At 45.1% G+C, this 137,839-nt stretch overlaps 12 protein-coding genes across 16 annotated transcripts in view; 6 read left to right on the top strand and 6 right to left on the bottom strand.

The window, feature by feature from the left end:
- luzp1 (leucine zipper protein 1) overlaps positions 1-10,497 on the top strand; it is a 38,453-nt gene extending 27,956 nt beyond the window's left edge. Inside the window, exons 4-8 of the mRNA XM_056590190.1 lie at positions 1-1,168; positions 1,360-2,081; positions 2,440-2,613; positions 9,505-9,791; positions 10,416-10,497. The exon at positions 1-1,168 is cut by the window's left edge and continues 1,050 nt beyond it. Of these exons, the coding sequence (XP_056446165.1) occupies positions 1-1,168; positions 1,360-2,081; positions 2,440-2,613; positions 9,505-9,750 (2,310 nt within the window). The 3' untranslated portion in view covers positions 9,751-9,791; positions 10,416-10,497. The remainder of the gene's footprint in view (positions 1,169-1,359; positions 2,082-2,439; positions 2,614-9,504; positions 9,792-10,415) is intronic.
- Positions 10,498-23,227: 12,730 nt separating this feature from the next.
- On the bottom strand, positions 23,228-36,914 carry kdm1a (lysine (K)-specific demethylase 1a). 3 transcript variants are annotated; one of them, XM_056590683.1, is made up of 23 exons: positions 36,373-36,849; positions 36,207-36,243; positions 35,355-35,648; positions 35,216-35,251; positions 34,465-34,633; positions 34,158-34,291; positions 33,972-34,050; positions 33,788-33,880; positions 33,553-33,659; positions 33,356-33,437; positions 33,111-33,205; positions 32,264-32,281; positions 31,431-31,573; positions 31,179-31,269; positions 30,735-30,869; positions 28,715-28,788; positions 27,374-27,485; positions 27,083-27,215; positions 26,336-26,523; positions 25,447-25,561; positions 24,956-25,083; positions 24,235-24,381; positions 23,228-23,536 (listed from the first exon to the last, which is right to left on the bottom strand). In XM_056590683.1, the coding sequence occupies exons 2-23, from the start codon at positions 36,234-36,236 to the stop codon at positions 23,336-23,338; spliced, it is 2,604 nt and encodes an 867-aa protein (XP_056446658.1). In that variant the 5' UTR covers positions 36,237-36,243; positions 36,373-36,849; the 3' UTR covers positions 23,228-23,335. The 3 variants fall into 3 exon arrangements, with proteins under 3 accessions (XP_056446658.1, XP_056446661.1, XP_056446659.1); XM_056590686.1 differs by lacking the exons at positions 36,207-36,243; positions 36,373-36,849 and adding an exon at positions 36,861-36,914; XM_056590684.1 differs by lacking the exon at positions 35,216-35,251 and having other exon boundaries at positions 36,207-36,849.
- A 419-nt stretch (positions 36,915-37,333) lies between these two features.
- tmem30b (transmembrane protein 30B) lies at positions 37,334-41,488 on the top strand. The gene is made up of 8 exons (XM_056591248.1): positions 37,334-37,433; positions 37,796-37,988; positions 38,122-38,229; positions 38,333-38,440; positions 38,712-38,802; positions 38,900-39,037; positions 39,369-39,575; positions 40,702-41,488. The coding sequence occupies exons 2-8, from the start codon at positions 37,803-37,805 to the stop codon at positions 40,878-40,880; spliced, it is 1,017 nt and encodes a 338-aa protein (XP_056447223.1). The 5' UTR covers positions 37,334-37,433; positions 37,796-37,802; the 3' UTR covers positions 40,881-41,488.
- Positions 41,489-42,295: 807 nt separating this feature from the next.
- On the top strand, positions 42,296-84,202 carry dync1h1 (dynein, cytoplasmic 1, heavy chain 1). Its single transcript, XM_056590417.1, has 76 exons — positions 42,296-42,661; positions 43,533-43,620; positions 43,834-44,007; positions 44,578-44,833; positions 45,049-45,235; positions 45,461-45,732; positions 46,035-46,262; positions 46,669-47,322; positions 47,725-48,147; positions 48,342-48,521; positions 48,630-48,779; positions 49,222-49,368; positions 49,929-50,069; positions 50,234-50,410; positions 50,695-50,805; positions 50,938-51,057; positions 51,187-51,426; positions 51,604-51,759; positions 52,165-52,278; positions 52,423-52,533; positions 52,911-53,120; positions 53,605-53,751; positions 54,134-54,300; positions 54,576-54,749; positions 55,111-55,465; positions 56,401-56,595; positions 57,070-57,352; positions 57,735-57,835; positions 58,238-58,397; positions 58,837-59,077; positions 59,321-59,504; positions 59,970-60,182; positions 60,619-60,857; positions 61,046-61,202; positions 61,896-62,120; positions 62,631-62,861; positions 63,185-63,325; positions 63,708-63,941; positions 64,250-64,456; positions 64,795-64,916; positions 65,117-65,282; positions 65,711-65,874; positions 66,092-66,221; positions 66,628-66,761; positions 66,861-66,975; positions 67,203-67,364; positions 67,799-68,013; positions 68,462-68,666; positions 69,063-69,236; positions 69,702-69,821; positions 70,008-70,128; positions 70,413-70,608; positions 71,503-71,620; positions 72,286-72,501; positions 73,075-73,287; positions 73,628-73,755; positions 73,884-74,037; positions 74,265-74,562; positions 74,954-75,207; positions 75,736-75,870; positions 76,294-76,388; positions 76,478-76,652; positions 76,837-76,912; positions 77,112-77,272; positions 77,583-77,694; positions 77,850-78,034; positions 78,493-78,606; positions 78,980-79,150; positions 79,276-79,493; positions 79,636-79,739; positions 80,696-80,907; positions 81,377-81,530; positions 81,781-81,923; positions 82,308-82,476; positions 82,887-83,011; positions 83,561-84,202. The coding sequence occupies exons 1-76, from the start codon at positions 42,418-42,420 to the stop codon at positions 83,687-83,689; spliced, it is 13,920 nt and encodes a 4,639-aa protein (XP_056446392.1). The 5' UTR covers positions 42,296-42,417; the 3' UTR covers positions 83,690-84,202.
- Positions 84,203-84,614: 412 nt separating this feature from the next.
- On the bottom strand, positions 84,615-89,219 carry LOC130382591 (uncharacterized). Of its 2 annotated transcripts, none has more exons than XM_056590424.1 (5): positions 88,949-89,219; positions 88,810-88,862; positions 88,562-88,630; positions 86,502-86,597; positions 84,615-86,151 (listed from the first exon to the last, which is right to left on the bottom strand). In XM_056590424.1, the coding sequence occupies exons 1-5, from the start codon at positions 88,980-88,982 to the stop codon at positions 85,510-85,512; spliced, it is 894 nt and encodes a 297-aa protein (XP_056446399.1). In that variant the 5' UTR covers positions 88,983-89,219; the 3' UTR covers positions 84,615-85,509. The 2 variants fall into 2 exon arrangements, with proteins under 2 accessions (XP_056446399.1, XP_056446398.1); XM_056590423.1 differs by having other exon boundaries at positions 84,620-86,151; positions 88,562-88,633.
- Positions 89,220-89,270: 51 nt separating this feature from the next.
- On the top strand, positions 89,271-98,939 carry wdr20a (WD repeat domain 20a). The gene is made up of 4 exons (XM_056590419.1): positions 89,271-89,583; positions 91,162-91,344; positions 91,605-92,975; positions 93,729-98,939. The coding sequence occupies exons 1-4, from the start codon at positions 89,320-89,322 to the stop codon at positions 93,780-93,782; spliced, it is 1,872 nt and encodes a 623-aa protein (XP_056446394.1). The 5' UTR covers positions 89,271-89,319; the 3' UTR covers positions 93,783-98,939.
- Positions 95,089-100,960, bottom strand: LOC130382589 (MAPK/MAK/MRK overlapping kinase-like). Of its 2 annotated transcripts, none has more exons than XM_056590420.1 (12): positions 100,453-100,960; positions 99,704-99,818; positions 99,323-99,412; positions 99,140-99,210; positions 98,846-98,924; positions 98,711-98,759; positions 98,444-98,622; positions 97,985-98,086; positions 97,681-97,854; positions 97,243-97,402; positions 96,750-96,947; positions 95,089-96,654 (listed from the first exon to the last, which is right to left on the bottom strand). In XM_056590420.1, the coding sequence occupies exons 1-12, from the start codon at positions 100,637-100,639 to the stop codon at positions 96,577-96,579; spliced, it is 1,482 nt and encodes a 493-aa protein (XP_056446395.1). In that variant the 5' UTR covers positions 100,640-100,960; the 3' UTR covers positions 95,089-96,576. The 2 variants fall into 2 exon arrangements, with proteins under 2 accessions (XP_056446395.1, XP_056446396.1); XM_056590421.1 differs by lacking the exon at positions 100,453-100,960 and adding an exon at positions 99,955-100,226.
- A 25-nt stretch (positions 100,961-100,985) lies between these two features.
- Positions 100,986-112,983, top strand: LOC130382586 (ribosome quality control complex subunit NEMF-like). Its single transcript, XM_056590418.1, has 32 exons — positions 100,986-101,203; positions 101,314-101,382; positions 101,532-101,634; positions 101,769-101,894; positions 102,225-102,373; positions 102,695-102,762; positions 102,905-102,994; positions 103,203-103,273; positions 103,402-103,472; positions 103,585-103,660; positions 103,846-103,986; positions 104,292-104,500; positions 105,249-105,431; positions 105,525-105,588; positions 105,719-105,807; positions 105,902-106,005; positions 106,098-106,160; positions 106,466-106,578; positions 107,611-107,668; positions 107,764-107,822; positions 108,645-108,765; positions 109,101-109,353; positions 109,711-109,753; positions 110,215-110,264; positions 110,509-110,668; positions 110,851-110,928; positions 111,264-111,437; positions 111,845-111,880; positions 112,067-112,173; positions 112,258-112,301; positions 112,393-112,472; positions 112,705-112,983. Exons 1-32 carry the CDS (start codon positions 101,145-101,147, stop codon positions 112,780-112,782), a joined length of 3,189 nt encoding a protein of 1,062 aa, XP_056446393.1. The 5' UTR covers positions 100,986-101,144; the 3' UTR covers positions 112,783-112,983.
- A 35-nt stretch (positions 112,984-113,018) lies between these two features.
- On the bottom strand, positions 113,019-118,418 carry LOC130382590 (kelch domain-containing protein 2-like). The gene is made up of 14 exons (XM_056590422.1): positions 118,325-118,418; positions 117,554-117,927; positions 117,352-117,431; positions 117,147-117,264; positions 116,853-116,965; positions 116,258-116,342; positions 116,036-116,119; positions 115,680-115,760; positions 115,538-115,596; positions 115,137-115,246; positions 114,664-114,736; positions 114,244-114,331; positions 114,103-114,155; positions 113,019-113,748 (listed from the first exon to the last, which is right to left on the bottom strand). The coding sequence occupies exons 2-14, from the start codon at positions 117,806-117,808 to the stop codon at positions 113,625-113,627; spliced, it is 1,323 nt and encodes a 440-aa protein (XP_056446397.1). The 5' UTR covers positions 117,809-117,927; positions 118,325-118,418; the 3' UTR covers positions 113,019-113,624.
- A 422-nt stretch (positions 118,419-118,840) lies between these two features.
- pole2 (polymerase (DNA directed), epsilon 2) lies at positions 118,841-123,802 on the bottom strand. Its single transcript, XM_056590367.1, has 19 exons — positions 123,668-123,802; positions 123,325-123,425; positions 123,165-123,240; positions 122,929-123,006; positions 122,680-122,773; positions 122,464-122,538; positions 122,275-122,358; positions 122,107-122,163; positions 121,866-121,914; positions 121,693-121,765; positions 121,400-121,572; positions 121,057-121,146; positions 120,902-120,956; positions 120,605-120,664; positions 120,438-120,515; positions 119,957-120,065; positions 119,293-119,469; positions 119,119-119,186; positions 118,841-119,000 (listed from the first exon to the last, which is right to left on the bottom strand). The coding sequence occupies exons 1-19, from the start codon at positions 123,736-123,738 to the stop codon at positions 118,982-118,984; spliced, it is 1,587 nt and encodes a 528-aa protein (XP_056446342.1). The 5' UTR covers positions 123,739-123,802; the 3' UTR covers positions 118,841-118,981.
- On the top strand, positions 123,801-129,701 carry LOC130382557 (kelch domain-containing protein 1-like). The gene is made up of 14 exons (XM_056590368.1): positions 123,801-123,971; positions 124,226-124,332; positions 124,494-124,564; positions 124,694-124,811; positions 125,073-125,185; positions 125,573-125,654; positions 126,033-126,116; positions 126,750-126,830; positions 126,921-126,979; positions 127,324-127,436; positions 127,560-127,632; positions 127,811-127,895; positions 128,216-128,268; positions 128,376-129,701. Exons 2-14 carry the CDS (start codon positions 124,234-124,236, stop codon positions 128,521-128,523), a joined length of 1,179 nt encoding a protein of 392 aa, XP_056446343.1. The 5' UTR covers positions 123,801-123,971; positions 124,226-124,233; the 3' UTR covers positions 128,524-129,701.
- Positions 127,970-131,293, bottom strand: LOC130382558 (uncharacterized). Its single transcript, XM_056590369.1, has 3 exons — positions 130,378-131,293; positions 130,127-130,182; positions 127,970-129,828 (listed from the first exon to the last, which is right to left on the bottom strand). Exons 1-3 carry the CDS (start codon positions 130,927-130,929, stop codon positions 129,726-129,728), a joined length of 711 nt encoding a protein of 236 aa, XP_056446344.1. The 5' UTR covers positions 130,930-131,293; the 3' UTR covers positions 127,970-129,725.
- Between the last annotated feature and the right edge of the window lie 6,546 nt (positions 131,294-137,839).

Here is a 137,839-nt window from a genome sequence, read left to right as displayed (position 1 = left end):
AGGAGCGCCGCAGCCCCCTCGGAGCCCGGCTCCCCTAAAGCCAAGAACCGGGAGCTGTCTCCTCAGCACAGGAGGGAGACCCGGCTGCGCAGCAGAGAGCCGAGCCATCCGGACGAGAGCTCGACCAATGCTGGAAGGAGAGCCGTCAGTCCCGCGCACAAAACCAGGAGGACGCCAAAGACCCCGACGACCACCACCTCTGATAACGGCGTGAGAGAGACCGGAAGAGCAATGGCTGAGAGGGCAAGAGAAGGGGCTTCACGCGGCGCCTCCGGAAGCACGTCCTCCGGTGAAGGCAAGAAGCCTTCGGTCTTAAGCCGCTACCCCCCAGCGGCGAATGATCAGAAGCACTGGAAGAGCGGCAAAAAGGAGACCGAGGTAGAGAGCAAGAAGAGCAAACTGGAGACGCGGTCCAAGGTGTACAGCGGCAGCGACAGCGAGTCCAACCACTCTGACGGCAAAGCCAACAGCGTCTCCTCCCAGGACAAGGACTCTATCTTTGCGTCCGATCTGGACCTGGACGCGGTCAAGGAGTCCGTCACTGTCCCCCTCTTGGCGTCGAAGGCCAACGGATCCTACACCGCTTACAGGTCCCACGTCACGCCACTGTTGCCCGGCGACCAGGGTTCAGAAGGGGGTCACTCCTCCTCCGCCTCCGAGACGGAGTCCACCGGGTCTAGGCGGTCGGACCCCGACCGGGGGTCCGAGGCGTCCACCGTGACCACGGGGAGCGCCAGGACCGCCACCCCCAGGTACCCCCGGTACTCTGGCGTCCGCGACCCCCCCTCGGAGGGCTCCTCCCCCAGGAGCTCCTTCGACGAGGAGCTCCACAGCCGAGGGCCCCCGGCCGACCCCACCCCGTCGGGCATCGACCTCCGCCGGACGTGCAGCCCGCGGGAGGCGCTGAGGTCCAAGGCCGTCATCAAGCCGGCCATCGTCGAGAGCGACCGGAAGGAGGTGATGATGTCAGAGGCGTCGGCCACCAACGGCAAACCCAAGATCTCGACCAAGCCTGTGGCGATCACCGCCGCCGGTAAGATGACCAGCAGCATCACCATCTACCCCAACGACCCCGGCTCCTCCAGGACCAGCAGTCGCAGCAGCAGCGTGTCCAGCGAGCCCATGTCGGGCAGGGAGCGACACACCTCGACCAGTAACATCCTCATAGGTACGTCACAACGTATTCTCTCAACTGTGCATTCAACTCTGGACCTTGAACAGTGAGTATTGCAAATGATTATAAAAAAAAAACGAATTAGTCTTTAAACCGAAATTGGACTTAAAACAGATTTCTTGTAAATTAGTAATATCATTATTAAAAGCTTGATTAAAGATCCTGTTTATTTGAATCACTATCAGGCCCCAGCATGGAGCACCGCGGCAGCATCTCCATACCGTACGAAATCTCCATCCCCAAGAGTGACATCCCGCTACGCACCTGCCCGGACTACGACGACCACGCCCCAGAAGACCTGCTCCCTTCCAGGTCCGGCCTCTACGACACCTCCAGGCTGGACACCACCTCCAGGCTGAACACCACCTCGAGGCTGGACACCACCTCCAGGCTGGACAACACCCCCAGGATAGACACCACCTCCAGGCTGGAGACCATCTCCACGAGCCGTCTCCTCTCCAACCGCAGCGCCTTCAGCCTCCTGTCCCCGGAAGGCCCAAGCACCACCACCTCCACCCCGGTGGACTTCAGCTACGACCCCGAGTCGGGCTTCGAGGGCAGAACCCCCGCCGCCGCCACCGCCCCGCTCAGCAGCTGGAGGAGCCAGACGTACGGCCTGCCCCTGCAGGAGGACAACCTGCAGGACCTGAGGCACGTGACGGTGAGGAGTACCTCGAGGAACCGGCTAGGCGTCAGCCCCAGCCCTGCGTCCACTGACCCCTGCGTTCGGGGGAAGACCAGTCCCCTGGGGCCCGGTGATTTCGGAGGAGGCTGGGACGAGGAGGTGGCTACGTGCAAGGCCTACAGGGCCAACAGCGTCCTGGACGCAGAGGAGACGGGGAACGGCAGGATGGGCGCCGGCGCTGGCGGGACGGCGCTCAAGGGAGCCAAGGCGTCACCCGCTGATGTGAGACACGGCATATTTGAGTTTTAAAACACGACGCCTTTATTCAGCATTTCCCTCCCAAGAAAAACCTTTGTAACTGAGAACTTCGACATTTCCCCTTTTAGAAAATTACAAAAAATGAAAATAATAAAACGAAAAGAATGTACAAGTATGTATCTAGCTGTTCTGCGATTTATATAAAACATCAACACCTGAAAAAAATAAAGATTGTTTGATCCAAAAAACAGAAATCGCGATCAAAATTAGATTAATTGCACAGCCCTATTAATGCACCATAAATTGTATAAAAACAGCGGAAAATGCTACACATTTTGAACTAGTCAATTTATGGTAACAACACTTATGAACTATTTCACAGCTGTATATGCGAAAGATTAACCATGCCCCCGGCACCAGAGAGGTCCAGGATCCTGGCGCCCGCCGGCTCAAGAGCTCCACGTCCCCCTCCTCAGAGGTGGCCGGGCTGGGCAGAGCCATCGCTCACGAGCCCCTCAGCTCCCAGACATGGGGCCGGTCGTTCTCACAACCCGCGGTAGGTGGACCACAACTGAGCGGGAGGATTGTGGAGCTTTAGGCCCAATCCCATTTCTACCCCTTACCCCTCCCCCTTGTTTTGAAGGGATAAGGGGTAGAAATTGGATTGGGCCTTAATCACATTAATGCATGTAAATAGTGAACATTGGATTTTGCTTGATCAAAGTCACATTGAACACTTCTGTCAAATACACAGCTGAGCTTTATCTTGTCTCTCTATATGCCCTGGCGAGGGGGAAATGGTTACACTGATGAGTCTGATGTTGAAGGTTATCTATGTTCTCACACAAATCCTTTCTGCTAAATGCGCACATGGGTACATCATGTTTAAATACAGTGTTTGCTGCTGTCTGAGCATATGCTTCGCAGCATTCAGTCACTTCCTGAACAAATTGATGAACCTCCTCCTATGTTGGGACTATCCCATGTGGTGCTTGGGCAGTTAAGTACGTCGTTTTTTTTTAATCAAACCAAAGCTTAACAGACTGATCCCTGCTTCCATGGAAGAATCGTTCTGTAATCAGCGCAGTGTCTGCCTCTTTGAGTGATGGGTTAATGAACATGTCTGGCTCTGCATTAGAACAAAGAGCAGTGTTTAGCAACGTACTGATGAATGGTTATTTAAAAGGCCTGCACTCGAAAAGGAATTAGCCAAAGCAGTCATCAGGAGCTGGAAGCTGTACATTTTGAGTACAGGAAAGAGAAAAAAAAGAAAAATAAAGAGGCAGAAATATCTCCATAATTGAAGGAATTATCATTCCCAATCTGCCAACAATTGAGCATGGGAAGATTAGTGGAGTCTGGAAAGAGCACAGTCACAGTGTTTTCGCTACTGGTGTGTCCACTTTGCCGGGGCTTGGCCCCAGCTTGTGTTTCTTTCCCCCTGCTCGCCAGACCCTGAGACTTGCAGCTTAGCACAGCAGTTCTGTAAGTTCCTCTCCCGCTGCCCTGCTAAGCACAAAGAGAGAGACAGGGTGGGACTCGGAAGGAAAAAAAAAAAAAAAAAGAGAGAGAGAGAAGAAAATATGTGGGAGGCTGGAAATGAAAAAGACCTTAACAGGGAGAAAAGGTTAGGGAAACCTCAAAGAGAAGAAAATAGCTCTCTTGTATTTTAGAATGCCAGCCCATTAGTCGTCTAGGTCCAGAGCCAGGCTGCGTTGCTTTTCCACACACACACACACACACACACACACACACACACACACACACACACACACACACACACACACACACACACACACACTCAGATGGACATTGTGCTCCATCTAACTTTGGCTTCGTTGCATTTTTTCTTTTTCAACTTGGTGTTATGTATGTGTTTCTTTTATTCAATTGAGTTTGTATTTTTCCCGTGGGGGGAAAGAGGTTAAGAAAGACATGAGTTGGGAATTGGCAACACCACTATCTTCGATGTCTCCTAGTATTAAGTTTGTCAAACAAAGGCACATTAGCCCAGTGGGCGGCTTATTCATGGTGGACCGTGCCTAAATTGTTTGGATCAGTAGAATATAATATAAGCATATATAAGCATGGACTCTGTCGTACTCAGCATTGACTGGAAAGATTGTTTCATATGTTTTTATCTCATGTTCATCACATTAAATGTGTGGTTAGGGATTGACATTAGCGACCTTCTCCAATGACTACAAGAAGAAGATTTCAGGGCCAAGGGATATGACAATGATTATTTTCATTATATAATAATTGTAGTTGCTATGCAATGCCTGATTAGACATTGAAGGTGAGGCAGACTATGACCGGTATGTACACAGCCTGTTCTTTCTAGTGTTAGGTTGATATTTCGTCGGCCCCAGACATCCGTCACTGTAGTCTTGTGAGAAGACTTCTTGAGGTAAAACATTAATTGGTACAATTTAGAACAAAAACACAAAATGCCCTCCTTTCACCCAGCCACTAGCCAGACTGCTAACCCAAACCAAAGCTCTGCCCTGTTGTTTCTTTCCCTGTGCGCGGTCATGCTTGCGGTGTCCTGGCATTTTTTTTCAAAGCAGCGCCTGTTGTGATATAGTCATTTAAAGGCACAGAGAGATCACAATGTGTAGGCAAGAGGCGGCGTTATTGGGATCAGCTGTTTTCTACAACAAAGCCATGTAGGGCTGCATGGTCAGCCACTAGCTGACTGGCTCTGGTACTCCCCCACCCCCCCCCTGTCCTACATCACTGATGGTCTCACCTTTTCAGAGTTCACCTAGGCTCTGCATAGCCCCCCTGTCCCACCCATCCTCCTACTTGCTGTATGTTGTACGTCCTGGCACTTAATGTAGGCACTTATTGTATGCTGTGTTTAGTTATAGTACCTAGTGATGTAGCTTCTTATCCTAGCTATCGCTGTGTACAGGGAATGGGTTAACCTAGCGATTGTTAGTGCTTTGCACTTGGTTCTAAGAACACCCTTACTGTTCCGACAGCGATATATTTGTTCACTTTCTTATGACAAATGTACTTATTGTAAGTTTTTTTGGATAAAAGCGTCTGCTAAATGGCCTAAATGTGAATGCTCTATGCTATTAAGTGACATTTAATGAGGTTGCAACATTCGGCACACTCAAGAAATCAACGTGGTTATGACAATCAGGCATCAAATCAAACGATGGATACCGGGATACTGGCCCTTGGTCTAGAGCTTGGGCCTCATATCTAAAGCAAGGCTTAATCCCTGCCCCCCCCCCCCCCCCCCCCCTCACTTTAGCTACGCATGCACACAAACACTCACGTTATTGCCACAGAATGTTGACCTTCAAACCACTGGGGGTCTGTAACTTTACCTTGTGATTTTCGACCTTCGACCTTCGGATTGTCTTTCTTTCATTTTACTTTCATTAGCCTTCGCCGGGTCTCTCCCAGCCCGTCCTGCCAACATTCAGTTTGTCATTGCCGCTCTGATGGAAGAGCAGGGATTTTTTGTTCTGGACGGGTCAAGTACAGGACTGTGGTCATGTTAATGTTTGGTGCACACCCCGTGCTTTCAAAGCCCTTACAAGGAGTTTTGGAAAAGCTGTAGTTTCCAAGTCTGAGAACTACAGCCAAAGGAATTGACCTTGTTGTAAATTGCAATTTACAACAAGAGAGTAACTGTATTGTTCCACCATGTATGCAGGACTGACTGTAAGGCTGTGAATCCGTCTTGCTTTCTTTTCTATTGAGTAATTGTGTATTGTCGCTAATCTATAGTTGCCTTTGTGAGCTGCTGGACACCTGAATTATCCCCAAGGGGGTAAATAAAGTATAAAACTACCTATATATGGTTATATTTATCATATTGTTAGGTTTGATCAGTCTCATTTTACTAGTTCAGCTAGTTATACTGTTGTCATCGTAATTAAATGGATACCTGATATTTTACCTAATAGATGCAGAGAAGCCTAAACTCAAGCACGTGAAGATCCGCTCACAGACGTAGGCCTGACTGTCCCATCTATCCCCCTCCATCTCGTCCATCCTTCACCACCCCCTCTCCCCTGGTGCTTCTAAATAACGATAGACTATGGGGGTTTTACGAAATCATCACTTGGCCCGCGGCCCAGGTTCCAGTCTTCAAGAGCTCTACCATCTGTTAGCAGATGAACTGGTGCCCCGACTTCACTACTCCTTCACTTCCACTCTGTCTATCTGTCGTTGGCCCTCGCTGACATCCGGGGGTCTCCAGGCTTGATTACCGGGAACATCGCCGCTGTGGTGCAGCTGAAAAATACTGTTCCTCCACAAACCTCAGAGACTTGGGGAACTAGCCGCTCCATCGAACAGACATAATAATCAAAGTACGCTTCAGTGAAAAGAGTTCCACTACAGAAATCGTTGCTTTAAAAAAAAAAAGTTTCTTCCTCCAAACCTCATCTTGGAACCCGGTTCTGAAATCTGGTGGTTTTGCGATTTTAATATATTTCAGTGGCTTGAATCGCAACGTCTTACATAAGTAAGAGTAACTGTTATTAGGCTTTGTTTTTGGTTACGGAGGCGTGTGGAAATAACAATGTGATTATGGCAGGGCAAAGGTTGCGAGCACTGATTTTTCGTTATTAAACCGAGGTAAGGGGGTTGATGAGAGAGAAATGTAGCCAAATGCAATCGGCCACGTAAACTGACCATTATACCCGTTCTTCTCGATTGACATTGGTCAGGCTTTGATTGATCCTTGACGTACAAGTGAGCATTATTTGATTTGATTGATTCAGAATGGCCTGTCATCACTGATCTTTGTCCCTGTCAATACACCCTGTCAATTTCTGTGTTTTAAAACAAGCTATTCATCCAGTCCAGAGAGTCCAAAATATTCAATCTTTCTTAAAATTTATATATATATATTTTTTTTTTTACAAAAGTTGGTGAATACAGCCCAGGGAATGCAAGCAATAACATCAGGCTAGCCTGAAATCAAGTTCCCCCTTAAGGCCCCCTATCAGTCAATAGTAATTTAGGAGACAACAACACCCAATTCCTTCGAGAACCATAAAGCCGCTCAAGATAAAATTAAAGCTTATTGTTCCTAATGCAATAATGATCTGGTATCTGTTATACCAGATCATTTTGATTGATTGCTGAATAACAGATTTTTAATGTTATTCCATTGAGCCTTTATGGGGTAGTGAAGCACACTTTAATATAAACTGAAAGGTAATGGTTCCCCCCCAAACCCCACGGTATCACAGACCATGTCGGGGCATGAAGGATATTGTCCAAAAGCCACACAAAGTCCATTGTGAATATCGCTGGCAGGTCTGGCGACGTGCTTTATGTAGCGGTCTCTTCTCACCTCCCGGCGTTGTACAGAACAGCATTGTAGTGTTTCCTTCCCTGCGCTGCTGTCGGAAAAAAACCTCAAGCTCAACATGAATGGGCTGTGAACTTATGTTTGGCCCAGACCCGCGGAGCCGGTCCGGACGACGCACGGGAACCCAAAACATCCTCTTCTCTTTTTCTTTCTTTTTTTTTTCTCTCTGTCTGGTCGAGAAAAAAAAACTCTGGCGGCAGCAAGGTGAAGCTACGGGCTTGACGTTGTGGTTTGGTTTTTACTGTTTAGCCTGACGTAACCCTGACAGAGTAGGAAGTGCAAGGAAGAAAGTAACAAGGTGAAATAACAGCCGGAACAGGCATGGCAGTCGGAGGGTGTCTAGAAGGTGGTTTGGAGCAGCAAGCGACTCACACAAGTGACCTGCGAGCAATGGTAGTGTGTGTGATGGATGGACATTGAGTCATTTCTGCCTGGCCGTGTGAAAGGCTCTGAAAGAGAAGTGAAGAATGCCAATGAAATGTGTTTTAAAGGCATGATTTATCACTTTGAACGTCCTGAGAAAAATCCTCTGCATTACATTGCATAACATTACAACACAGATTCTAAACCACTTGTTCTAGAACAACAATATGCTAGCCGGTACACAAACGGACACTAAGGAACGGATTGGCCGGGCTCAGCATCGCTATAGCATCAACCTCAGCATTAAAGTCCTGCCTGCCTAAGTCCACAGACCAAATACAGCCCGCGGTCGTGGTAGCTTACCGTACAAGGACAAATCTCCCGTGCCATTTCCTCCCCTGAAGCAGGAAGAGACACAATCGACCACACCCACTTGGCACCATAACCGTGCTGACTGGATTTCCTGTCCGTTGCCCTGCGAGATCGAGTCAGGCCGTCCAGCAGTGCTCCATTAAAGGCAATTAGCAAGAATGCGTTCTTAAGCCGACATCAGAAGCCAAGTCCTACCCACCAACTGTCACTAATTATGGTGCTTTTTAAGAAGCTGAAATTACAGGAGTGGAGAGTGCTGCTTCTGTGTGTTTTTAAGAACTGCTTCGTCATCGAACTCTCCCTTCCCCGAGCACTCGTGGGGTCATTGAGGTTATTCGAGGGGACGCACTGATGTAGCCTTCCCTCCCTACGCTAGTTGCTTGGGGAATTTTGTTTTGCAACTTTGACGACCTACCAAATTATATGTCTCTCAGCTTGGGGTATGTTTGGGTTTTTTCGGAGTTGGGGAAATTTCCCTCTGGCAAAGATCCACATGGCATTGATCTTCTTTTGTCACACACCAGTTCACATGAACAGCATGTTTCTAATATCCAAATAATAGACGGCTGGATCAAACAAAGCCCTGTGCTAACAGGGCAAATTGCTCTTATGTTAAACAACAGAAAAGTAATGTGAAACACTTTTCGCTTTCAAACTCGGCGACGTGTGAGCCCCATATTACTGATACCGTTTGGTACAATATATTTTAGAGCACCATCTTGTACTTCATTACCAAACATTTGAGGAGAACCAAGCAACCACTTGTTGTTATTCTCTTTGCAATGGGGGAAAAAGTACTGAGATGGCGTCTCTGAATGTGCGTGGCATCGTGTGAAACCCTCTTGTGCATCATCAAGACCTCATTCATATTCTCTACTCTAGACTGCTGAGCACACGTACCCCAGCCTGAGTTGATGCCATGTGGTGTTTTCCTTTGCCTCGTTAATTTCCACACACATGAGATATAATAATTATCAGGGTTTTTGTTATAACATTGTGTGTATTAGGGCTGCTTGATTATGGAAAAAATCATAATCACGATTATTTTGGTTAATATTGAAATCAAGCTTATTCAAACAATTATTTTTGAGATGAAAACATGATTCCATTTTTTCAGCATTTCTCTCCAAAAAAAACACTTTGTAACTGAGAACTTTCCAATTCCCCCTTAAGAAACCGTTCAAATAGAAAATGTTCAGATCGAAATCGCAATCAAAATTTGATTAATCACACACTGCCCAAGTGTGTACAATTTGCGTCACTAAGCTCTGCCAAAGAAAGATGTGTTGAAGGCCTGCAGACACCATAACACACACACACACGCGTACACTCCCACTGAGACCTCATTTATATTCTCTACTCCAGCCCGCAGAGCGCCCAGACCCCGTCCCGGACCCCCGGCACAGCCCGGCCTCCTGGAGACGCCCCGCGCCCCCCAGCGCTGACTCCCCCCGCCTGGGCACCTCCTACGACCGGGGCCACAAGACGGCGGGGGTCTCCCCCAGGGAGCCGTGGTCCAGCAGGGGTCAGGGGTCATTGGACCAGGGGGAGGGGAGGAGCGGGCCGGGGAGCCGTCCCTGGGGCCGGGAGCGGCCGGCGGACCGCCACTAGAGCAGCGGCGCTGGATCGGACGTTCCCACCGGGGAGACTCGGTAGGAGGACTTCCTCTCTGTCGTGCTCTCTTTCGGTCTTCCTTCCTGTTTCCGTCTCTCATTCTGGGAATCCCAAAAAAAAAATAATGTCAGTTCATCAGTTCTTTGTTACTTTGTGTGTGTGTGTGTGTGTGTGTGTGTGTGTGTGTGTGTGTGTGTGTGTGTGTGTGTGTGTGTGTGTGTGTGTGTGTGTGTGTGTGTGTGTGTGTGTGTGTGTGTGTGTGTGTGTGTGTGTGTGTGTGTGTGTGTGTGAGTGTGGGAGGGGGGGGGTTCTTAAGCACAGCTTCATCAGCAAACTAACATCCCCTCAGATCTCTAATTAAAGAAAAGTTATTTTAAGGAGTTCTTTGGTAATTAAGTGAAATCCCTCATACCTTTTTCTAGATATAACATGTCGACACTCGCTTAAGTACGTCCAGCAAGGTGGTGACAGAACGCACATGCTCTGCTGAAGTTCCCATTAGCTACACACTTGGCCCCGGGTTAATCCGTTTCCTAAATAAATCTCCACCAAAAAAATCAATGCCTTTTTGTACCTCGACATTGCGATGCATGACGAAGATTTGTGAGGACACTTTCAAACCGTACCGTCCTTGTGTTCCTTTTCTCATCTTTTCCATGCAGCACTCAATCTCAACTGCTCCAGGAAGGCCCCCGGGGGGTCCCCAACAAACCCTCCTGGCTGCCCCCTCCTCCACCACCCCCCCCCACCACCACCACCACCACCACCACCACCACCATGACAGGCCTGCACTCACCGCATCTGCTGCTCCTGCTGCAAGGAATATAGAACTGAAACCCACAGAGCAGCTACAGCGAGGGCCGTCGGATCCTTCATAGGACCAGAGACTGCCGACGCTGACCCCTGACCCCGGATCGACGCATGTACTCAGTCGCTACCAGAATCACCCCCGCCCCGCCCACTCCCCAACTTAACCCCCCACCCCCACCCCCACCACCACCACCACCACCCTCTTCCTTTCCCCTTCCGGAAACCTCTGTGACTCCCGTGGGGGACGTCACGGCACACGGTGGGGTCAGTGGCTGTGTGCGGAGTGTGTTTCCGTGGGAGTGATGTGGGGCTGACATGAGGGAGGAGGGGTGTCGGAGGGGGGCCGGGGGCATAGCCTAGCCTAGCCTAGCCTTCAACCAGCCTATGTGTCCGTCTCCCGCTTCCCTCTGTTGGATGTATTACATGTATAACCGCCACCACCACCGCCGCCGCCGCCGCCGCCGCCGCTACTGCTAACTGCTGCTGCGATCTGACAAAGGAGAGGCTGTGGCTACGCCCGGGGGGCTGATGATGATGATGATGGTGAGGGGGTTGAGAGGAAGAAGGGGGACTTTGAAAGGGGGGGGGGGGGGGGGGGGGGGAAACCAGCGGCCAGTGACCTTGATGGATTTTTATAGCGTTTCGGAAGTGTGTCATCATGTGCCCCCCTCTCCTCTGTCTGTCTGTCTGTCTGTCTGTCTGTCTGTCTGTCTGTCTGTCTGTCTGTCTGTCTGTCTGTCTGTCTGTCTGTCTGTCTGTCTGTCTGTCGCAAGCAGCTCATGTTATTTGGAGGGGAAGAAATCCATGAATCCCACTACAGTGTGCAGCCGTAGGATTCATTACTGAAAGAACAGATTCCTTACCCCGGATGGGACCAAAGACACCAGGGAGCGAGTTACTCACGTTAACGCTGGGAAGAACCTTGTACCGCAATATTATGACACTTTTTCGTTATTAAAGTATAACACGCTAGCACACATGCATTCACGAACAGCATGGCAGAAACAGATGTAAAAACACATGCTACTTCCAGTGTCTTACCATAGCGGCATATCTTAAACCCATATGTAAACCCCTGTGTGTGTGTATGTGTATGACCTAATGCTGCATATATGGTCGGGGACTATTTATGGAGAATGTCTGCATGTTCCGGAAGTGGAGTATGTTCCTAAATTAGGAGCAGTATGTAGGAGTGTGTCTGGGAATGCACTGGCTCCCTTTTACAAAAAGGGCCCATTTGGCCTCATAGTAAAGGACCAGAAGGCAGATTCTTCATTAGGCCGTCATCTTAACATTACGTGTGCTCCATTTCGTTTTAACAAGCTATTTTGAATACTTTTCGGTAATTTGTTTCCTGTTGTTTGGCCATTCCTTTCCCTTCCTCAAATTGGAACACTTCTGTTGCTCTTCAGCGGAATGCAGTGTGTATTTTCTCTTCTGAGGGGGTGGACTTCATTAATCACTTTGCGACCCATGGTGCTTGATTCACGTTCGGTTGCGGGCTGTGCTTCCTTACTGCAATACGATTCAAAAGAACGCAGACAAATCTTTCCGGAAGTGACTGTTGGAACCAGGTGTACCAGCAGCAAACCTAGCCTGGAAAGGCTGACCTTAATCCGCGTAACAACACCAGTCTGTGCTGTGAAAGGACCCGTTCAGCCGTGCATCATCGCACCCTCAGGAGGAGTCCATCTTGGACCCCCCCCCCCCCCCCCCCCCCCCCCCCCCCCCCCCCCTTGTGAGATCACCTCGAGATGCGACTGGGTTCGCCGTGCGAATCGTCTTAACATTGCTCCTTAAAAAAAAAGTGTATATATCTATATATATCTATATCTAATAGAGGTGTATTATTTTGTTACGGAATCCAACTTTAATTTTTGCTTGGTGGGCTACAGACTCATTTCTCTCTAGCTACAATTCGGCTGGAGACCTTGTAACCGTTTGGGGGTGCCATGGAAACAATTGTAGTATGAAACCTTGTGTAAAGTATTTTACGGTCGACGTAGAAGATATTATTGAGATGTGAGCGCTTACGTTTGTATTAATCCAGCAAAGTTCAACTGGTCTCTTAAGTAAAAACATTATCTGCTCTTTTTTTTTTATCTCAGACTTATAAAAATGTAAATAGGAAGTCAGAACAAACGTTCATCTCTTGACCAGAAACTCATGTATGGTAAGGAGGGCCACATTATTCTTCTGAGACGCATCTGGTAATGACTATTGCTTGATGGCATGAATTTGCAGTGGCTAAATCAGCAGCTATCCTACCTAACCTACCATCCACTTCCACTTCATTATGTGGGACAGCAAAAGCAATAGTGAACTTAGGTGGGAGGCACCAGAGTAGTGGAAAGGCCTGATTTTTATCCTGCATTTCTGCTGTCGTCGATTATTATTATTATTATTTTTTACGCTTTTGTGTTCAGACCTATTTAATCACATTTCATCATTTCTTGACCTGATCCTTAAAGTTTGAGGTAGTCATATCAATCAATTGATCACATCGATCAATACAAAATCCACCCAATCCATCCAACCAACCATGACCCGGCGATTACATTTTAGTAATTAGTCCTTGTTTTTTTTTACAAATTATGAGAAAACCAAACAAGTTAAGTTATACTTCCCAATGTACCTATTTTATATTCCGTCTCCAATTACTCATGTTATGTCACTGATTCCTCCTCCTTCCCTCTATAACAGATTAGTGCCTTGAGTTTCAACTGGTGGACTCTCAGCCAGTATACTGGGCTATATCAGTTGTGTTGAACTCCACTACTTGCTGTATTGTATGACATGAATGTTGATAAGGCTTGAACGGTGTGATATTGTAATTAATACTCCTTTATTATTTATTATTTGAGCAGTTTTTTTGGACCCAAGTGTAGAGAATGTTTTTCACCAAGAAAATCCCAGAGTATTGTATTTTAAGCCAAACTTAACAAAAAAATACATTCCCTTAAAACGATTGTAGACTGCACCTCACTTTTGATTTGTTTTAATAAAGTTGCTTTATAGCCTTGGGTGGCGGGGTGATATTGGAGTTTTGTACAGAGAGAGAACAGCCATAGTGTCGGAGCCCCCTTCTGTTCTGGACTTCTGAATGAGCGAGACTTCCACTGCTCTGTCCATCTTTATGCCTCCTTCCCCTCATTCTATCTTTCCGTCTCCTCTCTTCTCCATGAGGAATACGTTTGCTTCTCAGTGAGGACAGTACAATAGTTTAGACAGGCTTTCTGAAAGCAGTTGGCAGGGAGATGGGCGGGCTGTTCCAAGAGAAAGTGACAGACTGCTCCCCCCGGGTTCTCAGGAAAGGTCAGAGGTCAAGGCTGCATCTAATTCTGCCTTGTTTTTCGTTTTTTTTTTCTTTTCCTTTTGAAGGAGAGGAAGACGGCTTGACAGTGATGTTGTCCCCTTGAGGCAAATTCGACGTGCAGGAAGATATCCGCTGTCTCGTTCAGACCGTTTCAAATGCATGAGGTGATTGTCCATGAGTGTGTTGTATTAATGGACGTTGTTCAAGTGTCCGCAAAGGGGAACCCATCTAACCTCTTCACACGTGGCGGAGGAATGAGATAGCCTGGAGGTCCAATGGGAGTTAGCGTGTCTGGATATGGGGTTTCTGGTTCTTTCGGTGGTACATATAGGTGCTTAGCAGACCTAGCCATGCCTCTCCTCAGAACCCTCTCTTCCTGGCACCAAATGAACCCCACATCCTCACCACCCCTCCTGTACCATGTCTCCCTCACATTGTATTTGTTAATGTCCCCCACTCATCCTCCCACTCATACCTCAGAGGAGAGTCTTAAACGAGAGGCGGAGGTGGGGGGGCCAGCCAGCTGTTGGAAGCCGCAGGTTTTATGGAGGCGTTGCAGGGGGTCCCCTCTAAAGAACGCATGGCGTCGTCATTTTTTTTTTTTGAAGACAAAGGCCGGAACCCCCTCCACTGTTGTGTTAGGGTTAGGGTTATGCACCATCACTGTTCAGTGCTCCAGGTCCAAAGAACTGAACCGTCCTATCTATCGCTACCTTTAAACCAGCGATACCTCGCTGTGAAGAGGGTGCCCTTGGGCTTAACTTGACCAGGTCTCACTGAGATCAAGCTGTAGTCTGGGTCAACCAGCCTGAATACTAAGCTATATTCCATCCTGACTAGAATCCATACTTCCCATCGTTTTTCATCTCATTCTCTCATAGCAGCGGACGGGACTTTACAACGGTTAAATGCATTGATCATCAGGTTTAGAGGAGATCGTGGCTCAGGGGAACCATCTATAGAGGCAGCTGGGTGATTTGGTAGGAGACTGTGCTCACAATGTCGCCGACTTGTGCTTTGTTGTGAGACTTGTGTCAGCTTAGCGATCGATATGAACACGGGCAATAGGGCTCATTAGGAGTTTTATCTTGAAGGTAAGGCGGGTCATGATGAATGGGAGCGAGAGAACAAACTTTCCTTTCCGGTCAATCAAGTAGTTAACTCCTTACCCTGTGGAAGTCTGGGAGCGTATGGATAAACATATTTTACAAACCATTGTTTTTGATCCGGTCTGGGTTTTGGTTTGCAACCAAGTCATCTAGAATGTGCATAGCAAGCTGGGAGGGAGCGGGCAATAGTGGCTTTAAGGTTCTGAGCTGCAAGTTGCCCTCAAAGGCTGCCATTGTAAAGCCTTGCAAATGGTGTCATTGTTGCTGTGTAGGGCCATAATCCACACTTAGCCAGCACTTAACTTTAGGACCTTCAGTAAGTAACCCCCCCCAAATTCCCCCTATCAACCTTTTCTGTTTCATAATGGTAGGCGTACTCCAAATTTTACCTTCCTGTTCCTATGCTGAATGTACTGTATGCAAGTAATCATGATTTTGCATCCAGGCCAAGCTAAATTCTTGAAGAGTAATGATAACATATAAGGCGACAAGATAACTTATTTTCATTAGTATGACAGGAAAAGGTATTGCATGGATTCTGGGAATGGATCTTCGTAACTATTCTCTTTTCTTAGGAATGGCACACAATTGTGCTAATGCTTCAGCCTTCTCGAACATTGTGCCAAAATCATTCCACAGTATTTCTGGTCTACAGGTGGAGGCAGTGCCAGTGTTTTCTTTCTAAAAGTTAGCCCGTCTCCTTTGTGTAGTATTACTGAATTAAAAGAGACTATTTTCAGCAGTATGATTTTTTGTTTTCTTTGTTAAACAAAAGATGTCCTATTTTGGAAGATGTATGGGATTGATTTTATTTAAGGAAAACCTTGTAATTTTGTAAAGTGGGCCTTATTTACGAAAATATATATTTCCTATGTTTCCTCTTTGATTTTAAGAATATTTTTTTGTGAGATAATGCATTTCCTTTTTTTTTTTTCATTGTTATTGCACTCCTGGAGAGTACTTGTTTCTTGTATTTTCCTGTCTATTGTTTTAATGCAAAACATTTCTCAAACACCCATGTTTATGATATAAGGGGATTGATGCAAGCAAGAGGCGAGTGAGCAAGCGGGATAGTGTGGGAAAGAGAGCGAAACGGCGGGGGTGGGTACATTTGTGTGACGGTATAGAAGAATGATGGTGATGTGTGTTTTTTAGTTTTTTATCAGAGCTAAGCAGGGTTGAGTTGTTTACCATGTGCTGTTTCCTTTGCTTCCTTCATTTCCACACACATGAGATATAATAATCAGGGTTTTTGTTATAACATTGTGTGTAAACAGTGCGTTAGTAAGCTCTGCCAAAGAAAGATGTGTTGAAGGCCTTCAGACATGATACAACACACACACTTACACTCCCACTTAGCACACACATGCAAACAAAATAACTTACACAATTATCCTCGGCTAAAACTGGATACCCTCTCTCTGAGATGGAAAAAAAAACACACACTTATGCTTTATTTTTTAAATTGCAACATGCATTACAAAGATGTTGTTTGAGAGGGATGTAGACATACAGAAAGATGGACCTGTATGTATTAAGATCAAATAGGAAGGGCTTTAAGATTTGGTATTCATGACAGACTGAGGGTCAGGGTGGGTGATGCTGTTTTTTTGTTTTAGAATAAATACATTGTGCATGTTTTAACCTAACCATGGCTGACACACTGCATGTGGATCTCTCAATCTCTGCCAACAGGCTATATGTACAGCAGAATTATGTATTCCAATAAAAAAATAAAAGCAAACATGTTTGTAAAAAGCAAAGCAAGTCATTTTGTAATTTTCTGTCAATTCGGCTTGACCGCTTTATATTGTAACGAAATGTCCTGCGTTAACAGTATGTTCGCAGTGCAACCTCAGCAAGCTCCAGTTGTTTTGTGTGTGTGGTCTCAGCTGGGTGTGCTCTCAACTCGGTAGGGTTGTTTAAAAAAAGAGTAAAAAAAAAGGCTACTGACAGAGAGCACGCTAAGCATGTTCGTGCACACACAAGGTAAATTGGTCAGGTGTGCGAGAAAGGAAAACCACAAACTCTGTTGGAATGCAAAGTCAGCGACACGCCTTTTGCATAAAACGGATGCGCCTTGCTGGAACCAGCAGGGCTATTCTTGACCTACGGCGAGGTTGCCCCATTTATTAGGCCTACCACATCCACAGACCAGAAATCTTCTATAAGCGAATGAGACTATAATTTAAAAAGCACATGGCAACAGGGGATATTACACCTCTTAAAGGTACAGTTCACACATTTGTGAAGGCTAAATCTGCTTTTTTACAGTATGCCCACCTCATGGCCTCTCGCAGACCGGAAATGCCATGCATGCAGAAAATAAACGTGGATTCCCATGCCTTCTTCACACTTCAAACATTTTAAGCGCATTTCAAATTGGTTGGGAGTACCATGGGTTTCCATACCACTCAAGATAAAACAGCTTACATAAAGGGATAGTTCATTTTTAACCTCATCAACATGGTTTGTATGCAGGGATGGCATTTCTTCTAAACTACCCCAATCCCAGCTGTACTGAAATGGTTTACTTCCCCGCTCTGATGCTGTTGGTTTGCCCCTCTGGTGCAGAGTCCAATATAGTTATTCTAGGTTGCAAGAATCCACACCGGCTAGACTTCTGCCAATGTTGTACATGTGGGGCGCTCATATTATGTTTGGATTTACAAGCATTTATACCTGTAGCTCGTATTGTTCATTGAGTACAGTGGTGCTGTATGCACAAGAAACCTAGGCCTAAACAGTGTCTCTTACTTGTGAGGTCTCCTCTTTGGGGTCACGTCGTGTAGCCCTGCATATCCTCCAACCCGGTATCACGCGATTGCGTGCTCCTGCGCACGAACGTTAATCTATTGAAGCGTGTTCCAGAGCACGATAGTCCGACTTTATGCGTGTTACACAGAACGAAATGTAAACCAATGCATTCTGAATGGGAGTGAATGCATTGTATATATGAAATATATATGAAAGAGGGCATTCAATTATACTATGATGATCAATTAGGAGGCCGAAGCCCTAAAGGAAGTGATGCAATAGGTGACTGAGGGTCAACATTTGAGAACCCCTTTTATCAAAGGGGGTCTCAAAGGACTCAAACGCTTCAACAGCGGCTGCATCAGATGTGTTGAGACGAAAGATGATAAAGACATTTATAGAATATTCCCATTCACATGATTCTTCGCACGACCTGCAGGTTGGAGAGACTGAAATAACCCCCAAAATGAGTAATAATGTAAAAGCAGCCAAGTCCCACAAATTGCTTGAATTATTTATTACATTCCATTGTTTCGTTGATGGAATGTAAACCCATAAATTATTGATGCACTATTGAAAAGTTTCAAGCATATGGATTTAATGCAATATCCACCAACAGTTCAAAATGGTACCATGAAATGTCTTGTTTATTGTATTAACCAGTTAATTTCTCTTTTGTGAAAGTCACCAAAAGTCAAAAAAAAGTTAAACGCAAGGTCACAGGCCAACAGTGGAGCTGTGTTGGGAACCAGCAGCCAAGAGCTTCCATGGAAACTTTCTACCCATGTTAAATAGATTTAGTTGGCAGTTCCTTTTCTGCCCATTTTTTTTTAAACTTGTGGAAGCACTTTGCAGTACTGGGAGACACCATTTCTAACGGCAATGGAGCTAGATTCTAAAAATATCAAAAGATGCCCAAAGCAAATACCTTTAACCCATAGTTGTGTTTTATCAAATTAAAAAATTTCAGAGTTTCATTGACCATAAATTGAGCAGAAATATTTTGCATACAAATCTTTAAATAGTTTAACCACATTAAGAAAAATACATTTGTTAATTTTTTTTATTAGTGAAGCCACAAGTTTTGCACATTATCCAAACAGAATACCTGAAATGTTGATATTTCAGCCCTTTCGGGTTAAAACAAGAGAAAAGGACAACCTAACAAGAGTGAAAAGTTTGGGTTAGGTGACCTATAGTTCAAAGATGTCCCTGGTCAGGTAGACTAAATAAAAGTGTATTCCCAATTGCTCCAGGACATTCGTGTAATTTACTTGTGAGCTCTCCCTCAAGCCTAGAGAGACATCAGTGTTGAACCACCAACTGAAAGAGGGTATTTGCCATTAGTATGAGTGACAACATTTCATGGCTATTAATTTAGTTCATTATATTTAGCCGATTTGAATAGACTTTTCTAGCAGGTGAGGCTGTCAAAGAACTAAATATGGAGCAACTACAAAAAGCAGCATGACCAAAAAAATTTGCAGCATGACCAAATTATACAAAAAGTATAGGAACTGTTCTAGCAGATATGTTTTAGAAGTCTCTTTTGATAGACAGGGAATAATTGTCTTTGTCACCCTGTAGTCATGCCATCAAATCTGTTGGGCAAAGTACCGCTACTGATTAATCCAGTAGACTCACCAGTCAAGTCCCCCTAGTTAGAAAATGGAAGAAACCCAGTTAGTCATGTTAATTATTCTGTTGTTACAAATGAAGACTAATACTTTCCACATATTGCGATCCAAGTTACTGGCTGCAGTCTTGGATTTTATCGTTCTACATGAATAGATTCAATTTACTAAACTATTAATCATGCTTCAGAAGAATTAACCTTTCTTGGATGGCAGATCTACCACAAGCCTCCATTGCCTCCAGATGGCTTACGACCTACGGCAACTCCTCGACTACTGCAAGCCAACAAATTGGCTCTTGCACACCAGACACGCATTTTGCTTTATTTTAGGTTTTCAAGCATCTTAAAATACCCAAATCATCGCTCCAATACACAAGTCAGCTAATGGCCTACAAGGAAATGCTGAAGCTAGTGTTAGTGATGGCGATAGAAATGGACAAGCTTGCGTGTACAAATATGCAACTAGAATCGCAAGGTTCACAGCCCAGTTGCATAAGTGGTCACAACCGTTGGATTGTAAGCAAGGGAAAAACTTCCCACAAACTAGTCAACATGGTCAATTGAAAGCCTGTACAGAACGACCCTGGAATAGTCAAATGCAGCTTTACAGCGGATGAATTAAGCCAAATTGCATAAACATCCAATGGTAAACGGTATACAAATGCAATCAAGGTTGCACTCACACTAGGCCATCTGGCCGTGGCCGTCGCAACTGTGGCCTGGCCACGGTAGGCTCTTGTACATACGCCATCACGTCACTAGCATCCAAACAATTCTACCAAACCTTAACCAACTAGTGAAAAATGGAACAAAACTTTAGCACACACCCAGTGACTAATCACCTTGTCCAGGGGTGTTCCAACGTGGTTTACCAGAGGGCCTTGTGGACTTAAAGTAAGCCACACATTTGACAGAGACAGCACGGAATGACGTTAAACTAAGCTAATCTACAGGTTACTAGTGCTAGTGCAATTACATGAGCATTTTGCACAATATTTGTACTCCAATGCTACGTAAAGCAGGCTTCTTCAGAAACCCGTAGCCTGCTACATTGAAGGGCAACTGTAACAAATCCTGACCAAGACCGAAAGATGGCTCTGGAAGCCACTACGGCCCACGCAGCAGATAACTGCGTGGACCGTGGTGGCTTCCAGATCAACCCTTCGGTGGACCATTCATACACATGTATTCCGAGGATGTTTTGAAGACACTGGAGTCCCATGGCACTAGATTCCTTTGAAGACTAGGTTGGTATGGGGGGGCCCAAAGGGGGCCCCCCCATAGATCTTGTCAGTCATCTAACACCTGTTAAGAAAAACACACACACACATCACAAGATACAAATCAGCAAAGCTAGGTTAACAAACAGCGGCGACATGCATGTCAAGGTGCAAAGAGCAGGGATACTGATGGCTTGTGTCCGAGGAGACAGCCCAAAAACGTCAACAATTAATAAAGGAAAATAACTTTTACTCACTGCGGTGGTCTGTTTCGAAGTGCCATGTTGGTAGCAATATTTGTCTGGGCTGTTCAGTCAAATGCCCACAAAAACAAACACGCACCAACGCATACTTTCAGTTTGTATAAAGTGACAATAGTGATCTGCAATCTAGATTGAAAACTTTCAACCCTCACTAAACTCAACCTCGATTGACACAGGCCGATGCGAAAAGTAAACCAAACCCATTGTGTTCATCTTTAATAAAGGTGTGCGTGACAGGTGATCTCAATTAAGAGCTAATCAGAAAGAACCAACCTCACACTGCAGCCAGAGCCCGCCTGGACCTTGGTCCTAGTAAGCAGCCCGGTGCCTGAGCTGAATTAGCCATGTGAAGTCAAGCGTGGAAACTATGCATTCGCACGCCACTCAAATATGCAGCTTGTGTGGGGATAAAATGGGAAAATAAAATGTCCCAGTCTCACTAACCTCTATATGGCTTCTTACACTTCACTTCAATACGAGAATAACTATTTACTCTAATATGTTCGACTAGACTTCCTCTTCACTCATTTAATGAGGCTAAAATATCTATTTACTCCATTACATTAGACTATTCCAACTCTTCAGTCCATTACATTAGATGAATAGATCAATTCAAAACTTGTCACTCCATTACATGACAGTAGACTAACTATTTTATAACTATATATGCCCCATGACATAAGACTTCACCAACTTACATTAGACTAAAGTCTAGACTAACTATTCACTCCATTACACTAGAGACTCACTGTTCACATGGGAATTCCACAAGTGCCCTCAGACAATAAATTAACACCAACCATGAATTTGTTTATTTAACCTATCATTTATCAACCTGTAAAACCCACCTCACACACTGCACAATGCATCAACTCTTGTTTCGTGATCATGGATGTCAGTGTGCATCCGCATCAAGCAGACAGTATGGGGGGAGGTGTGTGTGTGTATGTATTCATGAGTACATTCCGCCCTGCACCTGTGGCGTCTGTGCTGTGAATCCATGAATCACGAGACGGGTGGGGACGTGCTCAGACACGCAGACACACCACTGCCTCCCTGTTCCTCAGTCTCTCCCTCTTTCTCTCTATTCCGATCAGAAAGCGGTTCATCCAAGATTCAGTTTATGTCCAAAAAAAAAAAAGAAGTGGGGCTCAGCCGTAAACATTACCGGCTTGTTCCCAAAACGTTTGGTTTACCAGGGAAAGTGAAAATACCATCATGCTATTCACTCCAGAGATCCTGGCTGGAACCACCGCTGCTGTAGATCAAAACCTTCCTCTGGTCACCATAGGAACCGCAGCTAAAAAACAAAAGAGGGGGGGGGGGGGGGTGGGAAGACATGGAAACCGGGGAGGAAGGGTTGGCGGAGGGAAGATACAGTGCCTCAGAAAGGCCACAGCCCGTGGGCCTGACCAACGGTTACTCTTCCCTCGTTCATCACAACCTCAGCTATGAGGGGCCACCGGCAGAGAGCCTCGTGAAGAGTCCGGCCCCTGATCAGGGGTTTGACATAAGAAACCAACACGGCCTCTTTACACAATTCCCGTTATGTTAGAAATAGAAAAGGAATCCTTGAGATGCAATTCTTTTATTAACAAAAAAACAATGTATAAAAAAGTGTATGGTGACGACATTTAAAACTTGTAACAAAAACATTCACAAAATCTTTTTCTAATTTTATTTTCTCCCTATACTACCCATTCTACATGGAATATTTAGTTTTTGGGCACATATCTACCATTCTCTTAGCAATGTTATTCAGCGACAAGTTAAACCAGGAAAATGCCCTTTACATCACATTGAACCGAAAATACATTCCAATGGAGTGATGCTGCCTTTATCTTCGACTTCCATACCAATGTGTAGATATATATATATACATAGAACCATCGATAAGGTATAAATATATCCTCTTTTCTAACTATACCCCCAAACTAGGACAGCTGAATAACTAAACAAAAAATACTTGTACTTTTTCTGAGCATTACTCCTAAATCCCAGGTCCATAATGCTACTGACGTATTATAATACACACGTGTTGTGATGGCCGAGCCAAACTGTTTTATGGAAGGTATGGCAGCGTTGTACTCTGACAAGGAGGAACGTATGTGTATCCATACACTCCCCAAACCACAGGACTGGCCTCCCAGCATGAGAGCGGCTCAAACACACCATTTCACATTTCTATTGGATCTTGTTGTGTGGGTGTATGTGTGTGTGGGCGTATGTGCGTGTGCGCGACAAAGCCTTGAAATGTATAACAAAGTCTCACTGGGGATCAATGCAGACAGAGCAGAGACAACTCGTCTCCATTGTTGTTTTTTTTCCTCAGACAGACAGAAAAAGACGGGGACGGGGGGGGGGGGGGGTAGACTTAATCGGAGTAGTGGCAGGAGTAGTCATCGTCGGGAGTGTGTGTATGCGTGTCGGCGCCGACGTCCATGAGTGTGTGTGTCAGTGTGTGTCCGGGTCTAGACGGCGGCGGCGGGCAGGGCCTGGGGGGGGTTGCTGGCGGCCGGGGCGGTGGTCTGCCGGGGCAGGGTGTACATGGCCCCCAGGAACTGGTCGGCGATGCGGCCCGCCTCCCGCAGCCCGCTGAGCAGGGCTCCGTGCACGGTGGCCGGGTAGTTCCTGATGGTGTGCTCCCCTGCGAAGAACAGCCTCGGGACGGGCTGGGGGGGGAGAGGGGGGCAGAGGGGGGGCGGAGGGGGGCGGAGGGGTGAACAATCTGGACCAAACTGAACGAGTCCAAACGACAAGAGGTCAAGGCTCAGTTATGGTTCCACGTCGACGCAGCGCAAGGGGGTTCACGGGCCCGTAACGTCCTCGAGGAACCCTCCTTTGCGTCCACCGCAAGGGCCGCACGTGCGCCTCCCGAACATGGTCACCTTGGGTCGAGGCGACGCAGCAGCGAGGGCTGTGATTGGTCCGCTCGCTAAAACCCGACGCAGAACCAAAACAGGTTCACGACTGCGTCGAAGCGTGTGCGTGGTCGTTGCGTCGCGTCGACGTGGAACCATAACTGAGCCTTTAGTCCTGATTTGTATGATGAAGAGCGAGAGAAATGGACAATAGAAGAGAGAGAAGGAGGGAGAGGAGGGTACTGAGAGAGACTGAGCTCATCAGTCAACACATAAATATGACTGGGGTCTCATCAATCTGCATGCCAACTTCAAAACACCCCCAGAAACATCTGTGTTAGGAATGACTCCCAGTGCCCTGGCAGTAGTCATACCATAATGTAGGCTTGGCTCATGTCCATTCTGGCTCTCATGCTGACACAGGCACACAGACATCACGACAGACAGACCCAGACCCAGACAGACACAGGCACAGACAGACAGACAGACAGACACACAGCCAGCTGTACCTGCGAGGCTCCTGGGATGGCGGGTCCGGGCGTGATGGGCTGAGCCATGAGGTCATAGTCGTTTCCGGAAGAGCCCGCAGCGACGTACGAGTAGGACCCCCGCGCCCAGGGGTCGGCACGCCAACGCGTCACCACCGTCTCCTTAGGCTGCCATGGCAACCAGAGCAAACCCATACACAACACAAAGTTGGTCAAAAGGTTTACTTGAATATTAAATCACACAAAAAATGATGTTGACAATTAGAAGAAAAAAAAAGCGCTTCACAGCTGGTTGGTGAATCATTCCCAACGCTGGCCGCCGCAATCTTGATCCTTCTGGTATTTAACCGTACATAATGATTTATCGTGACAGCTGGCCCTGGCTGGGACCACAGATATGAGTGCCAGTCGTGTTAGCGCGCTTTGTGTGAAGCGGCGATGCGAGTCTACACAGCGACCGATCTGGCATTCCAGTGAAAAAAAAAAAAACACACTGGAGAGCCGGAAGAAAAAAATGTAATCCATCACCATTTTTCTCTGGTGAATGGAAATGTACTGAAGGGAGGGCCCCAGCCGTAACACACGTCGAAACAACGAGCAACCAGTTCCCCTGCACTGGGGACGCGATCTCCAGGGCTCCAGATCCAGATCAAGACTGCCCCCAGTGCGATGGTTTCAAGACTATAAAGAACACCAGGAGGACCCTGGAGGAGGCGGTGGAGGAGGAGGAGTGTGGGGGTACCTGAGGCACGGCGCTGCTGCCGAAGATCCCCTTCAGGATGGCCAGGCAGCGGCCCACGATGACGTCGTCGCTGATGTTCTCCATGATGCCGGCCGCCTCTCCCGCCATCAGGGCCAGCAGGATGGGAGCTGGAGACGAGGAGAGGCGCTTATTGTAGTGATTCAGATTGACTCCGCTGGGCTTGGGACATTGATCCCATGCATAAATAATAAGGAAAGAGACTGTACTCAAAGTTCTGTTAGAGGTACTTTGCGTACGATGCGGAAATTCCTCCTCATTATTGGCCCGTGTAGTGAACTACATTCTGCTTGTGCACCAACAATGAGAGTGGTTTGAGACACTATCACTCAAACTAATGTTGAGTAATTATCGTAAACTAGAAAATGCATTTCCTGCTGAAAATGCAAGAATTGCCAAAGCAAATATACATCAACCATCAGACCTTTTTTACCCCCGACTACTAGTGGGCATTATGGGGGGGGGGGGCTCACCTTTGTAGAGGTTCCAGAAGAGGAACAATTCCCCGCGGCTGGCAGTGGTGGAGCCCACGTGACCAAACAGGTTCACACTGGGGTCCCAGAAGACACGGTCGAAACACAGCACCACCTAGAGGGAGGGAGGAAACAGAGCAGATCAGTGACACACATTCAGCTTACAAGGTCACAGGTACTGGTACTCACAAGTACCTTTTATTTGTCTAGCAATTATTCAGTTATAGCCATGCAGACTATAACTAACCCTAGCTCTAACACAAGAAGGATCCCTCCTTCCAGGTAGGGTGGGGATGGCAAAGAGTGCCATAGTGGACAAACATGTCTTGGATCTCAGCTCTGTTCGTCTTGATGTTCCCTATCCAGCTAAGGGTGTGAATGGGCTGTGAATGGGCTCCAGGAGAAGAGCTCCCCCTGGTGGTAACAGGGTAGTGCAGTCCTGTTCCCTGTTGCATAATAATGCCGCATTCTGCTCCGTGCTGCAGCAGTTGGCAGCATACTGAGCTGTCTATAGAGGAAAATGCTCAGAGAACCCAGGGGGGGGGGGGGAGAGAGCGAGAGCGAGAGCAAGCATACTTGGCTCCACTCCTAAACTCCTCTTCTATCCGACCCACTCAATACCAATGTTCATCCGGCCCTCCAATTTTACAAGAGGGGGTGTAGAAAAACAAAAGCTCCCAGGCTATTTATACGATTGTACCACTTGTTCCAAGCTCGAAACCCAACACCGGTTTTTAATCATATCCGTGGGTGTAGGAGCTTGCAGGTTAAAAAAAAATTAACGGAAGGATAAAAAAGTTGCATATTATTTACACATTAAAAACGACTGCTTGACTGGTAGTGTTGGGCGCCCCCCACCCCCGGGATGCCCTGCCCCTCAGACACCCACCTTGTTGAGGTTACCGAAGCCCATTCGCTGGATGGCAGCGGTCTTCCACTCGGGCAGCGAGGGCATGAACTGCACGGCGGGCGGCTGCTGCTTCATCACGCCCAGCGGCAAGGTGCACAGCACGGCGTCGCACTTGTAGATGAAGGTCTGGCTGGTGGAGCGGGTGTTGACCGCGATCACCTCACAGCCTGGAGGAGGAGGGGGGAGGGGGGCAGCAGAGGGTGAGATAAACGCAGGGCGGTTCCTCGAGAGATTCATTCATAAATGATGGACTCTCTTCCCAATGCGGCACTGTGCGCCGCATTGGGACGCACAAAGGTACGCAAAAATGTTCATGCGTGTTCATGGATACAACAAATCCTTTTTGGATCGCTAAAAAAACTCAGATCTCTTCATGTCAGATCCCCTCAAAAAATAACTGCAATAATAACAATTAACTAATGAAAAAGGAAATAGAAGTGTGGAGTTTGGCTTGGTGTAGAGTTCTGGATCCAAGAGCTACCAAATAGTATTAAAAGGACAAGCCTAACGTAGGGATGTTTAGTTCGGGTGAAACACACATAATTGCAATTGTGCGTTCGTTTTTAAGCCAATCCGGTAACTTCCCAGTGTTCCACCATGAGACGGGGTTGACCTTGTGGTTCAAATGTTTGGTTACATTTAAAGTGTCATTAAAGTCAAACCACCTTAACACCTATAATACAGACGGTGTATAAAGAACAGGCAGATAACACCCCCTCAGCTTACCGGAGGCCGTGTATCGGACTTGTTTGACTGCGGTGTTGAGCTTGATGTCCAAGCCCTCGGCCAGGGCCACGGGCACACAGCTGTAACCGTTTCTCACCGTCAGGTGGCTGCCAGTGAACTCAAAGTCATCGTCCTGTGATAAAAACACATCGTTAACCACGTCGTTAGTACTGCGGAATAGATCTTGATGATCACTTCGCACAGCAGTCATTTCATAGCATTTAACATAACAATTAGAAAAAAAAACCTTTGCGTAATAATCAGACACGATGATTGGACAAACGTTTGTACCTGATCCCAGTGTTTGAGAGACAAGGTGGACAGAGGCGTGGCGTTGGCAAACTCCAGGTTGGCAAAGTGCCAGTCTAAGATCTGTCTGTCTCTCGAGGACAAGTAAACATCGCTGGAGTGTCGAAGAAGAAGAGGAGGAAACGGGGGAGATAAAAGGGTGCACTGGTTAACATCACGGCACTCACTCGTCTTAAAAACATGTTGGCCTGTGTTTGATATAGTCGTGTTTCCTGGTCCTGTTCAGAGATGGAGGGCAACAAAAGTTGATTTTCTTGAACTTCATGGTCTTCCTCTTTTAGTCAAGTGAAAAGTGTAAGTGGACAGACAGAGTGTAAACCACTGTATTAGCACTAGAGCACTGAGGACGCACTCACACTGGGCCATCTGGTCTGTGCCAAAGCCTGTTTCACACCTGTACCGTGCTCATGTATGATTGCACCCCCCCCCCTTGCTGTGCGTTGGCCTGTGCTCACACTAGACAATCTCAACTGGGCCTGAGTACAGTTGTCTCTTGTACATACGTCATCACGTCGTAATACTTCACCACCAAGCATCCGCTGCTTAGTGCACAGAGACAACGCAGCGATATGATCATGAGAAGTTAACTTCTAACTTGAGAGAAAGTGAAATCCGCGAGCTGCTGATCATGTGAGAGGGGATGCAGTCGTATTAAACAAAGACGTTGAAAGATGGTGCGATCTACGAGAATGACGCAGAGGATCTGTCCATTACGAGGCTTTTGTCAGGATAAAAAACAAGTGGTCAGCAAAATAAAGAATATGTTGGCGTTTTTGCACTTGTAAATAGTTAGTCGCGTTTGTAGCCTACACTCATTCAAAAATTCAAATATTCGGCAGTGTGCAAATTATTCTAAAGAGGTCTAGACTCCGTGCGCAGCCCCGCCTTTTCCAGTGAACGAAGAAAGCCTGCACCGTGACTAACGGGGTATTTTTTATCAAAATCTCAACTTCACTATCGCACCAACATGAATCGCTTGCCGTCATGTTTATTGTTTAATGGGAAAGAAGGGTCGCATGGACTATACGTCATCCAGCTCAGGTTGCGTAGCCGTGCGTGTGCGCGTGTCGGCTCATTAGCATCTGTACCGTGGCCAGAGCACACCTCTCCCACGTGTGCTCAGGCCAAGGAACGGAAGTGAACTTGAGTACGGTTGGCGTGCTCACACTAGCCAAACGATCTAGACTTGAGCACGGTACAGGTGTGAAACGGACTTGGGCACGGTACAGATGGCCTAGTGTGAGTGCGCCCTGAGTCACTTAAGTCCAGAGGACTTGTAGATCCCTTGAAAAGATGGCTGGACAGACGTATAGGAGGTCTCACCTGGGTGGATTCGCCTCCAGCTCCTGTAGTTTTTCTTCAAGTTTCACCTGTAGCTCCACCAGCTCGTCGTACTCCTAAGGACAGACACACGTACGTGGAAGAGTTTGAGCAACCTCCTTGTCTTGATCTGCTGCATACATTGCCACTAGAAGGCAGCCATGAATAGGCTTGCACTGTCAAGAGCGTATTTTCATTTGAAGTCAGCATATCCGGTTATTGGAGATGATTAATAGGTGCGCTTACACTGTAAGCATATATCGCCAGCAGTGCATCTCAAATGGTGTTGCACCCATGATCTATCCAACTTTAATAAGAGGAGCCTTTGTATGTCTGTCCTTAGATTTTCTTGACAACAGTAAATCTGATCGACTTCACACTTGGCGGGTGTGACGCTAAGGAGGCTGTTGTGTGAAATTATTTAGATGAGCGATTGTTGAGAGCCGGAATAGGAACCGTTTTTGCGTTTAGAACAGGCACTGTTAATATGGGTGTCAATATAAAACACGTTTTTTTCTCAGTCAAGACAGGTTGCTTTGTTTGGCAAGAAGCCCGTTTAAGAAGCCAGCAAAGGGCTGTTCTTTACTTAAGCGTTTTGTCAAAGCATTATTTATTTATTTTAATTGCATGCCAGTTCAAGTTGTGTGTGCGTGTGGGCGTCCACGTTGAACACACCCTAAAGTGTTCTGGGACAGGTAGAGGACAAATAGAGCAGTCAGAGAGTGGGCTGAGTCGGCCCGGTTCAGAGGTTCACCGCAACAGCGCTGGCAGCCACGGCGACGGCGTTAAAACGGTGCCTATAAAAAGCTGCCACCAGGCCCTGACACCCCTACTGCACTATAATAACGCCTCCTACCACTGCACTACTGTGAGCCACACTGACCGCTACGGCCAGCAGAAACCGGACCCTGGCAAAACCGACACATACAATGAAAAATAATGAAAAACTAACAGAGACAAACGCATCCAACTGCTGACTACGCTGTGAAGCTACGTTTCCTTCGCAATTCTACTCGTGTGCAAGTAAGTACACACGGATGGTTACACAAAGAAAGGTCCACGAGGGCTGTGTGAAGCGGGTGTGTGACTCCGGCTCCGGGCTGAGTCAGACGCCGATCGGTGCAGGCCTTGAAGTGGCTTCTATAGACAGTGGATGAGGGGGGGGGGGAGTGGATGAGGGGGGGGGAAATGGGTCTGTTCCGGTCCAGACGGCAGCTGTGTTTGAAGCAGCTCTACCCGCGGTCTTAAGTACACACACAGCTCACCGAGAGCAGATTTATCTCCAGCCCAAAATAAAAAGGCCAGCGCTGGCTCTAATAGCACATCCAGCCAGGGCATTAAACCACTTAAACACAGCCCTGCGCTGCCTGCTTGAGAGAGTTACAATGGCATGTGGTTAGGGACGCTGATGCATCCTCCACCTCGCTGGCCACCGTACATCACTTTTAGGAGCTAGGTACGCTTGAGAATTTTAATGATTTTACCAGTCAAAGTCACAGATAATGAAAATGAGGTGGATGCAAATCCTGTAGACTAGAGGCCTTTTTGACTCATGCAAGAGGGCCCCATCAATGTGCCATGAAATAGATAAAACATGCATGCCTAACCACCACATTATGATTAATGAAAAGAATCTGCGATGGGTTTTTTTTTTAAACCGCAGGATGACAAGGGGGAAAACGAGTACTTGATCGTTTTCCAGCAATCTATTGCATACCGTTGCAATCTGCAAACACACATCTCCAAAATCGCACACACATTACAATGCGTGTGCGATTTGCTCTGACACACCATTCTAGCGTTGACCCCGACCGGGCGTCTGGCTGTTAGATTAATCGCGCCGGTTATCAAGACCTGAGCCAGCAGAGATTAGATCCGTTAATAATAAACACTTTAAGAAACAGAAAGAAAGAACGAAAGAAAGGCCGAGAAAAAAAAGCAGACACAGATAGAGAGAGAGACAGAAATAGAAAGAGGGAGAGGCAGGAAACACTGCACGGGTTTGGAATCCGACGGGGCTCACTTTGCAGAGCGCGGTCAGGTCCCGGTGCTTGCTCTTGACCAGGAACTCTGCCGTGATGTCCCTGGGTGGCTTCACCTCGCTGGCCTCCTTGTACTGCTGGTGGAGCTCCTTCACGCGCTCCTTGGTGTTCACCATCTGATGGGAGGAGAGGAGGAGGAGGTGGAGAGGATCAAAATAAGATGGTCAGCAAACATAGTTTGGTATTCGTGCAAACATTTTATGATTTGTCCATTTTCGTTGTGTATTCCTGAATACCATCAAATGTAATTTTTGGTCGAGATAAGCCCTTGGCTACGAGAAGAGGTATTGTTGAGGCGTAATTTGAGTCTACATGTCATTGTTGACTTAGTAGTAGCACACAAGTTGGTAAGAAAGGAGCAGGACCATCTCCTTAATTATTCGGATGTCAAATATGAAACAATATAAAACATAAGTTAGGTTCACCTTGTTTAGCAGCTCCTTCAGATCCTCCTGGGTTTTGACAATCTTCTTCCAGTGTTCAATCTGCTCGTCCTTTACGTGTTTTTCCTGCAGCCTACACACACACACACACACACACACACACACACACACACACACCTTGGTTACTATTGTGTGTACAATCGGTTAACATGCGCAGTTTGCATAACAGCGATACCATTTTGCCCATGGTTGATATTGTAAAGTCATGCGCTAGTGTTTGAGTGTGTCACTCACTGGATGACCACCTCCAGGGCCTGTCCCAGGGACACAGGCTTGTTGTTGAGGAAGTTGAAGTCCAGCTGGTGGCTGAGGTAGGAGGTTGCCTCCAGGAGCCTGTTGAACTCCTGCTCCACCATCTCGTCCTTCTCCTTGGGCACCTGGAGACAGACACACAGACTGTTGACAAACAACCTAGAATCTAATCCACCAGCAGGTTACAATAGTAATACATTAGAGTATAGTAGCTTGTACTAGAAGGAAAGAACAGGGCCAATAATTTAGCAATGTCCCTGATCAGTTAAAATATTTGTCTTTAATTTCCCATTAAAGTCATGCAATACCAGGAAGGAATCAATAAAATGGTGACAAAATTTAAAACATAGGCAGTGATCAGATGTCCTTGAAGATGTATTTATAAAATAAACGTATAATTATGTAATTTCCCACAGGGCATATAAGAGCAAGCACGCATTTCATGCAAAATAAAAAGTTATTTCCTAACTTAATGACACAGACCATGCATGGATTTACTCTGCATGCTACTGTAATCAAATCCAGCCAAAAGCAATATATTTCTGCGAAGATTAATTAAATAATTATGAAATGGTATTGCATAAGTATTTTATGAAAATGTCTGTCAAACCTGGTAGACAGAACATCATCAAAATAAAACGTCATTAATGTCAATATACATCTCCCATATCTGTGTATCAGTTCCCATAGGGTTCACATTACAGAGGGATAAACTGTCGTGATATTATGTGTTGACAATTTTAATTAAAAGGATGAAATGGAATGCTCATTAATACAAGGTAAGGTACGTATTATATAAATAAAACAATACATACACTCGTGCATCGTTCCCCCTAAAGTTGTGCACCAAAAGATGAACAGGGGAGGGTTTGAGAAGAGGGAAGGGAGAGAAAAGAAAAGGTAAATACAGCTTCACCTCAACAGGTTTGCACAAAAGAAAAAACATTTACATTGAATTTTCATCTCGGCCGCCGATGACTAAATTCATTCCACGTGATGTTGAGGCTTGAAGAGCCTTTAAACCTGTACAAGGAAACGCCCTTATCACAAATCTAAACAATTCCATTTCCACTGCCGCTGCCCTTACTTACAGCAAACAAATGAGTACGGTAAACAGATTGTTTACATCCCATAATAGCATTGGCCTCTGCCTGCTAAACGCCCTTCATTAAAGGGACTTTGGTCTATGACCTGCTAGCCAAAGTAGTGAAGGACGGATCCACTCTTTTGTTTACGCAGTGTGTGGCACGGTTTAACTCGCAGGGAGACAAAAACAGGTCTATAAAGGAGCCTTCAGTCCAAACAGATGCGGGTTGTACAAAGACCAAGAACTTCACATTTACTGTTAAACCACATGTTGTTAAATACAAAAGACAGCCTACGCATACCCAAACACACACTGTGCTTTAGATCCATTACCTTGTAGTTAGTGTGTAATGCATACATGCATCCATAACATTAATCCACGTCCCATCTTTAAAGTATATACCCATTTGAGACTTCTATGACTGTTTTTCAATGTAAGTAACAATCAAAGACCAATTTAAAAAAGTGATTTGATCTTTTTTATATTTTGTCTGCTAGGTAATATACTGGAAGATAAAATAAACTTTACTGTTAGAATAATAGCATATTAGATCTAGGATGTCTGGTTATACTTACGGCCTGGCCGTTGGCTTCATAGAGAGGACACTTCTGTTTAATTTTGGCCAACTCCATGTTGACCTGCTTACTTATTACAGCCATGGGGTTTCCTCCTACACACGCACAGAAATATTATTTAACAACACCGCCCTCTACTGATGGTTATTGGTTACTGAAGCACTGATCAAAAAGCATTGGCATAAGTTCTAACAGTAATACTTCTGCAGATGAAGGAATGCCATGGACAAATGAAAGTCCCTTACCTAGTCCGGTCACTACCATAGCTCCTAGATCTGCCACATAGTTGCCTTTCCTAAACGTGGCCACTCTGCCGCCAACACGATCCTGTAGAAGATGAAAAATAAAACATTTAACCTAACAGAAACAAATCACTGAACTCAGTCATGTTGAACACCAGTCCCACATATTCATATCTGTATTGACTCGTCCATTGACATACCCTGGCTTCCAGAACGGTCACGTCCATCCCAAAGCTCTGCAGCTGCCTGGCCGCAGCGAGACCCGACACGCCCCCTCCGATGATGATGACCTTTCCTGTCTTCTTAGCTGCAGGAGGAAGGACGACGGTTGAGATATAACCCAGGACGGGTGTACGGCCAATGGTGGCTCGGGGAGACGTTTGAGCCAAAAAGGTTCAGAGTTACATGGCTGAGGATAAAAGGATGTTCACTCACTGGGTAACGGCTTGACCCTCTTGTAAATGCCAAAGTTGACAAGACCATGCCTCTCTAGGTAGCTGTGTATTCTGTGGACCAGAATAGTATCACCTGTTGAGATAAAGAGATGGAGAAAGGTTACCATTTGTTCCACAAATAATATACGAGATGAGTAAAGGAAAAAGTCTTAAGTTGAACTCACTATTGTACGGAGCTTCAAGCTGTTGCACGGTGGCTTCAAACGTCAGCTGCAACTTAGGGTTGTCTAGCCACAGTTGAAGCTGAAAGAGGCATCATGGGAAAAATAACAAAGAGATCACTTCACGCCCGTCCTGCCTTTGAAACAACAAGCCTGGGGTTGAGCGTGCGTGGAGGGGTGGGCCCATACCGTGCGGTTCCGGATGAACAGGAAGACCTTCTGGGTCTGCTGGGGCCCGCTGATGATGTCGGGGAAGCAGGCGGCCTCCTGCGACGTCATGCGGTCGTGGGGGAGGCGGCTCTGGAAGGCGGCTCCCTCCACACCTGAATCGGCCAATCACGTCCATCGCAGGATTAAACATAGTCACCAACAGACGGTACGATAGGATGATGATGATACTTGTGTACATAAAAACAGGGAGCCACACGGAAGAAATGATACAAATTCTAAGCTTTCTATCACAGGATGTAATAAGTGCATGGACATTGGGACACACCTGAGGGCTCTTCAGGCTCGCTGTCGTTCTCCTCCTCCGGCGGGGGTGCGGGCGGCGGCACCACCTGCTTCCTCTCCTTCTCTGCCTTGGCATTGCGCTCCTCCTCAGAGTAATATTCGTCCTCAGACAGGTTGGCCAGGCTCTCGTCCATCTCGCGGTACTCCACCTGCTGTAGGACGCACAACAATAAAAGCTTGGTGAAAACCTGGCTCTGGGGTCCACTGGAAGGCAGGGGCGAGCTTGTGCGAGGGGTGACAACGCTTCACTTCCTTCCATGGCCCGGAGTCTTTATCTAGGGAAGGAGGTATGATCTGTTATTTTTCAGGAGTACTATAGCCATGTCCTTTCTCTGTGTTGTTGTAGATGTAGGCGTGTTCACTGGGTCTTTGTGTGTGAAACAGCCTGGGTTTACTGGGGAAAGATAGCATGGTTATGTGATTTTGCCTTAAGGGGATGTTATAAGACAGAAATAGTAACATATGATCGTAAAGTAAATTATCGATTGACTACTGCCGAGGTCCAAGCGATTCTTTCTTTTTCCTTTTTAGAAACTCATTTGACTGTAGCCTGTCCCTGCTGATCTTGATACGACATTAATATAGTTCATTAATGCTCCTTGCTTTGCCCACTTTATGGCAACTAGGAAACACAATGTGATAAGGTAAACAATGGACATCATAAAAAACGGTAGAAATGCTGATATATATATATTTCAGGTGTATAGTGTAAAGTGAACGCACAATATACTCACGTAATTGAAATAATGGTAAACTTTCCAATCTTTGCCCTATAATGATACGATTTAGACATTAAAAATAAAAAAGGGTTCATATCCAGCAACATGTCACCCTCTCTTGCCATAAAGGGCAACGAAGATCTTAGATGTTTACTTTTGCTCGCTTGCGACGGCTCGTCCTGCGGACTTCCGCGGCGTCCTGCTCCGCTGCTCCTGGACCTGCTTGGTGGGGCAGGGGGGGCCCCCCCGGCTCCCCGCTTGGGGAAGCCCTTTCCTTTTTCTTGACGTCCGCGGGTCCGGGAACAGTGGCCGACGGCCCAGACTGGGCGTCTGACCCAGAGGCCCGTTCCGCCCCAGCGGCGCCGGTAGTGGATGAGGAGGTGGAGGAAGAGGAGCCAGCGTCTGACTTCTTACTGGACAACATCATGGAGGACGTTGGAGGCCTCTCCTAGGGCGGGAGGGGAGGATAGCATGAGTATAGACGTTTCGGTTTTAACGACAAAATATGTGGTTTTGGTGGGGAAATATCTGCCACTTGAATGTGCACAGTGGATAAGATAACAAATGATCGAATATAAAAAAGGAAAAAACGTGAATGAAGAAAAGCATGAGCAATGACGATCTATATCATAGGTATCACTATCTTTGGTAGTTGAGTGCAAAACAGCTTTGCCATTTTAAGGGATTTCTAGGTAAGGTTATTCGTTTTTTCAGAGAAATCAAAAATTTTTGACAATCATGTTCTGGTGCCTAGACCTAACATATGTGGCCAATCATAATAAAAACACAACAAGACCCACAACATGAAATCGCTACTTATTCGCCTCTTTACCTTGGGTGAAAATAAATGTACCTGCTGCATTAGACTAATACAACACTAGATTTGATTGGCACTAGGAACTGTATCGCCCCAACCCGTAACACGAATTTAAATGCTGCTGGACACGGTGCATGAATATATGATTTTGTGAAATGACGGCTCTATGGTACAATAGCATTGTTTTACCCATTTCTCCGTGCACCTCGTAATATCCATTCAAACACTAAGAAATAAAGAAAGAACCAGAGATGTAGTTATAAAAACACCTGACGGCCTTATACTATATTTCATATTGTATTATACCATGCTACATGATAATCATCCAGAGAACCAATCCATTGTGTAACTCTACCGTCGTCCCTATGGAAAATAGCAAGAACCGGCTAGCTTGCTAATGCTAGCTCTCTGTGAAGCCTGCAGAGACAGCAAGAGGTTGAGCTAGCCACTGAGCCAGTTAGGGGTAGCTTGGTTCATTTTGTCATACCACCAAAAAGGAAAATGTACATTGGTTGAATGTATAAATAGCAGCCTACATATGAATCTATTCCATCGTGCGTTTCTTTCGACACGATTTGAAAAGGTATCGGAGGAAATTAATTGGCGATCGATTGGTTGCGCAAGCTAGCCTTATTGTTAGCTAAATGCTAACAATGAGTGTCGACTAGCAGCAACGTTAACTGTGGCTCAGTAGCAGGTGTGACCCGATCATGACTAGCGAACCTCGTTTTCACATGGATCTGAGCTCGTATACCGACAAAAACATTTAGAGTACCCCTGTTCGCGGCAACATGCTATATTTTGTGCGTTTTTTGTCACAAACGATTGAATTATTATCATTACCTCTTGATCCTGAAAATGTCAACACAAAGGCAGCTTTCACTGCAGTGCCTCTCGAAGGAGTGTCATTTGATTGGCTAAGCTAGACATGGACAACGTTTTCTGAGCCACGCTGATTGGCCAGATACACTGTCAAACAAAACTGGAGTCATTAGATATTCAAATATTTGCCTCCAAATTCTACTCACAATGCATGCATAATTGCATTTTTATTTGATTGGATTTATGTATATATGTGTTAAACAATAAACATAATTAAGATAAATACCCACAAATATATGGCAAAAAAAACTATGTTTAAAATGCAATGTTCAATATTCACCACCGTAATGCAAAGCAGCCACAAGTCAGCAAAATGCCAAACTGATCCCCAATCAGTGTTCACGCCACGGCAGACATGATGACGTCAGAGTCTAAACCCGAAAGACAGGTATATAGGTGTATCAGGAAGGTACAGGCAAAGGTGTATCAGGAAGGTACAGGATTTGCTCCGTCGAAGTTGTAACCTTGGCTGCGTCCGAAGCTTTATTATGTGTGGCTAACTCGTTGATTTCTTCATTTCGATGCTCACATTTTGTAAGTAAACTTTAAGGAGTTTTGTATGATAGACTTATTTCAACAACTCGATTGATCCTACTCCTACTACTCGAATTTTCTATGAAGTGGTTGTGACAAAGAAGTTGTTCGTTATTTAGCATTTTTCCAATTGCCTACTTTACTAAATACTAGCTTTAATTGCAGTCTATCACCAAGTAATGCCTGGAATAGCGATCTATTGATTATAATTAACATCCTAGCACGTGTATAGATGGACTTCAATCATTTTTTAATCGATTTCAGTCAAGTAACCTAATTTCAGCATTCAAGGAAGTAAAAGAAAAAGTCATTTTATGGTACAACAAAGGGCAATTCAACAAAAAATGTGATTATTTCAACAGAACCAGAATGTCTAAGGAGGAGAATACAGCCAACCGGCCGGATAACACAGCCTTCACCCAGCAGCGCCTGCCCGCCTGGCAGCCCATGTTGTCTGCTGGCATTGTGATTCCAGGCTTTGTCATCATTGGGGTGGCCTTCATTGGAATTGGAGTGGCTCTTTTTGTCACCTCACAGAACATCCAAGTATTGGAGGTAGGATACACACACTGATGGATTGGACCAGATTGATTGTCGACAGGTGTCTGTAACGAGCACCACAAACAACAGAAGGTGATGAAATATGCATGCTAACACCTAAAGGATTCCCTCCCGTTCACACTTGCAGAAAGACTACACTGGGATGGAGACAAACTCATCTTGCTTCAAGTGCAAAAACCAGAGTGTCAAGAACTGCAATTGCACCATCAACTTTTCTCTGGACAAGTTGTTTGAGGTAAACAACATAGGGATAGCAATTATATTCATGGTTCAAATTAACCTTGTTGAAAACTTGTTATTTTTTACTTGTTTTGACTTGACTTCATCATCAACCACAGGGGCCGGTCTTTGTTTATTATGGACTGTCCAACTACTTTCAAAACTACAGGAAGTATGGCGTTTCCAAAGACGCCGCCCAGTTGACTGGTGACCTAGCTTACTTTACGGTAAAATAGTTATTCAAGTTTATTTGTTGTTGTTTTTAAGTTGATGGGATTGTTGAAAGGTGGTGATTGCATTTCAAGCAAGTTCAAGAGTTTAAGTGATGGGTTGCCTCAAATTTTCATGACATTTTTCATTTGCATGTCCTATTAATTTATGTCCCAATAGTTTAACCATCTTTATGGTGTTTGTTGTTCTTCAGACTCAATGCTATTCGACACAATAAATTGTTTGGCTTCATTTTTATTTTTGTTATTTTTGTTCCTTTTGTTGTAGGCGCCCAGTACAACATGTGCTCCCTACCAGAAAAATGCCAAAGGCAAACCAATTGTACCCTGTGGCTCCATAGCAAACAGCATGTTTAATGGTAAATAAGTGGTGTAAAAATGTTTAGATGAATCCGTCTGGTTTATGATGTTTTTGTAGATGATTTTGTCTTCTTCCACTCTGTCTTTGTTAAAAAGACACTTTCAAGCTCTTCCAGATCGTCAATAGTAGAAATGTGGCGGTTCCTTTGGATGGAAAGGGAATCGCTTGGTGGACGGATTACAACATCAAGTACCGCAACCCGACTACCATTCCTCTCAAAAACGCATTCAATGGTAAAAAAAAACACAACAAAATTCTAATCTAATGTCAGTGCAGTGCAAATATCACGATGTCTATAACCTTATTTTGCATTGGTTCATTTCTTACTCTAATCAAAATATGTGTAATTCATTGCTCTAAGTGTACAGAAATGTACACCATTTAATTATGCACATACATACATACATGCATTCATACATACATAGCGACACTACATTGCCGTACAACTAGAGCAATGAATATAAATAGATATAGTGTATGTATGAGATATTGCTCAGATCACCTACAAAGTGAAATACAGTATACTATTTGTACTTGACAAGATTATTCATACTTTGCTTTCAGATACCGTGAAGCCTATATTCTGGCCAAGGCCTGCCTATGACCTAGATCCCACATATCCAGCCAACAACGGCTTCATCAACCAGGACTTCCTGGTTTGGATGAGAAGGTCAGCCTTGCCAAACTTCAGAAAGCTGTACAGACGAATCACGGAGGGAGAGTACGCAAAGGGCCTACCGGCAGGGGATTATGCCCTTGTAATTGGTTACAGTATCCTTTTCGACATTGTGTGTGTGTGTGTGTGTGTGTGTGTGTGTGTGTGTGTGTGTGTGTGTGTGTGTGTGTGTGTGTGTGTGTGTGTGTGTGTGTGTGTGTGTGTGTGTGTGTGTGTGTGTGTGTGTGTGTGTGTGTGTGTGTGGTCTTTGCAATCTATCACATCCTGGTTATGTATTGGAACATTTGGGGTCTGTCGTATGAAGACACGAGTAGCCTCTATGAATGTTTTTGTAAACCCTACACATACCCTGACCTGTTTTACCAGTTTGCTGCAGCACTCTGTTTTCTGTTTAAGAGAATATGAAAAGCGATGACCTGGGTGTTCCGGAAGGAGTAATGACGCACACAGGCTCTGCATAATGCAAACAAGATATGGAAATAATTTGCGATTGATTGGCATTTGGCGTCTAGTTTAAATGGGTGTGGTTTCAGATAGACCATCAGGACAAGGCCGCCAGTTTGTTTTTCTGATGTCGACATCCACGAAGGAATGACCAAAAGGTTTCAGTGTTACAGTGTAGTGAACAGCAAGCAATCTGTACTACATCAAAACGCGTAGAAGTGCTGTCTATTTACTTTGGTCTGGAGGCTCATTATATCATGTTATATTGTTCCTTCATTACATGCAAATCCGTCACTTGACGCAAGATGCTTTAGGTAAAATATAATTTCTAATAAGTAGAATCGTATCTCATTTTAAAGCAACCCGAGGACATGGTTACTTGAGTTTAAGGCCATGGTATATCAGTTAATTCAACTAATACTAAGGCCTGTTTGTTTCATTGGGGATTTGGTCAAAGGGAGTGCTTGAGGATCTTAAAGAAACTGACCAATAGTATATATCTCGCACTCGCTCTCGCTCTCTCTCTCTCTCTCTGTGTGTGTGGAATTACACGGTAAATAATCAACATGTTGTACAACACATGCTTCCATACTGCTTCACATACCACAATGTTTAATTTGTTTCCTCAACAATAGGGAATATTTATCAACATATCATTTCCTAATAATGTAATGTGTGCACATAGTCAACAGATATTGTTTTGTAACCCCAAACATCTGAATTGAATGTGTGGTGATTATAATAATATGTTGTAGTCCTTAATTCACTGTACCCCAGATTACCCCGTGGCGGCCTTTGACGGGAGAAAGAAGGTGGTTTTCAGCAACGTGTCTTGGATGGGTGGAAAGAACCAGTTCCTGGGTATTGCCTATCTGGTCATTGGCTCCCTGTGTGTCGTAATGTCAATCGTCATGCTCATTGTCTATGCTAAATTCAAGTTCCCAGATGAAGAGTAATTCAGCATGGGTCCACCAATTGGCCACACAGAACTCGCTAGCAATTGTCCAAAAAACCTAAACAAATCTGGGACTGTAATCACGTCAAATGTTTTCATTAACAAGTGAAGAGGTCCATTCAAGAGTCAGAATGGACAATCAGACATTTGTTTTCTTGCGTCAATGGTTTTTAGTGATAGGAATCCATGGCAAAGCCTACTGTAGGCACCGTGTGGAGTGTGCAGAGTTGAAAAATCATGGTGGTTTATGGTGGACGATATGAAGTCTAGGACAGTTGTCGGGTATAAAATACACCACCCTCTATTTTAGGTTTGTTTTTAAATTAAATGCATTCAATGACTTTACTTTTAGGCTAGTTTTTAAGTTGAATACATTCAGTGACTTTCAGAATTTTTGTTTTCTATTTTTTTTCATAAGACGGATCATTCTTCTCAGGCTTTTGGAGTTTTTGGTTTTCTCTTTGTACAAAGTAAGGGTATTGAAAGCCATATTTGTGAATTGTGGTCATTGCAAATGGTTTCAATTTGTGTATTACATTCACTTTTAGAAACTAACTATCGACTGCGTTTTACTATTTGCTCAGGGTAACGGATACGTAATGCATTATATTAACATGTATGGTTTTACTTGAGTGTATTCATAACATCTGTTATGTTTTATCTATATGGACGAATATTTTCCTTTATATTTTATCAATAAAATGTTTCAAAAATCAAAAATTATATCTTTCTATTGTGAGTCAAATTGACATAAATTATGTCTTTGAAGTTTTACACTTCTGCTATCAAAGGGTGTTGCCAATACCATTTCGTCACAGCACTTAAAAGTTCCTTATCTGGCATGGGCCTCCTTGGTGGGCCTGGACTTTACCTGGGAGGAATTGACTTCACCTGTGATCTCTAGTTGTGAAGGAGGAAGCATTCCCAAGCTGATGGATGGTCTCTGACTTTACATCACTGTACACAGTCTTTATAAGAATACACTGCAAACTGTGTTCCCAGTTTTCATTAATGTAATATTGATCACATGTACAAAATGATTTAGAAAGAAAAAACTTAATGCAAATATCTAGCCAGCAAGAACCTATTCTTCGTATCAGTATTCTCAACCATATTTCTCTATGTACCAGAATATAAATAATGAAAAAATATATAGGTAGTCTGGTGATAAAAGGATTTCATGCAGGATACTTCTTGTCAATTTGTGTGCGTGTGTGTGTGTGTGTGTGTGTGTGTGTGTGTGTGTGTGTGTGTGTGTGTACAGGATAGGGAATGGCTGCAAGATCCTGTCCCATGCTTAGTCGAAATGCTCAGTGGGAGATGTAGTTTTAATCTGCACTGTTCAATTGAATACTGACCCACTGAGACGACAAGTACCACAATCCCTTGCACACAATAAATCTGACGGCTACTGTCTGCCGCGTCTGACAGCGGTACTCGTTGGCTGCAGTTGCTATTGATGCAGTGGTCCGCTTGAACTGCGTTGGGTCTTTGTTAACTTTCCGTCTACGAACGGTCGTCGTCGGCCGACCAAAAAGATGTCCGACGTGGGTGAAGAAAATTCTGGCACCATGGAAGTGTCGGCCGTCCAAACGGTAGCCGATACCTCTGTGTTGCAGAAGCATATTCGCAAACTTGTCCCATTGCTGCTGGAAGATGGCGGCGAGGCCCCGGCGTCGCTGGAAACCGCCCTAGAGGAGAAGAGCGCAGTGGAGCAGATGAAGAAATTCCTCTCTGATCCTCAAATTAACTCAATCCTCGTCGAGAGAACTTGCCTCAAAGGTTGGTCTCCTATATATCACTGTTAATGATATGAAGTTATACACTTATCGGATCGAATCCGTCTGATCGATGACAATGAACGGTGTCCCGTAGCTGCAGCACACAAAGGCAAACCACGCAGTATTATATTGTAATGTTGGTTGATGTTTAATGTGGTATAGTCAAATGTAAAGTGTGGAAATGCCGGGTTAAAACTGTTTTGGAGCCAACAACACCATGGTGCAATTTAGGCATCCCAACTACAGACTGTAACATTACAATGAATTGCTATGGGCGTGGTGATTTATACTGTAATAAAGATAACAAGACACTTTGGGGCAGTAACCGTATACACTTGGTAATTTGAAATACACTGGACGATATATTATATTTGTATATGGCTGTATTTGGTCAACAATGGTATTATTATGTAGCTAGCCTAGCCCTTGACAGCTCCAGGCACTTGCGTGATCGAGCTTCTATCAACATCTATTTTTCGTTGCCAAATCGGGATCTACTAACGAACAATGCTTAAGCACTGTCCGATGTTGTGATCGAGTCCCGCCCTCATTCACATGACAAACTGCTGATTATGTTGGGTGCTTTGCACTGACTTTACGGAACCTCCAGCACTGCGGTGTTCAAACCGGTGACCTCACTTGCAAGGGAGGGTGCGGTGCTGGATAATAAAAGTCATCCGATAGACCGACCGAAAAGGCATTATTGCTGAATCACAGCCTGTAATTATAGCATAGCCTATAACAATCATGCAATAAATTTATTATAAATATCTGTGGTTGTTTTTTCGACATTCAATGAATTTCATTTTAGGGTTTCACATGGTCCAGTCTTTCTAATATCATACCTGTCATGTCACTCCTTTGTTACACAGAGGATGTCGGAGATGAAGGAGAGGAGGAAAAGGAGTCCATTGCGTACAACATCAGCATCGATATCCACTATGGGATCAAGTCCAACAGGTAGCCGATGATCTAAAATACGATCCATAGTGTTTTGCTATACCATCAGTGCATACATTTCTTAGCATGGATTGCATATGTCCAGAGTGGGAATAGAAAGTCACGAGTTCGATGATACTTTATTGATACCAGACGGGATGTTCTGTGCTGATATTGATGCCCTCAATATTTGAACCATATTGCTAACGCCTAGACTTGCTTTCTTCTGCCCAGCCTGGCCTTCATCAAGAGGGCGGGTATGGTCGATGCGGACAAGCCCATCTCCACCCAGGTGCGCGTGCTGACCCTGAGCGAGGACTCCCCCTACGAGACTCTTCACTCATTCATCAGCAATGCTGTCGCTCCGTTCTTCAAGTCCTACATCCGGGAGTCCGGCAAGGCGGACAGGTGAGACTCAGAATTGGATTTCCAAGTTGCCATGGTGGTTGTCAGAAATTGGCAGGAGTGGTGGTGGCTGTAATTCCACCCTTGAATATCTACCGATGCTGTTGACAATGACAATGCCATAATTGTTACGGCAGGGAATTTCTATTTTTCCTTTTATCCTGCCATTTTCTCAACATGCTTTAAACATAGTCCAGCTTTCATTTCCATCCCAGCTTGAAATCCAGTGCCTTGCTAGTTACCTTTTGCAATGTTTCCCAGAATGACTCGGCAAGATATAATACCCCTAGTGGTAGAATGATAGAACTTCAACAGAACCATTTAGAATTATCCCAGTGCCATGACTTGCAAAATAATGTTCCACTCAGCAGTGTACTTGTTTTACATGTAACATTACCAAGTATAAAGAAAAACTGCATGACCTTTATAATTAGTACAGGACTTGGCCCTAAGGCCTGAGAGACTTCATTGTTCCCCTTTTTAATTATCTTTTATTCCAATACATTCCCACGCTACAATGGCATTTAGCTTGACAGCATATGTTTGGTATAATATTCTCGTATAAATTACCAGGGATGGGGACAAAATGGCGCCCTCCGTGGAGAAGAAGATCGCCGAGCTGGAAATGGGCCTGCTCCACCTTCAGCAGAACATCGAGATCCCCGAGATCAGCCTCCTGATCCACCCCATCATCACCAACATCGCGAAGCAGTGCTATGAGCGTAGCGAGAAGCCCAAGGTCACTGACTTTGGGGACAAGGTGGAGGACCCCACCTTCCTGAACCAGCTGCAGTCTGGGGTCAACCGCTGGATCAGGGAGATTCAGAAGGTGAGGTGTTGTTAGGTATCTGGTCAACAATTGCCAAATGCGTTAGACATCTCAGCAAGCTGAGATTCTTTTATAGGGTTCATATGTGATCATTCGTTTGGGGCTTTGATATCCACGCTTGCTTTGAAGGCATTTCAAAATATTCTATTGGTTGTTGGTGATTACATTTATTTATTTATTTATTTATTTATTTATCTCCTCCATGTCGTGCGAAGGTGACCAAGCTGGACCGCGACCCCGCGTCGGGCACGGCGCTGCAGGAGATCAGCTTCTGGCTGAACCTGGAGCGGGCCCTGAACCGGATCCAGGAGAAGAGGGAGAGCCCCGAGGTGCTGCTCACCCTGGACATCCTGAAGCACGGCAAACGCTTCCACGCCACCGTCAGCTTCGACACTGACACCGGTGAGACGCCTTCAATATATACATTTCAACTTTTTAGAAAAAAATGTCTTATTTTCTATCATTATCTTTAGTTTCCCCCCCAATCTTTGTTATTTTTACATGTTTTTTTAATCAAAAAATGTAAATTTGTTTAATTTCCCACCTATCTTTATATGTTATTTTTATATCTGTTATATTCCAAAAATGTAAATATAAAATCCTAACTTTCTGTTTTTTTGGCAACAGGCCTGAAGCAGGCCGTGGAGACAGTCAACGACTACAACCCCCTGATGAAGGACTTCCCCCTCAACGACCTCCTGTCGGCCACCGAGCTGGACAAGATCCGCCAGGCTCTGATGGCCATCTTCACCCACCTCAAGAAGATCAGGAACACCAAGTACCCCATCCAGAGGGCCCTGCGCCTGGTGGAGGCCATCTCCCGCGACCTCAGCTCCCAGCTGCTCAAGGTGCTGGGCACCAGGAAGCTCATGCACGTGGCCTACGAGGAGTTTGAAAAGGTGGGTTTGGTTTTGTTTCTTTTCGACCTTCCCGTAGAGAACAACTAGAAGATGCTCTCTTTTTAAAGTTTGGGCATCCATGGGCTTTCCCTGTTTATTTTAAACGAAAAAGGGAAAATATTGGCTTTAATTCAATACCAATAACCAGTGTTGCATTCATTATTTGTCTCCTGTTTTTCCTTGTATCATATTACCCGACTGTAGGCTTGCTCTGCTTTCCTCAAGGCTTTTCCAATCCTGTGCACAAAAAGTGTCTGTGGTTCCCGTACTCACCCGCTGCGATGTCTTTTGCGTCTGGCTAGGTGATGGTGGCGTGCTTCGAGGTGTTCCAGACCTGGGAGGACGAGTACGAGAAGCTGCAGGTCCTCCTCAGGGACATCGTGAAGAGGAAGCGCGAGGAGAACCTCAAGATGGTGTGGCGTCTGAGCCCCGCTCATAGGAAGCTGCAGTCCCGCCTGGACCACATGAGGCGCTTCAGGAGGCAGCACGAGCAGCTGCGGGCCGTGATCGTTCGAGTCCTCAGGCCCCAGGTAAGGATACCACTATTAAACATGCAGTTCACAAAGAGCTTTGACACGTACAATAACAACTATTAAAATTCAAAGTAGAGCAAACATCCCTAATCAAGAGGATTTGAAACCTTCTGTAAAAAAAACTCAATAGGGCAAATTAAACATTAGTACAGTTAATGAGTGTATAAAATACAGCTGTTTTATATTTAAAACAATGGCCTCAGAAGCATGTTTCGGTGATATTTTGCCTACCAAATTTCCGAATTTGTTTTGATTGAGAACTTTATTGAACAACATTCAGCAAGAAGTGTTCAGAAGGTTAAAAAAAGCCCAAAGGCTTGTTTCCATTGTGGTCCCTTAAGATTGAAAGGGGGAAACAGCACACGGACATAAAACATTAAGGATGATCCCGTGCGGTTTCCAGATCTCTGCCGCGCCGCAGCACGCCCCCGGAGAGGTGGCGGAGCCCCAGGACATCAAGGTGGCCGAGGTGCTGTTCGACGCGGCCGACGCCAACGCCATCGAGGAGGTCAACCTGGCCTACGAGAACGTCAAGGAGGTGGACGGCCTGGACGTGTCCAAGGAGGGCATGGAGGCGTGGGAGGCGGCCATGAAGCGCTACGACGAGCGCATCGACCGTGTGGAGACCCGCATCACCGCGCGCCTGCGCGACCAGCTGGGCACGGCCAAGAACGCCAACGAGATGTTCCGCATCTTCTCGCGCTTCAACGCGCTGTTCGTGCGGCCGCACATCCGCGGCGCCATCCGCGAGTACCAGACGCAGCTGATCCAGCGCGTCAAGGACGACATCGAGTCGCTGCACGACAAGTTCAAGGTGCAGTACCCCCAGAGCCAGGCCTGCAAGATGAGCCACGTCCGCGACCTGCCGCCTGTGTCCGGCTCCATCATCTGGGCCAAGCAGATCGACCGGCAGCTCACGGCGTACATGAAGCGGGTGGAGGACGTGCTGGGCAAGGGCTGGGAGAACCACGTGGAGGGGCTGAAGCTCAAGCAGGACGGGGACAGCTTCAGGGCCAAGCTCAACACCCAGGAGATCTTTGACGACTGGGCTCGCAAGGTATGGGTCTGACGCTCAAGGAATTTACTATTTCTTTCCTGTTTAAAACATTTTTGAGGACTAAAATCATTGCCCTTCATTTAAGTTGTTGAAACGTTGCGATAGCTTCCCATATCCGTGACATGCAGTCAACACCTTATTGCCATTTGCTGATCCTATATATTATACTAGTTATTTGTATTTGTATACATTTATAATTTAGTCAAACATTAAGCCTTTTGTCTTTCTACCTTGTATCAACATTAACTTATTTTAGTAATTTTACCAAATGTTATCCTTTTGTACTTATTGCACCGTGGGTCAGTGACCAACGCAATTTTGATTCCTCTATTTGTATTTGGAATTGACCACGAAGCTGCCCTTTGAACCAAAACAAACCCCACGTCTCTTCGGCCTAACCAGGTTCAGCAGCGCAACCTGGGCGTGTCGGGACGCATCTTCACCATCGAGAGCAGCCGTGCGCGCGGCCGCACCGGCAACATGCTGAAGCTCAAGGTCAACTTCCTCCCGGAGATCATCACCCTGTCCAAGGAGGTGCGCAACCTCAAGTGGCTGAGCTTCCGCGTGCCGCTCGCCATCGTCAACAAGGCCCACCAGGCCAACCAGCTCTACCCCTTCGCCATCTCCCTGATCGAGAGCGTGCGCACCTACGAGCGCACGTGCGAGAAGGTGGAGGAGCGCTCGTCCATCTCTCTGCTGGTGGCGGGCCTGAAGAAGGAGGTGCAGGCGCTCGTCACGGAGGGGATCGCGCTGGTCTGGGAGTCCTACAAGCTGGACCCCTACGTCCAGAGGCTGGCCGAGACCGTCTTCAACTTCCAGGAGAAGGTGGGTGGGGAGGGGGCATGAGAGATTACAATGTTACCAGGTTAGATTTAGTTGACATTGTTTCCATGAGAAATGCTTTGATAAAAGCTTCTTAACTTAGGTAATATATATACTATGTCTCACGGTTGAAGATCTAGTCGTTCCTTTCCGGGCCGTACTCTAAAGCCTTTGTTTCCTCATCACTTCCCCACCAGGTGGACGACCTCCTGCTGATCGAGGAGAAGATCGACCTAGAGGTGCGCTCGCTGGACACCTGCATGTTCGAGAACAAGATCTTCTCCGAGATCCTCAACCGCGTCCAGAAGGCGGTGGACGACCTCAACCTGCACTCCTACTCCAACCTGCCCATCTGGGTCAACAAGCTGGACATCGAGGTGAGCCCCCGGCATGTCTTGGTGGCAAGGGATTGGAAGCGAAAGTTCACACAGTCTCTTTGGGGAGAAAGTGTCGATTTGAAAGTAAAACCTCCTGTCCTCTTTCAGATCGAGCGGATCCTTGGAGTGCGTCTGCAGGCCGGTCTCCGGGCCTGGACCCAGGTCCTCCGGGGCCAGATGGAGGACCGGGCTGATGTGGACATGGACACTGAAGCCCCACAGGCTGGACACAAGCCTGGAGGAGAGCCCAAGATCAAGGTAGGCTACATGGTTCTCTGTGGTTCTCCTTAAGGCGATGTCTTTTTTTAATTTTTTTTTATGAGATTTAGGATTGTGTTTTCCTGCCTATGTAAAGCACTATGTGTATGAAAGGGGCTATATAAGAAACTTACCATGCCTTGGCTAATGTCTTGTTTGATAAAATGTCATTCCCTAAAATAAACATAAACTAGAGACCGAAGTCTGAATTTCCCCATTAGAATTTTGTCATTTTACCTGCAAAAATGTACTTTTTATTTTTATTGGCTAAGCAATTTTTTTAATATTTATCCCTGAACTGTTTGTATTTAAAGTGTATAATCTCAGCCATTGGCTGGTAGGTGTTCAATTTGGAGACTGCTGGAGAGAACACGCCAGCTTGTCAGGCCTGCTGCCGTTCCGGCCGCTCCGAGCTCCGCTGACCGATGGCTTTGTGTTTCAGAACGTGGTCCATGAGCTGAGGATCACCAACCAAGTGATCTACCTGAACCCGCCCATCGAGGACTGTCGCTACAAGCTGTACCAGGAGATGTTCTCCTGGAAGATGGTCATCCTTTCCCTACCCCGCATCCAGAGCCAGAGATACCAGGTACCCACGGCGTTTTCTTTGGGCCTTTAGACAGGCACGGTGTCCGAGATGGAGGAAAACAGCCGCACTGTAAATAGCCTTCTCAGTAAGATTATGTCAAACAATCTTTGAGAATAATTAATTTACTTGTATAATAATTGTCAAATGTTGTAATTGCATAGTTGGTCTATTTTCTTATTACCACCAGTGCCTCTAAATAAAAAAATTATTTGCCCCTTCTCCTCCTATATTAAATATCTCTTCCTACTAATAATAACAAGTTATTCTGGTGATCCCCATCATCCATTATGGTGTACGTGATCTTTATTTTCTTCATGTTCTTATCTTTAGTGGCACTAGTGCGGTGGTGCACTTTCATTCCGACTTTGCAAAGTATACAAGCTGCCTTTTTAGCCGGCTGTCTGGAAATGAGGTGGCCCTTGTTTCCAATGAGATCACTTGCAACAGCGCTGCTTGTCATCTTTATTCCCACCCATCCTATTAAACACAGAACAAGGCCTAATGTGGGTCTTCCGACGTGTGCTGTAGTTTCTGACACTGCCTCTGGCGCTGCTCCCCAGGTGGGGGTTCACTACGAGCTGTCGGAGGAGGAGAAGTTCTACCGTAACGCCCTGACCCGGATGCCCGACGGCCCTGCGGCCCTGGAGGAGGCCTACAACTCTGTGGAAGACAACGTGGGCGAGGTGGAGCAGTACGTCAAGGTAGGCACCGCTGATTGGGTTTCATACATTTATGAAACTAGGATGTGCAGCACGAGTTATTAATTTTTTTCTATATATTCTTTCTTTTTTAACGCTATCTCCAAATTTGGAACGTATGCTTTGTGTCCTCCTACTAATCCTTTTCTCCTCATCCCCGCCAACAGGTGTGGCTGCAGTACCAGTGCTTGTGGGACATGCAGGCAGAGAACATCTACAACCGCCTGGGTGAAGACCTGACCAAGTGGCAGGCCCTGCTGGTCCAGATCCGCAAGGCCCGCGGCACCTTCGACAACGCCGAGACCCGGAAGGAGTTCGGTCCCGTCATCATCGACTATGGCAAGGTAAGGCCGCCCCTGGGTTATGTTGAGATGGCAAATTAAAGCCAAAAGTTTGAGCAAAGTGAAACCAAATATCATTGGTGATAGGATGACACTTTATTAGACCTGGAAGGCAAATTCAGGTGATGCAGCAGCAAAGGAAGATTCAATGAGAATACAGTAGATTATTCACTATTAATATATAGATATTATAGATGGATCAATTCTTTATTTATTTTTTACCCTGTTCTTTGTACAATATCGCATATAAATACCCATTTGCTTTCGTGCATTTCCCTGTCTCTTAGGTCCAATCCAAGGTGAACCTGAAGTACGACTCCTGGCACAAGGAGGTCCTGAGCAAGTTTGGTCAGATGCTGGGTCAGAACATGGCGGACTTCCACTCCCAGATCTCCAAGGTACAGTCCCCCCCCCCCCCCCCTTTTTTTAAGCATCTTAATTGCATTGCTTAACATGTGATTCGAAATAGTGATATGATTTTTTTATTTAAATGTTAATCTGTCCTGTTTATTATTGCTTCCCTTCTGCAGTCTCGCCTGGAACTGGAACAACACTCTGTGGACACCGCCAGCACCTCGGACGCTGTCACCTTCATCACCTTCGTCCAGACCCTCAAACGCAAGATCAAACAATTTGAGAAGAATGTGGATGTAAGTACTTCATCATTTATACTATTTCTAAACACGACCTACTCTTTGATTAATTCTGATCTCAAAATGATCCACTCATCCACGTTTCCCTCTGATCCCCTAACGGTCTGACTCTGTTCCGCCTCCCAGTTGTTCCGCAACGGGCAGCGTCTGCTGGAGAAGCAGCGCTTCCAGTTCCCGCCCTCTTGGCTCTACATTGACAACATCGAGGGCGAGTGGGGGGCCTTCAGCGACATCATGAAGCGCAAGGACACCGCCATCCAGCAGCAGGTGGCCAACCTGCAGATGAAGATCGTCCAGGAGGACCGCGCCGTCGAGGGCCGCACCACCGACCTGCTCACGGACTGGGAGAAGGCCAAACCAGTGGCTGTAAGCAGCCCTTACATTTCCCAGTCTCAATGTCTTCCCAGGCCAACAAGACATTATATGAACCGTAGCCTTCTGAACGTTGAAGGGAAACTCTCACAGATTCCGAGATTAGAAAATGGGAATTTTCGAGCATCATCTGGATTTTAAGTGTTGATGATGTCTATTATCTGCTTTCAGGGGAGCCTGCGTCCGGAGGAGGCTCTCCAGTCCCTCACCATCTACGAGGGCAAGTTCGGCCGCCTGAAGGACGACCGGGAGAAGTGTGCCCGTGCCAAGGAGGCCCTGGAGCTCACCGACGCCGGGCTGCTCAGCGGCAGCGAGGAGAGGGTGCAGGTAAACAAAGGCCCGCTCAAGGACCCACATGAAGGGACAACACACAAGGCACTCGATTCTTACAAACTACCGTAGTCGCTTTTTGGCAAAATCTTAATGTTTTAAGATTTTTGGCAAAATCTTAAAATCTTAATCTTAAACCCAAAAATTGATTATTTTATTTTAGGTGGGATTGTCCCTTTGATTAAAATGAGACGGTTCAGAAACTTGTCACGTCTCATACCAGCAGTTGCGGTCTGGTAGTCACTAGTCTTGAGGCAAGACTTTTTTCTTTCTGACGTAATACCTTTCCCAACCAGTTTTTTAATGGAATTGTTGTGTGGCGTTTCCGGACACCGCTGTAGACTACATTAACATCTCCTCCTGAAGGTCTCGTACTGACTACATGGTGCGTCTGGTCCCTAGGTGGCACTGGAGGAGCTGCAGGACCTGAAGGGAGTGTGGTCAGAGCTCTCCAAGGTCTGGGAGCAGATCGACCAGATGAAGGAGCAGCCGTGGGTGTCTGTCCAACCACGCAAGGTAACAGAAGAACTGCATACGTCAGAATCATGTGGCGGAATCTGACTCTCGTGTGCCCCTCTCAGATATGCTTAGGTTCATGTGATGTGAGCTGATTCTAGATGACTGTTATCTAAATGTTTTGTTCTGTGTTGTCGTCCAAAGCTGCGTCAGAGTCTGGACGCTCTTCTGAACCAGCTGAAGAACTTCCCGGCGCGTCTGCGCCAGTACGCCTCCTACGAATACGTCCAGAGGCTGTTGAAGGGCTACATGAAGGTCAGACATAACGCCTTTACTACAAAATTCTCTCAAAATATCTGCAGATTAATGCCGAGAGTGAAGATGGGTTTTTCATCAGACGTTGGAGCTGTGCAATCAAACAGAAAGAAAGAAACATTTTTGTTTATTTTTTTATTTGATGATTTATAGAAACATATATAGGATGCATATTTGTATATATTTTTTTAAGTTCTGAGTTACAATCTTTTTTTTGGAGAGAAAGGCTGAATAAATGCATCCTGTTTTCAAATTCAAAAATAATCATTTGAATAATCATGATTTCAATATATATTTATATATAGAATAATCGTGACCATGACATTTTTTCCGATAATCGAGGAGCCCTAACGGATGTTTTTCAAATCTTCCACCAGGTCAACATGTTGGTGATCGAGCTGAAGTCCGAGGCGCTGAAGGAACGCCACTGGAAGACGCTGATGAAGCGCCTGCACGTGAACTGGGTGCCGTCGGAGCTGACCCTGGGTCAGGTCTGGGATGTGGACCTGCAGAAGAACGAGATGGTGGTGAAGGATGTCATGCTGGTGGCCCAGGGAGAGATGGCTCTGGAGGAGTTCCTCAAGCAGGTGAGCACAACGTTAACTGCACCAGTGGGAGTCTCTTAAAATTTGTGCAAGATTTGTGTCGAATTTATCTGTTTTATTATTTTTATCTGCATGTTTTGATTATCTTGTTTCAATGGCGTCTATTTATGGTTGAATTGGCTGTCATTTATTTGATCCAGGTTCCAATTACACAATTAGGATCGTTTTTATTTATTTTTTCCATTTTCAGAACTTTTTTTGGGGAAAGGCATTTAGAAAGATCATAAAAATCTATTTCATCTGTTCCAAGCAATTGTGAGATTTCTTGCCAGGACGCAATTTGGCTGTCGAAACATGCAACCATTTATTTTATCTTGAGTATGCGCTTGCTATGCATACATTGCGGGCTGTTCGCACGCATAGTGGTCCGAGCAAGGCCACGTGGACATGGGCGGGGTCGATGGCTCCAACGTCCCGCAGACCAAAGCCAATGCGACGTTACATTGCCCTGAATGTCTCCGTCCAGATCCGGGAGGTGTGGAACGCGTACGAGCTGGACCTGATCAACTACCAGAACAAGTGCCGCCTGATCCGAGGCTGGGACGACCTCTTCAACAGGGTCAAAGAGCACATCAACAGCGTCTCCGCCATGAAGCTGTCCCCGTACTACAAGGTAAGTGCAGCAGCCTTCATATTGTATGTATATAAAGGACGTTTTCATGCCGTCCATATATTTTGATCAGTAAAGTCATGTATACATTTATAATACAATGTCGCAAACATGAGAACAATTTGTCTTGGGTATATTGCTTATCAAGAAAATATTCCCCTTTTCAGTTTTCTGACATAACGTTTAAATTAAACTGCCAAGGCATCCATATATATGTAATTATATTCATTTGTTATCGATCTTCCCAATTTGTCCCTAGCTATATCCCACATATTGGTCCTGACTCGTAGCACTACCGTATTAAGCGAGCCCCCCCCAGACACAGTCGTACAATAACCACATGGTAATTTCCACTTTCCTTCTTCCCCCCCCCTCCACCTCCCAGGTGTTTGAGGAGGACGCGCTCAGCTGGGAGGACAAGCTGAACCGCATCATGGCTCTGTTTGACGTCTGGATCGACGTGCAGCGCCGCTGGGTCTACCTGGAGGGCATCTTCACCGGCAGCGCGGACATCAAACACCTGCTGCCGGTCGAGACCCAGAGGTTCCAGAAGTAAGTCAGAGATGGCAATACTTTGGCAAAGACGGTCTTTGTTTGACTGTGGAAAAAGTGAAAATGTCTACCTGTAGGCATCCTAGAGCGAGATGCCATCTTTGGAAAGAAGCAACCGCTAAATGACTAAATATTAAATTGAAGGATTTGGTCAACATTTCCCTTCTGGGATTAATAAAGTCTTGTATCTGGTCTGGAGTAGGTATTGCACCCCCAGCAAACCATGGCTAATATTTCCCCCCTCTGGTGTCTCTCTTTGTCTCTGTCCCTCCCAGCATCAGCACAGAGTTCCTGACCCTGATGAAGAAGGTGACCAAGTCTCCCCTGATCATGGACGTGCTGAACATCCAGGGGGTGCAGAGGTCCCTTGAGAGGCTCGCGGACCTCCTGGGCAAAATCCAGAAGGCCCTGGGAGAGTACCTGGAGAGAGAGCGCTCCTCCTTCCCCCGGTAAAGATCTTTTTTTAAAAAAAAGTCTCAAATTTTTTCTGATTTGTTATATTCCAATAAACTGCAATGCACACATGTAAGGATCCTTCATTATTGTGACGGGACAATAATGAATGAAATACTGAAATGAGGGTAGAATAAGAAATTGCTCATCACTCTCGACGACATTACAGACATTCATTGTCATTATATTATTTATGGATGTATTTTGTTGCGTTGATGTTCCAATTTGGGATTATGTTGAGTCGGGCATGCTCCTCTAATGTATTTTATTGTGTGAAGGAGTATTCCAATAGTGAGAATCGTTTCTAGTTAGGCTCAAATAAAGCGGACAGCATCTCACCCTACTCTCTGCCACTAGGTTCTACTTTGTGGGAGACGAGGACCTGCTGGAGATCATCGGCAACAGCAAGAACGTGGCCAAGCTGCAGAAGCACTTCAAGAAGATGTTCGCGGGCGTCTCCAGCATCCTGCTGAACGAGGACAGCACAGAAGTGCTCGGTATCTGCTCCCGCGAGGGCGAGGAGATCAACTACAAGACGCCCGTCTCCATCACCAAGCACCCCAAGATCAACGAGTGGCTCACCCTGGTGGAGAAGGAGATGAGGGTGACCCTCGCCAAGCTGCTGGCCGAGTCGGTCACCGAGGTGACGGACTTTAACAAGGGCGACTCCGTGGACCTCACCCAGTACATCAACTGGATCGACCGCTACCAGGTGAGTCGGATGTGAGGGAGTGGGGTGCATTAGCAGACTAGGCGAAGTAGGACTCCGTGGATCTCTTTGAGATTCCTTTGGATCTGACCCTGAAAACGAACGAGGTGTTATGTGAGATGCGTATGGAACACAAAGAAGAGTTCATAACCTCTCTGAGGGAATCCTCTGGTATAGTAAGAATAACAATCATATTCTATCATTTAAATTGCTAATTGTATATAAAGATGCAGATAGTGATTCCATGGCGAATAAATGGAATAAATGGACCAATACATTGGTAGATAAAGGCATGAAAAATAAAAAAAAATGACGTAATAATTATACAAAAAAAAAAAACGGACCAAAATGCCGCTTTTCCACCGCACATGTGACTCGACTCGACTCGACACGACTCGACGGTAGCAGCACGGGTCGTTTTCCACCGCAAATAGTACCTCCTGGACGAGGGCAGGGTCGGCTGCGCGAAAGGGCCGTGACGTATTTTTGTACGGGACGCAAACAACACCTACGCAACCCACATATGGACAGAACCCACATAACAACAATGGAGGACATCGATGCGATGGTATTCGTGCTGCTCGGTCTGGTGCTTTTTGTCAGACACAAAAGAGAAGAGAGTCAGAGAAGGCTGCATGGTTGCCATGTCGCTCTCGTGACTTCGTCACACTCTCTGGCCAATCAGTGGCCGGCCGTCTGCCGACGTCACCTTTTAGCATCGGCTCAGCTCGCTTGGAACCTAGAGCGAGGCGGTACTAAAAAAAAGCAGCCACTTCAGGTACCAGATACCATGTTATCGCGGTGGAAACGCCAAAAATGCGAGCTGAGTCGAGTCGAGCTGGTACCATGCAGTGGAAAAGCGGCAAAAGTGAAGAATACAACTGTGCAATCCAATGTCATCCATTAACCTCCAACATCCCCCCGCGCTCCTCCCTCAGGCCCAGCTGGTGGTGCTCTCCACCCAGATCGCCTGGTCGGAGAACATCGAGGCGGCGCTGACCACGGTGGCGGCGGGCGGGGACATGTCCCCCATGTACAGCGTGCAGCAGTACGTGGAGGCCACCCTGAACGTCCTGGCTGACACCGTGCTGATGGAGCAGCCCCCGCTGCGCCGCAGGAAACTGGAGCACCTGGTGCGTGATGCTCGCTCTCACTCTCACTCACTCTCTCTCGTTCTCTAGGGTTAGCTCTATCTCTCGTTCATTCGTTCGTTCGTTCTCTACGGTTAGGACTCACTCACTCACTCACTCACTCACTCACTCACTCACTCATACGCAGGGCTTGGATATGTGGTAAAATGTATTACCATAAGTGATTCTTAAAGCGCATGGTACTTGACCATGCAGGTATACCTTCCCCTTGACAAACAAGTTGTTCCTTTTTTCCCATATCCAGATCATTTTGAGGGTATAATGCATCTTCTCATCACAAGGCTTCTCTAATGATTAATATATAGTCACGAATGTAGATAGTTAATTATGAACCAGGCCTTTTCAAGTTTAGATCTTCGCCATAGAAATCGCATGATGATGATGATGATGATGATGATGATGATGATGATGATTACAGATCTGACCATGTCCTCTCACCCCCCCCCACCCCCTCAGATCACAGAGCTGGTGCACCAGCGCGACGTGACCCGGCGGCTGATCAAGAACAAGATCGACAACCCCAAGTCGTTCGAGTGGCTCAGCCAGATGCGCTTCTACTTCGACCCCAAGCAGACGGACGTGCTGCAGCAGCTGTCCATCCAGATGGCCAACGCCAAGTTCAACTACGGCTTCGAGTACCTGGGGGTCCAGGACAAGCTGGTGCAGACCCCGCTGACGGACCGCTGCTACCTCACCATGACCCAGGCCCTGGAGGCCCGCCTCGGAGGGTCCCCCTTCGGTAAGCCCGGATGGGGTTTGGGGGTCCACGTTAGGATTGGGGTACAATGCTTGGCTCACACACTGGCATATTGTGATGGAATTATTGAGGGTTTATTGCTGTGTGTGTGTGTGTGTGTGTGTGTGTGTGTGTGTGTGTGTGTGTGTGTGTGTGTGTGTGTGTGTGTGTGTGTGTGTGTGTGTGTGTGTGTGTGTGTGTGTGTGTGTGTGTGTGTGTGTGTGTGTGAGATATATATATATATATATATATAGCTTAATACTTTATGTATGCCTGGTTAAAATGTAAATCCACTTATTTTTGCCGTGCAAATAATGATGACTCGTTAATTACTAATTGAATGAGTTTATTAACCGACAGTAAATCCACACTTCCCCCCTCTCAGGTCCGGCTGGAACAGGAAAGACTGAGTCTGTGAAGGCTCTGGGCCACCAGCTGGGACGCTTTGTCCTGGTGTTCAACTGCGACGAGACCTTCGACTTCCAGGTGCGCTGTTGGTTTATAGTCCCGCCTCAATGCATTACAGACCCTCTTTAATCACTGAAAATATATATATTTTTAAAAGCGTACATATGGTGTGCATTTCTACATGCACCTTTTTAGTTCATGCATTGTCTTGTATGCCCTTGCTTTATCGTTATTATTTTTGTTTGTTTTAATTGAATGTATTCCATTCTCTATATTCCATTAATAAGTTGAGTAATTAATAATAAAGCAATTAATAATTGCAAAATGTTCCTTTCTCAACCAATGACGAAACCCAAAGCTAACGTGGTGGCTCTAGCTAACGTGGTGGCTCTAGCTAACGTGGTGGCTCTAGCTAACGTGGTGGCTCTAGCTAACGTGGTGGCTCTAGCTAACGTGGTGGCTTGGTTCTCTCCTCTGCAGGCCATGGGGCGTATCTTCGTGGGCCTGTGCCAGGTGGGCGCGTGGGGCTGCTTCGACGAGTTCAACCGTCTGGAGGAGAGGATGCTGTCGGCCGTGTCCCAGCAGGTCCAGTACATCCAGGTGGCTCTGAGGGAGCACAGCAACCCCAACAGGGACAGAAGTACGTCTACAGCTTGTCCTGCTGGTGACATGATGATCTAGGCAGGAGGGCTTATGGAACGATGCATGCTACTTGTTTTTAGGAGGTGTTTCTCTTTTTAAAGTAAAACCTCAGGTAAACAGTCTGAAGCGGATGTCTTAATGCGGTCAGCTCTGCACAAAGGCATAATCTCAAAGGTTAAACTTTACAGGGCACCCGACAAATTAAACCCTAAGAATAAGAACTGATTGATTTTTGCCTAATGCATCCATTCTTTGACTGTTTATTGGCCTGAACCCTTTTGAAAGGCTATCCTCTACAATATTTATTTCGATGAATTTGCTGAAATGAAAGTGAAATTAACTGATTCATCGTTTTTTTCTTTCACAAAACATGTCATTTTATATAATTAATTCAGCCGAGTTTCCCCAACTTACCTTTTGTATCTACATGTATTAAGGTGCACCAATCACCACTGAGCTGCTGAACAAGCAGGTGAAGGTGAGCCCCGACATGGCCATCTTCATCACCATGAACCCGGGCTACGCCGGCCGCTCCAACCTGCCCGACAACCTGAAGAAACTGTTCCGCAGCTTGGCCATGACCAAGCCCGACCGGCAGCTCATCGCCCAGGTCATGCTCTACTCCCAGGGCTTCCGCACAGCAGAAACTCTGGCCAAGAAGATCGTGCCCTTCTTCAAGTACGTCTCGTCGTTGTTATTGTGTTTTTTGATGTCTTTTTATTTTTTATCAGGTTGGTCAGAATGTCTTAGGGTTGGATTTTCATCCATTGAAATCCATGGTGATGGTTATTTGGTAGAAATGGATGTTTAAATCTTATAAAATAATGTTTATAAGTTAGGTTGAGTTCAAATGATTAATTTGGTACGATCCCAATGTGTCCTGGACTCCCACTGACTCTTCTGTTGTCTTCTGTTCTCCAGGCTGTGCGATGAGCAGCTGTCGTCCCAGAGTCACTACGACTTTGGCCTGCGAGCCCTGAAGAGCGTGCTGATCAGCGCCGGTAACGTGAAGCGCGAGCGCATCCAGCGCATCAAGAAGGAGAAGCGTGAGCGTGGAGAGAATGTAGACGAGAACGAGATCGCCGAGAACCTACCGGAGCAGGAGGTAGGAACATTCATGGATTTACAATTTTTTTCTGGCTTTTTATTAAGTTTCCACTTAAAAGTGATGAATGGATAAACTACGTAATTCCTGATGATGGACATGCTTTTTTCCATATGTGATTTTGTACAGTTGTATCATGCATCACATGGCATATGCTCTACTCTCCTTTTTAATCTCAGAGGGAGAGGACCCATTATAAAATGATATGCATGACCATTGTTCTCACTTCCCTTTCCCTTTCGCATAATAAACCTGTAGAATCATACCGATTTTGAAAGGGTTCATCCCATTCTGTCAACTCGTACTTAAACTTGTGTTGCTACAAGATGGGTTAAAAAAAAGTCCTCGTCAATCTCTTTTTAAATTCAGATCTTACCGTGAACCTAATGAGTTTGTCCTCCGTTTAATGTGTTGCCTTTAATGTCTCCCCACTAACCCTCCCACCCCTCACCTCCCCACCTCCAGATCCTGATCCAGAGTGTGTGTGAGACCATGGTGCCCAAGCTGGTGGCGGAGGACATCCCCCTGCTCTTCAGCCTGCTGTCGGACGTGTTCCCCGGGGTGCAGTACATGCGGGGGGAGATGACGGCCCTCAGGGAGGAGCTGAAGAAGGTGTGCTCCGAGATGTACCTCACCTACGGCGACGGAGACGACGTGGGCACCATGTGGGTGGAGAAGGTATGGATCTTTCTTTTTCTCGCCATCTTCGAAAAAAAGCAGTAAAAAAAGAAAAAGTAAAACAATAAGGATAATTACGAAGGCGAGAAGCTAATACATTTTATTGCTGTTTATGCTTTCACATACAATGCATTTGTTGCGGCATGTTTATGCTATAAAGAAAATCCGAACAAGATGCAAAATACACCTGTAAAAGATATTAAAAGCAAATGAGATGACTAATGCACAATATAAAGTCTTCAATATAGTGATATAATATGGGGAAGTAATGTAAATGGGGAACTTAAATGTTGACGGGGTGTGTTGATTCTGACTGACTACATAAGCTTTGTGTATGAATCTAAACATAATTGACCATAGGTGCTCAGGAAAGCTCAGGAAAAGCAGTACCTATGCATTGCCGGCTCTTCATCGACGTGTCCTTCGTCCTCCACAGGTGTTGCAGCTGTACCAGATCACCCAGATCAACCACGGCCTGATGATGGTGGGGCCCTCGGGCAGTGGTAAGACCATGGCCTGGAGGGTGCTGCTCAAGGCCCTGGAGAGGCTGGAGGGCATGGAGGGGGTCGCCCACATCATCGACCCCAAGGCCATCAGCAAGGACCACCTGTATGGCACCTTGGACCCCAACACCCGCGAGTGGACGGACGGCCTATTCACGCACATCCTCAGAAAGTGAGCCACCTCCATTATCAACAAAAACATTTGTTATTGTAGCATCAATAGCTCGCCGTGGTTATACTATATTTTAAGAGGCATGTATTGAGTTGAAGTACTTCAAACTATCGTTGCACTTTGAAGGATTATCCTGGGTGCCCGACCCACTCGTAACCCCCAAACCCCTACCGCCCCTCGCCCTTCAGGATCATTGACAACGTGCGCGGGGAGCTGCAGAAGCGCCAGTGGATCATCTTTGACGGCGACGTGGACCCCGAGTGGGTGGAGAACCTCAACTCTGTGCTGGACGACAACAAGCTGCTGACGCTGCCCAACGGAGAGCGCCTCAGTCTGCCCCCCAACGTAAGCTCAGGAGGACCGCGGATCATACACTGTCCGTACAGTAGGGCTGTGCGAATAATCGAATTTTGATCGCGATCTCGGCGTCAAACGATCTACACAACTACTTTAGGTGTTGCGTAAATTAAGCACATAAGCTGTAATTACTACACACAGCCACAAGGGAGCAGGATCAAACATACAAGCTGTAATATCTACCCCAGCCACAGAAGGCAGCGTCTTTAAGGCAGACGCGGAAGCCGGAGCTAAGACGTCTCATAGGCCACGCCTACATCACATAGGCCACGCCTACTTCACATAGGCCACAAGACCAGGAGCCAGAGGAGGTCAGAGAAACATAGGCAGACCCGCAGAGAGCCTCGGGCCTAAGCCCCGGGGCTTGAGGTAGCTACGGTATTTATCTCCACGCGTGTTCGATACCATTCCCTCCCTCTTGCTTCATAGTTACCATACGGAAATACTTTAACAAATAAAGTGAGTTAAAAGCGACCCGTTTTGAACTACTTTCAACAAGAACACGACATAGGTATGAACTGATGACTGATTTGTTACATTTGTCCTGTTGGTAATGGGACAAGACCTGACTGCACCATAGTTGCGCAATGCTGTATTGTACTGGAATTATTTGTCTAGCCTGATCTGGGACCACCTCCACACTGGCCACTAATGACCTCCCCCATCCTTCTCTCCCCTCAGGTGCGCATCATGTTCGAGGTGCAGGACCTGAAGTACGCCACGCTGGCTACCGTGTCGCGCTGCGGCATGGTGTGGTTCAGCGAGGACGTGCTCAGCACCGACATGGTCTTCAACCACTTCCTGGCGCGCCTGCGCAGCATCCCATTGGACGAGGGCGAGGATGATTTGGGACGCATGAGGAAGGGCACAGAGGATGAGGAGGAGACAGCCTCGCCCATGCTGCAGGTTGGGATCGCATCACTCTTCACCGTGTTTCATAATGTAGTTACTCGTGGATCGAAAGATGGCATCCAACTCTTGAAGAAGTTTGCTAATCAGGTCAACTCATCCAGACATGCCATCAAACGTCTGGTTGGACACTTCCACTTATGAGGTGACCAGTAGATTTAATCTGAAATGGCTTGGCTCATTTGCTAGGTCATTTATGTATAAAAGAAAGAAAACTGGTCCTAAAGTACTCCCTTGAGGAACCCCACAGTCCATGCCTTGTGGTTGAGAAATTGTACCCCCAATGTCCACCACTTGATAAGGGCACTGTTTGAAGGCCTAATCGCAGTTACACCTTGCTAAAGAGCTAAATATAAGGGAAACAAGGCGTTGTATTATGATGCTCAAACGTCACGAAACCACCAATGGTTTGGTGAAGGAGACTTTAAAAGGCTGATTCATGATCCGGGCCTTTCCTGACTAATTCCACCAATTCTCCTCCGACTTCTGTGTCCCTCCGTCCACCAGATCCAGAGAGACGCAGCGACCGCGCTCCAGCCGTACTTCACGTCCACGGGGATGGTAATCAAGGCCCTGGAGCACGCCTCCAAGATGGAGCACATCATGGACTTCACGCGGCTGCGCTGCATGGGCTCCCTGTTCTCCATGTTGCACCAGGCCTGCCGCAACGTGGCCCTCTACAACAACAACCACCCCGACTTCCCCATGCCCAACGAGCAGCTGGAGAGATACATGCAGGTAAAGTGGTCGGGAGCATTATGCTGGGTACACATTAATCGATGAGCGATCTCGAATCGGTGAGACCACAGGATAACCTACCAAAAAATAATCAGGAGAACCATCAACAACTCAGAGCTTTGCTGACCATAGTCAAAACGGGGAAATCGGGCACAAAATCTGGTTAATTATCCTCTAGTGTGTAGCTAGTATTAGTGAACTATTAGTGTAATTTTTACCACATTTTTTCTATACAACTTTATTCCTTTTATTTGTATCTTCAATACCAGCCAACTTTACCATCCAGCTGATCTGTTGTCTTGGTTCTGCTCTTGTCTCCACAGAGGTATCTGATCTACGCCGTGCTCTGGTCCTTCTCTGGCGACGGGCGTCTGAAGATCAGGGGCGAGCTTGGCGAGTACATCCGCCGTATCACCACCGTGCCCCTGCCCGCCGCCCCCAACGTGCCCATCATCGATTACGAGGTACACCCGTATGCATGAAGCGCCCTGTAAATGTGGTCTTTGTGCCCCAAGTTATTGTGTAAGTTCACATAATCTATTCCGTTGTGTGTAACTATTGTGTAAAAAAAAAATATTGTTTTGTAAAGATTATAATTTTCACTATTACATATATATTGTATGCACTTATGTATATTAGGTAATAAATGCTTATCATCAAAGATGATGTAATTTTATGAAAATATTGATTATACGTTATGGGTACTATTGTGTCTAAAATTGTTATAGAAACGTACAGTAAACTAATTCAATGAGGATTATTTCTAACAAAAGAGTGGAAAGTCCTATTTTAGAAAACATTGTTTCCTAAGACCCAACGTCTCCCATCCTTCCGCCTCCTCCCTAGGTGTGCATCTCAGGGGAGTGGCAGTCCTGGCAGGGCAAGGTCCCCCAGATCGAGGTGGAGACCCACAAGGTGGCCTCCCCCGACGTGGTGGTGCCCACCCTGGACACGGTGCGCCACGAGGCCCTGCTCTACACCTGGCTGGCCGAGCACAAGCCCCTGGTGCTGTGCGGACCCCCCGGCTCCGGAAAGACCATGACCCTGTTCAGCGCCCTCCGCGCCCTGCCTGACATGGAGGTGAGAAGGGTTGGGGAAGGGGGGGAGGGCTGGTTCTAGGGTCCCAGGCTAAACACGCCCTGGCTCACATGCTACACAAGAACCACACATGTGGTCATCTCTAGAGCAATTTAGTGATGGAAATTTTGGTTACCATCTTCTGTTGATTTGTCTGTCTCAATATTTGTCTCAATACCTTTTTCCATCTCCCTCTTTCCCCATTTGTGTTGCTTCATTCTCCCTCCATTTTCTCTCTTTTCTCCCCTCGTCTCTTGTCCCTTCTTTCTGTCGCTTTTCTCCCCCTTTCCCTCCCTGTTTGTCTCGCTCAGGTTGTGGGTCTGAACTTCTCCAGCGCCACCACCCCGGAGCTGCTGCTGAAGACCTTCGACCACTACTGCGAGTACCGCCGCACCCCCAACGGAGTGGTGCTCGCGCCCGTCCAGCTGGGCAAGTGGCTGGTGCTCTTCTGCGACGAGATCAATCTGCCCGACATGGACAAGTACGGCACCCAGAGGGTCATCTCCTTCCTCAGACAGGTGAGCACTGATGACCAGGCAGCAGCCACAGTCGAATGTATTTAGTTTTGTAGACTCTTTTATCGGACAGCTGAAGTGGAGCAGAAATCAAGTGCTGCAATACTAAGGCCCAATCCCATTACTACCCCTTACCCCTTCCTCTTACCCCTCCCCCTTGTTTTGAAGGGGTAAGGGTAAGGGGGAGGGGTAAGGGGTAGAAATGGGATTGAGCCTTGGTCTCTAAACCTTGTTTTTTAGCCGGACCGAGGGCTGATGAGGAGTCATAACGAGGAGGAGTTGGTGCATCTCAACATAGTAGCTAAACTATGCTAAATAATAATTATTCATTTTCTCCATAGATGGTGGAGCATGGAGGGTTCTATCGTACCTCTGACCAGACTTGGGTCAAACTGGAAAGAATCCAGTTTGTCGGAGCCTGCAACCCCCCCACGGACCCTGGCAGAAAGCCCCTCACACACAGGTACCAGTATCAAGACGTTTCCATCACACGTACAATTGCACAGCAGCAGAGCTTGAAAAAAACTTTTCTTCTATCGTTTTTCTAAGAAACGATGGAAATTTAGATTCACCATCACTCTTGATGGACAATTCTACTGGGTGATGGGGACGTCTTCATGACTGGTGTCACCGTTAATGTCTTCCCCCCCCCATCCCCACCAGGTTCCTGCGCCACGTCCCCGTGGTATACGTGGATTACCCAGGCCCCGCCTCCCTCACCCAGATCTACGGCACCTTCAACCGGGCCATGCTGCGCCTCATCCCGTCCCTACGCACCTTCGCCGAGCCCCTGACCGCCGCCATGGTGGAGTTCTACACCATGTCCCAGGTACGACCGGCTGGCCTTCAACAATCTGAAACATAGTTGGGGAGGATTATGATTACAAATTTTCGATTTGAAAAATCTCTATTTGAATATTTTGTATATTTTTTAAGGGAAAATCTGTAAGTTCTCAGTTACAATGTGTTTTATTTAGAGAGAAATGCTGAATAAATGCATAATGTTTTCAAACTAAAAAATATTATTTTAATATTCGTGATTTCAATATTGACCAAAATTATCTTGATTACGATAAAAAAACAAAAACATAATCGAGCAGCCCTTCTTATGACCCAATTGTACTTTAGTATATGCAATGTTTTTTTAGTCATTTCGTAAAGTAAGAAGTAAATACTTTTCCCAGCCCTCTACCAGTGGAGCTGGAGTAGACCAGTGGCGGTTGAAAAGGACTCAATGCGTTTCATTTCTTTCTGTAGGAGCGCTTCACCCAGGACACCCAGCCCCACTACATCTACTCCCCCCGAGAGATGACCCGCTGGGTGAGGGGCATCTTTGAGGCCTTGAGGCCCCTGGAGACCCTCCCTGTGGAGGGCCTGATCCGCATCTGGGCCCACGAAGCCCTGCGCCTCTTCCAGGACCGGTGAGGAGGGAGCGTGGGGGAACTGTGGTTACTGGTCTAATCCCATGAGACGCTCGGATGGTTAAGCAGCAAGAAAAGTTACCGATAAGAACCCTGATAAAATAAAAATTATATTTACCTGGTCAACTGAAAAAGACCAATCCCTTGTAAATACAATGACTTGATGTTGACAAAACCATAGCAGGTGTTTCATGGATTAACACCTTGTGTCTCCCAGACTGGTGGAGGATGAGGAGAGGCGATGGACCGACGAGAACATCGACATGGTGGCGCTCAAGCACTTCCCCAACATCGACAAGGAGAAGGCCCTCAACCGACCCATCCTCTACAGCAACTGGCTCTCCAAGGTACACCCCTTAACCAACCTTTTAATGTCTGGATAACTACTGTAGTATGGATCTGTATTGTTATTACTCTAACTCTTTCACTCTAATTATAATCACTCTTATTATGATTACTCGATAATAGGTCTATTTTAATTAGGGTCAAGGTCAATGATGCAAATATATGCATCCTTGATGCACTGGTTTACCTGTTGAGCTTAATTTTTTCCTGCGTCCTTTTGCCCATTTCATAGTATCATTAAACCACCCAAGACCCCACGTCTAGAGCAGCACTGTATGGGTCTCATGATTATTTTGTTACGGTAGTGTTGAATCATAACGATTAGTATAAAGTGAGGTGGTGTTGCGCTACAGTAATGAAAGTCCCAGTATTGTCTGCCTACTGACCCGCGTCCCTCGCCCCCTGTAGGACTACATCCCCGTGGAGCAGGAGGAGCTCCGGGACTACGTGAAGGCCCGTCTCAAGGTCTTCTACGAGGAGGAGCTGGACGTGCCCTTGGTGCTGTTCAACGAGGTGCTGGACCACGTCCTCCGTATCGACCGGTACGTCTCATCCCAGCTCCGCCGCGCCTTACATTACGCTTCTTAAAGTCCTCTCTGCTTGGGAGTTGACTGTCCTTTTTTCGTCCCGGACCTTTCCAGAATCTTCCGCCAGCCACAGGGTCATCTCCTGCTGATCGGTGTGAGTGGAGCAGGAAAGACCACCCTGTCCCGGTTTGTAGCCTGGATGAATGGCCTGAGCGTCTACCAGATCAAGGTTTGTACTGCACAATATATCAATTATTAAGAATCCAAACGTTTCTGTTTAGACTCTGTGATTACCCTTCTGCAATGCTACATGTTTTCTTTAACCGCTAACATTCAATGGGATTCCTTCCTAATTTAGCGCATTATGAATGGCCTTTATGTCTGAAGCTCTGTTAATTAACATGCGGTGTGTGTGTGTGTGTGTGTGTGTGTGTGTGTGTGTGTGTTTGTTTGTAGGTGCACAGGAAGTACACGGGCGAGGACTTTGACGAGGACCTGCGCACGGTGCTGCGGCGCTCGGGCTGCAAGAACGAGAAGATCGCCTTCATCATGGACGAGTCCAACGTGCTGGACTCCGGCTTCCTGGAGAGGATGAACACCCTGCTGGCCAACGGAGAGGTGACATGATGGCTCTTACACTCGTATTCTCCCATACTTACCCTGTGCTCACGGAGAGCGGGAAAGGCCTTAAGGGCTGTATTGAAGTGCCCTTGTAAAATGTTTAAATTGAAGTTTTGTCAATGCTTGGTGTAAAATAATTTAGTGTCCTGTGGCTAGTGACGTAGATATTGAAGGATTGCGTTATCTTAATCATAAATAATGAAGTTACAGAATTTTCTGATATCGATCCAAGCATTGGCTATTGCTACTTTTGCAAAGCATCAATAAGCCTTAAAATGGCAATATCCACAACAAAAACCTGTCAGATATTGTCCTCAATTTATTCCTCTTAACTTATCCTCTTCATTCTTATACTTCTTTATACTTCTTATACTTTTTCACCCATTCCCTGGTCCATAACCCCGGTGTTCCCTGGTCCCTGTGTCCCCCAGGTCCCCGGGCTGTTCGAGGGCGACGAGTACGCCACGCTGATGACCCAGTGCAAGGAGGGCGCCCAGAAGGAGGGCCACATGCTGGACACCCACGAGGAGCTGTACAAGTGGTTCACCAGCCAGGTGATCAGGAACCTGCACGTGGTCTTCACCATGAACCCCTCCTCAGAGGGGCTCAAGGACCGGGCCGCCACCTCCCCCGCCCTCTTCAACAGGTAAACACCCAGCTACACACCTGGCTACACACCCCGGCTACACACCCCCGCTACACACCTCTACTTCTTTACACTTCATTTCCCAATATTCATGTATTCATGGCCTTTTTGTGCCTTCATGGAAAATAACCCAAAGAGGGACAGGGGAGATCTAATGACATGTAGCCTAGGTTGACAAGTAGGAAGTGAACCTTAATGAAGCAAATTAATATGCTTACATTAAACTTTTTACTGTCCGTATTTAATGCTGGCTTCTAGATTTTACCCCTGCACTGCTTTACTTATTTGCTACAGTTTCTTTGGACCGCCTCTCTAGCGCATTATGAAATGGAACATGTGCATACGATGGCAATCAGGGAAAATAAAGCGAGTTTAGGGAGCACGGGTTGTTATAGACACATCGTGGTTAATGGTTCCCGTACTCACTGTCCGTTCCTCTTGTTTTTAGATGCGTGCTGAACTGGTTTGGAGACTGGTCCACCGAGGCCCTGTACCAGGTGGGTAAGGAGTTCACCAGCAAGATGGACCTGGAGAAGCCCACCTGGAAGGTGCCGGACTACATGCCCATTATCTACGACAAGATGCCCCAGCCACCCTCTCACCGCGAAGCCATCGTCAACGGCTGTGTGTTCGTGCACACGACCCTTCACCAGGTAGGCGCTGTCAACACGCAAGAAGAGATACCAGAGTAATTGCTTTCAGTTTTTATAAAGTGCTTTTTTGTAACCAGTGGCCACCCAAAGCGCTTTACAATATTTCCTGACATTCACCCATTCGTGCACACATTGAAACACCACTGGGAGCAGTTAGTGTTGGGAGCCTTGTTCAGGGACACTCAGACACTCAAAAAGGAGCCGGGGATCGAATTAGCAACCTTGCGGTTACCAGTCAAGCCGCTCTTCTTCCTGAGCTGCTGTCGCCCCTGCCTACTATCTAGATTTGGGAACAGACTTTTGCCATCGAGACACACACTTCCAAACTGCAATCCTATTGTTTTGTTCTACAAAGCATTTTGAGTCATTCCATAACGTGTCATTTTCTTTACTAAGGCTAATAACCGGCTGGCGAAGCGTGGCGGGCGCACAATGGCCATCACGCCGCGCCACTACCTGGACTTCATCAACCACTACGCCAACCTGTTCAACGAGAAGCGCAGCGAGCTGGAGGAGCAGCAGATGCACCTCAACGTCGGCCTCCGCAAGATCAAGGAGACCGTGGACCAGGTGAAGTTCTCCACCTACCCCACCCCTTCCTTAATGAACCACCAGTACTATATACTGTGGAATTGGACAGAAAATAATCAATAATAATACATTTTATTTTATTATTATTATTAAAAGCGCCTTTCAAGGTACCCAAGGACAAGGTACAAATAAAGTGCATATACTCAATAAAAGTACATACATAGTCAATAGCAGCCACACACGTGATCAGATAACACTGACAATATGGACATAGTACACTCAGAAAGGGACAAAAAAGTGTACAGGTCAGACATAAATGCAGAGGGGAAACACACAGAGGTACACTCAGAGTGGGTACAGTCATGACATTTGGCATAACGTGCACACAAGATTGCACACAGACAATGTTTCGGCGTCAGCCTGCCCCACCTCCTGCAGCAAGGATCTTGGAGTTACTTTTTTGTTTCTCACAATGATTCCTCTCTCTCTCTCTCCCCCCTCAAGGTGGAGGAGCTCCGTCGGGACCTGAGGATCAAGAGCCAGGAGCTGGAGGTGAAGAACGCCGCTGCCAACGACAAGCTCAAGAAGATGGTCAAAGACCAGCAGGAGGCTGAAAAGAAGAAGGTAAGCCGCCCTTTGATGGAGCATTGGTTTTAACATAAAGAGAAAGACCGGGTTTGTGCTTTGCCTACCTTGCTTTTTGATGCATAATTCTTTGACTGATTAATATAGATACCTTATACCGCAAAATCATGCCCGCCTAGCCTAGCATCTCATTCTAATTGTGCCACGCTGCTGTGGTGATTCCAGGTGATGAGTCAGGAGATCCAGGAGTCGGTGTACAAGCAGCAGGAGGTGATCAAAGACAAGCAGCTGAGCGTCAAAGAGGATCTGGACCAAGTGGAGCCTGCCGTTATTGAGGCTCAAAATGGTATACATTATTATGATTCTTACTTTTCACTGAAGTTCTTATGGACCCGATAGATGGATAGATATTGTATAGAGCTTCAATACAGCAGAATAATCCTTTCTTTATGCAACATATATAACTATACTAATGAGTTAAGGATATTTCTATCAAAGGCTAACTTTCCACCAGCCCAAAGATTTCCCTTCAGTGCCCTTTTCCCCTCGTCTTGCACCCTCACTCACCTCCTTTTCTCACCACCCTCCGCCTCCTCCTTCCTCCCCGCCTTTAACTTAAACCTGTGTCAGCCGTTAAGTCCATTAAGAAGCAGCACCTGGTGGAGGTGCGCTCCATGGCCAACCCCCCCGCCGCCGTCAAGGTGGCCCTGGAGTCCATCTGCCTGCTGCTGGGGGAGAGCACCACGGACTGGAAGCAGATCCGCTCCATCATCATGAGGGAGAACTTTATCCCCACCATCGTCAACTTCAATGCCGACGAGATCAGGTAGACGTCGCCGGCGTCCAAAGCGTTTGACTAAAAGAGTGTTGTTCTCTCTCTTCCCCCTCTCTCCTTCTCTTTCTCTCTGCCATATATCTACCTATCTGTCCCTCCTTATCCTCCATCCATCCATCCATCCACCCCCGCGTTGCCCCCCCCCCCCCCCCCTCCGCGGCCCAGTGGTGAGCTCGATAAAGAGGCAGCACCTGGTAGAAGTGCGGGCTATGACCAACCCGCCCGCCGCGGTCAAGCTGGCGCTGGAGTCTATCTGCCTGCTGCTGGGCGAGGAGACCAGTGACTGGAAAAAGATCAGACAAGTTATAATCAGGGACAATTTCATCAGCAGCATAGTCAACTTCTCCTCCGAGGCGATGAGGTACCGACGTCGACGGAAAGGAAGAGAAATGACGGCTTCGCCGAGTTTATGCGGATACTGATCATCCTGTGAATCATTACCAGACGAGTTGATTATTGGTGTGATTTTTTTCTTAGTTTTGTTAAAAATAAAAAACATATATTCTGCTACATTGTGAAAGAAAATATGTAATCTTGTCGAAATGAATCAAAAATAATGCTGATCATGACTTATGAACTTTGATTAACATTTTCCTGGAATTAACTAAATGGATCGAGACCCTAACCCGACAAATGGACAGTTGACTCGGAAGTCCAATTAGAAATCACATCTCAACCTCCATCAAACAGCTATTTCATTTAATATTTCGGGCCCACCAGCCTACAATCTCCATCTTCTTCACATTTCTCCACTCTTCCTCCCTCCCCCTGTGATCTTTTCACTCCACGTCAAATTATTCAAATAGTGCACAAATATTCCCTCTAGGTTCTTGATTTTCCCCTTAAGATCTAAAACTAATGTATAAAATGTCCCCCCGGTTCTAGTGACTCCATCCGTGAGAAGATGAAGAAGAACTACATGTCGAACCCCAGCTACAACTACGAGCAGGTCAACCGGGCCTCTCTGGCCTGTGGGCCCATGGTGAAGTGGGCCATCGCTCAGGTAGGGAACCCCCTCAAGAGCACCACGGGTCGGTCACACCAATAAATTAGCATTTGGAACAGAGGTTCCCATACAATCATATTTTGATCATGATATGCATCCTGTATCCCGATTTGAACAATCATCTCACAGTGACTTGAATACAAATAATAATTATTTTTATTTTTTTTCTATAACCTAAGTTCCAGTGTTTCCGGGCTTATTATTATGACCGTATTTCAAAAGGATTGTAAGAATGTAGTACCAAGGATATGCACAGTCAGCCATGCTAGGCAAATATTATTTTGTTAAATTGTGAACATTTAGTATCTTTATCTGCATTTTTCTTTAAAAAAAAATGCAATGATATGGGCTTATTAGTCAAGTTGAAAGGGCTTTGTCTCAAGTCAAGTCTTTATTATGGCCAAACGACACAAGTCGTCAGGAATTCATTCAGGTGATTTGGCTCAGAAAGGACAGTACAAGACCCCACAGAACAAGGGAGACAACAAGCCTGGACTGGACATACACGAAAGACATCACGTTAAAAATACACACGCGTCGTCACACGTGTGAAAATACAATAAATAAATAAGTAGCCGAGACAAAGTGCTAATGGTTATCACCCAGTTCAAAGCCTAGTCTCCTAGTCCTAGCCTCACCCAGCCCTGCCTCCCTCTCCCCAGCTGAACTACGCTGACATGCTGAAGCGCGTGGAGCCCCTGCGCAACGAGCTGCAGAAGCTGGAGGACTACGCCACGGACAACAAGTCCAAGGCGGAGGAGGTGGAGCAGATGATCCGCGACCTGGAGGCCAGCATCGCCCGCTACAAGGAGGAGTACGCCGTCCTCATCTCCGAGGCCCAGGCCATCAAGGCCGACCTGGCCAACGTGGAGGCCAAGGTAACGCCAACGTGTCTGTCGCAAGCACTGCATCCCAGGCAACCGCCATTTTAGCCCAGTAGCATCTAAATGGGATTGCCCAAGCAATCTAATGTCTAATGGGAATGTTGGCTTTTTATGGAGGAGACACTTATTGGTAGTACACAAGTTCAAGTTAACTTTATGCAAAATAGTTCAAAGTTTGCCTGGTGAAAGCTTAATAGCAACCCATAGGCTCATACTGAAATTAGTTGGTGAAACAACTAAGGCCTTTTTGTTCGGTTCCGGTTTCCGACCGACCCTTTCAATTTATGTGCGACCCAAATTATTTTATGAGCAAAAAAAAGGAAGGAAAGAAAAAAGTCCTACCTATCATTCGCTGCCGCTGGAAAAAATAAAATAAAATAAATTCCCTACCTACCCATGACCTCAACTGACAACCAACAGGAACCAAACTTTTTTTTTTTAGACCTAATTGCTTACGACTTGATTATATGGTGAAACATTGCGAGTTGTCAATGTGCCGTGGCCCATGAACACACAGCCACCGCTCTTGTATTCACCCTCTGTTCCTCTTGTGTCTGCGTTCCCCAGGTGAACCGCAGCCACGCCCTCCTCAAGAGCCTCTCGGCAGAGCGCGACCGCTGGGAGCAGACCAGCGAGACCTTCAAGAACCAGATGTCCACCATCGCCGGGGACTGTCTGCTCTCTGCCGCCTTCATCGCCTACGCCGGGTACTTTGAGCAGCAGATGAGGCAGAACCTGTTCACCACCTGGTCGCACCACCTGCAGCAGGCCAACATCCAGGTAACCAAGTCCCCAAGGATACTGGGTTCGATCCCAGATGGCCACAGCCCTACCTGTGGGTATAAGCCCTAACCTTCTACCTGCTCCTTGGCAACACGTATCTATTCAATTAAAGGTTATTTGTACAGCCCTTAATCACCATTACAGTCTAAGGGCTTAACAGGCCAAATATTTATCACACACCCCTGACCCAAGCCCCCAAAAGGACAAGAAAAAACTCCCTTACTCAGCGTGGAAGAAATCTTGAGGAGCGCAGAGTGAGGGCTCCCTCCTTTCATATAAATAAACTTTGGATAAAAGTGTTTTTAATCTATCTTTTAACTTCATTTGCCCCCGTTAGTTCCGTACCGACATCGCCAGGACGGAGTACCTGTCCAATGCGGATGAGAGGCTGCGCTGGCAGGCCAGCTCGCTACCCGCAGACGACCTGTGCACGGAGAACGCCATCATGCTGAAGAGGTTCAACAGGTCAGTGAGGAGGGGGAATATCACGAGGGTAGTGAGGGAAAAACCTTCCATCAAACAACCCCCCCAAAAGGTAGCATGACCTTGGTTGTGTAGGACCATGCTTTCATCTTGTTGTTGTGTTTTCCCAGGTACCCACTCATCATCGATCCATCGGGCCAGGCCACAGAGTTCATCATGAACGAGTACAAGGAGCGCAAGATCACCAGGACCAGCTTCCTGGACGACGCCTTCAGGAAGAACCTGGAGAGCGCCTTGCGCTTCGGAAACCCTCTGCTAGTGCAGGTAATGGCCCGACTGGCTTGTGTTCTCCCATTTCGTTACACATGCACGGGTTCAGAAAACTCATTGTCTGTCTGTCTGTTTGTCTGTCTGTGATCCCACATTGCTGGATCATGCCTGAGCAATGTTTTGTATCTGTAACATGGATGTACATTTATTATGAACTCCAGACATAATTAAAGAAGTTACAATGTGTGTGTGTGTGTGTGTGTGTGTGTGTGTCCCACCAGGACGTGGAGAGCTACGACCCCATCCTCAACCCCGTGCTCAACCGAGAGGTGCGCAGGACTGGGGGTCGCGTCCTCATCACCCTGGGCGACCAGGACATCGATCTGTCCCCCTCGTTCGTCATCTTCCTCTCCACCCGGGACCCCACGGTGGAGTTCCCGCCCGACCTGTGTTCCCGCGTGACCTTCGTCAACTTCACGGTGACGCGCAGCAGCCTGCAGAGCCAGTGCCTCAACGAGGTCCTCAAGGCCGAGAGGCCCGACGTGGACGAGAAGCGATCCGACCTGCTCAAGCTACAGGGTGAGGAGTGCAGAGGACTGACGGGATCGCCGGAGACGGGAACGTCAGGGAATGGGGTTTAACAGGGAGTGACCGGCAGGGACAGACAATGTTGACACCAACATTTTTATTTTTTTTTGTATCTGCTTGATCAGTAAATTCATTTTGAGTTTGGTTTTAGTTTTTTATATTTGGTTTGAAGAAATTATCAGAACATCAACCTATCACAGGCAAACGGTTGCAGAACAATTGCTACTGGACTGTTGCAAACATTGGAGCAACTGCAAATGATTGTGTTATAAATGTTAGGACAGCTCATTGATGTAAATGATGAAATGATTGCTATGAATTGTCTATTATATTAAACTTATTTAATTGAATGTTAATTATTTTTTTATTTGTTCTTTTTAAGGTGAGTTCCAGTTGCGCTTACGCCAGCTGGAGAAGTCCCTGCTGCAGGCCCTCAACGAGGTCAAGGGTCGCATCCTGGACGACGACACCATCATCACCACGCTGGAGAACCTGAAGAAGGAGGCGGCGGAGGTGACCCGCAAGGTGGAGGAGACGGACATCGTCATGGCCGAGGTGGAGGCGGTGTCCCAGCAGTACCTGTCGCTGTCCTCGGCGTGCAGCAGCATCTACTTCACCATGGAGGCCCTGAACCAGGTCAGAACACCACCGGCTCCTTCTGCATTCAAATACGAATGCAATGCTCACTAATGATAAGAAGGGCTGAACAGTTTGGGGAAATAATCGAATTGCGATTATTTCGACCAATATTGTGATTTAGCTTGTTTTTAAAGTTCCTGTATGTTCAGTATTATACACTATACAAGCAATACATCATTATATAGTATGACCAACCCATTGGAAGCAGTCAACATCTAAACTGCTCTTTCTTTTAGGCCAGGCCTATGTGTTGAGATGAATTGATGCATGAATTGATATTATAACATCTTTATTTAACTATTGAATTCTAAAAGAAAAATAAATACAGGTCTTACTGATCCCAAGTCAGTTACAGTAACAAATCCAAAAAAATAAAATAATAATCACGCAACATCGGTTTGAATTCTATTTATCATTCATCCCTAATGTGAGGGTGTTCTAAATGACATGTGTTCATAAATGATGTTTAAAAAGTTTGTTAGAAAAAGATTTTCTAACCTTTTTATTATTATTCCCCGTGTGCAGATCCACTTCCTGTACCAGTACTCGCTGCACTTCTTCCTGGACACGTACCACCAGGTGCTGTACGAGAACGCCAGTCTGAAGGGCATCAGCGACCACACACAGAGGCTCGACCTCATCACCAAGGACCTCTTCCAGGTAGGAACCACATACTGTCATTCTTTATTTAAAATGGACTGTGCACATTAATCTAAATTAGTTCGACATGTAAATGTGCCAGATTTAGCCATGCAGGTTAATTTACATCTGTAGTCCCTGGATCAATCAAGGGTCTACAGAGGAAACTAAACTATCAAGGGAATCAATCAATCTATTACACAGCAGTTGTAAAAGATAGGCATAACCTTTTTAATGATTGCAATTTTTGAAATAGGACAGCGCCAAAAATATATAAAGTAATAGAAGAAATTTATGTTAACACAGAATGTAAATGTGAAACATTGAGCAGTAGTGATAAACATGGTTGACCATTTACGCACAATATTGGCATGCATGAACCCATTTTGAGCCTTTTCAAATGTACGTGTATTGAATGTGCTTTTGTATCATTTGTGGTGGTAGGTTGTGTTCAACAGAGTGGCGAGAGGCATGCTCCACCAAGACCACATCACCTTCGCCATGTTATTGGCTAGGATCAACCTTAAGGGCATGACCACGTAAGACCACTCACTCTCTCAATAACCCACCGTAAAACCCACCCAAAGTAGTTTCTCAACATAACACGGGTGACCTGGTGTCTCTGCAGTGAGCGCTCCTTCGACGTGGAGTTCCTGCACTTCCTGCGCAGTAAGGAGATCGTGCTGACGGGCATGTCCCTGCCCAAGGTGAAGGGTCTGACCACGGAGCAGTGCGAGGACATGGTCCGTCTCAGCCGCACGCCCGCCTTCAAAGACCTGGTGTCCAAGGTGGAGGAGGACGAGGTGAGGCTCTATGGACCGCTTTAGTGGATTTGTAGGGATGTTGAAGGGTCAACCCGACCCTATATTTTGACTGTTCGTACTAATGCACTGTAAACCCCCCTTTTATAAAGGGCAAGTTTTTTTTCCAATTACTCCATGTAAACACAAATAACTTTATGGTGTCATTTATTTCATATTCCTCCAGCAATTCTTCATGTGGCTGGAGAGCAACACTCCAGAACTGTCTGTTCCCTACGTGTGGTCCGAAGAGAAGCAGTCCAGTGAGTATTTTAGGGACTTTTACTTGATTCAATAAAATGTCCAAATGCATTTTATTGAATCAACAATTTCGATAGGGATTTAGATTTGTCCAAGAAGATAAATTGTCCAGCGCCATAACCATAAGCGTCCTTAAATTGCAGTACACGTGTCACGTTGATGTATTTTGCTCTAACCCCTGCGTCTCCACCTCCTGCTCAGCTGTGATTGGCCAGGCGGTGCACCAGCTGCTGCTGATCCAGGCGTTCCGCCCCGACCGTCTCCTGGCCATGTCCCACATTTTCGTGTGCAAGGTGCTGGGGGAGACCTTCATGAACATCATCGAGCAGCCGCTGGACCTGGGCAACATCGTGGATATGGAGGTACGTGGTGACATCCACCATTTTCTGTGAAGGTCCACCGTAGCTCTTTGTATTGGGTCTCGGCCATAGATCGTTTTCCAGATGTGTGTGTGTGTGTGTGTGTGTGTGTGTGTGTGTGTGTGTGTGTGTGTGTGTGTGTGTGTGTGTGTGTGTGTGTGTGTGTGTGTGTGTGTGTGTGTGTGTGTGTGTGTGTGTGTGTGTGTGTGTGTGTGTGTGTGTGTGGTAATCTCAGTCTGACATGGCGTCCTTCATTTCTGTTATTAAGGAGTCCTTCTCAGTGGCCCCCTTGTTGGTGTTTGTTTCTGTACAGGTGAAGCCCAACACCCCCGTGTTGATGTGCTCCGTGCCCGGCTACGACGCCAGCGGCCTGGTCCGGGATCTGGCCACCGAGGAGAACAAACACATCACCTCCATCTCTATCGGTTCGTAAGGGGGGGGGGGGAGAAGATATTCACGTCTCAATACAAAATCAATGTAGCAAACATGTGTAGAAGGACCACTATGTACGGGGTCACGGTTAGTTTGCCTCTCATGAACATTAACTTTAATGTCCTCGACCCCTCCCTCCCCCTCTCAGGTTCGGCCGAGGGCTTCAACAAGGCCGACCGGGACATCAACACGGCGGTGAAGTCGGGTCGCTGGGTCATGCTGGAGAACGTCCACCTGGCCCCCGGCTGGCTCATGCAGCTGGAGAAGAAGCTGCACTCCATGCAGCCCCACGCCAGCTTCAGGCTCTTCCTCACCATGGAGATCAACCCCAAGGTAACGCCATCCGCATCACGTCTTTCTGCTGTGGGGTGCATCCATTAAGCGTTTCTTCCCTTGTTTTTTTTGGAGTTTTCCTTCAGGGTTAGGGAGTGTCTTATGGCTGTGGAACTGTGATGCCCTTTGGGGTTTTACTTCATCAAGTGCAAAGGAATTAAATTGATTTGACTCAAAGTAGAGTTGTTACCCTTTAGTGGTAGAAGACATGGAACAGGATGGGTTTTGAGGCTGGGGTGATGAAGCCCAGCCCCAGAGATGGTGGGTTAAATTCCCACCGGCATCTTTGCCCTGTCAAATCCCTTGAGCTCCTTAACATAGCATCTGTAAATGCACTGTGTGTCACTTTGGATAAAAGTTTCTTAAATGATGAATGGTTAAGCCATCAAGTTGCTCCCGTCTCACCTCCCGGGTTCTCAGTGGTGACCTTATCTGTGTGTTTCTGTGTGTGCTCCCAGGTGCCAGTGAACCTGCTGCGTGCCGGCCGTATCTTTGTGTTCGAGCCCCCTCCCGGTGTGAAGGCCAACATGCTGCGTACCTTCAGCAGCATCCCCGTGGCTCGCATGTGCAAGGTGACCGGCACTGGCTGACCGCACCACACAACACTCGCATGAAACCATTACCCCCCTGGTAATGAACAGGTTGAACTTCACACGTGGATGAGAGCACAGAGGGGGGAAAGAAAGGCATTGTTGTTGTTTTTGCTGCTTTTTCCGATGCCATGAAGTTAAATGGGGTTGACTTAAAATGTAGTTTGAACAACTTGCATCAGGTATCTTTTTACAATCCATCTTCTTGTTCCCTTACTCTTTTGGGGGGGAAAAAACATATTTTTGGATCAAAAATGTTTCAAATCTAAAAAAAAATAGAAATAACTTCCATTGAAATGTTTGCAAACTTTGAATCATTGAGACTAATTCCTTTAACCCCCTGCTGTTCCGTCAGGCTCCCAATGAGCGTGCGCGTCTCTACTTCCTGCTGGCCTGGTTCCACGCCGTCATCCAGGAGCGCCTGCGCTACGCCCCCCTGGGCTGGTCCAAGAAGTACGAGTTCGGGGAGTCCGACCTGCGCTCTGCCTGTGACACGGTGGACACCTGGCTGGACGACACCGCCAAGGTACCAGAGCGCACCTCGGCACACCTTGAACACAGTGTTCTTACCTCCTTCACCTATTAATGCTTTGGACCTGTACTTTATCCAGTAGATACGACTGAAGTCTAATTATTTCTATGCACGCTCAGGGTCGTCAGAACATCTCCCCTGAAAAGATCCCCTGGGCGGCCCTGAAGACCCTGATGGCTCAGTCCATCTACGGGGGCCGCATCGACAACGAGTTCGACCAGCGGCTGCTCAACACCTTCCTGGACCGCATCTTCACCACCCGCAGCTTCGACAGCGAGTTCAAGCTGGCGCTGAAGGTGGACGGACACAAAGACATCAAGATGCCCGAGGGCATCAGGTCAGCGGATGGTTTTTTGTTCTAGGCGGGAGTTGGAAAAATAAAAGCTATTTTTCCAAGATTTCCGTCAATGACAAAGACGGGATTTGTTCCTGATGTCTGCCAACCTTTGTGTGTGTGTTTTTTTTTTTTCTTTCTCCAGGCGTGAGGAATTCATGCACTGGGTGGAGATGCTCCCGGACACCCAGACTCCGGCTTGGCTCGGGTTGCCTAGCAACGCCGAGAAGCTCCTGCTCACCACTCAGGGTACGCCCGTCGCCCTCCACCGCTCCTTCCTCCCTCCATCAATGTATTCATTCTTCTCAATGTCTTCCTTTTTTCCTACAACTTCACAGGGAAAACTTCTCCAACTTACATCTGCTGCCTCGACATTATATTATAATTCGTGTCATAATGATCATTGTCTTGACTAATATTTATTTAACGGGGAGGACACGCACTGCAGTGGAATGGTCTTGCTTGTATATTTTTCAGTTGTTGTCCCAAATCGCCCTCCTCCCCTACCAGTGCTACAACGTTTCCCTCCGTAGCGTAAACAGTAACGTCTGGAATTCTTCTGCCCGAGACAAGACGGTCACCTCATCCTCCAGCAGCTGCATTATCCATCCCATCATGTCGCTACGCTCCGGAAATGCTACAGATTATACCACCCCGACCCACACACCCGGCTGCTAAACCCTCTCTCCTGACCACTGTGATGTCCACACTATCCCCGGGTCCAGTTTACCCCTACCCTCCCACGCTCCTCCCTCCCAGTATATGCTATTCCTTCATCAATGTCAGCCAAAGTCCCTTTTTTATGTTGCAGGAAACAAAACTGAACCCATTTTGCCTTGAATGCCGGCATGCCCCTTTGTGTTTAATTTTCAACCTGATGTTGGTGTTTTGTATTGTTGGCGTCATGTTTTGACCTGAAGCCCTCCCGGCCTCTGCTCCTTCTTCAGGACAACGTCGACATCTTTTGATTGTCGATAACAAATGCTTAATGTAATAACCTGTTGTTCCTTCATCCCATATTAACACAATCCTGAGTCCAAACTATCAAAGTCTTATGGTGCACTGTTAAGAACTTCTTCACACCCCCCCTCCCCCTATCCCTCTTCCGCCACGGTCTGATCTCCTGTCCCCCCCCCCCTCCCACTGCCCAACCTCACCTTCCTCTCCCTCCCCCCTTGCTGGCTCCTCCCTCTTTCGGGGCGCAGGCATCGACATGATGAGCAAGATGCTGAAAATGCAGATGTTGGAGGATGAGGACGACCTCGCCTACGAGACGGCCGAGATAAAGCAGCGCACGGCGTCCACGTCGGACAACCAGCCCGCCTGGATGAGGACCATCCACACCACCGCCTTCAACTGGCTGCAGCTCATCCCCCAGATGGTCAACCCCCTGAAGCGCACGGTGGAGAACATCAAGGTAGAGCCGGACGGGGCCAGGTTAGAGCTGGTTATGGGGGGGGGGGGGGGGGTGGAGGAATGGATCCAGGGTATGGTGGCCTAGGTATGATCGGCAACAACTTCACCCGGTGATCATAACTAGGAGAGTTTGTCCAAAGTCGCCCCCGTTATGATCAGTTATCTCATGGAAATTTGGCTACTGGTATGCAGGTCGAGGTGGTCTTCGCTCGCTCTTCCTCGCTTGCTCCCTCTCTCAGCAAGTACAACCAGTAGATCAATGTTTCTGCTTGATATGTAAACATGAACATCTTGTTTAAAGCATCACAAAGTCAAAAAAACGTTTATCAGTCAGAAGAAATGGATTTAAAGACTATATACAAAGATCCCTGGTTTGTTTTAAGATGCTGGTTTCTGACTCTAGATGTCTCTAGTGGAAAAGGTTCCCTAGTGTATTCTGACATTCCTCTCTAATGTTTTATTTCCTACAGGATCCGCTGTTCCGCTTCTTTGAGCGCGAGGTGAAGATGGGCGGCAAGATGCTGCAGGAGATCCGCCAGGACCTGACTGACGTGGTGCAGGTGTGCGAGGGCAAGAAGAAGCAGACCAACGACCTGCGCACGCTCATCAACGACCTGGTGAAAGGTAAACCTATCATTTAAATGACACCTCCTGTAATGTAGTGTTGAATACTTTTACTACTGCTATATACTACGCTTTTATTCCGATTTTTTTTTTGGGCTCGATGCTAAACTCATGATTTTGAGTCCTTAATCTTTTGATTAGTATTCAAAGGGCTAACACTTAGCACAGGAAGATGCATAACTGCTAACAGCTGGATGCTTACATTTCTTGCTGAATTTCCCCCTGAGCTCTGGTGTATATCTTCCTGCAGGTATTCTGCCGCACAACTGGTGCCGCTACACGGTCCCCGCCTCCATGACGGTGATCCAGTGGGTCGCCGACTTCAGCGAAAGAATCAAGCAGCTGCAGCAGATCTCCCAGGCAGCGGCCAGCGGCGGTGCCAAGGAGCTGAAGGTAAAGCACTAACCCTAACCCTTATTTAACCCCCAGGTGTAAGGACCTACCAGTGGGTACAGTCCCCTGGGTAGGTTTCTCCTAGGTTCTTAAAACCTCCAACGGCTTTGTTTTTTTTGTTTTTATACTTTTACAGTTGACGCTTGACGACTTTTTTGGAACATTTCAAACACGTGTTCTGAAAGATATTTTTGTTGTTTAACACATTTTAAACATCTTTGTGCGTTTTTAAAGATATTGTTATTTTTCAAGTTAATTATTTTCACACATCGCGCCCCCCCCCCCCTCTGAAGAACTCTGGCGCCCCCTAGAGAAGGCACGCCTCACAGTTTGAAAACTCCCTGCTTTAAATAACTTAAAAATCTCCACCTCGCCCCCATCCAGAACGTCAACGTGTGTCTCGGCGGCCTGTTTGTGCCCGAGGCTTACATCACGGCCACGCGCCAGTACGTGGCCCAGGCCAACAGCTGGTCTCTGGAGGAGCTCTGTCTGGAGGTCAACGTCACCAACGCCCAGGGCGCCGTCCTGGACGCCTGCAGCTTCGGCATCAAAGGTCAGAGAACACGCGCCTACAGAGTATATGGGGAAATACATATCATCACCATTATTGTGGTCAATATTGAAATATCGATTATTTTTGAGATTGAAAACATGATGCATTTATTCTGCATTTCTCTCCCATTTCTTTCCCCTTAAAAAAATAAACCAAATGTTCAAATACAAAAAGATTCAAATCTAAAAGAATGTACTAAAATGTATCCAGCGGTTCTATTTCTATAAAACATCTGAGTGAAACAAATGTACAAAAATTCAAAATCGTTATAGAAATTCGATTAATTTCACAGCACAATTACAAAGTCCCCCGCTCTGAATGAATCCAGGGACAGATACGAGTCTATAGCCATCAGTGTTTTCTAGAAGCCACTCTAACTGGGTTTTCTCCTCAATGGGCTTCTCTTGCAGGTCTGAAACTGCAGGGGGCCACGTGTGCCAACAACAAGCTGTCTCTGTCCAACACCATCTCCACCGAGCTGCCCCTCACTCAGCTCCGCTGGAACAAACAGGGCAACGAGGAGAAGAGACCCATGGTAGGACCAACGTTCTTCCTCTATTCAGCCACTTAGCCACTTGGGGTTTATGTTGCCACGTCGTTCATGAAGCCAGTAAGGTGTAGGCATGTTGCTCAGGGTAGACTGCAATCATTATGACCCAATCCAGAACTGTTCAGCTGGGAGTAAAACACCAAGCTAACCAGTAGACAACCCACAAAACAAGCTTGCAGCATACCATATGTAAACCTTCTGATATCAAACATTATATCGATATGCCCATGTTCAAAAAGCACCTTAAAGGGGACATATTATACCACCAGGTGTGAGTGTCATTAGCCTTACAAGCCATTGTGAAAATCTGCCCCATATGATGAGCAAGGTTTACTTCAGTCCACTGGGTAGGCTGGTAGACTGATCCATCCAGCACAGATCTAGGTGGACACGCCCACTAGGGATGTCATATGGGGCAGATTTTCGAAACCGCTTGTAAGGCTTATCACACTCACAAACCCCCCCAAAAAAGTTTTTTTATTATTAAGTTTGGGCATAAATTGAAATGGTCGTCCTCTCGTGCTTCCCTTCTAGGTGACTCTGCCCGTGTACCTGAACTTCACCAGGGCAGACCTTATCTTCACCGTGGACTTGGACATCGCTGCCAAGGAGGACCCACACAACTTCTATGAGCGCGGAGTGGCTGTCCTGTGCACAGAGTAGAGCTCAAGAAGACTGGCACTCGTTCACTGTTTAACTCCCATATTAATCATCGAAACACTTAGTGTCGTTTTCCTGTTAAGATATCAACAAGTAGCAGCCTGGAGTGTTTTACGATAGAAACAGCAAAGTTTAGTGTGAGGCAGTAATCTACATAACATCCATTAACGCAGTTTATGAAAAGTAGTTTGAGGGTCAGAGGAAGTGAGTTATCGGTTGGTTACTAACAAAGTAGAGGAGAAGTAGAGAAAGAAATGCAATGTCTTTTTAAGGAGGAACCTGAATGTTTTTAAGCGATCAAAGTTGGAATAAAATTAACTGCTACATTGAATTCTGTCTCTTGATTGCTATTTTGCATTAGATTTGTTAAGCCCTATTTCAAGGAGGGCTATCTGGTTGTTATAGGAAAGGTTTTTTTATAAGGAAAACCTCGAGCCAATGTTAAATCACAGCAACCAGCCAATTTTCTTTCCATTATATACCTCCTAACCATCTACAAAAATAAAGGTGAAACATTGAGTTGTCTTACACTACGTCTGACCAATAGACCAAACAGACTTGGGTTTGTTCAACTACAAGGCCGTTTTTTTTTTTAAACTATCTTGTAGTTGAACAAACCCAAGTCTGTTTGAGGACAAATGGGGTGAGTAATCAGGCCTTGTGTGCTGGTGATGAGCTCCCATGCAGTGATTTCTCCGCACAAAAACAGATTGATTGGATTGAAAGGAATCAAAGAACCTTTGATTGCGCTCCAACCTCTTCCGATTGGAATGAGATGAGTGTTATTCAGCATAGGTGTTGATGTCATAACTGTTTGCCTCCGGTGTAGGAGGAGAACTGGGATTGGGCCTAATTCTCACTTCATTGAAGGAAAAAGGCAGAATCATCTTACTGGCCTTGAGCCAAACTTCCGAAGAAACACATTTAACCCTTTGACCTTCAAATTAAAATGCATGTTTGTATTGCATATTTTGATACACACCATGATGAAATGATGTGGTATACACATTTTAAAATGAGTAAATCAGGTGTATACAACAGAAGTGGGCCCACATGTAGACAATATCTTTTGCAGACAGCTTTTCAAGGTACCATAGACTACAATATGTTGATACAATGGAAAACTTTCCCGTTATCCCTAATACCGTGAAGACCATTAGCTCGTCATAACTTCACAGGCCCAGGGGAAGCTGACATTATGGTAGAGTAGGTGTAATGAAGAGCTGTAATTTCAAGGATCCTTGATATGTTACTTATGGGGAATTGTGTTCATGTTTAATTTGCAGAATGCCATGTGATGTTTATGTGGTATACTTGGGGGAAAAGGGTAACCTGTATATCTTAGTTTTGAACAATGAGTTCAAGGTAAAAGGAATCCAGGAGTCCACTTGCTGTGACAAAAGAATATATATTTTACATGAATCAAACATCCTTTTAAAGTGCATAATGTTAAATACCTGTCGAACAGAATTAGAATAGTCTTCTCCAAACTGGCAAGTCAGACTAATGCCTTCATTAGAAAAAGTGTGGTTTGTGCAATAAACGCAAACAACTGAAGTGGCTGAGGTCAGATGTGTCTTCTGGTGAGGTAATCATGTCTAACGCAACACTTTGAACGACTACGTTAACTCAAATTGCAATGGGAAAAGGTCAAACAAGGTAGTAGGCATTTTACCTGTTTGAATCATCAGGGCACTGAATTACAAGGTGCAAAAATCGGTCTCACGTGCAATCCAAACTAGTTCACTTCAAAGGCGTACAAAAAAAAAATGCGCCACAATGTTAACGAGGGTCTTCCAAACATCTCGGGCAGCACAGTCCCCTTACCCCGGCTCTTCCTTCATGCTGACAACACACTGCCTCTTCCTCTGCCCAGACTCTCCCACCCCCGTCACGTGAGGCCCCATCATCTTCCTCTTGTACAAGCAGCAGCCGTCGCTGCTGGGGCCAGGGGACCTGTCAGAGGGGCCGCTGCCCCCCGCTGCCCCCGCAGTGTGAGGGGGGGACCGTGCGCAGGGCGGTGGTGTCGGGGTTCTGATGGCGCTGTTCAACCCCGAGTCCTCAAAGCGGTCATCCTCTCCCTCAGGACGGCCGTGCCCGGACCCCGTCCTCCCCGCAGGGTCCCGGCAGACGCTTCGGCCGCTCACCGGGGACCGGGGGGAAACCCAGAGCTCGGACGAGCTGCCGTCCGAGTCCATCAGGACGTCCGCCGGCTGCTGGGTCAGCAGGGGCGACCCTGTGGTGGTGGTGGTGGGGGTGGTGGAGGAGGGGGGGGGCGCCCGGGGCTCACGCTTGGTCACCTCCAAGGGGGCCGACGCCGGTGGCTGGAGGGGGACGAGGCGTCTGCTCCGGCACAGGAAGTGGCTGCGGGCGCACCCGTGCTGCCTGGGTCTCCCGCGCAGGAGGCCTGCAGCGTGGCGGGACTCATCGGAGTCCTCTGAGCTCCCGTCGTAGGGGTCCAGGTACTTTAAAGTCACCATAGAGAGGGGGTCTTAGGGGGAGGGGGGGCTTAGCCACAGAATGGGTTAAAGGGCTCATGTCATGCCCCCCCAGGTGTGGATAGTGATTTCATAGTGACGCCACAAGCGGGCGTGTCCACCCAGATATATGAAGGATAGATGAGCAACGATTGCTACAGTCCACTGGGTAGGATGGTGCACTGATCTATCCAGCGTACATCTAGGTGGACACGCCCACTTGTGATGTCACCGTGAAAATCATTGCTTCCCTGTGCCAAACGGCTCGTACAGGCGAATCCCATCCACACCTGGGGGCATGACATGAGGCCTTTAGTAATGTTAGGTGGAGGGCTCACCCGGCAGTAACATGGAAGCCGTCCCCCGACCTTGTGGGACCATGATGACATGTTCTTTGGAAGAGGTATTTTCTCCTGCCCGTTAGTCACCAAGGCCTGCTCACAGTAATCAGTCATTCAAAAGAGATTTTACAAACACTCTTGAAAACACTGTTTTGGATTGGGACCGCTTGATGAGCAGCTAACGTACCTATAGCTGAAGAGCCTTACGAAGCTGGGTTGAGGCTATATATACCATCCACATGCAACAACTAAAGTCAACAGTGTTAACTTTAGGGCGTACTCACACTAGGCCATCTGTACCGTGCCCAAGTCCGTTTCACACCTGTACCGTGCTAAAGTTTGATTGCCCCACCCCCCTGCTGTGCGCTGGCCTGTGCTCACACACTAGGCAATCTCAACTGGGCCTGAGTACGGTTGCCTCTTGTACCTACGTCATCACGTCAACACCAAGCGTCCGCTGCTTAGTAGAATAACACAGAGCACACAGTTTACACTTTACAGACTTTGTTGCTTACTTGAAGCCGTTGTTACACCGAATGCTTCGACCCACCGAAAAGTGTGACCCCAGGGGGCGCTGTTTGAAGCGTAGACAGGCATGCCAAAAACATCCATAAAACATAAAATCTCCCCCCAACCAATTACCTTTGTATTAAAGGTGCTTGATAAATACATTTGATTAGCACTTTACAGACCCATACAATGGATAGGGCGTTTAGTACGGTCCTTTACCGTTGCTTCTTTTCCCATAAAAAGCTATGGTCAGTGTTAAATTACGCTGCTTTACCTATGAGCATTTCCTATTATAGGCTACTGTGTAAAATGCTGTTTAGAATTAATGTTAGTATCAAGAAAAGAAAGACCCACCGGTGGGGGGGGATCTTATGTTTTATTTATGTTTGTGTTATAATGCACACGTGCATCTTGAGGAAAATGTATAACAGCGCCCCTTTGGGTCACTGGTAAATTACCTGCTTGAGCTAGAACCCCAATTTACCCTCCCGGACCCTGAACACATTGATGGTTTATTGGGTTTAATTCTGTTGTAAATGCGACGGCTCCGCGGTTCCAGGGAGGGGGCTTGGGTAGTGATGCAGTCGTATTAAACAGAGACGTTGAAAGATGGTGCGATCTACGAGAGAAATGCTTTTGTCTGGATAAAAAACAAGTGGTCAGCAAAATAAAGAATATGTTGGCGTTTTTGCACTAGTAAATAGTTAATCGTAAATAGTAAATAGTTAATGTAGCCTACACTCAGACGTCAAAAACGTCATAAATTCATTCATAAAAAAAAAAAACATTCGGGAGTGTGCAAATTATTCTAAAGAGGTCTAGACTCCGTGCAGCCCCTCCTTCTCCAGTGAACGGAGAAAGCCCGCGCCGTGACTAACGGGGTATTTTTTTTAATCAAAAACTCAACTTCACTATCGCACCAACGTGAATAACTTGCCGTCATGTTGATTGTTTAATGGGAAAGAAGGGTCGCATGGACTAATCGTCATCTAGCTCAGGTTGCGTAGCCGTGCGTGTGCGCGTGTCGGCTCATTAGCATCTGTACCGTGGCCAGAGCACACCTGTCCCACGTGTGCTCAGGCCACGGAATGGAAGTGTTTTCGAGTACGTTTGGCGTGCTCACACTAGCCAAACGATCTAGACTTGAGCACGGTACAGGTGTGAAACGGACTAGTGTGAGTGCGCCCTTTTAGTTTACTTTGTTTAATCTGAAAATGTTTACCATCTTTGTAGCCTAAATCTGTTTTCTTCCTGACCACTGGTCATATCATGAAATATACATATTCTCCAGCATGAAATACTATAGTGCTGGATTGTATCCTTTTCAGTATCATTGCCAAATGAATGATGATACTAACATCTTGAATGGTGTCATTATTCACGTCAAGGCACTTTCAACAATATTGTATGTTTAACTTTAAACTCACGTGTTCTGTAGACTCAGTAGCATATGTACCATACAGATCATAATAAATTAAAGTAAAACATGTCAATAGTATTTTGCGATTTGGAGTCTGAAAGGAGATTGTGTCCAAGTTACATTATACCATTGTGCTGGTATCTGATGACCTTGGGCTGTTGTCTGACTCATCCGTGCTGGACTCCACTTTACACATCTCCTGGTGGAAAACATGGGTAGAAAGACCGCAACTAAGCACTACAAATAGGACCTACTTTAATCACTACACAACACATACATGATTATTATTCCACAAAATGCATCCGATACATCGTCTTTCTCGACAAATTTACTCTGATGATTATTTACACACTACGCTTGTGTTTGTGGCCTTACCATGTATCGGAAAGCAAGCTCCTCCACACTGTTCGAACAGCCATCACTGTTAACTGAATTAAAACGGTATACTTATGAAAAAACATGGTAACATTAAATAATGGCTAATGTTAATCTGGAAATTTGTCAAAAGATTTACCAGGACGCAAGTGACCTTTCCTCCGAGGTGGCATATTGCGTAACACGTTTTATAACTTTTTTATTAATGAAATGGCTTTGTGATGATAGCGGTGTAAAATGTATTCGTCAATCTTAATTGTATTTTTACTGATGCATTCGATAATCGACTGGGCACTAACATGTGTATTACCAGCAGCATATGTACCGCCACAAACTTTATATTCCTCAGCGTTGTGCAAAGTCCTGCGATGTCACGAGTGGAGGATGCAAATGATCAATTACGGGCACAAACGGCTGGGGGGAGGGGGAGGTGGAGGTGAGGAGGGAAGGGGGGGGGGACGGAGAGTTCACGCTCCATGCGTAAGATCCGGGCTCGAGGAAAAAGGATGAATGTTAATTTCAAAGATGGCGGCGGAGGGAGGAGGGAAGGAAATGAACGAAATTAAAACTCAATTCACCACTCGGGAAGGTGTCTACAAACTCCTCACTCACTCCGAATACAGCCGCCCCAACCGGGTGCCTTTCAACTCGCAGGGCTCCAACCCCGTCAAGGTCTCCTTCGTCAACGTCAACGACCAGTCCGGCAACGGCGACCGGATCTGTTTCAATGTGGGCCGCGAGCTCTACTTCTACATCTACAAAGGCGTCCGAAAGGTAGCGCGCTAACTTCACTTAATCCACCAAATGTCATCCACACGTACTCCTCTGGTCAGTTGTCAGGGGTTTGATCCAAAGTGTTGTTGAATACAGGGGCGGTGTGTGCGTAGCGTTAAGTTTGGCAGGTGTCTGACTTTGAGAGCGATGGACTGGCAGTTTTGCTTGGAGCTAGGAGCTAGCAGTCCGGTGGCTAATGATTGGAGCTAACTAGCTTGCCACTCAGTTATTTCGAGGCTGATCATTGGTCTAAATACTCCCAACTTATGTTCGGTTCTGGTAGTAATGTGAGCATGCGTCTAAAAATGTGTGTTGGATTTAATTCGATTCCTTGTCGTTGAAGTTGTTGATCGTTTAAAGAGTAGGATTTGAGTGTGACACGGTGCTACTCGCATAACACCTGTCGACGCCCTTTGATTGACAGGTGTCGAAATGACAATGTATGAGAATCCGTGACCTGTCAGTCACTCGTAGTAGTTACTTTAACTGGATAACTTTTTGTGCGAACTGTTGCTGTAATCTATGAAGCCGTTTAAACAAGATATACACAGAAGTTTCAGGACAACTTTCCTGGAGGGATGACCTGGCCTAGATGTTGACGGCTAACGGTAGCTTGTACCAGTCTTGACAGGCGAATAGGTTAAAGTATTTATGTAGTGCTGCATGTACGAAAATTGGCTGGCTATAAGTTACTTGCTCAATGAGAGAATTATTTATCTATTGTTGCATTAGATTGCACTTGGTCGTTCTAATTGTTTAACTAGCGATGTAGAAAATGGCTTTAGGTAACGTTCATTGTGTGATGCTAGGAGAAGCCGGAAGTGTTTTGCTTGCTGTGCTGATGTGGTTGTTGATCATGCGAAGGAACTTGGTGGCACCTAGAATAACTTAATAGTGCCAATATTGATACAAAAAACGTAGTGTAGTTCTACTGTTTGATAAGAGTACACTGGCATAGGTTGATGAAGTATGTCAGTATGAGGTCTTGGGTAGGTTACAGATGCCCAGTCCCTCGTTTTATACTTTCCCTATTTATATTCACAACTTGGTAAATGCATGGCAAGTCCTGCACTCTTGAACTACGTTATTATTGCATATCAGATAATTATCTGGACTGGTATTTATCATTACTGGAAATACTGAACTAAAAAGTTATTGTTTAAAAGAGTAAATCCCTTTGTTCTTTCTCACCCAGTCTTGGAAAAATGTATTTTTATTTAATCATTTTGTCATACTTTGTCAGGTTTTCTTTATGGCCGACTTGTTATTGTATGACGCAGGACAATGCTCTCCTCTTTTGACAAAAAGCTGTATACCACATGGTGAGAGACCCTGTCAAATTAAAGTGAGCTATTCTTTGCACACAATGTCATTATAATATGGCAGGGTCATACAGTGTGTTTATTTATTTGCGTCATTAAGCTCACCCTAATGAGCATTGTTTGCTTTCATGCATGATTTAACTGGGCTTGTCTCACTTCAGTGATTTTTTGCCTGTAATCAAATGCCACATTGATGCCCTCCTTCTTTCTGGCAACTCTGTGTTGGCCTGAGTTTGTGCTCCTCCTGTTTTGATAGGCTGCTGACCTGAGCAAACCCATAGACAAGCGCATCTACAAGGGAACGCAGCCAACCTGTCACGACTTCAACCATCTAACTGCAACAGCGGAGAGTGTATCATTACTGGTGGGGTTCTCGGCTGGACAGGTGCAACTGATAGACCCCATCAAGAAGGAAACCAGCAAACTCTTTAACGAGGAAGTACGATCCAGATTCCCTACTGATGTTTCAAATAACTGTAGTAAATCATTGCACCTTTTTTGGTGGGACTTTTCCCCATTAGTACAATCTTTTGTCTGCATGAGATGCTGTTCATCATCAGGTCCTTTTTTTTGTTGGGTAAATGATTGTCAGCATTAATTAGTATTCATCAGTCTCCTTTCTGTACTTGACTATATCTTACTTATTCTTTCCTCCCACACACCTCATCCACCACCACACTCCTCGTCGTCTCCCTTCAGAGACTCATAGACAAGTCCAGGGTGACGTGTGTGAAATGGGTGCCGGGCTCCGAGAGCCTCTTCCTGGTCTCTCACGCCAGCGGGAGCATGTACCTGTACAACGTGGAGCACACGTGCGGCACCACGGCGCCCCACTACCAGCTCCTCAAACAGGGGGAGAACTACTCTGTCCACACGTGTAAGAGCAAGTCCACGCGGAACCCGCTGCTCAAATGGACCGTGGGCGAAGGCGCGCTGAACGAGTTTGCCTTCTCCCCCGATGGGAAGTTCCTGGCCTGCGTGAGCCAAGACGGCTTCCTGCGGGTGTTCAACTTTGACGCCGTAGAGCTGCACGGCACCATGAAGAGCTATTTCGGTGGCCTGCTCTGCGTGTGCTGGAGCCCCGACGGCAAGTACATCGTGGCGGGCGGCGAGGACGACCTAGTGACTGTGTGGTCGTTCCTCGACTGCCGGGTCATCGCCCGGGGGCACGGACACAAGTCGTGGGTGAGCGTGGTGGCGTTCGACCACTACACCACCAGCGTGGAGGAGAGCGACCCCATGGAGTTCAGCGGCAGCGACGAGGACTTCCAGGATCAGATGATCCACTTTGGACGAGACCGGGCCAACAGCACGCAGTCGCGGCTCTCCAAGCGCAACTCGACGGACAGCCGGCCCGTGAGCGTGACATACCGCTTCGGCTCCGTGGGCCAGGACACCCAGCTGTGCCTCTGGGACCTCACGGAGGACATCCTCTTCCCCCACCTCCCCCTCTCGCGGACACGGACACACACTAACGTCATGAACGCCACCATCCCCCCCCTGGGGTCGACCGCAGTGACCAACACTCCCAGCAACACTACAAACGGAAACAACAGTGGTGCGAGCACGCCGGGCCTCAACTCCACGACGTTACCGCGCTCAAACAGCCTGCCCCCCCCCGCGGGCGGCCCCGCCACCACCCCCACCCCCACCCCCACCACCACCACCACCGCCACGGCCAACAGCACTAACAAGGCCGGCACGGGGGGCCTCACCAGCGGCATCTTGGACAGCGCGATCGCCACGGGCGTGAGCAAATTCGCCACGCTGTCGCTCCACGACCGCAAGGAGCGGCCCCACGAGAAGGACCACAAACGCAACCACAGCATGGGGCACATCAGCAGCAAAAGCAGCGACAAGCTCAACCTGCTGACCAAGAGCAAAGCGGACCCCGCTAAGACTCTAGGCACCCTGCTGTGTCCCCGCATGGAGGAGGTGCCCCTTCTGGAGCCCCTCATCTGTAAAAAGATAGCTCACGAGAGACTGACTGTGCTCATATTTTTAGAGGACTGTTTAGTGACCGCTTGTCAGGAGGGATTTATTTGCACATGGGCAAGGCCAGGCAAAGTGGTAAGTTCTTTTTAATGTCGCGGAAATGTGTGGGAGTCCATGTTTGGGGTTGGTGGGGAAGGAGTCGTCTCCTTAGAAGAAGTCATTTGCTAGGATTTAACTTGGCCCTAAATTTATTCATAAACCATCTTCTAATAAAGCAAATATTTAGAGTACCAATTTAGGCGTAGTTGAAATAGCCATTCACGCTTAAATCATGTCCAACTTGTTTTTTCAGGGGGGGTTTTCGGTGCTTCCCCGTGCAAACCTCTAGGCCTAGATAATTAAGTCTGCTTTTACTGATGAAGACTTCCAATGTAGACACTCTGAGGCATACAGAGGCATACACATACTTAAACCAAATATGAAGATGTTTGAAAAAAGTATTGGTTGTGAAGTCATTCTGGGCCCTCTTAAGGTGTCCAGAGCGTGTGTTTTCGTGTGTTCGCATGCACTCTTGTATGCTTGGCATATTTCTATATTTGAGAGGATTGGTGAAAGAGCCACTAAATTGGCGATCATTTTATTATTGATCCATTTCCAAAGATCCTTGTGAATCCATCTGATAATAACCCTAACCAAAATGTTCCAATTATGAAATGACCTCATTCAAGCAGTCCTCTGAAGACCTTGCAGGCCTTGCTCACACTTCTCTCCCCCAATGCAGGACACAGCAGTGGGGGGATAACCTCTAAAATGACTGTTGTGTTTGCTTGATTTTTCTTTGCTTTGTGAACTCTCCCAATGCAACTCTCCTTGTTTTCCTTTTTCCAGGGCTTATTGTCATCCCAAAACCAAGCCAGCTCTCCCAGTGGAACAGTAGTATAGCCACAATATTTCTGCTGCTAAACCAACCCTGCAACCCTGAGTCTGATGCTGCTCTTCACCCCGCAAGCATTGCAAGTTTTCTTTTCTTTCCACCCCCCCCCTTCCCTCCTCTTCCTCTTCCTCATCGCCCGCCTGCCTTCTTCCTGGTTACATTAATTGCTTTTATATTTCTGTTGATCACTTATTGACCTAGAGGATTGAGAAGACAGAAACAAAGATAGGGGTGTGGTGCAATGTGGGATTATTGTGCTCATGTATCCTTGCCGGGGTTTTAAGATGTTTTTGAATTCCTATATATTTTTCTTCAACTTCAGAAATCTTTATTTACACCCTCTCACTACCCAAAGTGTGACTAGTGACCATTCAGCAAGAGGCTTGCTATTAAAATAAGTTTGTTCATTGTTTAGTCTCCGAGGCTTTATATGTATAGATATATCGATATCGATAGATTTATAGCTATATCGATTGATATATAGCTATGTCTATCTATAGATATATATAATGAGGGAGAGAGATTGGTGAATTAACCTTTTTTATAACCAACCGGCATATTTTAGAATTTGCATTAATTCACATTCAAACACCACTTTTGGTCTCGGTAGAAAAAATCCCTACAAACGACTTTGCACTGATTTTGTTATTTTCTTTGTTTTTATAACTACTATAAAGGAACAAGCAAGATGGTTGAGAACTGCCTTGCTGCAATCGGCTTAAGATACACTCAGTCTGATGAAACCTGAAACCATAAGCTGGATGCTGCAATCAGTCTTTTAAAGGAAAGAAAAAAGTTTGCACTTAAAATTAGTTTAGAAAAAGATGGCTTTACATTTTGGAGCGTGCTCATACTCACACATGGCTAATACAGTAGGTGAGAACAATTCTGAAACTTTAAATATTGAAACATTTATATTAATATTTCAGATTCCAATCTGCTCTGTATCATAATGTGTATATTGTAATTCAGTGAACTGATGGGGGCCTAAGCAAAAGACCATTACTCCAGTGAAGTTTTGTCATTGATAGTTATATTTCTAAAGCCTAAAGTATACATAATAATATTAAAATAATCTTGAATACACGGGTTTCTGTTTTTTTATTTTTTGAGTTGGAAGTCCACTCGCATGTTTGTTTTCTAAATTACTTATTTTAAATTCCCAATGGTGGTAAAGGGAAGGCCCACACTATCCAGATGGCACTGTCACAGATTAAAGTCTTCCAGGGTTCCAAGATGTTGTCGGTTTAAAACTGCTTTTTAGAAAAGTATTTTGAGGTTTGTGAACCTTTCATTTTTCTTAGCCACAAATAAAAACAGACTCATGATGTGGTGAAGGATTTTATTATATACTATCGAGAGGAACAGAAGACGACCATCCGGGTGTGTCAAACTGTTTAGTTTACTTTATTTATGGTGAATCACCAATTACTGCCAAGATGAGTCGAATTACCTTATACATTAACTAGGAGACAAAGATCGAATACATTTTTGTTTAATGTGGATAATATTTTACACCTAACAATTTATTCTTCATTAAAAAAAACACATATTTTTCTCGTTTGTTCTCAACAATGTTCCTTTGTGTCAAGACCTATTACTTGAAACTTTACTTTGTTTTTGCTGCAGCCTGCCGGAGTCCTCAACCAAATGAGACCTGACACATTTTCATTCTAAATGTCCAAAACATTTAGTTTAGATTTAGTCATGCTCTAGTCAATCTCTGAGCAATGCAATTGTTATGGCATAATGCATAGAGTATTTTCTTCCAAATGGGTACTCCCTTCGTTATTACGTGTAGCCTACTACACGTAAAGGTTTTCTAATTGTGTGGATGCACTGTGCAATCAAGTGATGTGTATAACTTACGAACCAAATCCTGCTTATTTACCATGTGTCCACTAAACGTTTTTTTTAGATTAAATTATTACGCATATTAGGAGATGGTAAAGGGGCCGCTTTGGCCCCCCGTAAGACAAAGGGCTGCCCCCAGTGTCTTCGCACTCCGCCTTATTTGTTGGGCCGCTCGTAGTTGAAAAAATATCTGAACTTTTCAGAAAGGCGCTGGTGTCGTCACTGCTGCTCCTCATCAGGCAACCAATGCTTTATGACATGGCGCGGGACTCGTCACAATTGTAAACAAGAAAATGGTGGCTTTATATGTCTGACAGATATAACATGTAACCATTACACATTCTCCTTGCTCTACGGCTGTCAGATTGATCGGGGACAACACCTTTATTAAGCGCCTCCATTAAAAGTATGAGGGCAGGCGTGGTCTTGTTAGTGCTCATTGTGAAATAATGTTCAACAAATGGATACAAATATAGATAATAAAAAGGAAACTATGCAAAGCTGGTTTATAATACAACGTATGTGTATTATAAACTAAATGTGTATGAAAACTAGGGCGGTTTTCATACAAAAATAAAATAAATGCTATTTAGGCAACGGGTCATGATACCTTGCAATATAGAATTGGGAAACAATTTTCTCTTGTTTATATTGTCTGAATTGGAACTTTGAATCAATAATATTACCGTGGGTTACATTGTACAAAATCTCAGGAAAATAAATCGGAAGTTTGATTTTATTAGGCATTTACAGTATCTGTGGATATCTACTGTTCTTGTAATTATTCCTCGAAAGGCCATACATTCAGTTTGTATCTTTCTTTTTTAAAACATATTTGTTTCTGATGCTATACAAAACATCAACGACCAACTTGCATCACACACAAAGGGGTTAAAAAAAGCGCTTTATTTTGTCTTTCTGAGCCCGTCAGGGTTGATGGTCTTTCCCTCAGTAACCTCCACGTTTTCTGTCTAGAGGTGGCATGTAGTAGGCCTTGAGCCCGGCACGATGTGACTCATCCCTGGGCTGGAAGGAGGGGGAAACACAGCTTGCTCAATCAAACCCTGTCTATTAAGCCACACAACAGCCCTCTTTCATCCACGCTCCACAATGCTTCTTACCTTGGCCAACCGTGAATGGCACTTCTTGGTTGAGATTGCAGGCAGTGAGTTCCGGTGGACCCCAGCGTGAGGAGGCACCATGGCGGCTTGGTAGGAGACCTGGGGTCCCGGCACCACCATGTTGAGCTTGGGTAACTCCGCTGCATAGTGGGGGATGTTGCGTCTCATCAGGGGCTCGGTTCCATGTTTTATGCTATGCTGTAGAGTGTAGACACAAAAGCACATGTTCATTTTGACATGCCATGGGTGGGATATTGCTATAGTTATTAATAAATAATAATTAATTATTAGGGTGATTCCCAGCTGAAAGGTTCTGTGTGTGATCAAACATTTCTTATTACCTGAAGGCCATGTACATTTTTTAGCATTATAAAGTACCTGCTCCTCAAAATGAAATGCATATGTTCACTGTAAAGCTTAATTCCAAGTAGCACCTACAATTTTTTCATACAGAGCTTGGGGGAGGTGGGGTAATAAGTTAAGATTGACTCACACTTAATAAAGAAGTCTGTCTTGAGTGTCTTCCCCTCACTTGCTTGCCGATTCGGGCTGGCCGCCAGATGTGCTCTATAGAATGAGGCATCTTACCAGTGTCCCCTGCCTCAACTGCCTCAATAGTCCTCATCAGACTTTCACTTTTCTTCTCAGCCAGTCTGGGAAAACCAAGGTGAGGAGTTATGTTTTAATACGATTAAAAGGATCTACATTTTTTGCCTGATTTGGCGGTCTTTTCATTATCATTTATTCTTGATTTTTTTCCTGAGGTTGAAGTTTAAGCTTAATTAAGTTGAGTGTTTTTTTCACCATGACTGATGTCTGTGCAGTACTGCTGTTTGGCAAATATATATATCTTAAAGGAAACAATCTACCCACTGCAAATGGTAGAATCATAATTTTCAAGGGCGAGTGATCAAGAGTCAAAGAATTCCACCTGATTTCCCGGAAGTAAGTGTGCTGCAAGGCCATCTGCGCGGAGATGCGCTCATCTGGGTCGTAGGCCAACATCTGGTACAGCAAAGACAGGGCTGGTGCCGGACAGTTGGGGATCAGCCGGGAGATACCACTTCCCTTTTTAGGGGGGAAATCGAAACACATCGCCCGGGACCTACCACACAATGTGGGTAGAACTTAGTTTGTGTTGTCTTTTTATGGAACATGAATTTTTTATCGTCATTATTGCTGATGTGTAATCAATTAAGATGAAGCAATGTTAAGGGGATGAAAGGGGAGCTTACTGCTTGAATTTTTGCAGGACGCTGACTTCTGGTGTCCCCAGCACATCGTGGATCTTGGCAATCTGGTCTAGTTCATTCGATCCAGGGAACAGAGGGTTCAAGCTGCAATATATATCATAAATCATTTGTCATTGTCCGTGGCATCAAATTAACACAAAGGTTGAGTTTATGAATTGTTCAACAAGACTTGAGACATGCAGGTTTGAATAAATTCCATACAAAATATGCCAAACATCCTGCTGCTTTGACGATGACACAACCAAATAGGCCGGTTATGAATTATTCCATCGAGAACTGAAACTGAATGACTCCATACAAATTCTACCAAAAATAACTGATTTCATTGGCTGGTTGAAGCATGTCGGATACTAAGTTAATATGACACAAACGACCAACTGCTCCCAAAATACCATTTCTATTGCCAGCGTTTTGAATGCAGTGATCCATGTAATCGGGTACCTGAAGATCTCAAAGAAAACGCAGCCGGTGCTCCAGACGTCCATTTTTAGGCTGTAGTATCCATCTGTGAGGAGGCACTCAGGGGCCCGGTACCAGCGAGTGGAAATGTACTCTGTGTGCGGAGGTTTGGAGTGCACACTCCGGCAGGATCCAAAATCTCCCAGCTTAAGGGTGTCTTGCTGCAACAGGTAGTGTGCAACGAATGAGGAGAGTCATTCCTACAGGGCAAGCTACTAGAAACGGTTTTATTAAACTTGTGCCACTTACTTTAATGAGAATATTTTCTGGCTTCACATCTCGGTGAAAGATGCCACACCTATGATATATAGGAGAAGGGGAAAGCTCTTAATATATGTATATTAGTATCGACTAGTGAGTTTACATTTAAACCTTCATACCCACCTGTGCATATGCTCTAGAGATTTACAAAGCTGGTACATGTATTGTTTGATCGTGGTCTCAGGCACTGGAGATTGTCTACCTAAAAAAAAAGGTACTGGTTACACCAATAATACTTTATTTTGTATAGAATATATTTTCTGATTAATTAACTGGATTATTTAAAAATGAACCATAACCATTAGTCACACACAATACCTGTTGCTTTGTAATTACCATTAATATGTGTAATGTCAGCCTTTATTGTAATATCCTTAGACTAGATTGAATAATTGTTTTCTTTATATATAAACTCACCTTGTATGAATTCATACATGTTCATGTCCATCAGTTCACAAATCAAGGACAGGGTGCCAGATTCTTTGTCACTAAAACATTGAAGAATGGAATGTGCATGTCATTGCCACAAATACAAAATTGGTGTATACTGACCTGACTGGGTACTACACTTAGAAAGAGGGTGAAACGACTATGACTTACAATATCAGCTCATGCAGCTGAATGATATTGGTGTGTGGGCTGAGTCTCTTCATGGCCTGGACTTCCCTAAGGTTGTTCGCCTGCTCTAGACTAAATTAAAAACGTGCATCTTTAATTAGAAGGTAGTGCTGATACAACAGTTGCACATGACATTGCACTGTATACATATTTAATGGAATTCTTTAGATTAGTCATTCAGTAATTAATGTTGCCAACTTTCTCCCCACTCTTGGATAATTAACCACCATAATTTGTTCTGAATTTGATATGAACATGGTAAAATAAATACGACACGTCGGCTGATGTATTAAGTTGCAGGCGTCACGGGTCGAAGCCACTCTACACTTCTTCATGATAATGAGTGATTATGGATTTAAATACCTGGTAATTGTCTGCTTCATGGTTTTGCAAGCGTAGAATTTCCCATCTTTCACACTTTGAGTTTTCACCACCTCTGAAAATGTTCCTTCCCCAATCTTTTTGATTATTTTGTAGCCTGCAAAAATAAAATAAAAACAGGGTATTTTTTTTATGTGCAGCATAGTCCATCGGTATTTTCCTATGCACATGTGAACGGCTAGGGTTAGATGAGAAAACCTTTGTCTTGTCTAAAAGTTTGTTTGCACCCTGACCTGTCATCGTCAGTGACGCGCCTGGACACCGAGCGCATAGCTAGCTTAACTGCAGTTCATATTTCAGATGGTTCTTGTCGTCTACAGGTAGATGATTCATCATTCGCGTTGTCCAACGACCCATTACAATTATTACTTATTTAATAGCCGAGGAAAAAGTAGCGACTCGTCGATATGACAATGAACGCATCACACACACCCGAGCAGATAACCTAGCCCCGGCGCGAACGAAGCCCTGTTAGCTGACCGTTGCCTTGGTAACCGAGCACGCCTCGCCCTCAACTCTGACCCGAAGTGCACTCAGAAGCGAGGGACACCTGCACACCACTGAGGAGAAACGCTGCAAACGCCAAATTAATCGTACAAATGCATTGACTAAATCACCCACAGATGATACCATAGTCTTAGCGGTATTGTATCCTGTAGGCCTCACATTTTTGCACGCAGATACAGGTTGATATCTCATTGTATTCAACAAAATCATAACTCATCAAATACCTTTTTTCCAAAGGGATATGCCGAACGCTAACGTCAGCCCGGATGCTTTTCGATTAGTCGATGGGTTCTTTTTCTGCATTTCGACGGGATGTCCTCTGCTGTCCTCTTCGATGTTAGGCGTTTTACATGCATTTCTAATGCTTGCCCTGTTTTTCACTCCAATAAGCCAGTTTGAGTAGTGCATCATCGTATTATTTCCATTGGTAGAACAAATGCCTACTGCAAGCTTAACATCTTTGAAGGGTCCCTAGTAACAATGGACGATTGCAAATGGTATTCATTCCTTTTTACTGACATCAACAAATAAAAATAAAAACTATCGTGCCACTCTCTGCGCAGGTTCCGCGTGCAGGTGTCATGCACGTGCATGTGTGCAGGCATATGATGTGCTCCTCGTCATATATGTGCACGAAAGACTCATACACGATAGGGTGGCGCGCATGGAAATAATTATGTTTTCAGACAATCGTGCCAGAGTGATGGAGAATCGTGCTATAAAGCATAATTTATTTTGTTGCATCAGGCTTTCCGTAGTATAGGGGCTACTGCGCATGTGTAGTATTCGCCTGCGCGTTGCTTTGGTGCAAGACATGAGCAGGGCTTGAAATGTTTACCTTATGTTTTGCTTGTAGTATATAGATATCTTCTCAATAGTTCGTTGTCTTTTAATCGCAACTAGAAACAAAATCAAGATGAAAACGAGATTCAATACCGTGGACATTAGGGCAGTCATTGCTGAGATAAATGCCAAGTAAGTTATGACACTTTATGCTAACACCTTCACTGCTATCTGTGACCAAATGAACATGACTAAAAGTTATGAAACAAATTTTCATGTTAATATACTTACTTATTTTGCAGCTACCTTGGCATGAGAGTCAACAATGTCTATGACATCGACACTAAGACGTATCTCATCCGCCTGCAAAAGTAAGGTTCATCCCATGTCAATGTTTGTGCTAAAGGTCCTTTTTGTGTTCTTGATAGAGATATGGCTTTACAAGCTTGGAGGCCTATGCGTCACCTTTGATAAATGTAACGGGATACTTCATAACAATCTACGTGTTTCTGTTTGTCAGGCCTGATACCAAAGCTATTCTTTTGGTTGAGTCCGGAGTTCGCATTCACTCTACAGACTTTGAATGGCCCAAAAATAACATGCCTTCTGGCTTTGCTATGAAGGTAAGGTTCCTCTATTTTTGAAGTCAAAAAGAATGTCTCTGTGTTGTTTTGATACATTATTTTGAGTCAAACCATGTCTCCTTATTTGACTGAAGTATTCAGTTTGTTGAGATGTTTTTTTTCCCCCTGTTTAGTGCCGAAAGCACCTAAAGTCAAGGCGCTTGACACAGGTGAAGCAGCTTGGAATTGACCGCATTGTTGACATCCAGTTTGGCTCAGACGAGGCTGCTTACCACTTAATCGTGGAACTCTATGACAGGGTACGATTGCAATTTTTTCTCTATTTTCTTTCATTACATAGGCTATGTATTTGTATATCCTTTTTATATTTGTCTAAATGAGTCATGCTTGTGTTTTTGTTATTTGTACCTTTTATTCCTGGTGGGGCCTCTTGGACCAGATCAACTTTGTAAATAAGAAACTGTTCTTAATGTTTTATTTGGAAAAATAAAGGTTAAATAAAATAAATAAAAACAAAGATGTATAAATCTCATAGAAACGGCATGGGTTATACATGAAGCACAATGTCATGATGTGCTCATTTCAGTACCCTTCATTGAAATATAACCTGGTTCACCAAAACCTTATAGGGCAACATAATCTTGGCAGACCATGAATACACCATCCTAAATCTGCTGCGGTTCCGCACTGCTGAGGTGGAGGATGTGAAGATCGCAGTGAGAGAACGGTATCCTGTGGAGAATGCGCGCCCGCCGGAGCCTCTGATCAGCCTGGAGAGGTAATGAGAGGCTCTTGTGGCTGAGGGGACTAATTTGAATCCATAAGTTTTCATTCGATTTTCCATCGCACTTTCCAACCCATTTACACAGTGTTCGTGTTCGCACTTGGACATTTTTTGTCGTTGCATACAATATATTTATTGTATGCTTGATTGATCTCAGACTCACTTGTTGCTTTGGACAAACATGTGAATTACTAAATGTGTTATAGTATCCACAGTCTTCATTCCATCGCTTGCAGTCTGTCTGGACGATGTATCAACCACTAGGCTGTTTATGTGGATGTTGTGCCATGATCAAACAACCTTTTGGTCACATAGACTGAGTGAAGTCCTCTCGAAAGCAACCCATGGAGACCAAGTGAAACGGGTCCTTAATCCCCACCTTCGTGAGTAGACTAAAAACACTGTGATATCCCTCATATCACAATCTTAGAATATTTAATAATATGTAACATAAAATAAATCGTAGTCAAATGAGTTGAACTCTATTATTTGTGACTGTTTTATGTCTATTTTATCTGTCCTCAGCCTATGGAGCCACTCTGATAGAGCACTGTTTGATAGAGGTGGGTCTATCAGGGGCAGTGAAAGTGGACAGCCAAGCACACGCTGCTCAAGGTATGAGCTGGTGTTCCCAACCAGAAACATTTAAGTTAAGACAACATTTCAGTTAAGACAGGGGTGAAAATGCCACCTGACTTCCATATGTCAAGGCCTTTTTAGGTTTTCTTATGTTTGGCAATTAGTGCATTGTTTGACTGTCCATCATTGCTGGCACAGAATATATAGATCACCCATAACCCCCCCCCCCCTTTTTTTTTAATAGCCCCAAAGATCCTGGAAGCCCTGCAGATGGCTGAAACATACATGGAGAAAACTGAAAGCTTCGAAGGAAAAGTAAGACAACCAACTCGTATTGCTCTGTATTGCTGTTTGAAAAGTGCATCTGGTTCCTAAATAACATAGTGTCCTTTTTTTTTCAAAGTCTCCTATAACATAGTCTCCTTTGTGATTTAAAATTGAAGGGTTACATCATTCAAAAGAGTGAGAAGAAGCCAAGCTTAGCTGCAGACAAACCCTGCGAAGAACTGCTCACGTAAGCTCAGTTGTGGTTTATATTTGATGTTGAATAATATGCTGTTGGTTTATATGCTGAGTTTACTTAACCTTAGTAATCAAAAAAAGTGAGTAATATTTTCTTCTTGCAGGTATGAAGAGTTTCATCCATTCCTATTTGCTCAGAATACAAAGGGCCCACATTTGGAGTTTGACACATTTGACAAGGTATGTATGCAATATTTGACGTTGTCTTATTTCTTGAAAAATGTACTTCATATGGAGACGAAGTAAGGTAGTTGTATACATATCAGTATACATAGTAATGGTACATTGTAGTATTTATCTGTCGAATACGAAAATATTACAACCTGCTTTTGAGACTAAAGTGGCCTGATATTCTTCCCCAACAGGCAGTGGATGAGTTCTACTCTAAGATGGAGGGCCAGAGGATCGACATGAAGGCCCTGCACCAGGAGAAGCAGGCCATGAAGAAGCTGGACAACGTTAAGAAGGACCATGAGCACAGGCTGGTGGCTCTGCACCAAGCCCAGGTCCGTCAACACGTGCCCTGCCCTGTTAACAGACTCCTACGCACCGACTCCTAGAATGTCATGTTCTACAACATCAACTCCTAGATATCATAATGTTAACGGAAGTTTATGGATTGATATCAATGGTGATGACACTAATGCTAAGTGGAGCATCCAACCTTGTGGCCAATTGTTCCAACTTAAAATGTCATTTTTCCACATGTATATTTTGTAGTGTCTGTCCCAACTTTCAACAGAAAACCCCTAACCCTAACCCTGTTATGCTCCCCACAAGCTCATCTGCGTATCCCCTCCGTGTGCTGCAGGAGGTGGACAGGGTGAAGGGGGAGCTGGTGGAGATGAACCTGGCGGTGGTGGAGCGGGCCCTCCAGGTGGTCCGCAGCGCCCTGGCCAACCAGGTGGACTGGGCCGAGATCGGCCTCATCGTCAAGGAGGCGCAGGAGGCTGGGGACCCCGTGGCCTGTGCCATCAAGGAGCTGAAGCTGCAGACCAACCACATCACCATGCTGTTGAAGTAAGACCGTTTTCCCCGCACGCGTGTGCCGGTTTGGCTCGACTCGGGTTTGACAGCACGGCTGGGGTCTGCGTCCCCATTACAACAGGGCTACCCGCTTGAATGTGTTTCTTTAACCGATCAAGCGTTTGTCTTGAGTAGATGAAGTTTAAAAGCAGCGCCCTCTTTAGTTAAATTTACTTCCGGACTTTATAACATTTTTTGGTAGTTGTCCCATGGATTTTCAGGCTGTTTTTACCTTTATTTTCTTGGCGGCTACCGCTTATTGCTTCAGCTTTATGTAATATAATTTATGATTTGTAAATAATCCCAATTTATATTGAATTGAGTCAATCAGAAAAGTTTGTAGTCTAAGCTGTTGGTCGACGGTGCTCTTTAAAGTTCCAGATGAGCCCCATTGTTTCGTATGTATGTATGTATGTATACAAATACATACATGTATATGTGTTGGTTTCCCTTTCATTTGTTTCTGTGTGGGTCAATGTGTTGATTAGTCATTAGTCATAGTCAAGGCTAGTGGGAGACCAGTTGCCACCACAATCCTAGCAACATAGATTTGAGTTGTCATAAGTAATACGTTGTGTGTATTTAATACAATTATCCGTTAATGATTTGTTCAACTACATTTTTATGTGTATTTAGGTTATTAGAAAGGGAAGTGGGCAATTGCATTTTCCAGAAAGTGAACCGCATATTGTATCACTGCTAGTTGTATAATATACCCACCCCTCTCCTCATTCCCTGTAAGGAACCCCTATGTTGTGGAAGACGACCAAGAGGCAGACGAGGAGGAGGAAGAGGTGGCAGAGAAGAAGGTCCAGAAGGGGAAGAAGAACAAGAGGGACAAAGGGCCGGCCACCAAGCTACAGAAGGACAAGCCCATGCTGGTGGACGTGGACCTCAGCCTGTCGGCCTACGCCAACGCTAAGAAGTATGTCTGGACGCGGACGTCGTCATGGCAACCACGCGGATCGCGTGAGGGATGGAGGAGGGAATGAATGTTTTTTTTTCCCCCCGTTTTCAGGTATTACGACCACAAAAGGACGGCAGCGAAGAAGGAGCAGAAAACGGTTGAGGCAGCAGAAAAGGTGAATGATGTCAAACAAATGGAAGGCAATGTTTTTACAATTCATGTCAACTTCTTATCCTTTAAAATGTCATTGAATGTTTGAGATTCGACGAATACCTTATCATATTGTTCTTTTTTTCTGTTTGAAGGCTTTTAAATCAGCAGAAAAAAAGACCAAGAAGACCCTCAAGGAGGTCCAGACGGTGACCACCATTCAGAAAGCCAGGAAGGTCTACTGGTGAGCTCACCTTGACGACAGAATGAGGGAGAGGATCGAGTCAGGCTGCGGGCTCTTTTTGTTTAATCGTTCGTCCTGCCTGTTCTCTTCTAAGGTTCGAGAAGTTCCTGTGGTTCATCAGCTCTGAGAACTACCTGGTGATCGCAGGAAGAGACCAGCAGCAGAACGAGATGATCGTCAAACGCTACCTGAGGGCTGGTATGAAATGCCCCAGACTCTTAATCATTATTAATGCTAATATCTCTACGGGATAAACCCAACGGCAAACATGGACCTTCTTCTGTTGCTAGGTGACATCTATGTTCATGCTGATCTCCATGGAGCAACGAGCTGTGTCATCAAAAATCCATCAGGTAGACCCGCCCTTACAGAGCTCCCTTTCAAAAAATTGCTATGTTACTCTTCCTGATTGGCTGAAATTGTGCTTAAGGATATCATTAGCCACTTAAATGTGGGAATAAAAAAAATAATCTTTAATTTGAAGTGTCCAATTTTAGTATTCCTTCTTCTTCTTCTTCTTCTTCTTCTTCTTCTTCTTCTTCTTCTTCTTCTTCTTCTTCTTCTTCTTCAAAAAAAAAAAAAAGCTTTCTGTAACTTCCTTATACTTTATTTGTTGTACTCATATTGACTTCTTCCACCGTTTTCCTCCGTGCTCCAGGGATTCCTATCCCCCCTCGTAGCCTGACGGAGGCTGGTACTATGGCTGTGTGCTACAGCGCCGCCTGGGACGCCAAGGTCATCACCAGCGCCTGGTGGGTCCACCACCACCAGGTGAGACCCCCTCCTTCACCACGGTTGTAGCGTTGAGGTCGTTTGGGGTTTGGTTATGTCAGGCTGCTTTTAAAGGACACTATTTCACCACCAGGTTTAAGTGTGACTAGGGGTGTGTTCGAAACCGCCTACTTGCTTACTGCTTACTACCTACTAAATATTTGGCTTACTTCTCGAATCCTTAAATAATGATTGAGTAATCCATTTGAGTAATCGACGTTCAGAAGACCGTCCTTACTTAACCACCTCAGATGACGTGAATCAAATGACGTGTCAATAACCTACCGGCCGGGCGCCGTTAATAAATATTATAAATAAATATATAAACGTCACATTTAACGTCACAGTACACCTTCAACCTAAGGATTTGCGGTGATATGTTAAAACAATTATTAAACAATTATTAAAAGCACTGCTGCTGCGGCTCCCCGTTTAGCGCCATTGCTTCCACTGTTCTTTTCAATAGACGCAGTGCATTCTGGGGCGGTTGAGTACGTCTAGTAAGCTAGCGATGCTTACTCAAAATCTTTCCGGAAGTAGAAGACATTCGGATACTACTCGCTTACCTAAACTCGCTTACTAAGTTCTCGCTTACTCAATTTGACGTCATAGTTAGTAGGAGTAGTAAGCAAGTACGCGGTTTCGAACACACCCCAGCTCTTACAAGCCACTTCAAAGCGTGAGTGTCGACCTAGATGTATGATTGTTGCTGCAGTCCAAGGGGTTGGCTGGTAGACCGATCCATCGAGCAGTGGACACTCCCACATGTTGAGTGTGATGGTTAATCACACTGGCACCTGGTGGTAAAATAGGGGCTCTTTAAGGAGATGCATACATGTTGTTTTTCCACTTTTAATTGGTAATCACTAAGTTTGAGGCCTGACTCTTTGTATTGCGAGGCGTTTGAGTTTATGTATAGATGGGTTCTAGGGTTCAACGTATAGCTGCTCCAGATGCACATACAGTATCAAACAGTGTTAGTATGGCACTGCTCATATTATCCTTTTTTTTTTACGATCTTACGACGGGCAGGTCTCCAAAACGGCTCCCACTGGAGAGTATCTGACTACTGGAAGTTTTATGATCAGAGGTATATGTCCGGCAATCTCTTCATCTCTATCTATACTTCTAATATGCGCTTCTAGTGAAAGGGGAAAGTGAGGCTAAACATGTGTTCATCCACAGGGAAGAAGAACTACATGCCACCGTCATATTTAATGATGGGCTTCAGCTTCGTCTTCAAGGTAAATCCCGCCTGCAAGCACAAAGAATATTCTGTGTGTGTGTGTGTGCTATTCTCTCTGTGTGTCTTTTCTCTTTGTGTCTATTCTCTCTGTGTCTTTTCTCTTTGTGTCTATTCTCTCTGTGTATTCTGTGTTTATATTATCTGTGTCTATTCAGTGTGTTTCTATTCCGTGTCTGTTCTCTGTGTGTTTATTGTCTCTCTGTTGGTCTATTCTCTCAGTGTCTATTCTCTCTGTGTTTCTATTCTCTCTGTCCATTCTCTCTCTGTGGGTCTATTCTCTCTGTCCATTCTCTCTCTGTGGTTCTATTCTCTCTGTTTATTCTCTCTGTGGGTCTATTCTCTCTGTCCATTCTCTCTCTGTGGTTCTATTCTCTCTGTTTATTCTCTCTGTGGGTCTATTCTCTCTGTCCATTCTCTCTCTGTGTTTCTATTCTCTCTGTCCATTCTCTCTCTGTGGGTCTATTCTCTCTGTCCATTCTCTCTCTGTGGTTCTATTCTCTCTGTCTATTCTCTCTGTGGTTCTATTCTCTCTGTCCATTCTCTCTCTGTGGTTCTATTCTCTCTGTCTATTCTCTGTGGTTCTATTCTCTCTGTCCATTCTCTCTCTGTGGTTCTATTCTCTCTGTCCATTCTCTCTCTGTGGTTCTATTCTCTCTGTCTATTCTCTCTGTGGTTCTATTCTCTCTGTATATTCTCTCTCTGTGGTTCTATTCTCTCTGTCTATTCTCTCTGTGGGTCTATTCTTGCTGTCCATTCTCTGCCAACTGCTGCACAAGCCCCATCAGAACCCATGTCTCCGTGCCCCCCTTGTGCCCCTCAGGTGGACGAGCAGAGTGTGTTCAGGCACCGAGGGGAGAGGAAGGTGAAGACCGTCGAGGAGGACATGGAGGCGGAGACGTCCAGTGCGGCGGAACTGCTGGAGGATGGGGAGGAGTTGATCGGTAAGGGCCGCAACCAGGGGCAACGCAGGGGTCCCCAAAGCTCTCTGGTTCCTAGCATAGCGATACGGGGGCCTTAGCCAAGGAGTTGGACTCTTATTGACCCTCTGTTGTCAATAATGTTAATTCACTTTTTTTTGTACTATTACTGTCTTTTAACATTTGTCTTTTTATTTGATGTTGTATTTTCTATCTTCTATCTTTCATTTTACATCTTTGAATGCCAATGGGAAACCAATTATCTTTGGGATCAATTAAGTGTTAATTAATTAAGAAACGGGCACAGATTTCCCCCATGAACTCATCATAAGCTGTCTCTGCTCCTTGCCTCTTTCTAGGGGACGACAGCAGCAACGAAGGAGAGGGGGAGGAGGGAGGAGAAGGAGAGAAGATGGGAGAGGCAGCTCCCAAAGAGCTTCCACTTATCCCTGAGGAGGAGAAGGAGGGCGTCAAGGAGGAGGAGGAGGAGGCGGAGGAGGAAGAAGAGGAAGAGGAGGAGGAGGGGGAGGGAGTAGTGGAAGTCGAGGAGAATGAAGACGACATCTGCTTTCCAGACACCACCATATCCCTCTCCCACTTACAGCCTGGCAGGTGCGCTTCACTGGTGTAGCTTAGGCCCAATCCTATTTCTACCCCTTACCCCTTCCCCTTCCCCCTTCCCCTTACCCCTTCAAAACAAGGGGGAGGGGGAAGGGGAAGGGGTAAGGGGTAGAAATGGGATTGGGGCTTAGTCTCAACGTGGGGAAATGTAATGTAAAATGCATCTTTGTACAAAGTACACCCAAACCAGGTGGCTAGCCCCTACCAGCTATTTAAGTAGAGGGAATTATACTGTACTTTATCTATCACTGATGGGTTATAAGGGTGTCGAAGCCTTGAGTAATGACATTTTTTCCCTTTTGGATATCATTTTTTCTTAACATATTTGTTATGTTTTGTCCCTGCCAGGCCTGCTGCTCTTGCCATTTTCCCAAAGGAAGAGACCATCCAGGTGATTGGTGACCTTTTATCTCAGTCATAAATCCCTAAACGTTCATTTATACCTAACATAATATAAAATATTGCATTAGATGGCACCGTAACAATAGCATGAGTTTTTTTTCTACTGCCTTTAACTAACCACTAACCTTATTGGGCTGGAACCCTATTTTTAGGTCAGATTAATGCATCCAAGACTTTCATCTGCTTCCACAATACACATCATTGAGTTTGATTAGTGGTAAATGGCTTATGTGTTGTTTGAATCTTTACTCTCTTTGTGTGCATATATCATATTTTTATGAGACCGTTCAAATCTTTTTAATTATGTTTTAGTCAATCTACCATCAAATCTATCTTTTTATAAGTCAGTTGTCTCCCGCGACCTAATAATGTGCACATCAGGCGACATTGAGTGGGGTCCCGAGTCCGACCCCAAGGTTAGGAACCACTGGTCTAAATGTTTGTCTCCAGGTTGATGCGGATGCCATGGGGAGAAAGCACATGACCGCCAAGCAGAGAAGGTGAGCTATTGGAACGCAAACAAGACACCGAACACGGCCAATTAACCATGATGCATAAACACTGACCATTCCTGACCAACTCCTACAATCAGGCTTTACTCCAGAAATATTGTTGGTGGTTGGTTGTCAGAATGTATAAGGCGACATGTTTATGAACATGTCTTTGGTCAGATTTGCGTATAGAAACAGTGGTTTATGAAACGGCTCATTAGGTTGTTTTTGTTTCCTCTCTGTTTGCCATCAGGGAAGAGAAGAAGAAGAAGCAGAAGGAGGGTGAGGCTAAGGGCGAGGAGGAGGAGAAGAAAACAGACAGTTTGCCTGCTGTCCGGGCCACCAGCCAGGAGAATAAGGGAGGAGGAGGAGCTACAGCATTCACCCAGGAACCCCCCAAGAGGGGTCAAAAGGTCAGAGCGAAACATTAAGTTCCGGTGAAGAGAGTACGTAGAGCGGAACGTACGATTCAAGGTTGTGTGGTTTCTTGTCGTGAGTACTGTGTCTTTCCTAGTTTTTTTTCAGATGACAGTGGAATGATACAAAATGAAAGTAACAATTGTTTTACCCCCTCCCTTGTGTCATGCATTTTTAGAACAAGCTCAAGAAGATCAAGGATAAGTACCGGGACCAGGATGAAGAGGACAAGGAGCTGATGATGAAGCTGCTGGGGGTGAGAGCCACACCCAAATAGTGTATGGGTTTCCCACAGCACTTTACAGCTTAGGAGGCCGCCCAAGCAACACACGCCTGCCGCCTTAACTAAGACGACCCCGCCCAATCTCCTTAACCTACACATTTTCTGCGGGAAACCCTTATTTACAAATTTAGCTACACGTTATCATTTTAAGTTAACATAAAACCCTTCATCCTTTTGTATGGACAAAATATTTCTAAATTGTTAACATGTTATAACAGCAGTCCCAAAAAGTGTCTGAAGCCTGAATCAGTCCCAGGTTCACGTCGATGGCGACATGTGTTAACGTAACCACTTTGGGTCGTCGCCAGTCCGCTGGCTCCGCCAAGGAGGAGAAGGAGAAGGGCAAGAAGGGCAAGAAGGGGAAAGAGGAGCCGGTCAAAAGAGGACCCCAGAAACCCCGCGTGGCGGCGCCCCCAGTGAGGATAGAGGTTTGTGCTGAGGGGGAGGACCCAGGAGAGCCCCCCGCCGAACCAGAGGACAAGGTGAGGGACGACCCCCCGGCCCCCCTTGAGGATCCTCGACTCAAGTAAAGGGGACATACGCGACCACCCGGTGTGAGGGTGACTAACCATCACAAGCCCTTCTGAAGATCGGCCTCTTCTGACATCACAAGTGGGCGTGTGTGTGTGCTGGATAGATCGGCCTACCAGCCCGCCCATTGGACTGTATCAAACGTTGCTCATCGACCCGTCATCTCGGTGGACGACACGCCCACTTGTGATGTCAGAGGAGGCGGATTTTCAAATGGCTTGTAGCGGCTTATCGCACTCACACCAGGTGGTGTAATATGTCACCTTTTAAAATGTGTTGAATGCTTTCAACGACATTCAGAGTAAAGTTCTGCTTTCCATATGAGAATTAAAAGATTTGTGTGGTGACGCTCTTGCAGGACGATGAGGTGGACCAGGATAACCCTGGAGCAGAGGTGGGTTTCCCCTCAGTTTCCTGTACTTAAGTCAAACCCACAGAAAGCATGACGTACTCACGGTTGATATCCCTGTACTCTGCATAAATGGGAAATGTTTATTGTAGTCGCGTAGATCGATCTTCATGTAATGCTGTCTGGTGTCTTCTCTGACTGTGTGTGTGTACTTGTTTGGTGTGTGACCAGGAAGCAGAGAACCTCCTCACCTCTCTGACTGGCCAGCCCCATGCAGAGGACGTGCTGCTGTTTGCCGTGCCCGTCTGTGCACCCTACACCGCCCTCTCCAACTACAAGTATGTCGTACTCTACCGGACGACACTTTAGCATACGGAGAGATGTTCACATTTATTTTATAATCCTTTGATGTTTGTCTGCAGGCATAAGGTGAAATTGACGCCAGGCGCTCAAAAGAAGGGCAAAGGTAGGGATCAGTTCTTTGTTGTTTCTGAATGATTTTTGGACTTTGAGTGCAATATATAAATTACAACCCCTTGGATGCGGTGATCTTTCAGCTGCGCGCACTGCAGTCCTCAGCTTCATGAAAGCCAGGGAGGTCACAGTGAGAGAGAAGGACCTGTTCCGCAGCGTCAAGGTTGGTTTGAAGACTACTTCCAGTTTTAAACATAAAAAATAATAATATTCTAAACACTTGCTAAAAGGATTTTACTTTAAGCCCTTTTTCTTGAACAGGAATAGACAGATTGCAGGTCTTTACAGTATATGCCAGTTTGCTCTTTGTTGTATTTACACTCCTTTTTAATTAAGATGAAACTTTAGTGGTCTCTAAGTAAGGGTTCTTGTAACCGGGATACTGTGTGTTGCAGGATACGGACCTGTCAAGGAACATGCCTGGCAAAGTTAAAGTATCTGCACCAAACCTACTGGCGGCCAAGAGGAAATGAGAATCAAAAGGAGAATTTTGATCAGTTTGAGCCTTGAGTATTTTAATTGTAATTTATAGAGGATAGATAAACAGACTGGTTGGTTTCTTTTAGACCCCGAGGGTCAGCTTTCATTTTTTTTTTAATCTGATATGGAATGTGTGTTCTTTTCAAATAAAAACATGCATAAATTAACAATACAAAATCGTTTGAGTTTATTTTTTTCTCGACTACAACATTTTAAATAGGTTTTATACAATGTGTTCTGCATTGTAGTTATGATACCAAAGAGAGAACCGAGGAAGTTTCAGTGCAACATGGCCCAACGTAAACTACCTACCAAGCTACATAATTCCCACATGAAATGCTACAAGAGCCTTTTGAAAACAAGTTAAGGGATTAAGCTGTATTCAATAACTTCTAAGATGGCAAAATGCCTTTTAAACACAAGCACAAACCACATTGCAAAATAATATAAATTACAATATATACAAGATTAACATGCTCAGTACTTTACTGTCACCAAAAAGCAATATTATTGCAATTATTGATTACAATTTTAGCTTTAAAGGGACGCTTCATTCTGAATAACAGTTGAAACCATTAATTTAAATCTCGACCATCGCAATGCAAATACTTTTACAAGCTGCATTGACGGTCTCTGAAGCACATCGAATAGCCAGCGGTCTATGGGTGCCTCAAGGATTGTTACAGACAATTTTTGAGGGATAGAATTATCGAATTTGGTATGTGCCCCACTGGTGTGGAAGTAAGTACATGCTATGGCAGGCATTTATGGGTATGCGCACAGAATTGCAATCTTTATCAGATGTGGAGGGGTGGCTGGGCGGCGTGTTCCTGGACTATGAGCCGGGGGTGTTCACACGGCCCACTCTCTGCTGGAGGTTGTGCAGCAGGTGCTTGGGCAGGCAGTCCCAGGAGCCGGCCAGACGCTCCCTGTGCGTGAGAGCCACCTGCATGCAGTACCTGGAGGACAGAAGGACGGACGCACCTCTTGTAAGGAGACGTGTTGATTGACTGATGTTTTTGGAGTTTATAATAAAACCAAGTTTGCAGTTGACATTAATAACATCAAATATAAGCTTGACAGCCTGGGGAGGAGACCTCTGGGAAGACCCAGGACTGGGTGGAGAGATTATGTCTCAACAACACTGGTCTGGGAACGCCGTGGGATTCCCCAGTCAGAGCTGGTCAATGTGGCCCCAGGAAAGGGAAGTCTGGGGTCCCCTGCTAGAACTGCTACGCGACCCCGGATAAGCGGTTTTGAAGATTATGAGGATGACTTAAATAGCCCAAAGAAAGGGACGAAAATCAACTCACCGAAGAAGCGATTTTGGTTGCACGTTGAAGATCAGCAGCTCATTGCTGTGGGCCTGTTTGATTGAAACACATACCGTTATAAAAGGGACTATGTCCGACGGATTTCATGTGGCGTTAGGCAGAATGTTCAGCTCAACTCACAGCTCTTTGATGCGATAGCAGGTTGTTAGCACAGCCTCCGAACACAAACACCTCCCCGTCTGCACCCGAACACGCCGTGTGCCAAAGCCTGGGCGATGCAGAGACACATCAACACGATGGATCATACAGGCACACCAATACAATCACCACATCCCAATATCTATAAATTGTCTAAAAAGATGAATTGGACAATTCATTGAAATGCATTAGAGCAAAACTGAAATACATCCAATACAAAACTAACACTTATATACAGTTTGACAGACCCAAAAGCAATACCCATTATCTCCCATCTACAAGTCGGTCGAAACCCAGGAACAAAAAGTGTATAGTATAATCAGAAAACCTGCCCTTGTCAAACATCCTTTCCGTCTCACATGCTGTATCCACACACAAACCGACACACCCCCAGAAGCTCACCTGGGGCTCTCTGTGTGATTGTGTGTGAAAGGCTTCCACTCGTTCTTACTGGCACAGTAAAGCCATCCGTCACCTGGGGAATACACGTGGGTTAGTATCTCTAGGGAGTACAGCCAGTAGGAAGCTATATATATATACACAAGCAGCTCCTTAGTAAAGGCTTAGTTATGGTTCCACGTCAACGAAATGCAAAGGGCGTTTACGGACCAATTACATCCTTGCAGATCCTCCCTGCGTTCAACACAAGGGCCTGACGCGCGCCTCCCAAAAATTGTAACCTTGCGTCGATGCGATGCAGCAGCGAGGGCTCCGATTGGTCCGCTCACTAAAACCCGACGCAGAACCAAAAACAGGTTCACGACTGCGCCGGAGCGCCTGCGTGGTCACTGCGGCGCGTCGACGTGGAACCATAACCGTGCCTTTAGGTCGTCCACCTCGGGGGGACAAATCTCGTTCTCCGGGCTCTGACTCACTCAGTGTCTCCCTCTCCGTGGTGAAGCCCCCGAAGAGGAAGACGTGATCTTCTGACACGGGGGTGAAGGAGTGCCAGGACCGCCCCGAAGGACCCCCGGCGGGAACACTCCTGTGAGGTCACAGGGAGCAGACGAGGGAACAGGACGTGGGTCACTTTACAGGGTTTTAGCATATAATAATAATAAAAAAATAAAAGAAACCCTGAACTCATAAAGGGCCAGTCTGGCTGATTTTTCTGCTGACACGCAGCAAAGCACAAACGTAAAGTGCATCCGTCCATCAAGCCACTCCCATGTTATTCAATGAGCCACACCGACTGCAGAGCTCGGCTTTTTCGGCTCGGGTTTCCATTTATTCCGCCTGGCATTTATAATGTTCTCCTTTTCCGCTGATTGCTTACATCTCATGCCACTCCCAGGAGTCCATTTCGATGTAGTACAGGTCGTTTAGTCTGAAGTTCTGTGGACATGAAACACGCGTCACCGTCCATACAGCAGCTAAACGAGCATTCATATTCATACATCAAACCGACTATTTTGTACCTTGTATCGTCCTCCAAACACGTAGCCTCTGTTGCCCACCGTGGCACAGGCGTGGGCGGCCCTGGGAGACGGGGTGTTACCCTATGGGGGCAGAGGGGAGGGAGAGAGTTCAAAGAGCGGCATTTCAAATATACAACTTTGGGTACCCCCAGATTCCAGGAATGGTTTCAGGGGGGATGTCAAATGTTAGGCCGACGGCAAAACGATCTACATGGGTCTGTCGGAATGACCGACCCTCATCCACATTTTTTGAATTCTCCAGAGGTTTAGAAGCATTCTGGGGATTGTCGGGGCCTACCGCTCTTGAGAGATTAAGTATAGTCATGAAGACTGTGTGCACTTTAGAAGGTGTTCACCTTAGTTATGGGCTGGCTCCACGTGGACGTCTCCAGGTCCAGAATGTGGATGTGGTTATTCCAGCCTCGACTGGGGCTGTTCCACTAAAAAAAGCACAGAAATTTTAAAGCAAAAGCATGACCATGTTGGTATACTGTTTTTTAATTGAAGCATTTTTTTTTTTTATCTTTGTATTTTTTTTTATACAAAACATAGAACATGGTAATGGGTCAAACACTCACCCCCAATGACGAGGATACATCATATTCAAATGTTCCCCGATGCTGTCCTTGTGGTGCATAACCATAACCTCCGAAAAATATCAGCCTGTAAAAATCATGAGAAATTTAAAGAAATTCATTCTGAGACAGGGTTTTCAGCTCCCCGGCCTCCCCTTCAATTTAGCTTCAGCACAGGTGTGTTGCATCAACGCTGATCAGCAGGTGATTCAGTAAGCATAATCTGCCAATAACAGCTAACGCACGCAATAGCATACGTTTACATGTGTTATTTAACCTAGAGAAGGAGGCGTCTTTTGCAAACTAACCTAAAATAGATTTTTTTGTTTAAGTGAACGCCCGGTTTCAGCTCGAATTCAAACAAAAATAGGATTGGGCTGAGAGTTCTTGGAAGGAGGGGCTGCATTGTGTGTGAGAGCTATAATGAGCGATGTTGTATAGGAAATGCGACACAAACCCTGGCATACGAGAAGTGTCCAAATGGCATAGAATGCTGTGTTGATGATCATACAAGACATATAACCCAAAGAAAACTGCTTTGGGTTCACAGCCCCTTTAACGAATAAAAACAACACTGATCCCAGTCTCCAGTTCATACTTGTTCTTCTGGACCCAGCAACCCAGCTTATCCTTGCAAGACGGAGGGACTCCCTTCAGATCCTTCATTTCCTCCCAGATGAGGTGGGAGGCTCTAAGGTTCAGACAGAAGATCTGCACAGGAGGACATTACAGAATAGTAATATATTAGTAAGACAAGAGGTAGCACTGAATACAAGGCGTTAGGCTGAGTTACCAACAGCCCTGTCCTTTATTCCAGTTGGCTCAACAAGCAGTTCTATAAATCTGTATATTGTACCGAGACAGTAACACAGGGATAACATAGAGACAGTACCCTGTTGATGTTTCCCCTGGCATAGTGCCCTGCGAACAGATAGAGGACTCCGTTCACACACACCCCGCAGCTGCCAGACATCGATGTGAAGAGGTTACCTCCAGTTATACGCTTTGTCCTGTAAACAGATTATTCTTTTCAATAACAGCCATTTTGGTTCTGTATCCATTTGGATTGCAAGGTTAGGAATTTATTTTTATTTTACCATACTCCAGTCTCCATGTTGTATTCCCAGAGCTCATTCCTTGGCAAGTACAGGTCAAAGAATCCATGGTTGACAGCATTCTTGTTTGACCAAAAAGAATGATACATCATAACTATTCGAAAGTGGCTGCCAATGAGCAATATAGCTACATATGTCAAACAATAGTATGTGCTATTACATCTTCCAAATATAGGAAACTTACCTTGTAGCCACCCCAAACATACATGCAGTTTCTATCTACTACTGCTATATGGCCACTGCGTTCTGGAGGAGTGTCGACCTCAAAGTTCTCTGACTGTTCAGTTACAAGGGGATCATCGTCTTCTTCTTCAACGTCATCATCTTCTTCATCATCATCGACGTCATTTTCTACAATCCAATCAAATTCCTCATCTCCCTCCGATTCCTCATCTTCCTCCTCTCTTGCAGGCAAATCTTCGCCCATTTCCTCGTCCATCTCGGTCTTAAGTTGCGGGTTCAACAACTATGACTTGTGATTCCTTACTGGTCCGAAAGAAAAGGGTTTCGAACGGGTCAGGACACCCACTCGTGGGCGTCTATAAATGACGGAGCCACCTAGATAAGAAGGATAAAGAACAAAGACAAATTTTCTATGAGGTCCAATCTGCCATCTGGCTATAAATACTCAATATTGTTGCCCCAACTATTTGCACATTTCCTTGTTTACGGAATAATGAACGCATGATTAGCAGTTCACGAAGGAATTGCGTTTATCCAGACAGTATATTTATGTAGTTTTCATAAATATCCTGTCTGGCTAGTAAGGCAAGTTAGATAATTAGTATGAGCAGCTGTCCATCTGCGAACATACCATGGTTTATTATTTCAAAGCAAGCAAAGCATCCGTTTCAGGCTGACACGTTTGCCATTACATTAATACTGCACTGAATTGTATGAACTGCATTGTATGAACAATGTTCTATTAATAAACATTTTAAACGCATAGGCTTACCTTAGAAATATTTGTTTTTCTCTTCAATTTTCAATAGCAACACGCCATAAATGTGAGGTCGAGAAATTCCGGGGGCACGACCGGAAGTTGTAAACACGGACCCCCTTAATACGCCATTTTTGAAAGGTCAAAGCAAAAATTACCTTTCGGTCGTTCGGTATTATTTGCCACCGTCCAATATAACATGTTAGTAAGTAGACCAACTTAATTCTAACAGAATGAATCGGCTATTATAAACACTAATTCTTTCAACAAAAATGTATGCCAGTAGGCGGCGCCCATATCGTTCATTTTTCGAATCGCGGTCGGGGCGGGGCCAGAGTGGTTGCGTCTGTGTCAATATATGTGTTGTGTGTCAATTTTTATTTAGAACTATGAGAACTGGCTGTAATAACAAGGGAAAACAATGAGCCTTATTATTGATGTTCCTCAAAGGTCATTAAATATACATTCTAAAATATGTTTTTAAAAAGATTACTCAGCACTTGTTTTTACGATACCAGTAAAAAGCTGGACAATGTCACATTAGGACATTTAAACCTTTATTAGTTATTTTACATAAAAAAGGTACATACATATTAAAATATTAAAGTTGGACACATTTTACAAAGGAGGAATAAAACAGACGCCAGCAGATCCCGTTGCAAATCCAAATCGTTAGAGTCCCTGAAGTTTGCTGTAACGAAATAGATACAACATTAGCCTCATAATACAAAAATAGCCTATCAATTATAAATATTTTATTTTTTATTAAAACACGAAAATACCAAAAAGAGAGAGACAATCCAACCCACCTGTCCTCAACAGTCCGGTTCGAAGGGTAATACACTTTGAACGTGAAGCCACTCCTTGGAAATGAACCCTGTTATAATAAAGTAATTATAAATCAATACAAACACAGAATCACCAACGTTCTGTCAACCGAGTACAGCTGTTCAGAAAGAAGACAAAAGTCAGGGGTTCCCTACCGGGTTGATGCAGAGGCATTCTGCGTTGGTGATGCTGAAGGGGTCGTACTTGTCTGCAAAGATGATGACGTCGGGGACCGGGTAGACCCGCAGCGCGTAGTCGTACGCCCAGAACACGGGGCTCACGTACAGGGGCAGGGGTGTCAGGTGGCCCTGGGAGAGGATGGTCTTCACAAACTAAAAGGCAGACGAAGAACCATGCACAGCACATGTCACGACACCCATCAGGAACTCAAATCCTTGCTTGGGGAAGGGGTGTGGGGGGGGGGGATTGTCCAGTGGTTTTAGCGTGTTTGACTCCCAGGCTCAGTGTTTGAACCCCAGTAGCCAAGGTCTACCTACACCTACCTGTTCATTAATTAATTAAAGACATTTATGCAAAATGCTCTGCTTACTGAGTATATGAATGAATAGTAAATTGCTTGTCTTTATTTTATTTGAATTCAAATTAGTAAGTTAGTGTTTATTTGATGGGGACAGATACAACTCATGAGGATTGTGCCCAATCCAGCAGAAAGCGTCATAGCATTTGTAGCTTTAGCTAATTTCCAATGCCTGTCCCTAGAGGTGCCTTGAAAATAACATGAATAACATAATTGCCACCATGTGGGATCACTTGCGATTCAATTTTAATTTGTAGTCTCTGAAAAACATTTCTTCTCACATGGTTGGGGATGTCCAGGCTGTTGGTCGGCATGCGGACACAGTTTCGGCACATCTTGTTGACCAGGTCTTCCCTGATGATCACAATCTCCTGGCTGCAGTACTGAATCCTGCCAACCCGTAAGGTATCATTCTCAGCAACTACCAACCAGTGGCCAGAATCACAACATCGGTATCATTTAAAGAGTCAATGGACCCACTGTTTCAGATGGAATTTGAACACTATGTGATTTAAAGAAATGTGTTTTGGGCTGGAAAGAGGCGGGGCGTGTCATCCCCACGTCAACTTTATGATACCTTTTAATACCGTCATTGTGTAACTGTTAATGAGCATTATAATAAGCAACTGGTTCTTTAAATTCCCAGCCGAGATGTTTTTGAAGTAAAGACGTTGATGTTGTCAGTCAATAGAGTAGCCATGTGATTCATGATGTAAACTGGTGTCTGATAACCACCAAAATAACCAGTGACCATAATCCTACCTGCATGGGTTGGTGGTGAACACAGAGAAGGGAACCCTCTCTCGGAAGTCCTCCGTGATGTGGTCAGCCAACGGAGGCCTGGGGAGAAGAAAAAGCATGCAGTGTTTAGACGTTCACGAAAAACATTTGTCATTCAATCAAACAGATAATGACGTCGAAATGTTTACCGTGGTAAAATTGTGCTGGGGCCCGGGTCTTCAGGACCTGGTACGAAGACGAAGCGGCTACTGTGGTTTGAAGAGAAATAAATATAAATGATATTGTATTTATACAGTATATATCATCCAGGAGCTCCCTTAAGAAGCTATTTATTGATATGTTGTCTACATTGCAACAGATTCTGGTTTATCTTTGAGTTTCGGTGGTGTAGGCTGAAATTGTTACTGGCTAACCTTCTTCTGATATGCACCCAATATTAACCATAATAGGAATAGCAAGATATGTCAATTTCAAACCTACAATACCTGGTGTGAATGCTGGGATAGGAGCAGATTGCATCAGCAAGAGTCTTCAAAGATTCTGAAAACAGAGTGTATTGTCACTTCCCTTTATTGCATCTCTCAAAGACTATACTATATTATATTTAATTACCTATTCGATTATTAATCATCTCGCTCACCTTTGAGTGATTTGATCTGTGTTTTCCCATAGGGAGCAGAGGAGAAGTTTCCACAAAAGATGAAACAGGTAGGAGGCACTGTAGCATAGCCTACACCACAAAAACACACACACACACACACACACAATAGGTTTGTATCAGAATATTCATTCGCATGATTGTAATGTGGCTTCTTCAACCCTATGACTCCAATAACCTTAAACACAGAAAAATTACGCTTCGGTGCATGTTGGAGTGGTTAACTTAACTTTCTTACTAAAATGTGTAGGTAAATAAGACAATACAAATATGCATTTTAATAAAATGCATATCTTATATAAAATCATACAATCAAAACGAGTACCTGAGAACATGGTGTGAATTTTCTCCATCACCTCAACACTGTCCAGCCACACATCAGATAGGACTACAAACATGGCGTCCTCATTCTCTTCTTCCAAATGCTTCAGCTTCGCAGACGCTTTGACTGACGTTGTTGACGGGCCACCAAAGAAGTTCAAGTTTCCATAGTAAGCTCTGGAGGTAAAATAGCACACTTTACAGTTTTGACTAAGGACAGATGTTAAAGGAGACATATTATGTTTTTTTCCCAACAATACATGGTATACGAGTTCCAATACCAATACCAACACCAACCTAGTTGTTGAAGAAGGTTCTGTAGGTGGGAAGCCAAAGGCGTTGACATGGAACAACGAGTCCTCATACCAGCCTTTAGGAGACAAAGTAAAACATCAGCTAATGCTTAAAAAAAAACACAAATAGGGTTCATTGCCTTGACCATAATATGAGGTTGGGTGGTTTCTACTCACCCTCTGCTAGCACAAAGCAGGATTCTGTGTACAGGCCATTATGGAACTGGTATAGGCAGGGTTAAGTGTGTGCTTACATTGATAGCATGGAAATAATGAACTATTATTAGTATGGATGATTCAGAAATAATAATAATAATTTATAAACAATAACATGAGTCTCACAAGCCTAAATATCATGTTGACAGACAATTTTAAACTACAAAATGATTTTTAGTTCTGGCATGTGGAAAAAGGATATTGCTTTGGACATGTCCAGCTGTACGGTACCAGTGAGGTCCTCAAGGAAGAATTTACCCTAAAAAAAGAGTAGATTAATATTAATGCCTGTATATTTTACTAATCTCTAAATATACTAAAATGATATGGATATTATACAAGTGAGAATAGGCCGGTGTCAGTTGCCTACCTCTTTCAGCTGCGTGATCATCCCCAGCACGATGACCTCTCCCAGTTTCGCTGTGCTGCCCAAGAGCGCCTCAATGGTCTTCAGCTAGAAACCAAACAGCACAGCCACAGAAATACAGTTCACTGCATTTAAATGAAAAAGAGGAGATGATCAACAATCAGCAAAACCTATTGTATTTGGGATCGTTACCTGGAACTTGTTTCTACTCTCGTCGACGGCAGAGCCTATCGCCGGTAGGGTAAAGAGCTCATGTCGATGTGTTCGCTAGAAATAAACAAAGATATGTACTTACATTGATGGCATGAATAATAGACAGGTTTTTTTAACTGCAGAACCAATAGATAGCAGACGTTCGAGACGGCATATATAGCAACACGCACATAAAGAGACTGAATGAATTCAAACCTGTTGTAGGATGGTGTAGCGTTCTCTGAAAAGCTCAGCCTTGTCCCTTGCTACACCACACAGACTGGGAGCTGGATGCTTGGTCATATTGATGCTGAGTGGGACAAAGTCAAAAGGTAAAAATATAAGTCAACAGTAACCTGATCAGCACTGAATGATATTAGCACTATTCTTTATAAAAAAGTATGTACATTTACAAGATTTTAAATGATAATTGAATGGACATCATTAGTGAAATTATTAACTTACGGTACAAATTTCTTCCGCTCAACACTGTAGATGTATCTGGGCACATCAAATGCTCCAATAATGTTGAACACATTGTCTCTGTACATAGAAATCAATCCACAGGGCATCATTTTAAATCAATCAATTCAGGATAGTTGTCACTGTAATGGCCACTGCCTTATAGTGAGTTATTATTACATGTAGTGTAACAATGTAATGTCATCAATTAATTACATGAAAGAATAACATTGACCTACATGTTTTCATCACACGACTGACTGCAGTCCTGAACAGCAGTTTCCATGACATTCAGCTCGATCATAGAAGAGGAAACTGTTGCAATGAAAATTTGGACATCATTATATACATCACAAATGCATACATGTTTAAGACAAATCATTGAGAGTCTAGACTTACGTGGTTGCTTTTCCACAGCATCCAATATCTTTTCAATAACATCCTCCAGCTCGTTTGGATTGACAGACTCCAGGATTTCCACAAGGTATTTACTAGCATCTCTGTAATAATGGAACATTCCATGAACATTTTTAACACTGATATAAAAACACAAACCCCATACATTGAACTATTGATATGTGTAAAGCGGCGGATACAATAATAAAGGTGTCAAGCAGTTGAGAGGATTGTGTAGAAAACATTATTGCCACCATTTAAAGCTGTCATTGTGGGATACTCTTGGTGAAATGCCTTCTTTAATGAGAAAACATATCAAAATAACGGCAGCTAATGCAATACATACGGACGAAGCATGAGTCCTCGCATCTTGAAGTCTGCGGAAACTTTTGTCTTAATTTTGCGAAGAACATCCATGTTTACGGGCTTCGGCTACCGACTCAAGCTTTGGCGCTAAATACGCGCTTCCTCTTGTGTTTCATCACTTCCGTTCTGAAGACCTCGGCTGTTTGACAACAACGCAAAAAAAAAAACGAAGGCAGTGCTAATCGCAGTCCTTCAAATCGATCTGCGATCCAATGGCTATGAAAACACAACTACATAGTGTTATATTTCCTGTGCAGATGTTTATTTTGTGACTCTTGTCGATTGTGAGTATGTCTTGGTGTTCGAGTTATGACGAGGGGAATGACCACAACACAAAAACAACAAAACCTGGCCATAATGTTTTAGACCTTGGCATTTCTGTCAACCATTGCTGTCAAAATTGGCTTGTTTTTGCACAACCCGACAAGGCTTTTCCAATTCGATTCATTATTGACTGACCGAAAAGTCTATATGTAATCGGCATGTTTTCTGTACAGACTGAGGTGATTATATAGATAGTTGTGTTCTATCTCCCCAGCCGAAGACATGACTGAGAGGCATCGTTCAGAACTGGTGGCCCAGGAGCGGAGTGGACACACGGCTGTAGTGGAAGACAACCTCCTGTACGTGTGGGGAGGCTACGTGGTAAAGACACTGATATTATTTAATGTTTTGCTTTTTCGTCATCGATTTTAAATCGAAGTTATCTGCCGTTGTCCTCCATATATTGTTTAATCTGTGGAAATATAAGCATAAACTTCTAAAATCCACTGTCACAGCTAACCTTATTATTTATCATTGTACAGACAATTGCTGACGATGAAGTTTTTCTACCAAATTTTGAAATCTGGATCTATGACATGGACCGAGGCCTATGGTAAGAATGCTTTGTCATTATAATGAATGCATGTCCATATTAAGCCACCTGGCTGCCCAGGCATACATGTTCTTCGTGTTTCACATACCTCATATTCAAAATCATCAAGTCCCTTCCCTTATTCTGAAGGGAAATGTCCTCCATGAGGGGAGATGTGCCACCAGCCATGTCAGGCACCTGTGGCTGCTCTTTAAATGGACATCTGTACATATTTGGAGGTTGTGACAGCAATGGCCAGACCAATGAGGTGGGTTCAAAATGGATTTAAAACTCAGTTTGGGTATCAAAATGCCGGTCTGCAGTAACTTCATTTATTTCGTTAAACATTTTATTTTTTTATTAATTCAATTTAATGTGGACATCACAATTAAAATAATAGATACAATATACAATGTATACAGTACAGTTTTGAAGAAAAGGAAAGGAAGCTAAATGGGTTAAATCAATAGTAAAGACACATTAGGGTAGCCTCTTCAGCCTGTTAATCCTTTCAATATTTGTCAAACAGATATACAGTGTCAACCTTCTGGATGGGAAATACACTTGGAAGAAGATCTCTAAAGCGTCTGGTGCTCCTCCCTCACCTCGAGACAAACTGTCCTGCTGGGTCTTTGGTGGCAGGTCTGTGCAGATAACTTTCTCCAAGTATCAAAGCGCAGTCCGTTTTTCACCTCTGCTTCCATGGTTCAACTCAATAATAGAAAGTGGTGGTAGTATTAATAATTTTCTATCACCAATGGGATTGCACCAGCGATTGCAAAACGTTGAGCTTCAAATTATGCTGTGTTGTTGTAAAAGTATACTAATAATAGTTTATAAGTGTGTGTGTGTGTGTGTGTGTGTGTGTGTGTGTGTGTGTGTGTGTGTGTGTGTGTGTGTGTGTGTGTGTGTGTGTGTGTGTTGGTTCTTGCTCATCCAAAACATCATTTTGACCTTATTCTTTTTTTAATTCATCATCATTCATCCCTTCAATCTTAAATTATGGACAAATATGTTTTTTTGTAATAGGATCACATTCTTTGGAGGATATGGGCACAAACTACGAAATGACATCAACAGGAGCAACTTCATCCTGGACGAGGCATCGTGGGTATGCAAATATATGTGCTTTGGTAGACTCGGGACCCTATTTCAGGGAAAAGGGGACAATGACCGTTGATTTATTGATTCATTGATTGACAGAAAATATATTTATTATAACTTCGTAAATTTGTCGCTCATCTAGTAAAACGACCAACATTTGCTGGATTACGCCTTGCAAATGAAAGATATCACTTTGGGCTCTGGTAACTTGTTATGGGCATTTCATGGCATTGATTTTATGAATGGTTTATTGTTGATTCATCGAAAAGCCAAATGGCGGTTTACATCAGCCCTGGTTGGGATAGGATCTCTGTCCGGACAGATCCACCAATTGGACCAGATACTTCCATTATATCTCACCCTTCCTTGTTTGGTTCACCACCAGGTGGACGACGTCTACTGGGGCTGGAACAACGAAGTCCATGTGTTCGACCCCAATCATGCCAGTTGGACGGAGCCCCAGACTAATGTATGTCCTCCTTACTATAACGCTGTCTCTGTTTAAGTGTGTTGCTGTGATCATGAATGGACGACTGGCTACCTGCTGCTCCAAACAAGTTTGGCGTTGGGCTAAGAACAAAATGTCCTGAATGCAAAGGATTCGAACAGATTCATAACTCGCCAAACTTCTTTATCGACACCTGTTGTAATCTCCAAGATGTTTTTTTTCACCCAAGGTTCACCCAAGTATTGACTCCAATAGTCAATTGCACGACTGACTACAATAGTCAATACTTTGTCCTTTTTTCTGTTTGGGTCTTTGAGTTCTTCCCCGAAAGTGAGGGGTACAGGATCAAAATCCAGCCCCAAAAATTGGTATAATATTACATATATTCGAAATGTACCCTGAAATTATTAGTAAATCAATGTATTATATAAATAAGATGATATATAATAATTTCACAGTGTTTAAGCCTTTATAATTGCTTTATTGGAGTTTTCAGGTTAGGGGGCTGCCATATAGTGCGGCCTGTGAAAAACTTTCAGAATTGTGCCATACAAATACAATGGACTTGACTTAAAAAATCAAGAATAAAAGTGGTTAAAGCTAGAAGTAAACGATGAAGACTTGTTGAGATTGGTTTGTCTTGGTTGTGGACAGGGCCGCCCCCCCGCCCCCAGGGCTGCCCATGCCAGCGCCACCCTGGGTTCTAAAGGATACGTTTGTGGAGGAAGAGTGATGGTAGGTTGCGTTTGACACTTTCTCTCCCTCAAAACACATTGCTAATCAATGACTGAAAGTGGCCTTTGAACATCCTGTTTTTCATGATAGGAAACGAGGACCAATGATGTCCACTGTTTGGACCTTGAGACATGGACATGGGCGGAAATGTATGTTGGGGTCAACCAACCATAACATTTTGATAGACATGCTTGTTTTAGTGACGCTCGTTTTGTAGTGACCTGGATTAGATTCTGACCTCTGTTCCTACGACGCATGTCAATCTCTCTTGTCTTTTCACCCCCTTTCCTGTCTGTCTCCACTGTCTTGTGCAAAACAAAGACTATCACCCCAAACTGTTTTCTGTCAAGGTGATGGACAATAACGTTCTCTAATCTTACCTAAAATCCAAAGCCCTGAAATCCAGAGTCAATACACATGCAATATTATGATGTGTGTGTCTATAATGTGTCTAGCTCTAGATGAGTAATTTGTTGAAATTACTTTTTTTCAGAGTCTCCCCGCTCTCAGCTGTTCCAGTAGGCAGATCTTGGCATTCACTCACTGCGGTTGCTGATAGCTCCTTATTCCTGTTTGGAGGACTAAGTGTGGACTGCAAACCAATGAGTAATACCACACCTATCAGTACCTATATGTTTCGAAAGCTGTTTTGATCATATGAGCTGTTTCAAAACTATTTTGGTTTGATCTGTTGGATAGCAAAATATGTTATTATTATACAATTTTTAGGTGACGGCTGGCTGCTTAATGTTGAAACAAAGAAATGGCAGGAGATTAGCCACCCTTACGAGAACAAGCCAAGGTAGTACAATCTGACCGCACATATTCAGTGATCTCACTTCAGTTTGCTCACATGTGTTAAAGGTCACTACATTGTAAAAATAAATCCCATTGCAAACATCTACTAAAATAGTCTAGGATCAACAGCAACCATTTCTAGTGTAAATTCTGATGGTGTTTTTTCCCCCCTCGTGTGTAAGGTTGTGGCACACAGCCAGTGCAGGCAAGGACTCCGATGTGATCGTGTTTGGTGGAAGTTGTGACTACATACTTCTAGTTGATACAGTAGGTATTTCCCTGATTATCGATCGGAGGGATAGAAGGCTATAAAAAAATAAAATAAATATATGATTTAGTTTTTTTCAGAATATAAGAGGATGAACCGTTTCAGTTTTTTTTCAAAAGAAAACGTGCTTTGGAAAATTGTCTCAGTAATGTTTTGCAGAATAACATTGAGATTATGCATTAAGAGTTTGAATGCATTTATTACCAACATTGTAGAGGGCTTTTCATGAATACATAAGAGTAAAAAAACATCCCATAAAGCCTTTTGATCATAAAAACAAGAAAACCCTAACCACTTCTTCATCTGTATTGTTCTCCAGGGTCATTGCAATGATGCACTAGTTTTTCAGACCGAGCCATATCCTCTATTCAGGTAAAATATATACATATATATTTGAAGACAATATAATAAAAATAGCCGTGCTACTTTTTTAATCAAAATACTGGAACCGGCTTTCCTAACAGTTTTTTCTCTGGTAGGTCTTGTGTGGATTACATTGCTAAGAACGTCAGTATATGCAAGATGCTTGGAGACCAGATTCCTCTCCTGCCCTCCAAGCTTCAACACATAGTGCACAGGAGAATGAGTTATTACAGGCCACCGAAGAACAGAACACTACTTGAATGATTTTTCTCTTAACTGCTCTATATTGGTTTATAATTGCTACTTTCTTTTAAAATCAAGTCTTAGAATCTGGGGTTGTATTTAACTTGGGGGGAAATTATATATTTTATTGTTTTATTTATATTGTGCCATCTATTTTGTATTTTTTGAAAGAAAAAATATTTTATGTTGCCTGCGTTAAATAAATGGCACATGAGTTTTATGTATTGTCAGATCTTAACAGGTATCTAGTAAAACTTTTACTTTAATACCAAAATGTTTGCAGAATTAATTTCTCACTGAAACATACCCTCATCTCAATGTTCAGAATTTGACAATTATATATGCTGTATATAAAAAACACTTTTTACAATATTGAAGTTGGAGAATATACTATAATATAACCAAAGCAGTTGCTTTACTGTAAAGCTGAAAGATTATCTGAACTCTCTGTATTGCATTTTTTAACAGAGCCACATGTAGTTCATGCTACCTCCACTGGGTACCAGTAAACCTTCATGTCAACACGGAGCTAAATAATCTCTAGCAGCTCGAAGACTGCATAAGCAGCAGAAGCACAGCTGCCAAGACTGAGCCTTGATTCTGAGCTCATTCTTACATCTCTCCACGGCCACACATTCCTTTTAAGGAGTTGAGGAAACATGGTCAGGGAACAAACGTTAAATAAATAATCCTACCCATACCCGCTTTGCACAGCAGTGGCCACTTATCATAAAACGGAAAAGCCAATGCTGCATTAGTATCTAGAACTTTGAAGTTAATGCAATATCTTACTAGACCATACTTTAATTGTGTTGAATTGATGTTGCCCTTATAAAAAGCCAAAAAGTAAAGTTCTTCAAACGGGTTTGTCATAACAGACAAGTGAAAGACAAGCAGTCAATGGGTAACACAAGTCAATGGGTAACAAATATGTGAGTGCTTCAAGCCTTCTGGGGGACAAATCATAGAACAGTCACTTGTCTCTGTCGCGAGTTCGGACACATTATTGTTAGTGTGCCCAGTGTTCGGCGATAATATTCAAAATAATAATAATAATCTGGATAGTTATTAACTATCCAATCCAGGAGTCTGTGGTCTACGCACACCCATGAATTTGACAAGAGAAACAATATAACAACATGAATCTTTGAATAACTTTGAGGATCACTTCCAAAGACGGTGTGTAGAGATGGAAGCGCTCTCATGACCATCAGGGGTGGGGATCAGCTGAATTCCCTCTCGATAGTATCCATCAGCTCCTCCTCAGAGCCATCATACAGAATGACGGGCGTGGTCACTGGGGTGTTCAGGCAGTTGGCAAAAGATCTGGCGGAAATGAGAGAGTACTTTTTTTCTCGTTTTCATGTGTGTTAAGTCCATATCGAATCTAGGCTACCGTAAATGCAATGGCTTTATGATTTATGAGGCACAAAATACAGATAAATAAGCATCCAAACACCAATAAGTCGCAAAATGATATGGAAAGGTACTAATGGTTTGGAATACCTTAATGTTTATTTTATTTTGCTGTGGGATCAGACTTTTTACTACAGAAGTCCCCTGTGCGCACAACTCATCTTGATAATCAATTATTAATAAGATAATGGAACATTGGCCTACTTACGAGTCGTTTCCTGTTTTGAGAACTTGTTCCACACAAGAACGACTTGGACCCAAGCCCTGGAAAGACATAGAATCACAAAAAATAGCATAAAGTAAGTTACATATTAAAACATAGAATCACAATATTGGGTACCTTACGTGCAATATCGATCAATTGATTGCCAAATGATGTAAGCCCTATGCCTTACATAAATGTTTGATTTGAATGTTTCTGTTCATTCATTAATTAACCGAACCCAATTAATCACTCACTCTGTGCTCGTGGTCGGAGCCTGCGGCTGGTGCGTGTTTCCTCACGTGGCTGAACACACTGTTCCCATTCTTGTTTACGTCTTCCCAACCACATTCTTGGCGACGCGACTCATTGCTGGAAGTGAACGCTTGCGATGGAGTCGTCGTGGGGTTTAACTCCGTGTTGGAGCTGACTCGTTTAAAAGTGCACAGGCCGTACGTCCTGGATCTGACGAAAGACTTCTTATTATGTCCATTCTTGGTTTTAGAAATATTCCCATGCTCATCATCACAAGCAGCAGGAGTTCGCTCCGGTTTCCCTCGATGTTCATCATCCTTCTCGGTGGATCGAGGCGATCCGCGTCTTCTACAGTCCACTTTGGAAAAGTTGCTACCGTTTGTAAAGTTTGGGAATTTAAATCGCCTGAAAGAATTCCTCACATCCCCGGGAGATCTCGGAGCAGGGGCGACTGTTTCCTCCGGCGACTCGGTTTCTCTTTTGGAAACGTTTATTTCGACCACACACACAGGTGCGATCTTTTTACTTCTGCTCAGACTCAGACTGCTACCCATGTCTTATAGTTTACATTGAATCTACTGGCTGCCCAACGAAGTTGTCGAGCAGGGGTTGATCATTAACTTTCCAACGACCGAGAGAAAGTTAATAACGTTAATCCGAGAAGCCTTTAAATCACTTTTCGAATTCCGTGCGCAATTCAGCCAAATAGCTGGTCTTTTCCAGACACTGCGTTCATCCTTGACGTTTGCATGTAGCAGACAAAATATACGGTCCTGTAAAGAAACATGTTCCCGAATTCGAATATCCCCGAAGAGGGATTCCCAATATAGCAACTCCAGAGCGCAGAACTCCAAAGAAATGCGCACTGGCGGCGCAGAAGGACACCAGCAGTTACATAACTGTTTAGTCTCAAACGACCCGGGGAGAAAACTCCTCCTCCTTCATTAGAATATGTCATAATTAGCCTACATTACAACCGCACAACACACAGTACATGGAAATGAGTTATGCAATACAAAAGGCTACAGTATTAAATGCATGTACAAAAATAATGCATCTTTCAGGGTCAATTCCTATATGTTCGACTAACAGTGTGGCTAATGATTTTCTCTCTCTCTCTCTCTCTCTCTCTCTCTCTCTCTCTCTCTCTCTCTCTCTCTCTCTCTCTCTCTCTCTCTCTCTCTCTCTCTCTCTCTCTCTCTCTGTGTGTGTGAATGATTACTACTGAAGCCTTGAGTACTAGTATAGGAGGTGGGTTGCCATTCCATTCCATCAGCATGGCCTACCCCTCAGAGATTCCTCAGTAAGATTTGAGTTTGGGTCGTCTGCACGTAACAAAAGAGCGGGGGGGAGTCCCAAAACCCCACTGAAGGAGTTGTTTATTGTCTTGTTTTAACACCTAGCTCTATCTCCCTCTCTAACCTATCTCTCTTCTCTCGCTCGCTACCTCGCTCTCCTTCACCCCCCCCCCCCCCCCCCCACACACACGTTTGTGGTGTATCAAACAGCTGTGCAACCTGTTCTCACACTGGAGCCTGACCCTGATCACTGACCCCCTAGCAGAAGCTAGAGCTGCAGCCGTCCCCTGCACTGTAAAGCAAACTGTAAGGACAGTCCTGGGTACTGAGTTACTCAGGAAAACTGCTCTGCTCTTTAAATCGTCAGAAGCCTGAGAAGTCACACGTTGACATCTTGGTTTGCTTTAAAACGTCATGTTCTTTTCACATGTTGCCATGTTTTTAAAAAAATCTTTCGTCACATGTTGGATTGTTTGTTTTTTGTTCTGAATTCTTAAATCATGTGTTGTCATGTTTATTTAATCTTAATCTTTAATCACATGTGCGTTTTGCCACATTTAATCACTTGTTGCCATGTCGGTTTTATAATCCTTAATCACATGTTGCCATGTTTATCGTGTGATATATAATCACATGATTGTTTTGTAATCTTAAATCCCATCTTGCCTTGTTCTTGATATCTTTGATCACATGTTTCCATGTGTTTTAGTGTTATTTAATGACAGGTTTGTTTTGAAATCTTAAATCACGTGTTGCCATGTTTGTGCCCCGGAGTGGAGTGCGGACAGAGTCCCCCTCTGGCCTCCCCCCGTTGCGTTGCAACGTCAGCGCGGAGGTGGCTGTACCAAGCCAAGCCTTCAGACTGCAACATCTGGAGAACAGCTCAACAGCTTCCAGACCGGGCAGAAAAGGAGGGGAGAGAGGGGGAGAGAGAGGGGGAGAAAGAGAGGAGACGAGAGGGAAGGAGAGGGAAGGGGGAGGCCCAGGCTGTGGAATAACTGTGGTTTTTCCGACTTCCCCTTAATTTGAGGAAAATGTGTGCTGCTGGCTGGAATACTTTTAATGACTGGGTGTACAGCTCTTTCTGTTTATAATTTACCCAGCACTTTCCATGAAGAGAAAGTTACGCATCTTATATAATATTTACTTTATGAGTCAATGTATTTTTTATATTCCATGTCAATGAAGCTCTGTTGAATACAATTGAGAGACTAATTAAAGTAAATCCTAGTTCCCCTTACAACTGATCCCACATTACAATGATATTCCATCTGACAAAGATGTTCTTTCATAATTCTCATAAGTCTGCTCAATATCCACAAAAAAGTGACCCTCTGATAGGTACTCGTGAACAAACTGCTGACCGACTCTTGCTCAAAAGTACATACAGTATGTAGAGGGAAGGAGATATAACATTGCTCCTGAGGCATGACATAAAGAGGCATCACTTCCACACAACCTTAATGGAAGCCACCAGTTTCACTGCCCTTCCAAACGCAGACTTCTTCACCTTAATCCTCAACCCCATTACAAGATGACTCTTAACCCTCTCTCAGCTACCAGCAGCTCCAACCCCTGCCAGTGCCCTTCTTCCAGATGAAAGCAGACAGAATTCCTCACTTCAAAGCAGTGATTCCCACAGCAGTCATAAAGTATTTTGTTGCAGACACACACGCACATGAACACACACACACACACACACACACACACACACACACACACACACACACACACACACACACACACACACACACACACATACACATAGCTTCCAGTGAACAACGGTGCACTGTTAGACACAAAAAAAGAAAAATACCCTGACCTATGTTATTTTTTTAACAAACATCCATCTCTTTTAGCGCAAGTCCTCTCAGCGTCACTCTCTTAGATTAAACAGAGTTGTCTAAGGAAACTTCAGCAGCGAGACCTCTGAGAGAGAGAGACCAAGCTAAACCAACTAAACAGATGTGCTCAGCCCCGAGACAGAGGCATATTGTACTGCTGACATAATGGCATAAGGTCGTCAAGGCAACGTGGAAGCACAGCCAAGAGACCTCGATGTAGGAAAAAAAAAAGTGGAACGAGTGCCGAGGTTCTATTTATCCTAGAGCTATTTCTCTCCATCCAAGAGTGGGCTTTTATGTGATGTGATCTGGGCGAGGACGTTTAGGTTGAGGCTACGTCAAAGCCGTGCACTTCAGATGACCTCTCGTATTTTATGAAGTAAGCTGTGTCTGGCATATGTTCTGACGTATGCTACAGAAGCCCTGTAGATCCCCCATACGACATTCATTAAAGTATCACCTTTCTCTCTGTATTTTCGTCACATCAAATTCATGAGACATTTGCATTTACTCTGTGTTCTTCAGCATGCTTGAACAATTTAGGCCTATGTGGGAATGTTAGCATTGGTACCAGCAGATGGAGCCAACATTCAAGGAAAACATTAACAATACAAATGAATAGATCACCTTGAGGGAGAAAATTAGTTTAGTAGGAGGAAAAGGACAGATCATTGATTGCTGCCAGACATACTAGCCGTGGTAAATAAGTATTACCTCTGCAACATGCATTCAGGAAATGTTAGTTATTTCGGCCCAAAAGAGAAAACTTCCTTTTGTTTTGCAACTGTAGGTTTTTGGATGCCCAAAGACAATCATTGGGTGATTTTCTCGATTTTCGAACCAAAATATCAAATAACATTATTGTTATGTCTCTTTGAGATGTCCTTATACTGTTAATTCTGTGCTATAGGTCTCTTCTACAGTGGAGCACAGTGACCTGTTTATCTCCCAATTGGCCAATTTAATCAGCAGAAAGCAATACTGCTCCTTTCCCAGAGTCTCTCAACACACTCAATACCCTCTGCTGTTCGCTGTATAATCACCTACTAATTGAGATGACTCATCAGTGTCGACGCTCTCATCTCAAGTATCGGCAAATTATAGTCTCAAGTAGCATCGCGACCCGTTTTTGTATTTGTTGTACCTGTGGCTGAGTTAATTGTGCCATGTTGTTGTGCTATTGTATTGTATTGTTTTGTATTGTATGATAGCCATAATGTATTTTATCGTCACATATCATATTGGATTGGATTGTATGATATCAACATTGCTTTGTAATGTGTCGTATTGTGATATTTTGTTTTAACAATATGATAGAAGATAAAGATGTATTCCAAAGTCCTAAACAGTGTCATTCTATTGCACACATGTTCTCCCCAGGCTAATACTAACCTGGTTTATCCCCTGCTTAGTCCCTTTGTTTTTAATGTCTCTCCCTTTGGTCATTGCTGGGCTTGTTTTTCCCTTCTTCTTCCTTGGTGTTTGGGCCAGCTGCCCAGCAGACAGCAGTGTCATGTTGATGAGAGTGGCCTGCTTTGTAGCCCTGCCTCAGTCGAAGGCCCTATCCAAGGCGCATGTGGAAAACACTCACCCAAAAACACAGAGGTGTACTCAGAAAACCACCACGCTTCCAGCCACTGGCTCAGCGGATGTGTTGGGGAACGGTGGTATTGGAAATATATACGCATGTTCTGATTTCAAGCCAATTTCGGCCCTCACCCTTTTCCAGTCCTAATTGTAATACCCAGCCATTTCATACCCTGCTTTGTCTGTGCCTCTTTGTCAGATCATCGTATGTCTGGTGCTTGTTCTGAGATGCTCTCTTCATGCCCTGTCTCTGACCTCGGCTTCATCAAAGCTTCTGCGTGATTATGAGTTTTTGTTTTTCTGTTTTACTACCTGCCAATAAGTTTGTGGTGTTCCTGCCTGAACCATGATTCTGTTTCTGCATTTTTGGATAACGAGCCTAGGAATAGCCTGCCTTGCTCGCATTTTTCTTTTTCATATTTTGTGATCTGTCTTTTGTTCCACGTCTGAACTTTTTTGTTGGACTTGTTTTAATGCTACTTTTCTGTTTGGGCTGTTCTTCACCTGTATCTGTGGGTCGGAGCCCTTGGCGCCTGGGTCCATCTAGTTCTCGATCCCTCTGAACACTTAACCTGACACATTTATATCACTGGCGGTAATTTATTTTAGACTGAAATGACAAAACGTGAATACCAACAACAAACAAACAACAGAAAATTCATCCAGAGTTACTTAAAATGATTGTTTCTGGCATGCTTTATTATCAGCTGTCTTAAAATACGAGTTTAAGACTCATGCATGATTTGGCATTTAAAACTGAAGGGGAGAGGGGTTTATTTTGCAAGCTGTTTCCATAACTGTCCAAAACCCCAATTAGAAGGAGAAGTTGAGAGGAGAACAAAATAATGAACACAAATAGAAGAGGAAAGGAAAGATTGTATGGCTGCATAGATACATCTATTTGCATTGTTCATATATGTAATACATTCTAGATCGATTTGCCCAGCGTGTTAACTAACTTGCTATTGGCTGTTTTCAGCCTCAGCTGGGAGGTTGAGGGCCTATGGAATACCCGGCGTCACATCCTAAGTCTATAGCTCGAACCTCCGCTTGACCTGATCATCCTGTGGAGTACCGCTAACCAATTCCCAACCAATTACACCAGCTTAGCAAGGGGAATAAACATGTCGGTTCAGTGAGATTCATGTGCATGTCTATCGATGCATCCAGGATCAGCCGACATGGCAAAAAAAATCATGATGGGGAAAAATAAATAGATTTCCTCAACGGTTTTACTGAGGACGTGTGCACTTCACGCAAGCGGTTGGGAACAGAGGCTGTTAAAGTGAAAAGCCCCCGGCAATGTTAATGATGCTGTTAACATATACTGGCATACAGGGGGTTGTGCTGATCTACGTCTTGTGGCTGGGGATTGACTGACACCGAGAGGTGTCAGTCCTCTTTTCAGCAGTACGGTACAGTTTGTAGCATCGCTATTCCTCGAACTGCACAAAATCAGCACGTATTGTGAGGACACTTATGACTACGATGCATCTTGTGAAAGATTATTGCCACATCATAATCAAGGTGTAGTCATGCACATATTGTGTTCATGTGTTCATTCAGAAATAAACACCAGACGACACCTTGACTTTTCCTATAAAGAGAATTGTCCACGCGCCACATGTATAGGCTCCCTATAAAACCAATCTCTACTCTCTCTAACTGAGATTTCTTACAAGTGATAGGAAACACAATCAAGGCGTTTATCCTGTGCTGATACAAAAACACTGAACACATAATTTGATATCAATAAAAATTAAAATAATGAAGGAGCTCAGAGATCTGGCCCCATCATCGCGTCTGTCTTGCTGTCCTTTGGCTGCTTTCATCGGGGAAGACTAAAAACTGTTCCGCCTGTTGAACACGAAATCAACATCTGCAGTTGGTTAACAGCCAGCCACCTGCAACTGCTCCTGCTTGATCCGACATGCCAACACGCAATCTCTTCATTCACCTCAACTAGAGAGGCAGAAGTTCCATATGTCACAAGAGAAGTCCTCTAGAAACTTGCTCTATAAGGGTGCTTGGCCATTCAATAAGGGTTGTTTGACAAAATGTTTTTGGGGTTCTGGGTTCAATTCCCAATGTCCCTACCCACCAGTCAACATCCTTGAGTTGACAAGTGGGAAGACTTCTAACCCCTGTCCTGTTCCTGAATGACAAAATGAATTGGGTAAAGTTGGCTGATATCGCAAAAAGCTCTTCCCAGTGGTTGACTGCAACAGCGGAAGCAAATCAGTAGGTGGCTGCCTGTGTACGGACAACATAACCTTGCCTTTTTATCATGTAAACAATTCCTTGCCAAGCTGTTTGCCCTCAGCTGGTTCAGAAAAAAGGAGAATAAAAAACAACACCAAACGCTAAAACAATAGATGCATGTACAGAAGGCTGTCCATGCATCTATTACCGAATGTAGGTAGAACAGAAAGTACATTTTTTATTAGAGAAGAGGAAATTCATGCATTTCATTTAAATTGAATTGATTAAATTACCTTAACTGGAACCCCTACTTCCTGTAATCTCTTTGGTTATATCTGATTAAATGCTAAGACGCTAGCTACGGTGCTAATTAGCCCTGTGTGCATTCAAACGTCATCCTCATAAGTGACATCTGTAGCAGGGTGTGCGTGTCATTTGAAGATCTTTGTTGATTTACCAGGGCAGTGCCATATAACATTATGGTGTTTTGGTCAGAGAAAGAGAATTAAGGATGGTCAGAGAAGGAGAGTTAG

Source organism: Gadus chalcogrammus, chromosome 5, assembly GCF_026213295.1.
Source record: "Gadus chalcogrammus isolate NIFS_2021 chromosome 5, NIFS_Gcha_1.0, whole genome shotgun sequence".
Classification (NCBI taxonomy): Eukaryota; Metazoa; Chordata; class Actinopteri; order Gadiformes; family Gadidae; genus Gadus; species Gadus chalcogrammus.
The sequence above is the reverse complement of the archived record's forward strand: the minus strand, read 5'-3'. Positions and strand labels throughout refer to the sequence as shown.

What these genes read in the sequence shown, in the direction of transcription:
- LOC130382586 (XM_056590418.1), top strand. Translation starts at nt 101,145, where the DNA reads ATGAAAACGAGATTCAATACCGTGGACATTAGGGCAGTCATTGCTGAG. An exon ending in CCAAGCACACGCTGCTCAAG is followed by an intron (nt 102,995 to 103,202) that starts GTATGAGCTGGT and finishes TTTTTTTAATAG; the next exon opens with CCCCAAAGATCCTGGAAGCC. An exon ending in AGTTTGACACATTTGACAAG is followed by an intron (nt 103,661 to 103,845) that starts GTATGTATGCAA and finishes CTTCCCCAACAG; the next exon opens with GCAGTGGATGAGTTCTACTC.
- LOC130382557 (XM_056590368.1), top strand. Translation starts at nt 124,234, where the DNA reads ATGACTGAGAGGCATCGTTCAGAACTGGTGGCCCAGGAGCGGAGTGGA. An exon ending in TGCTGGGTCTTTGGTGGCAG is followed by an intron (nt 125,186 to 125,572) that starts GTCTGTGCAGAT and finishes TTTTTGTAATAG; the next exon opens with GATCACATTCTTTGGAGGAT. An exon ending in CCTTACGAGAACAAGCCAAG is followed by an intron (nt 127,633 to 127,810) that starts GTAGTACAATCT and finishes CTCGTGTGTAAG; the next exon opens with GTTGTGGCACACAGCCAGTG.
- LOC130382558 (XM_056590369.1), bottom strand. Translation starts at nt 130,929, where the DNA reads ATGGGTAGCAGTCTGAGTCTGAGCAGAAGTAAAAAGATCGCACCTGTG. An exon ending in GCTCCGACCACGAGCACAGA is followed by an intron (nt 130,183 to 130,377) that starts GTGAGTGATTAA and finishes ATGTCTTTCCAG; the next exon opens with GGCTTGGGTCCAAGTCGTTC. An exon ending in CTCAAAACAGGAAACGACTC is followed by an intron (nt 129,829 to 130,126) that starts GTAAGTAGGCCA and finishes CATTTCCGCCAG; the next exon opens with ATCTTTTGCCAACTGCCTGA.
- LOC130382589 (XM_056590420.1), bottom strand. Translation starts at nt 100,639, where the DNA reads ATGATGCACTACTCAAACTGGCTTATTGGAGTGAAAAACAGGGCAAGC. An exon ending in CATATCCCTTTGGAAAAAAG is followed by an intron (nt 99,819 to 100,452) that starts GTATTTGATGAG and finishes TTATTTTTGCAG; the next exon opens with GCTACAAAATAATCAAAAAG. An exon ending in ATGAAGCAGACAATTACCAG is followed by an intron (nt 99,413 to 99,703) that starts GTATTTAAATCC and finishes TTTTTAATTTAG; the next exon opens with TCTAGAGCAGGCGAACAACC.
- LOC130382591 (XM_056590423.1), bottom strand. Translation starts at nt 88,982, where the DNA reads ATGCCACCTCGGAGGAAAGGTCACTTGCGTCCTG. An exon ending in GAAAGGTCACTTGCGTCCTG is followed by an intron (nt 88,863 to 88,948) that starts GTAAATCTTTTG and finishes GTTTTAATTCAG; the next exon opens with TTAACAGTGATGGCTGTTCG. An exon ending in CATCAGATACCAGCACAATG is followed by an intron (nt 86,598 to 88,561) that starts GTATAATGTAAC and finishes TACTGTGAGCAG; the next exon opens with GCCTTGGTGACTAACGGGCA.
- wdr20a (XM_056590419.1), top strand. Translation starts at nt 89,320, where the DNA reads ATGTTAATTTCAAAGATGGCGGCGGAGGGAGGAGGGAAGGAAATGAAC. An exon ending in GCAAACTCTTTAACGAGGAA is followed by an intron (nt 91,345 to 91,604) that starts GTACGATCCAGA and finishes GTCTCCCTTCAG; the next exon opens with AGACTCATAGACAAGTCCAG. An exon ending in GGGCAAGGCCAGGCAAAGTG is followed by an intron (nt 92,976 to 93,728) that starts GTAAGTTCTTTT and finishes TCCTTTTTCCAG; the next exon opens with GGCTTATTGTCATCCCAAAA.
- kdm1a (XM_056590683.1), bottom strand. Translation starts at nt 36,236, where the DNA reads ATGGATATTACGAGGTGCACGGAGAAATGG. An exon ending in GCTTGAAGCTCCGTACAATA is followed by an intron (nt 33,881 to 33,971) that starts GTGAGTTCAACT and finishes TTATCTCAACAG; the next exon opens with GTGATACTATTCTGGTCCAC. An exon ending in ACCTGACCGCGCTCTGCAAA is followed by an intron (nt 28,789 to 30,734) that starts GTGAGCCCCGTC and finishes GTCTGTCCTTAG; the next exon opens with GAGTACGACGAGCTGGTGGA.
- LOC130382590 (XM_056590422.1), bottom strand. Translation starts at nt 117,808, where the DNA reads ATGGACGAGGAAATGGGCGAAGATTTGCCTGCAAGAGAGGAGGAAGAT. An exon ending in TCCTGGGAGTGGCATGAGAT is followed by an intron (nt 115,247 to 115,537) that starts GTAAGCAATCAG and finishes GTGACCTCACAG; the next exon opens with GAGTGTTCCCGCCGGGGGTC. An exon ending in CAACCAAAATCGCTTCTTCG is followed by an intron (nt 113,749 to 114,102) that starts GTGAGTTGATTT and finishes TCTGTCCTCCAG; the next exon opens with GTACTGCATGCAGGTGGCTC.
- dync1h1 (XM_056590417.1), top strand. Translation starts at nt 42,418, where the DNA reads ATGTCCGACGTGGGTGAAGAAAATTCTGGCACCATGGAAGTGTCGGCC. An exon ending in TTGACGACTGGGCTCGCAAG is followed by an intron (nt 47,323 to 47,724) that starts GTATGGGTCTGA and finishes CGGCCTAACCAG; the next exon opens with GTTCAGCAGCGCAACCTGGG. An exon ending in TGTCTGTCCAACCACGCAAG is followed by an intron (nt 52,279 to 52,422) that starts GTAACAGAAGAA and finishes TGTCGTCCAAAG; the next exon opens with CTGCGTCAGAGTCTGGACGC.
- pole2 (XM_056590367.1), bottom strand. Translation starts at nt 123,738, where the DNA reads ATGGATGTTCTTCGCAAAATTAAGACAAAAGTTTCCGCAGACTTCAAG. An exon ending in TGATCACGCAGCTGAAAGAG is followed by an intron (nt 122,164 to 122,274) that starts GTAGGCAACTGA and finishes CTCTTTTTTTAG; the next exon opens with GGTAAATTCTTCCTTGAGGA. An exon ending in AGCTGGACATGTCCAAAGCA is followed by an intron (nt 121,915 to 122,106) that starts ATATCCTTTTTC and finishes CCCTGCCTATAC; the next exon opens with CAGTTCCATAATGGCCTGTA.
- tmem30b (XM_056591248.1), top strand. Translation starts at nt 37,803, where the DNA reads ATGTCTAAGGAGGAGAATACAGCCAACCGGCCGGATAACACAGCCTTC. An exon ending in GTGACCTAGCTTACTTTACG is followed by an intron (nt 38,441 to 38,711) that starts GTAAAATAGTTA and finishes CTTTTGTTGTAG; the next exon opens with GCGCCCAGTACAACATGTGC. An exon ending in AGCAAACAGCATGTTTAATG is followed by an intron (nt 38,803 to 38,899) that starts GTAAATAAGTGG and finishes TTTGTTAAAAAG; the next exon opens with ACACTTTCAAGCTCTTCCAG.